Raw genomic sequence first — 144,179 nt, 5'->3', positions numbered from 1 at the left:
ATTTATTTTTCAGGTTCAACTTTGTGCTTTTAATCTCTTACTTGCACCAAAAAAAAATACCTTTCTACACTGACTGGTTTGATCTTTTCCCCACACATGGTGCGGGGTTCAGTGAGGGTCACTGCATGTTTGATCAGACAGCATAGCCTATTCTTTTTGTTATGATGAAAGTGAAGGCAAGTAAGTATTTGATGAAATCCAAGCACAAGTTAGCAGTTGCAAAAAGTCCACTTTAGTCGTAGAAGTACACTGAATACACTTCAAATTGTGTTTATCTACAATTACAGCTAAAATATACTTAGTTCAAAATGTGTTATTCTCAAATAGAAAACTTCAAGCTAACTGATCATACTTGAAGTGTACTGATGATTAGTGTAGCTGTTTAGTTTATTATTCCAATCAGGGGCCTCCATATTGAGGTCTGAAACCACAAATATAAAAAATAAAAAATACAATCATTACATTAGATCTGTAGATTATATTATCTGAGAAATGCAATGTCTATGTGTCCAACTACAAACAAATAGTCCTGATTCTGTATTCTGCACCCAGTAGATGTGTCACTGTTTGTCGGCATCTGCCACAGCAGCATATGCTGCACAGCTGTCAGTGCTGCCGAGAGGTCCAGAGCTCACCGCTCCAGGTTTTAGATATGCAAACATGTGATGATTAGCCATGCGAGGGACAGACATCATCACACTTTTAATGATATGAGTGAGAATACCCCGCCCGCTCTGGGAAATGTTGGTGAAATTGAATTTTTACTGGAAAACATTTAATCAGACGTGCATAAATATGTAATGCCATGCCAGATTACGTGCCCTGAGAAGAGAGTAAGATTGAAACATTTGGTCACACAGGAGACACACTTCGTTAAGACAGTGGTTTGAATGGCAGTGAAACCAGATGAGGCTTTCAGACATTTCCAAACGAGGGATCTTAAATGATTTTACTACCATTACTTAACGACAGCGAGAAGATTGGCTATTTCTAGATAGTTATTCTAAATGGCTGTCGCTGGGTCAGATTCCCCTTGAAGTCATTACTAGGGAGTGTTTAAACAATTAAATCATTCAATCGCAATCAATCAAACTTTATTTGCACTTCTCAAAGTAACACAGAATGTTTCACTCAATGAGAAGCTCCCATCCGAGCGCAACACCACCCTCTCCACCACAGATGACAACGCAGGTCCAACAATCCAAGCGACATGCAAGCTCACCTAGGTGTCTGAACGTTACAAAGACAAAGTTTACTCTGTTTCACCAGCTTTGTACAACAGCGATTAATTATACAAACGACAATTAGATGCAAGAGATAGAGGATAGAGTTTCACGACAGGGAATACACTACCGAGGTGGTTTTCTTGCCAAGTTTGGCTCCTGGCCAAGTTTGGCAGCCAGAGCACAGACAGTGAAGATTTGGCACTGAAAAATAAAACAGACATTAAAAGAAGAAAGAAAGAACTTTGAAAATGTTGCTTGTCAGTGACAATCTTCTGTCTTTGTCTTCTTGTCCGTCTTTTTTCAGTTACAGGATGTTTTACAATGTCAGTATTTTGTTTTGTTTAGTATTTTGCAGCAGTTAGCGCTGAGGCTACTTTAGTCATTCTAACTGCCCGTATCAGGCAAATCACCATAGTACTGTAAGAAAATGGCGTTTTCTTTGCAACTGTTGAGCATATAGCTGACATATAGAGCAAGACATACAGTATATGATTTTAAAAAAACGCTTTAACATCAATTTTGACTTCATGGGAATTTACGAAAACGATTGACACAAAGGTTTGCATGGACATATGAATCCTTAGGCCATGACGTCGCATTAAATCTAATGAAAACGTAAGCATAGTCGCATGCTAAGCTATGAAGGTCAGCATGCTACAACATTAGATCTGCTTAACACCAGAATGTTAGCATGTAAGCATGCTGACGTCAGCATTTAGCTCAAAGCACAACACAATGCCTAATCACAGCCGCTAGCATGGCCGTAGCCTCTTTTTTTCACAACTCGCTAACCACAGCACAGGGACGCACACCAGCTCACCCACACATAAAGAGACAGTGCCGCCAGGAAGTGCTACACAGTATATCTGGAAAAAGCCACGTTCAGTTTCCCATTACAACCTGAGTTCTCCAGGTGGACAAGAAATGGGCCCCAACAGGGATTTAATTATCAGAAAACACAGTTCGTGAGATTGAGACTGTTTCAGCGAGCCAACTCTGGAGGCACTGAGGTGAGGAGGACTTTTCTCTCGGCTCCGCTCCAAAGATCGTTGTGCAGCTGTAAGCTGATGTACAGTAGTATCAGGACAACCCTCCTGTTGTGTTAACTGGAACACTATGTCTATTTAGCATTTCCTCTTCAACAATTCCCCAAGTGCACTCTGGATACACCAGCTTTTCATATATAAATCAATGATATTATTTTTATTTGGTCTGCTGAACTGAAGTTTAGATGAGATATTGCCGGGCCCCAGGCAGTGGAGAACCATCTGAAGTGTGCTTTAATGTGTGTGTATGTGAGCTCGTGCCGGAGGAAGCCTTGGCTCTCAGGAGCCACGCTGACGAAAAAAATATTCCCCCAGAGAGGCAGAAGGGACAGCTAATTTGTCGGATTACCTGGCAGCTGGGGGAAAAGTAGCACACCAAATAACCCAAGAGTTTTGCTGGGTAATTGCTTTCATTTGCATTTCATATTCGCGAGTGTGTGATGAGTGCGGGACTGTGTATTTCACAGGTGTCATCAGCTGCAAAAACAAGGCTGCTTTTCTTTCAGGTCACGTCTCTTCACTCTGGAGCTCGGGAGTTTTCTGCCTGCCAGCGTGACGCACAGACAGACAGACAGACACACAGACAGACAGTCAAAGCAGGCAAGTCAACAGCATGCACATGAATGAGGGAAAAGGTTTTTTGCCAATGTAATACAAATAAAACAGGGTCGATTGAACTGGCCAGGTGAGATTCCCTTCATACTCTTCCAAGGACTGAATGAACTCTAAAATGCAAAATACTAAGATATTCTGAAACCCGTAAAAACTGGATAACAAAAACAAAAAACATTGGACATTGGTTTTAAAATAATATATTTTTTTTAATATTGCTATTTTTCAGTAAAAACACATTAAAACCTTCTCGTTGTCTTGTATTCTTCCAGCGTGATTGACAGCTACACCAACAACTGAGCTGATTGTAAATTAGCTCCCATCATTTGGCCAGAGCACATTATTCCCATTAGAAGACAGTTTGAGATAGATATGCATTTGTAGGAGCATTCTGGATTTGTGTGAATAAAACATAACAGGTAAGTCTTCATGAATGTTTATGAATGCTGTCATTAACGTTGAAATGGTCTTAAAAGTCTTTGTTTTGCCAGGTTTGGCTCCTGGTGCTGCAGGGCTGAGTGATCTAATGGTCTTACTAAATAAAAATATGTATGTGAGCTGCAAAATCATCGATTTAAGTCCTTGTCTTCCTTTTGTCTCTCTTTGGCTGTTCTGTTTTGGCCCTTGTTTGTCAAAGCTCGCTGAATAACACGATATTTACTTGACGTTACCATGTTGGTAAGTAAAAGCAACTCACCGTTGACTTCTGGTTTCACACTGGACTCGAACTGCTGTCTGCAAGTCCTGTGCTTGTTGAATCCAACCGTTCGACCCCCCACCTCCTCTCTATGAGGACCTTTCACTCTTTATACCACTTCTCCAGACTTTCTTCCTTTCCAGCTCTAATTAACAAGAATAAGTGTGGATCGTAATAAGCTGCTTTCATTTTCGACCTTTTTCTGATGAGGTCAGGCTCAACAAAGGACCTGATCCCGCATTTAGTCAAACAAAGCTCAATCTAAGGTATTGAAAACACAGATTTTCAGGTGATTTCACAATAATGAAAACATAATTATGAATATTTGATCAATTTCTGCCAATAGATCCCCCTAAAATCCTACACACTGGACCTTTAAGACGGGTCTGGACTACTCACCAGCACGAGGGTAAAATAGTTTGTTTCATTAAAGCTGCAAAACAGTCAAGAACATGTGTATCGCCGGGCATTTGTACAGCAGTTTACATCTATCTGATGTGTACGCGTCACGGTGCTACTGTGGCAGTCTGGTTGTTTTTCTGTTTTTCTGTGTTCTGTTCCACCCCCTCCTTTTCTCCCTCACCTGCTCCCTCTCCTGTGTGTGTGTTTGTGGGCGTGGCAGCGGCAGCAGCAGCAGAGTGGCACACCTGTCCCACATCATCTCATCACCCTCTGGCTTTATCTACCTGGTCTCTCCACCACTTCGGCGCTAGGTTATTACACCCCATACGGTGACTGTAGTGCTGCGATTAAGTGTTCTCCATACACTCAGAGTATTTTGTGTTTTCTGTATTTTCTGTATTTTTGTTCTTTGGCTGCAGAAATTTCCAGTGCCATTCTGCACTACTTCCAGTTTGCTCTCCTGTGTTCCTCCATGCCGGCTCCAGCCAACCCTGCCTGCCTGCCTGGTCTCCTCCTCCCCATTACCCTCCAGAAATCACAGTTTGTGAAATAAAATCCTTTATTCACTGACTTCCTGTTTCTGATATTTGCAGTACGTGGGTTATGATTGTCATTTTAAAAAAAGAAAAAGAAAAAACCACCAGCCTACAGCAGCTAGAGGAGATTGGCACAGTCAACCCAGCCCACCACAGCACAGCATCTCACAAACAGCTGCTGCCTTGTTGCTTCACTGTCACAGTCGTCGTCGTGTTTACCACTCCCGTAACTACAGGACATGTTGCTTGTTGATTATCTGGTCTCCCCCGGTGCGATCAGATTTTGTATTAATAGCACAGTGTGTGTGTGTGTGTGTGTGTGTGTGTGTGTGTGTGTGCGTGTGCGTGTGCAGTGCGTGGATTCAAACAATACAGATCAGAGCGCTCTCTTGAACTACGTGTGCTGTGCAATCCATCGCATGTGACATTGTGTCCCTGGGTGTGCACGTTAAGTCAGCGATACACCTCCAGAACGCTGCCTCTAATGTTATCATATTAATTAATGGAAATGGAAGTCAGTAACAGTCAGCGCCGACTACTTTGATTAACTCAGGAAACTTGCCAGCATCAACACCCACTGTTAAACAGCTATGTCAGCTATTGTGTTCGTCTGAGCAGAGGGCAACTAAAACAGTTTGCTGCTACAATAAAAGAAAAAAAGAATGTATTAAAATCTGATTCCCAGCCTTTATCTTTCTTCTCTCTGTCTTTGTCTGCACGTCTTCAGTTTTCACTCCACTCTTTATTGCACCCAAACATTCTTCATGCTCTCAACAACAGTACATCACGCTTCAGCAAACACTATGGGGGGGGTTCGGCCGCAACCAACTTCACGTTATCCAGACTCTAAACTTGAGTCTGCTGCACGCCTCCATCTCATGCGTGACTATCTCATCAGTAGGAAGTCAGCCAGTCAGTGAGGGACATTCAGTCTGATCATCGCACTCAGTGGTCTGGTAAAAAGGGTGCTTACCAGGATAAGGAGGGCTGTAATGTAGTCCATTCATACAGTCAGTATTACAGGATTACAATCAATAAACCCTTATCAATCAGACTCCAACTCCGTAATCTAATCTGAGCCCTTTCAAGCAGCCATGGGTATCATCCAATGTGTATAGCGTCATCACAAATGTAGCACTGTATGTAATAATTTTACCTAACATTAACTTCAGTGGCAGGCAGATCCATAGTCATGTGACCTCAGTTGTCGCAGTAACAACAGTAAACATGTAACAGCTCGGTTATGTTTAGGTGACAAAAGTACTTGTTAGGTTTAGGATGTTTAATGTGTAAGCGCTAACTTTAGATTTTGGAGATTAGTGATCACCATCATTTTTTTAATGTAATGTAAATTGTTGTTTTTTGATAACGGGAGAAATAAAGGTAGACAAGGGGGGAAAATGAGCAAAAGGACAGAGGTAAAAACACAAAACAACCATAGCCAAGTTAGAATTTAGAAGTTTCTTTCTTTTAAAAACAAAAAAAAAAAGGATATAGAAGTATATAAAGAGCAGTATGTACGGCAAGGTGCCTCACAATAGACATATTAGCATATTAGTCTTTAGCCAGAAAAGATTTCAGTACAGGCTCCCTGATCTAATCCAACATCTGCTCTGTCTTCATCACAAAATCTCACTCTTTCCAGACGTAATGTGTTCGGCATTTCTATCAACCACACATCATGTGCAGGAGCAGCTTCCATTTCCCACACGTGCAGAATTAACTTTTTTGCAGTCACCATTCCAAACAAAACAGCAGTTTGTTCATGCTTATTTGCATGAGGCGAGGAACAAGTGGCTCCAAGGATAACTATGAGTGGCTTCCTAAAAGCTTCTGAAAAGCAAATAAATATATTTTTCTGGAACGCGTACAGCTAAATGCATTACCAAAAACAATTTGTTAAATCGCTGATTACAGACTTACATCATTCCAATGATCAGCTCGTCATCAAGCTCTGCTGGAGCCTGATAACGACCCATTCATTTGAATTAGGTGTGTTGGGGCAGATGCAGGACAGAGGTCCCCAATGACCTGGATTGAGGAACACTGATGGCAGAGGCTAAATATAGTGCACCAATAATATACCGGGAGTGATTTGAGAATAGCAGATGGCAACAGAGAAAACTCGTCTGATATTCACAAATCTGTTCCGTCTTTTTTCCACAGCGCACATTTTGACTTGTCATAGCAGGTAAAGCACAGGTGTTAGGTAGTTCCAGTCCCAGTAAGACATTACAGTGTGACAGTGAGTCAGCGTGCACATTACCAGGACCCTAAATCTGCAGCACTTCATTGAAATTCAGCTGTCATTAATGTTATTATTGATGCTTGTGGGGTTTTTTTTCCTGCCGTCACATGTCAAAATGTCTTCGGCGAAGAATCTCCCAACCTGCCGTTCCCTCCCTGTCACTCTCTGCGCTAGTCGTCCGTCTACCTAATACCCCCTGTCACTATTAGCAGATCTCCACACCTGCTCCCAATTCCTGAAAAGACAGTGTATACAAGTAGCTCCTTGTTATGTTGTCTATTCAAGCTGTATTCCAGCCCTTGTGTCGTGTCGTCCTCCCTCTGTTTCGTGACCCTCGCCTGCCCTTTTTGGTTTTTGCCTGCTTGTTATTGCCCTTTTGAACTCGTTTGCCTGTTCTTCGTGTGCCCATCTGCAGACTTCTACTTTGTTTTCTGACAAAGTGACCCCTTCTTTTACCTCGCTGCCTGTGAGTCGTGCTTTTGAGTCCTCGCTCTGTGTTATCTCCACATGATAAATCGGGGGGAAGGCTGGAAAATAAACTGTGGCGTTGATCTGTGAACTGAAACAGCAGCTACATGACACTGACCTGCTTTTTGACTGTAGATGCAAACTATTTGTTTTCTGGAATGCAATGATTTATATGTTTAACTATCTGATATTTATAAACATACTGTAACACAGGCACATTGAGAAAAAAAATGCATCAACTGGATTTTCCATTTTCCATTTTTTGCGATAAGAGACTGAGAGATCAGCACTGATTGTCTTAATGTGCAGAAGTACTGATAATGTATCTCCATAAACAGCCAGCTTTCTAATTTCCTGTAATCCCAGCTGTAGCTTAACCAAATTTAGAAACCTCTCCACGCCCTGAAGGAAACAAGCAAAAAGGCAGGCAGCTCAATACTTCAATCTCAAGTGTGAGGAGTCAGGGATGTCCTTAGAGCGTTCTGAATCATCCGAGTCATACTGGATTCTGTTTAAAGGTGGAAGTGCTTTGATGTCAGCCGAGGAACACTGTCCGACCAGAGTGTGCGTGTGTTTGTTTGTAGTAGCTCAAGGATACTGCCATGGAAGACACCTGGGGCTATTTGAATGCACATTCCTCATGAGCAAGTCGAGTTTGAAATTGACTTGGTCACAGACCATGGGAGCGTTGAATGCACTGTGCACATTTATTCAGATGGTTTTATTAAACCTAGCACCACCACTAATGAGCTAAATGTCGATGAGGGAAAATGGAAAATTAATAAAGCAGAAATGCAAACAATGAAAAAAACAAAGTCTTGTTATGAATAATAGTAGCCCACCAATGTTGCACAAAGTTAATGGAATAGCTGGTGAATTTATTCTCATTACTAAAGAAACTGTAAAGTCAGATTTACTGTGTGTTGTGTACTGACTGCCACCCAGGAGACTTCCTTAAAGTTGGACAAAAGTCAACAGTGTGTTATTTTTACTTAGAAAGTTAACTTATGTCAAGTACATAATGTGCATAAGTTATGTATCTAAGTTGAGTTACATAAGTAAGGTTCATATTTAAACCCAGAGCACATCTTTTCTTAAACTTAATAGTAAAAAAATATCTCAGTACACTTAGAGTAAGAAAAAATCACTAGTTTTAGAGCCTAAACCTGACCAAGTAGTATGAGAGCCAAAACTTAATAGTTTTGTTGCGTTAATCCAACCAAACTGCAAACACATACTGGGAACAGCGTCATTTCATAGGAGTCATTGGCGATAAACCTATTGACCATTGTATAGGTATGGGGAGGATGTGTTGTTTATGACTTATGACTCGATCGAATTTGACCTGATACAACAAACCCTGTCAATGCATCATGCTGTTATAGTAGGCAGCCAGACTCGAGCTTCAGCAACCTGACCTTTGACTTTCTTCTCCTCAAGAGGATCAATATAAAATCACTGGGTCACTGTAATGCCAGCATCTGATCTATCTCTTCTGTCTTCCACTTCAGGGTCTGAATGGTGAAGTAAAACCATCTCAGCGATTAATTTAGCAGCTATTGAGGAGCTCTTTGTGGGATCTCTTTGGCTCTGTGACCTTTAAAAAGTAGGGCAGAGACATACAACAAGCTGAGGTTTCCCACAAGCGCAGGAACCTTTACCAGCTCTCAAAAGAAGCAATGAAATCCTTTCATATTTACTCCAAAATGTTGGATGAGATCACTATCTTATCACAGCCAATACTTCTCTTTCACACTTCAGACACCTACGAGCAATTTCTGCTCCAGTGAAACACAACCACTCGCCGCTTTCTCAAACCTTTCGTCTATTGTGTGTCCGTTTTAGTTCTCTTCCTGTTCAAAATGATATCAACCTCCTGGGAAAATCAATTTATAGCCAGGCACTGTCGAGCACAATGCATGATTACAATGAACATAACCCTGGCAGAGATATAAAAATAGACTAGACGTGAGAGAGACCAGAGAATTGACCACAGAGGTGAGAATATGTCACATCACATTCACAGGATGCTGAATTTAACTCTCGCAGTGGGAGCTTTCTTGCAGCATCCCCTGGGTGTTTGAATGTCAGAGGTTTTCACCAGTTTCCCAGAAGAACATCTTATTGTTCATTTTGAAGCAGCAGTCAGTGGCCTTGTCTGTGTCGGTGCCATATGGGTCAGAAGAGCATGGGTATTACCATCTGTGTTTGCCATCTGTAACATCAGATTGCCACTGCATTAGCATCCCAACTCCCCTCTTGGCCTCCGCCGACTTCTGAGAAGGAAAAACGGCTCATTAGCTGCTAAATGCTGTGCTGTTTCCACCAGCTAGCTGCTAACTTTGTCTGTCAGCTGTTTGCTGCATTCAGCTTTTTCATTGAAAGCAACTGCCTGTTATGGATTAATATGGTGTGTAATGAGAGCGGGGAGAGTGTAACAAAACAGCTCACTTGTTGGCTGGAAAACCAAAACAACAGGCTTAAAGACGCTACAACACAGCAACTGTCTTTCACATTGTATAGAGACACATCTTAGGTTAGCCCATGTTCATGGGGGGGCAGGACTTTGGATAGGTCTATCCTTCCCATTTAGTTCTGAGGTAAACAGAAACGCACATAAAAGGCATCGAAAAGCACATGGAGCCATTGCAGTGGGTGATATTAAAATAATCCTCACTGACCTTGACTTTGGATAATGTCTTTCCAAAGTGAGGCACAGTCCGAAAAAAATAACACATTTGCTCCCACAAGGTTGTTTTCAGCACCAAGGTTGAACTTTATGAAATCTTCTTCAAAACACCAAAACTGCCTTCAGAACTTTGATTGCACAGTTGTCACATTTTCCAGTGTGTAATTAACTGTGTCTCAGAGAAGGGTAACACTGCTAACTAGGAGCATTCAGGCAGAAAATTGTCAGCCTCAGTGGGTATACACATACAGCAATTTGGAACGAAAACTCTCCTTGGCTTTGATACAGCTCAGCGAGGCAGATCACACCTACAGAAAGTTGCCACAGGACCGAAGCCAACAGAAGGCGAATACCAGGTGTCTTATAGCTCCTCTGAGTGCGTCTTTCAGTTGTGTCTGTGTACAAAAAACTTTCACTTTCAGTCCTTCCCAACAGCAGGTACCAATTCTGTGTAAGTCGAGACCATTAACCCTCAGTTGGAAAATGTCAAGTTTGTTTCAAGCCTCTGTGGGTGCTGCATACATCCGAACATCACCTGTGGGAAAAGGCACTTAAACCTTCTTTTTCGGACAAGGTCACCAAACATTTTAAGCATTTTTATTTTTTTTTTAAATTAGATTTGACCAGCGATTCTATACATGCATGTTTTGTGTCTAGGTGACTGCTATAGAAGTGAAGTTATGGCTCTCTCCCTATTCATCTTGAGAGGGGCCTGGTCTTGTTAGCCTGAAATCATTGCCTGGGGGCGTTCCAAGATGGCTGCCAAGTGGCAAGAGTAGGCACTTTGGTCGTACTTAATTACAAAACGTATAATTAAAAAAAGCATTATAAATCACAAATGTCTGAGTTTGTGCCAACATCAGAGTAATGTTTAAATGTGAAAATTAAAGTTTTAGTGTGTGTGTGTGTGTGTGTGTGTGTGTGTGTGTGTGTGTGCATGCACTCATTCCTCTGTACTGTTTACCTTAAGGATATATTAGCTATTCTTCACTTCTTCAGAGGACTGTTTGAGGGCTAAGACTTGGTTTCATAAGGTTTGTTTTAAAGGTGCAGTACGTAAACATTTTAGTTTAAAACATTCAAAAATGTACTAAAATTATGAGAAGAATGTGAAGAAATGACAGTTGTAGTGTTACGTCAAAGACTTCAGAGATTGCAGAGATCTCTGCTAGTAGCTAGCCCCAGGTCAGAAAACCTCTAACAGAGCTAACAAGCTAACAGTAGCAACAGTCATAGATGGATAAACAGAATACAGAAGCAGTAGGTGGCAGTAACTCAGGCGATATGCTGTCCTTATCTGTTGGGAGTATGAATTCAACAGCTGGCCAATTTTTGCATATTACCTTTAAGTTAAGTGTAAAATTCAAGCTTGGTTTTGTTGTTGAGGTAAGAATTATGTTTAAGTTGGAGCTAAGGTTGCGGTAAGGCCTGGGGCCAGGTGGGTAGCAGATACAGCTGAGGTCAGGGTACGCCTGCGGGGTAAGAATGAAAATGTCCAAACAAAAGTCACAAAAAAAAATGAGTGTATCTTATATGTCTTGTACAGCCTCTAACATTTCAAGCTCCAACCCTTTTAGAAGCACTCAGCCTTTTACTTTGAACATGTTTCTTTTCTGAGTGTGTTGAGCCCTCTGGCAGGTCTGCTGACATGGTGAACTTTGAAAATGGACTCGCAGAGAGTAAAACAAAGTGTACGATATATTTCATGTAATGTGTATAATAAACAGTCCAACCACATTCGGTATGAATGTATTGTATAGTAATTTTCCTCTTAACACTACGTGCTTTATCTCAAAACAGACTTAGACTGAACTGTCTCTTTAAAGAGTGTTAAGAAAACAAAATGATGTGAAAATATTCCCAGGAAGGAGCCGATGTCAGAGAACTGCAAACAGCATTCACAGCACTGTTTCCTTTTAGTTTCACATTTTCAAAGACAAGATGGGAGCAGCAAACACAACATTGGAAGTAAGTCTGCATACCTAATCACTGATAAACATCCCCCACAGCAAGGCTTTTAGAGTGATGTACTGTATATGATTTACCTGCTGTATTCTCTTCCACACAGGACTCGCTCTCTGAAAATGACTTTCAGCGGCTGCTCTTATCTCTGTCGGGTGAAGTCTTTAATGGAAACCGAAAAAAAAGGTCTGAGTCACGCAGGTAAACACGGCTTGAAAGAGAAATTAAGTGACAGATTACTGATTATGTTCAGTATGAACTTGAATTGCCGGGTGATGGAGATTTCTACTGAGGACAGACTTTACTTTAAAAGCAAGAAAAGAACAAGTTCAGAGACAATTACACCCTTGTGATGAGTAATTACATACAGTATGCTACTTAAATCCTGCAGATTAAGAGATGACCTATATCTCTGTGATTACATACATCCTAAAATGAGCATAGTTTGGCATTTCAGTGCAACACTAGACTTTCAATTTTATTAGTGTTGTTTTATTAGTTACCACTTAATCACCCCATCCATCCACCTTTATCACACATGATGTTCAAATAGGATAAATCACTTATTCACACAATACAATCACACAATTCAAACGCCCTGTTGACTTTAGACATGTTTCATAATATCAAACAACAAATCAAACAGGCCTTTACAGAGACCTCAACCTAGAACACTGCTACCATTAATCTACTTTAAAAAGACATTGATTTGTTTTTTTTAATTTAAGAGAAAACGATGAATACATGTATTCCAGCATTACTGTTTTGAAATTGAATCTCATGGATATCAGCCTCACTGCTTGCTGTTGACACTCCCATGGCCAGATCAGAGCTGCATGAAGTTACTGCCAATAATGTTTCTCCCACCATCAAAACAAATTAACACCAGAACATTAACGTCAATCATGTGGTCTTCTCTTCTTGGAAAAGCAGAAAGTGGTTTGTTCGGGAAGCATATGCCACGTTACTGTGTGCCATCAGAAGAAAGCTAATCCAGTTGTGCTCTTCTGAATTAATTCTTGTTTGATTCAATAATAATAATAATACCGCAAGTTAGTAAAGAAATAAATAGACAGATGGGAGTTTTTTAACCCTTTTCCCCACTAATACCACATGATATGGGTACAGCCAGACTAGCTTTAGGACAAGTGAAATTGGGATAGCATACGTGACGGCAGTTATTTTAAGGCTAAACAAGAGAACCAAACATTAAAGAGAATCGTCTGTTTAGCTTTTAGGCCTACTTCACTTTCTATCTTTAACAAATAACATTTGACTTGGTTCCTGTTAGACGTTCGGCCAGAAACCAGGCTCAGAGGACACTCCTTGGTGAATCTCATTTTGTGTGTGTTGAGGGGGAGCCGGAGGGTCACAACTAACCTGATTGGCAATTTTCAAAGGAGTTTGAAAGTTTCCCCTCACAGATCCAGTTACTGAGCCTTCAGTGGGCTAATGGCTCAAAATGTTACGGCCATAAATTCACTCTGAGAAACTTCTATTCATCCTCATCCGAGGAGCCGCACAAAGTGATGATGGATATCATCAAAACAGTTTTATGTCGGCTCCCCTGTGGAAAGATCGAGCCCTTCTCACTGAACTCAAAGCACAGACATCAGAGGCCGGCTGGATGATTTTCCATCCCCATAACACAAATTGGTCTGACTTTAATAGTTGATGCAAGCTGAAACGGGGAGGAATTGTTGTCCAAAGGGCCGCTCATCTGATAATGATGAGCAATTAGAGGAGTACTGATGCCTTGAATGAAAGCTTGGCAATCTGCTCTACAGCTTCACAGTCATAATGGTGTTTCACATCCAAAACAAGACGAGATCCAAAGCTTCAAACAGAAACAGCTAGTGATGTTTTCCTGGACTGTGAAGTTCTTTTATTTAGCTAGAACCACGTATTGACATATTGATCATTATGGATAATGGCATTATTCACACTAATCAAACATTTAAACACACCGGACTGGAAGGGACACGGGCTGCTTTTGGTACTCAATACAACAAATGCAACCATTTTGATATTAACTTAACAATTAATAGCATCTTGTGGAAATATAGTGTGGTGTTTGTGCTGAGCAAGGCCATAACTGATCCAGCAGTTTCTTCATATATATTATTTTTGTTACAATAGACAGTTCCATTACTGCATTGAGCAACAACTGTAAACCTCCAACAGAGAGCTTTTGTTGTGACTAGGGATGCACAAATTGTGATTATTGAGGATCCGATATGCAAATATTTGCCTGTTCCCTTTGGCCGATTGCCAAGGCTGATAGCAAAGTTTGCACACATTTGTTCCACCTAATTGCACAGAACATCAAATCTGTCCTGCATTGGAATTAACATATTGTTATGAGTGCTCTTTTCGTGACGGTCCACTGACAAATGCATATATGAAATGCTTTCAAAATGTATATTTTCACTAGACGAATTCAGAAAACTACTTCTTCAATGGTTTGGTTTGTGTTGTGTGTGCATAATATGAAGAATTCCAGTTTGTTTGTTTGTTTTCAAACCTCTGTATTTACATGCTTGGGTGTGTAAATGAGCCATACTCACCAAACGTTTTGGTCCAGTCAGGAGCAAACCGAGCACTTTTAGTGGACATCGCTTTGACAGTCGCAGTTGCCCCAAAGGATTACATTGCAGCCATGTTGTGGCCGTCAGCTGAGTTGATCTGCTGGATCGATCGTTTACTTTTGGTAGGTATGAATCATTTACACACCCAAACATGCTAATATGGGGGCCAGGTTTAAAAATACTAGAAGTTCCCTTTAAAGCATAAATATGTTGATTGATACCAATGACTCGGTTAACACCTATGTATTTTCTTCTCATAGGAGGGAATGTATGATATTTTACATCTTTAGTTTTGTTGGTTACATTTTCTCTTATTGTGTCTGTGGATAACACCGTCTCTGGCGTACCACTGTGCTGCCTTGCCAGCTACGCATTGTTTGGAAGTTGATTGCAGCTGCATGCAACAGACGAAATGTACTTTTGGGGACGTAAAAGCATAACCTCATTAAGTCATTAACATCTCTTCAATTGCACATGTGAGCAGAATGCAATATGAGTTTCACGCTGTATCTGAAGCGGGACAGTAGTCTTTAATACATTTTCTGGGAAAAACAGGTTTTTTAATTTGCAGCTCACTCACAGTTGTGGCACATTTTGTGTGTGATCAAAACAGTTTACCGCAATGAATCACAAGTAGATAATGAAAATGAGCAGCTGAAACATCAGTCAGTCATTCAGAACTGATTCAGAGGCACCTGAGGTGAAGCTTCTCCTTGCAGTTTCTTTATGCCTTAATGTGTAATATAGGAAGTAGAATTTAAAGGTGCATTATGACGTTTCATAGCTTCATTTACTGACTTTTATGCCTCAACAAACTATTCCTTTTCATGGTTGAACAAACTGAATAAACAAACTGACCTCAAAAGGACAACACAGTTTCGTACTGTTTTGCTTTGTTTTTATTTGGCGGACCCTGCCACCTTTCTAGCTTCAAACAGTGTTCTGGGGACCTTATTTTCCTCTGAGAACAGCTTGTTTATTCAGTTATGGAAACACGTTTCTATCATTACCTCATTAATATTGAAAATATTAAAATACTGAGTTTGAATTTCTCAAAAACTTTTATTTCTCTCGATTAGAATCTCCTTTGCGTGTTTGTACAAGTGAGATGTTTGACGACTTCCAGGGTTATGGGAACTGGAAATGTGGAAAGCCTAGATAAATAATGAATGAAGCACCTTGACTGAAGGGTCGTAAAAACTTATGGCAGCAGCCATCTCCTCCATCAAGTCCTGGGATCAATAAACGAAACATTAAATACTACTTTTATGCACTGTATAAATAGTTTGCCCCGCAACAATAAATAATCCTAAAGTTGAAACATAAAAGCACCATAACTCCCAACAGAGATAAAATGACACCAATCTGGCTATATTTCATCCTTAAAGCTCAATTATTATGAGGCCGAGAGGTCATGTAAAAAACTTTTATTACATTTTGTCACAGAATGTAAAATCATCTTAATTAATCAGTTATTTATATATTAAACATTTTAAAACAGAAAAGGAAGGAAGTGTCCCATCGTCATACAACCGAGCCAAACCATCACTCGGGCTGATGTCAGCAGCCTCTCTAAACGACCAGTCACTCCCAAACAACAGCCTGAGAAATGCAGCACTATTGCATTGTAGCTAATTCGACCTGAGCTCGACATCCCTTCGTTATCGTGCATTAGCTAATGAGCTTCAGCTGCTGACTACAGCTGCAGAACAGTAACAGATCTTACAGCTGACACTGGCTCAGACGTCCTGCGTAAATAAATTAACCGTTTCTGGAGGTCCTGGACTAAACGACCCTGTCAACTTAATGACATCATAGACCAGAAAAAGAAAAAGGCATTACTTAAAGCTAGGCACCAATTCTGGAAAACAAAAAGTTGTATGAGGCCTAATTAAGACAAAAGTTTCATTTGAGATTAAAAAATCAGTGATTAAAAAAGAGTTAGGAATCAGAACCCTTAAATTAAAAAAGACCACGAAAGATTAAGAACCAGAAACTGTGCAGAATAATGCTAATATGAATTGGCAGTAACCAGAGGCACTGGTTATTTCTACATCTTGAAAATACAAAACATACAAAAAAAATGGAAAAGTTCCTCCAGCAGACACTTAGATGACAGACATGCTGTAATGCACTTGGATGGATTTCACCAAACAGAGAAGAGAGATCAAAAGTAGCTCCAGACATCAGGTGGCAGATTGGCTTCAAAGTGGTCGTCCTGTAGCTGAGGAGTCACAGACTGATTGTAAAGGAAAGGATCAGCTAAATGGCTGTAGTGTACATTTCCACTGTCATTTCTTTTTTCGTTTTCTCCGTCACATTAAACAGTTAAATTAGCCATTTTTGTTGAACATACAAAAGTCAGCCAAAACCCTTAAAGGCCAGATTTAATTTGAATGCTGAAGTTGCCAGCCAGCTGTAACAGGCATGTAGCTAGTGTAAACTGTCTGCTGTGTGAGTTTAGTGAAGCTTTTTGACTGCTACACTATAAACCACGTGCAAGACTGTCTGGCTTGGGAGAGCTTAGAAGGCCTCATCCATACTGCAAGTCAGAAAACAGGACTTAAGGAGAAACATTCAGACACTGCTGTTCTCTCTCGCACCACGCACCCCTCCTTCAACCTCATCTCATCACTGTAAAAAAACAAACACAAACACTTCTTCGATGTGAGTCCGGACGCTCAGATTTGACGTCCTAAAGTCCCCTCTGACTGTAAAGGAGGCGGGCCTGTGTGAGAGGTCCTTATAAAACCTTTACAGTGACCACCATGTCCATTTTCTCTGTGGCACAGTGAGCTCTGGTGGGCTTCTGTGGTAGTGCCGTCGCTACCTGGATGCATCGGGGACGAGTCTCTTAAACCAGCGGCCCACGGCTATGTCTACTCTCAGCACCAGCGTGACCCCGATCAGCAGGGACACGCTGCTCACCAGGAACCCTGAGGCCTCAAACATTAACCTGGAAAGAGAAAGGAAAGGGTTATATAATGACGGGTGGGAGATACACATCTTTAAACTATTCTAGCACATTTTATAATTCAATTAATGTCCACATTTATTTTTGGTGCATTTAATGGCATATTAGTTATCCATAGATAGAGGCCCCTATAGATTGTATACGGGCAAGTAAAAACCGACTCCAGGCAGCTATATTAGCTATATTAGCGAATCACTAATATTCACTGAACAGGGAAAGATGGGCACAACAACATCAATAAAAATAAAGCTAGGAATCCCTGCTTTAAGATGAGCAGAGGTAAACATGTATCTCTTACACCTGTAGTCTACAGAAAAGCAGACCTGCACTAATGTGCTCTCGTTGAACGGTCCGGGTAGAGTAAGTGGTCGACAGTTGGATATCCGAAAAAGCCTTTACTGTTAGTGAGTTTGTGTGAGCTGGAAAATCCATTCAGGCACTTACTTGGGTGCGAAAACCTTCCACACCATTAGGTGTCTCCTGAGGATAGCAGCAGCGCAGACCGAAGCAAAGACCTGTGAAGAGATGGAAAGAAGAAATTCCACATCACACCAAAGCGAGACTTAATCCCAGGTCATAGATTCCTGAGCTGATGCTAACAAAGCAAACAATTAATTTCTAACAGATGATAATGTAGCGACTCCAACCTGTGAATCTACCGTAAGGATTTCATAGCTGTACCTGCGCTCCCAGAATAAAGAGGTAGCGTGTTGAGAGTTGTAGGAGAGCAGAGCTGAACTGCTGGGGGTTTTCTCTCAGTCTCATCTCCATCACAGCGTCCTCTCCTTCTTCCCCGTACGCTCTCCCTCCCCTGCTGCCTCGTACCTCGCACACCAGAGGCCAGAACAGCAGCAACGGACAGCTCACTGAAGGCAATGACACAAATACAAATCAGCTATTAGCTTCCTTGGTTGATTTCATTTCTTTCCAGATTAATTCGATTGGCTCTCAGCTTTCATTTTCCCCCTGCATAGCATCTACTTTTTGTTTTACAGTTTAGAAAAAAATGGATCAATAACTGCAAATAGCTTGGCACTAAACTGAGGGGCTCTGGCCTGACAGATCTGTGCTTATCCAACCGAGCTGAACTCACACAGATGCATCATGGGATTCACTGAGACTTTGTGAAGCTGACGTTTTTAATTTCTGGGGACCAACCATCAGACTGACATAATGTAAGATAATAACAAATTCAAAACTGTTCCCCCTTTAATAGATTCTGATGGGACACTTATTATGACACCCAAGACTGAACCCTTACACCACATAGGAAAGCCTTGATGTCTTGTGCAACGTTTAATAAAAGCAACCTCATCTTAAAAATGTATATTCTTATGATGGTTGTATTTTATGAAATTCAGAATGATATTTAATGTTTCAATATGTTAAATGCATATGACTTAATTAGAGTTGAACCAGTCGACTGACAGGGAATGGAATCGGATGGTTTTAGGCGTGACCAGATGGTCAGTGTCAGAAATGTCAGATTCTGTGATGGTCATTAACACACATGCCACCAGCAGGGCTGCCAGCCTGAGCTGAAAGAGACAAACTAAGTATTTTATGTTAATAACCCAAAATACTGCGTTTTGCTATCATTTATTGCTTTTCCAACAGCTTTCTCTTTTCCTCTGCTGTCTGTCTGTGTGCATTTCACTGGGGGTCCACACAGACATGGAGCTCAGCAGAGACTCCAGTTGATGACAGGTGTGTTAAGATCTGCTGCACCGGTTTTCTTTAGGGAAAGCAAAACATTGTAGTCGAGTGCTATGAATGCAAAATAACAATCTCTGTTGTCAGAGACACGGCAGCCAACTTTAAAATGCAGAGCAAAAGTCTGCAAAAGTTTTCACCTTTCACAATAAGAGTCTGGGATACCAGTATACACTCTGTAAATGCTTATCAGGGGGAACTTACATTTACTTAGACCATTTCACTCGATAAAATAGTTTACCACATGGTAGTTAAAGTGGGACACACTGCAGTTCATTGGAATAAAGTTGGGTGTTAATTGGACAAAAAAGCTCTGTCTAGTAACAGAGCACTTTATTATAAGTTTTGATCTGTGCTGAATCCTTTTATTTTCCTTTAAGGGATCATGATTTATTTCAAATCTGTTAATTCACTGTATTATTATCTACCTGCAAACAAGATGTGTGAGGCAAAAGTGTTGAGAGTAACCAGTGAGGCGGGCAGTATGGTGCCCGTGTGTCCATCAGGGAATCCCACGAAAGCAGCGCCCCACTGGATGGAGGGGAAGGTGGGAAGGTGACCTGTGGCATGGAAGAACTGGGTGGCAGCCAGGGACCACAGCACCACTGGAGTCCAGGGAACATTAAACCCACCTGAGGGAAAGAATTAGAGATGGGTGAGCTGAGTGAAATCTTTTTTTTTTTAACAAAAGGAGATAGATCATGTCATAAGGGACAAACAAACCGAGAAGCTCACCAGTATATGTTCCATTCAGGCCACTGAGGGTAGTGGAGGAGGCGTGGATGTGCAACAGAGCTCCCATTTCAAGCAGCAGCAGGAGGAAAGACAGAGCCATGCCCTCTGGGTGCAGCAGCAGCAGACCGATTCCCAGCAGGCCGCAAAACAGCAGCAAAGGGGCAGAGTAGACAGTTCCCAGTCCGTAGGCCTCCACAGCAGGCCTGTTGCCCACCTCTCCACCCCCGCTCAGCTCCCCATCGTTCAGGGAACAACGCATGCGCTGGTAGATCTGAGGAATGAGGTGGTGCAGCTCAGCTTGGGGGCTGATGCCGGTGCTCGCTCGATAGCGGGGAGGGGGTAGGGATGTGCTTCTGGCTGTGGCTGCGGCCCTGGTCTTCACAAACACAGTGAGGGGGTCCAGCCAGATGAGGAACAGCCCAAGTCCCAGGAGAAGGAAGGCGGCCCTGGGGAGGGCCAGCTGGGCCAGGCTGATCAGCTCGGCCAGATTCCTAAAGCTGTCCTCTGGAGTGGCACTAACAGCCCAGTGGACCGCCAGGCACACGGACAGCAGCGGTAGGATCCAGCGGGCCGTGAACACCGTCCCACCTGAGGAGTTGAGGTTACCGTAGTGCCGGAGGCAGCGTCTCAGCAGATACGTCCACAAGCCCAGGGAGCAGACGGAGAGGACGTAGTGGAGGTTCTTCAGCTGGTTGTCCTGCAGCCGGGAGAGAGGCGATAGGAACGGGGACGGCTGGCAGGAGCCCTGTTCTTCCCGACAGCCGTGGAAGGACAGGGAGAGGTAGAGGCTGCCGATGAGAAGACCTAGGCAGGCCAGGAGGGTGCTGCTTTCTTTCCTCACAGTGGATGGGGACAAGGCTGCGGAAGGCACGAGCCCTGCAGCCTTCAGAGGGTCATGGCTCGGGGGTAGGAGCAGGCCATCCCAGTTGAGATGGATGGGAATGTAGAGAGCAAGAGAGAACACCAGAAAGGTCACCGCCCGGCCTTCTGCGATCACGTAGCTATCTGAGAGCAGGGAGGCACAGCGAAGGAGTGGCACCAGCAGAGAGGGGATGAGGAGGCTGCGTGGGGTCAGCCAGGTATTGCACTTTGGAGCTTTGGAACCGTTCTTTGCCACAGTAATGGCTCTGGATCGATGGGCTCTCCAGAGAAAGAGAAGTTCAGAGCTGAAGGCAGCAGCTGCCAGGCACCATGCTACCTCCACGTAGCCCTGTGTGAGCATCTGACCAGCAGCCACGCAACCCCCCGCAGTCAGTGCCGCGACAACCGGGGCCTTCAGTCCGGGACCGTTCTCCCTGATTAACACGAGGGACAGCTCAGACAGGATGAAACATGTTAAGCAGGCAAATGCAAGGATGGCTAACCCTGCCGCCATCTTGAGCGGGCTGAATCGAGCCCAGGTGGCTCGGCAGGTGTCTCTGACAGAGGTGAGGTAGGCCTGCAGCGAGGCGGCCAGCTGTGGGGAGGGTGACCGACCCTGTCTAACTGCGGTGAGGTACTCAGAGGAGAGGCGGGAGAATTCACCCTTCAGCTGAGCGAGGCTCTGTGGTGGGATGTCTTTAGCCATGCCGGAGTACGTCTCGAGGAAACGGTTGACCTTCAGAAACAGAACGGTCACGTGAGATGGAATTAAATACACAAAATAACTGAACATGCTCCAGGATATGTGAAGTCTGGAGCGATTCCTGTGTGGAGACATTAAAAATAAACAGTGCTCGACAGCTCTGAACTGAGCACAGTACCTGTTTTGCATTGATCCACAGTGCCTCCAGCTGGCTGAGACCTCCAACTGCACCTTCTGTCAGCCCATGAGAAGGGAACAACGGCAGGAGAATCTGCCCCACATTGCTGTACGGGATGGGAACTCCCAGCAGCAGAGCCAGGGTGGGCACCAGGTCTGTCTGCGGCACCACATCTGGTTCACTCTACAAAAATGAGAGAATAGATGAAAGCAGCCATACTGTGACCAGAAGGACCACGCTTTCTTGGGTGAAAAGAAACGCTGTGAAAATACCGGCGTTGAACAGAAAACAGCTAGTAGCAAGATGCCTAAAAGCCACTTTTTTTGCATCAAAAAATAGAAAATCCCAAAGGATATGATTTTTTTTATTTTCCCAAAGAACGAATGATGGTAAGAGAAGAGATCTGTGGCTTCGGACTCTCCACAGATGGGATGAAAATGGTAAACTGTGAGACGCAGCCAGTCAAATTGTGTCCACCCCAACACCTCATCACAGTTTGGTTAATGATGTTACTCAGTAAATGACGTGTGTGCCGATTGTGCCTGTAGATCAAAGTTAATCAAAAAAGAGCCATTGCAAAGTTGTAACTACAGTTTTTACTGTGAGAAAAGTATGGCCTGACCATAAAATGCTTGCTTTTAGAATGGAGTTTGGTTTAATAGCCTCTCCGTTTGACAGACCGCCAGCAGCAGAGGGGATTTAATGCTAATAATTCACATAAAATGGGCTCATCTACCTTCTAATAATGAACCTTATAAACAGCATGAAGTAAAGTTGGAAGTGGAGCCAAACCCAACAAGTTTTCTCCTCGGCTCAGCTCGTAAACAGTCGCGTATCAAAGTAGAGAAAGTAATTGTAATTAGAAATCGATGTAACTATTTTAAGATCAAGTCACATTGGACAGATTATTAAAAAAACAGCAAAATAAAATGTCTTAATGACAGAAAAGATTATAGAAAAACAACCTGGACAGTCAATAAGGTAGTTGTGTGTCAGGTTCGTCCATTTTGATGGAGAAAGGGACAGAAGGACACTCATCATCCACTATTTCTTTCATTTTTCTATATAATGATGGCAATCACCTGTCTGGTCATCAGTTTTGGCCTCCTAATAGCTTAAAATCCATTGGTATTCTTAGTTTCTGCAATTAAATTGGCAAAGTCAAATTAGAGGGGCTGTTTTCACCTAAGATGGGGCGGGGGCATGACACCAGGGCAAAGTACCTGGATGGGTTCCTCTCATCTATAAAAGCCTGCTGTGTTAGATTACTGCACCAATTACAAGTACCTGTGATGTAAAGGGCTGTCCTGACATCTAGAAGGTAATCTGTGTAACCAATCTTCCTCTTAAGCACAGAAACCACATCATGTGCTGCCCCCAGCACCAATAGAAAGCGTCTCGCTGCAGTGTGTCGACACACATCGCAGGACAATGAAACACAAATATAGACAGAACTACCCTAAATAAACAAACTGGGGATTTTTTTGCAAAAAACTGAAAAAAATCCCCAATTGTGTAGCGTAGTTAGGTTAAATCCATCACTGTGGCATTTCTTAGTGAGACTGGTTGATTCAGATAACAGAGTGTCTAATTACCTCCCCTTTCCACGATATTTCTGTGTGCTCATCTAACCTGTGATTTTCCACAATGCTTTATGTAACGTTCCAATTACACTGCAATTATGGAAATCGCTGTTGAAGTTCACTTTTTCTAGTGCGAGATCCACTTAATCCCTGAAAAGGCGGAGACCACCTGCCAGCACCAATTTAGCGGATTCGGGGGAAACTGCACAGTCGACCGTGAACAGAGATGATCGTGTGTGGGATGGTTTGATGTTTAATATTCTCGACACGGGAAATGCTCCGCTGATTTGGTGAGATAAACACGATGTATGCTGGTATTTGCTATGATAAAATAAGAAGAAACATAAACACACAAATACATTTTCCTCTGGTTCCTTAGAAGCTCATATGTAGACTGAATGTGACGTTTGACATTTGATGTTGTTTTAAAAAGGTCCTGCAGTCAAAAGCTTCTCTCTGACAGTCAATAATGAGTCTGTTCTGTAAACATTCAGCGATCTGAACAGTATTTATCTCTCTCTGCATTTCATTTACATCTAGTTAACTGATTGCTGCCATTTAGCAGAGACAGAACAGGAAATCTGATGTTATGTGACAATCAGTAAAAATCAGTCCAATTGGGCTTACGTGGCTTATTACTATTCTATCATACTTTTCAGCATTACTGTTTATACATAGAACTTCTACGATTTTCAAAACTGTGGTTATTGGTGGTCTAAAGTTGAGGGAAGGTTCCCTCAACAAAAAGTCAACAGGATTTTGTATTATTGCAGAAAACAAGCTCTGTGGCAAACACAAGTTTATGAAACATATACATTTTGCTCAGCAAAATCTTGCCACCTCAGTGTTTTTTTAAGTATAAATGCGATTGCCAGAAGTAAAAAGCTAATGTTAGGCTGTAAACGAACTACACTGCGGTCACGACTACAACGTCACCACAATTAAGCTTCCCACTAAAAATACACTATACACATTTTACTATAAAATGATAAATCTACAGGTTGGATAGTTTGTGTTAAAATAGTTTGCAAGTAAAGTTAGTAGATGAGTCTCCGTGTATGGTGTGATGACATTTATTGTCCCAGACAATGAAGGCCACTTGTTAGCAACCGCCTTTTTAAAGACAACCATGTATAAAATAAACCCTTATTTAGATTTTTGAAGCTTTTATGTCGTACAGTAAAACATGAAAAGAAGGGAACGCCTGCACATTTACTCCATGCCACAGAAGTTTATACAATGCTTCGATCAAGCTTAGATTTTCATCAGCTGTGTGTGACATGGAAAAACCCACACCGTTCACACTGACAGGCTGACCAGCTACTATGTATTCATGTAATACTTTGTATTTCTGTATTTTTTTGCTTTCTTTCACGTTTTCCTGTTAGCGCTGCATCTATGTGACGTGCATAAAACCAGCCTCTCCTTGTAGTGAACCACTGACCTTATTTCAGGCATCTAACCAAAAAACATTTAAAAAACCCATTGACTTTGAGACGAGGTCAACGTGAGCGCAAAAATGCTAACTGATTTACAAGTTTAAAAAGCTGATAAGGAGCTGATAATCTGGCTCATATACTGTAGGCTAGACTTACATTTATTAGTTTGGCTTTTGTCCAAAGCAGCTTTTGTCCAAAGTGACTTGACCACAATGACCATTCATTGATCATCTCATGTTAAAACGTGGTGTAAAAAATCCAGCTACTCTGCTAACCTGGGACGGCGGGGCGGGAAACAGAGGGGAAGGACTGTAGAGGAAGATGGCCGCGTCGGTCTCCTTCTGACTTTCTCCACCATGATCTCCGGTGTCCGTCATCCCGTGATCTCCCATCACCACCAGCAGGGTGTCGTTCTGCAGACGGTCGATCACAGACCTGGAGGAACAGGGGTTTAAGAAGAGATTAATTAGGATTGCTGCAATTAAAATCTGTTATTACTCAGATGTGGAATGAGTTTTAATGTTTAAATATTAGCTAAACTGAGACTTTGTGCTGTCATTATAAGCAGTTTATCTCCTTAGAAAATAACTTCAAGTGCCATTCATGCTTTTTCATGATCTACATGTGTCAACATCTTACAGTAAACAGTGTAACTAAGTGTTGTGATATATCTACAGTACTACAGGTGCACTTTGATAGCACATAATGGTGACAGCAGGTAGGGAGTGCTGTAAAACAAGCTCGTAGCAGCTGCACTGTTGTCTGACCTGATGACTCCGTCCATCTGGGTGAGCTTGTCGGCCATGGCCGGGTGGTCAGGTCCAAACCTGTGACCACAGTGATCCACTCCGAGGAAATGAGCGACCAGGACATCCCAGTCGTCCCCCACCACTGTCAAAACCAACAGCAGGTGACGGGCGGAGAGATGTTAAGTAGAATACAACAGGAGTACAGAATACAGAAAACATATGAAGTAAAGACATACTAGTTGTGTAGAGGTGCTGGAGGATGCCGTTGTCCACAGTGTGCAGATCCTTGACATTGAAAGAAGGGAAGGGCAGAGAGCGGTGGAACCTCTTCGGAAAAAGACTCTCCCAAGTGTCATCGCCCATGAACACCACCCGTTTGCCTGTGAGGGGAAACACACAATTACAATGAAGTAAATCAGACGAGGCTGAAACGTTTTCACTGAAGATTATTATTATTATAAAATCATAAAAATATATTTATATAAATTATAAAGTCGGCTTGAAAGACTTTGGGGTGTGACTGATTGTCATGTATACTTGACAACCAGGGAGACTCCCTTTTTTCATTGCCTTCTCCTGAATCACTCCCAGGGTCCCAGTTCTCCCAAATTTCTCCAGATTCATGACAATTTTTGATCACAGGGGTCGCACAACGCTGAAGGTCGATGATATTCATGCAAACTTCACGCCAGAGGGCCAAATTATTCTGCTTTCTTCCTTGAGAATTAAAACTAAAAGTAAGTATTTGACATCAAGATTGTTACGTGCTGCGGATCACTCACCATTTTCTGTTTTCATTCTTTAAAGTCACCACAGCACAGGTAACAGTCTCTGAAACGCATATTTTTCTGTGGGAGGTCCCTCGAAATCCTCCCTATGTTTGAGGTCTCAAGGTTGGCAAGTATGATTGTTGTATATAAAAAAAGCCCTCTTACATGCCCCATTGTTAGATGTAACATGGCAAAGTACCATCTATGGTGACCCAATGTCCATGCAAGCATGGTACAGTAATCGAGGCTGATATTCAGCATTTTCCTGATTATCAGTATCTGTGTTTTTTGTGTCCGATTGTCGAGAGAATAAATACATTAAAAAAGCCGTACTTTAGCTCTGATGCAGCATCCTTTCTCTGTTAGTGGTCACCAGTCTGAGGTCTCAGTGTCCACAATGTGAGCGTTTAATGTTAATGCTCTGATTAATAAATGTAAATAAATGATGCTGTTTGAAACAACATGTTTAATTTTGTTAACTGCCCCCAGGTGTTGAGTGCTCCAGGTACTGTGGATATTTGATGTGTTCCCTGACTTTTTCATTCCCCTTTTGACTTACAAATTAAGGACTGGTAAGAGTGAAAGTATTAAGTACCTCAAAATTGTACTTGAGTAAACTTTAGTTGGTTACATTCCATGACTGGTTCTCGACTTTGAGACTAAGATTTTTATTTTTCCTGTCAAATGTAGTTCTGATAGTTAGTAATCGGTCTCCTGGATCACTAATAGTCGGTACTGAAACAACATTTTGATCAACCCCTAATACAAATTCCCTCTAGTACTCCTTTTCGACCAAGGCAGTTCAGGTGCTGGTTCAGAGCCAGTGCCAGCTAGCATCAACACTTTGCTAGTCTGGAACAAAGAACCGCTTACAACAGGGGCTGGGGGAGGGGTCATTACGACCAATGACCAACTAAAACCACTTGTGACAGCCATTTTTAAAATCCAGAGCTAGTATAGCGTGTTCTGGCTCATGCACAGGAGAACACACTAAATATTTTCACTATTTACGCCAATTTGAAGCAACAGTGGTGGAGGACCAGTCACGTTTGGATGCCGATGTAGGCATGCAAAGCCAGGAGCAACACTTGTAAGAGTCGACGTATTCCACTAAACTTGTGCCTAGCAATGCTAAGAAACATTTGCAGGTTGAACCAACTCCGAACCAGCAATAGCACCAGCCCAGAACCAGCACTTGGTTCACTTTGGTGGAAAAGGGGGTATGTGGTGCCTTCCCAGTGCAGTTAAAGTGATGCAGTGCCATTAAAATGGAGAAACTGTGACAAAGTGCCCTCCCACTGCACACATACCTGCTGCTCTTTCACCTTTGTAATGCAGTATACACTACTGTGTTACTTACCCACTTGCCCAAACTGGTGGATGAGGTTGTCCTCCAGGATGGCACTGGAAGCAAAGTTATTACCCACGTCCACAAAGGTGGGCAGGGAGCCCGTGGTGAAGCCCTTGATCCTCTGCATGGTGGTCGTAGGCGGGTCTGCACGGAAAGGGTACAGCCGGCTGTGTGAAGGCCTGACCGACACCGTCTCCTCCAGCACGGGCAGCTTGTTCTCGTACGGTCTGGGCGCCGTGTTGTTGGGGTCGAAGCGGGCGAAGTCGATCTTGAGGGCGTCGATGATGAGGAGGACGGCCCTGCGGAACCGCGGCTGGGCGCGGCAGAAGTCCCCCGGCTCCCCTCCGGGCTGCAGCACGTCCCCGCAAGTGCTGGTCCTGTTCACCTCCAGCCTCACCAGCAGGAAGCCGCCCACGAACAGGTAGATGCCCACAAAGTACACCGCGCACACCCACAGGAGCAGGGACAGCACCGGGAGCCCCTTCATCCTGGACGGACACACACAGGTGACAGCATGCAGGTGGAATAAGTCAGACACACTTGTTTCACACTAAAAGTCAGAGGAGCAGCTTTTTCTCCGGGCTGCACCTGCTACACGAGATGCTAACGCTGCTAACTGTAACTTGACAGAAACCACAAACTCCATTTAAAGCAAAAAAAAAAGGCGGCGACGTGACAGGTAATATTAACTAGCTAACGTAAAGAGGAGGTTCGTAAGTTAAAGCTGTTAGCCGCGGCTAGCTAACCTCGCTCTTGTCACTGACCTTGTAGCAGCCGGGTTTTCGTCCTCTCTCGGCCGGAGGGCGGACGCGAATGTGTGCGCTAACAACACGGGCACAGGTGTCTCAGGTAAACAGAGAACGACGCCACACCACGCTCACCTTCATTTGGGACACCGGTACAATGAGATTAGATGGCTGGAGACAGCTAGGAACTTCAGCGTGCGTGCAACCCGGCGGAAGTACGCGGCGGACGTGTTTCCGTGTAACACAGAGTGAGTTTTAAAGAAGATTCGCCCTGAACTCAGACTGTCAGGCACAACCTGCCTTCAACCATTGGACAGAGTGGAAGTCCAAAGGGCACAGTGTTAAAATAATAATGTAAACTGGGAAAAAATAAAATAAATGTAATATCACAATAGCATTTATGTCGAATTCCATTATGATTCTTATTTACAAATTGTGAGAAAATTGCTTTTTTATTTCTATATTGTCCACAAAAGAGAGTGAGGACATGTACATGCAAATGCATTACATTGGAGAGTAGTGTTTTACTTATTTTATTTGAATGTTTTCCACTCTACAGCAGGTAACTTGTCAGACAGCGTATCTATTTTCATTTTACATGGCCATAGAAAAGAAGAGAAGAAGTGTGAAAATGAAAAAAATGGATTATTGCATTGTTATTTTACTCAAATAACACAAATGGAACATTTTAATGCTCTTGTGGAACTCCATTTCCATTTTCAAGGTTACGCAATCGCTTTGACAAAGTCACCTATGGCCTACCATAGGACAGAATAACAAAGATATAAGATAAATATTTATCATGTAAAATCAACCCCCTTTGTCCCTTTCTTTTACTTCACAGTCTTGCACTTTTTTTATTTATTCAATAATTTATCACAGTCATTTAAAATGCAATGAAATACAATGCCGACAAAACAACATGCCTCAAGCCATTCATGTTATTGTTTCTGTGCCACCTGTAAAGAAGCCTCTAACGCAGAGAGGCAGATGGAAACAAAGATTTGTAGCTCTGTAACTGTCACGAAAGCAAAAACTCATCCAGTATTCTGGTGATTGTATTCTTACAAAAAAAAACAACAACTCTCGATCAGATATTTTTTGTTAAATTACTAAATACAGTGTTGTAAGAAGTATAGGGGAAATCATAGTTAAAGTATTACTTTGGTAGTGACAGTTCCCCATATAAATAGTACTTGAGGAAAAATACCTGAAATTAAATGTGCTTAAGTAATTTTCTGGCAATAAATGTTCTATAGACGTATTAAAAGTACAAGTAAAAGTCAAAAGTCATCTTATACATATATGCATATACTGTATACTATGGGTCGACCAATATTAACTCAGCCAATTATTGAATCTGATAAGCAGCTTTTTTCTGATGATCTGAATCAGCTTTTTTTCCTTTTCTTTTTTATTAGACTGTAGATAAATTATATCAATTAAAAATGTGCTCTTCTGGCTGTGATGCAGCCTGCAATCTGCAGAGTCACTACAAACTAAAGTTATCAATTAAATGTAGTGGAGTAAAAAGTACAATACAAAAAAAATAAAAAGTACAGATTCTCAAGTAAACGACAAATGCCTCAAAATTGGACTTAAGTACAGTACTTGAGTAGTTTTTTGTCTTCTGCTATACTGCCAAATATTACATAACTTCATTTGCTGTACTTTGGAAAATGATCTCCAGCAGCGGAAATCTGCAGTAATTTCTTCCTGTATTTGTACCAAACCTGGAATGATTTTAAATCACAGTAGCACATTTTGAAATATTGACACACAGACTTTGTCAACCAACTTATTTTTTATTTATTTATTTAACATTGCTGAACCCAAACATAGGCGTAAAACATGGAGGTCAACTAAAGCATTTTCAAATCATACTGTCAAGTTTTTCTTCATCCACAGTCAGAACAGTAGGTTTAAAGAAGTCCAGTTGTTTGTCATGAATTGTTCTATTAAGCTACCTTCTAACATTATCCTACATTTTTAAACAAGTGCTTTACAACATCCCATTCCACCAAGTCATATACAGACTGAAGTCTTTACTTTCTGAGAGTCTCAAAGACATGTTTTGCATTATGTTTCCTTAAACCTGTAAGCATCAGTGAAGTCTATGAAATGACAAATTTGCATTCTTTGCGGTGACCCATGAAATGTAATAAATATATCCCATAAGACGTAAGGGGTGAATATAAACACAAGAGAACAGGGGCGTTTTTTCATGACTTCATACTATCTAGTTACCAAGAGGGACTTACTTCTGAATCCTTCTGAAGACGTACATGTATTTCTAAAGCAAGTAAAGGATGGAGTTTTTAAAGGGAAATAATGTTTTCATCTTACGTCGACCAAATTATGAATCAACTACACTTTTCATCATTCTGAGGCATCCAGCCAGACATCACATCGAACTAATTAAAGTCGCTGGTCCCAATGACGCTGAAAACAGTTGAAGATGATTGTGATCGCCACATTAATACTAATGTATCCACAGAACATGAAAACAGTTATTTGGGTCGACCCTGGAGAGGAGGCTGCAAAAGGAGAAGACATTACACACCATCGTATGTTTCACTTATACTTTATGCAGATTCAAAACCTAAGCGTTGAGTTCTATGTGGGTATAAACACTTAATCATACCTCAACAGATCTGATGTGTGTGAGAAGAAATTGCTGAGAAATAATTATTTATGGTACTAAATCATAACTACACACCACCGAAGACTTAAACTGCATCAGCTCTCCGTGTTGTCAGCCTGACAAAGTCACTGGTATGAGTTTTGGCTGACAGCTGGTGTAAATTTATCGATCTGACAATAACTGAGCATAAACAATAGTCGGCGAAGACTAAAAACCTGACAAAAAGTGTGATTTTCCAAGGACTCTAAGGCAAAACATCCCAGAAGTTTAGAAAGTTTGTCCTTCTGTCCTGCCAGAAGGTTAACTCCGCTCACACAGCGATGCCTTGGAGCCCCGATAACTGAAACAAACTGCTGCTTCTGTGTTATTTCTCTTGCTTTGAGTTCATTCATGAAGTCCTCTGTTATTATTGGTTCTCATGGTTGTTTCTCTTCTCCAACACTTCCGGCGCCGCTTTCAGGCTCGTCTTTCCCAACTTGCTGTAGATGGCCATAGCCTGAACGCAGGAATACAGGACGGGGAAACATTATCATCGTGACTGAAGACTACAAAAATAACAAAGCCACTTTGACGTATAAATTCAAGCGAGAAATACCTGTGTGACCATTGAGCTCATGTCACCGGCGTTAGTGGGCAGGAGGATGGTGTTGGACTCTTTGGCGATTTTGGAGAAAGCACTCACGTACTGCTCGGCCACAGTTAGCGAGGCTGCCGCATTTCCATTCTGTAGGATGCGAAATAAAACTGATCAGAAAGAACTGAAATCTATGACAGACTGTGATCTCAATAAAAAACTCAAAGTGGTGTTCACCTGCTCAGACAGAGCGTCCGACAGAACGCGGATGGCCTTAGATTTCGCCTCTGCTTTGACCAAGACTGCTTGGGCCTCACCTGGAGGGAACACAGTAATCGATTGGTGACAGTAACCATGTGAAATACATCAGTAATTCAAGTATTTCTGCTGAAGAAGAGCAGCAGAAATGGGAAAAAAACAACATCTCTCAGCACACACGCTGCATTAAAAACTACACGGATAAAACACTGGCTCTCTAAGTGCACCCACCAGCCGCTTTATTGATCCGCTCTGCTTTTTCACCCTCCGAGGCCAGAATCTGAGCTTGTTTACAACCCTCGGCGACGTTAATGGCCGCTTCCCTCGTCCCTTCAGACTCCAGCACGGTGGCTCTCTTCTTGCGTTCAGCCTCCACCTACGCAGAATGAATAAAAACACGTGTTAAAACTCGTTTCTGAGATTTATACGCCTCCCTAGCTTGCCCAGAGCCTCACCGGTAAAGCTCTGAATTTTATAGTGAGGTTTGTCTTGTTCAGACAGTTAAAAGATCTCTTGGGCTATCTGTACAAAAACAAAATACTTTCACCAGACTCAGAGGGTTTAGGAAGTTGTATTTATTGTTGAAGGCAGTAAAAACCCCTACTGGGAGGGCCTAGGTGAGTTGGTATGTAATAACCCTGATATAAATCAGACCAAGAATATATTCATTCTGTTCAGCCCACCTGCATCTGCATGGATTCTTTGACACGAGGTGGAACGTGTATGTCTTTGATTTCATAACGGAGGCAGCGGATCCCCCAGTCGTCTGACGCTTGGTTGATGGAGTGGACGATGTTGGAATTAAGCGACTCCCTTTCCTTCAAAAAGCAGAAATGTAAACATCAGAAGTGATTACGGCACCTTTCATTACAAACCTACAGAACAAGAGGAGGTAAAGCAGTAGCTTGTCGTACCCTGAACACTTTGTCCAGTGTGAGCTTGCCCAGTTCTGAACGCATGGTGGTCTGTGCCAACTGTGTGACGGCATATTCTGGATCCTCAACGCCGTAACTGGCCTGGGAACGAAAAGAATTGGTCAAGACATAAAGATGACATTTTTATCCCTTTGAGTTGAGTATAACAACGCAATGAAGCAGCTGTTCAAGAATACCTTAAAAGGGTCTAGGATCCTTAGGTAAAGCACTCCATCAATCTGTAGTGTTACATTATCTGTAAAAACAAGGTAATAAAATATACTGTCTGTTAAATTATGTCACACAAGCTTAGTTGTATATTATTCATCAAGAATTTGACACTCTGCATACCTAGAGATACTGCAGACTGCTCTGGTACATCAATGACAATCTCCTTGAGACTTTGCACATAGCGGATCCGGTCAAGTAAAGGTATGAGGAAGTTTAAACCCTAAAAGAGATGAAAGAGTTATTGAGCTTTTGATAGTTCCCTTTCTAATTTTTTACACTAATGCTCTGCTGAAGAGCATTAAAGAGGTAAAGAGGTATTACCGGCTCTAAGATCCGGTGGAAGCGACCCATTCTCTCCACCACCCAGGCTTCCTGTTGGGGCACGAACAGGACCACAGTGTTCATGGGGAGGCTGGACGCCCATCGCTGCTGGGCCGGCGTGACCCACAACCTCGGCGCGGCCCGCTGGGTCTGCTACAGAGACACACAGGTACAATGACATGCCATCAGAATATAGGACTCCTGCTTGATGCATAACTTTCACATCATATTTTAAAATCTATCCTTAACAGATGCTTTCCACAACCTAGTCCAAACTGCAAAGATGATGTCACTTGTATGTGTTTAAAGGTGCAATATGTAAGAATTTCAGGTGAAAAATGTCAACATTGAGTGAAACAATCAACGGAAAGTGAAGGAATAACGGTTTTGATGTTATGTATTGTGATGCAAAGCATGTTTAGCATGCTAACCAGCTAGCCGTAGCCCATCCCAGTCCAAGTATCCTGTGCTAGTAAACACTATCAATTTTTTGGGTTTCGAGCTCCCAGTCAAGACTGCTAGCTGCACGGCTAACCCGCTAACGGCAGCTACCATTGGCAGCAGTTAGCGGTTGCTTGATATGCTGCCCCCCCATTTGTTTTGAATAGGAGTTCAACAGGTGGCTTATTCTTACATGTTGCACCTTTGAAGAAAATAGGATATTGATTGTGTTTTCTATTACTCTGTACCAGAGCCAAAGCTGACATATTCAAATGGCAACTTTTGACCAATCAACAGATGGAAATTTATTAAATTTACAATGATGAAAAGCAGCAATTCTCACACTGGAGAAGCTGGAACCAGCTAATATTAAGCATTTTAGCTTGAAAGATAACTTACCAGTCATCAGTCTAGCGAAAAAGTAAAAATGTAAACTCCTTTAAGAGGTATAGAAACTACAAAACATTAAAGGCGCATTATGTAAAAAACAAAACAAAACAAAACATTAAAAATGTAACTAAAATCATCAACAGTATGTGAACACTCTTGTGTTAAAGCCACTTTATAGGGCGATAAGAAAACTAACACTCCTCCAGTGCTAGCTGCATCGTTACTGGGCGTTACTAGCTAACAGCAGCTACAGTTAGCAGCAGTTAGCAGCTACTCCGTTTATATGCTGCCCCCTACTTGTTTGGAGTACATACTACATACATATTGCAGCTTTAAAATAAGTAACGTTATTCAGAGCCACTTTAAAAAGTGTTAATATTGTGAAATATAACTTCAACAACTTCATTTTAGATTTAGCTGGCTTTCTTAATGTATTTTCCCACAGCATAATATCCTTCCTTAAGTATGTATTACATATAGGTAAACAGTATTAAGGTTTAATATGGACAAAAGTACAATTTCTCCACAGAATGAATGGTTAGCCTATTTACATTAGCATGCCCACTCCCCCCTGCCCATCCGTTTCTATTATTATCTATCTATCAGTCAGTGGTTAGCTAAAAGAAGGTAGCTCTCTTGTTAACTTAAAACAACTGAGTGACACTTCCATCACAGTGAAGAGTGACATTTCCTCAGTTATTAACACACGGTTGCACTGTGAATGACAGACACTTCACCGACAGCCGGAGGACCAACTGTCAGCAGGTTGTGACGAGCTAACAGGCGGTGTATGATGATAACGCATTTATTTACCTGCAGCAGGGCCCCGCCGGTCCGACACAGCGTCCGTAACATCGTTTAGATTAAGTTAAGTGATTGTAAGAAGAAGATTCAGCTTCGTAGACTGGACTAACTAAACTCTGCACTCATGTGTATGACCCTTGCCGATCAGGAAATGAAAGTTACATCACTGGTGCAACGCTGAAAAACTCCGGCGGGCTACAAAAAAAAAGACTATGGTTCCGCTGGCAAGATAATAGTATCTACAGCAACTTCTACTGCTGCTGCTACTATTAATATTTATTTATTTATTTATTTAGCTGTTATTTAACTGAGTCTGCATTGAAAATATTCTGTAGCCAAAACATGAAATACACATTTATTTGCCGAATCAAACTTTTACATTCCCCACATTTGATGAAAAGAGTGAAGGAGAAAATAATAATTGGTGCAGAAGTATTAGGGGAAAAAATGGTTGAATAAATGCGTCCAGACGCAATGTAATGTCCCATTACATACACATGGTGGTGCTGTTGGTGTTGTTTCAGCCACGTAGGCCTACAGTGTAGCTCCTCAGAAAGACCATACTCAGATTTACTCAAATCTAACTTCTTGTAGTTTGGGGTCCATGGTTTATGGTGTGGCTGTTCAAGAGACACCTTTGAAAGGGGCCTAAGGTTTGTTTTGTTGGTTCACAGAAAAAACAACTGGGGCAGAAGTCATGTTACATTGAAGACCAAAATAGATAGTGAACATCTGGGGATTAGACTATACACAAATGTAAAGTGTCTCTTTTTTTTCTTTGACTGCTGATTATCATAAAGTGGGCTGTTTTTTCTGTAAAGCTCTTTGTGATGATGGGGTTGATAAACCCTGACGTAACACTTCTCATAAAAACATCCAAAGGGGGGGAAAAATGAAAGTAGCATGCAGCACTTATAGCTTGAAAGAATCAAACGGAAGAGTTACAACAATGCTACAGAGAAAATACTGAAGGAGAAAATGCTTTGATAAGAACTATAAACTTGTAAATGAAAAAGAATTGAGAAATCTGTCACCTTGCATGTTGCAGATACAATAGGAGTCATTCACATTGGCTTAAAAAAACATTATGTATATAAAAAAAAGCATATGTAATGAATACATCTTATAATACAGGTACAGTAAAAAAAAACACTTTATATATATATATATAAAAAATAAAAAAGAAATCCTAATCAAAATTCATAAAACCCCCAAATTTCTCTCTCGCAGAAAGTTACAGGTGTTTGGTTTGTACAATCTGTGTGCGTCACCTGTTTCCTCCTCCAACCTGTCCCTCTCAGCGATTGGTCCGTTTCACTTTAGGCCGCCCTCCTCTGCTCTCCTGTAATCTCATTGGTCACGTCAGACGCCAGTGACAGGTGCCTCGACCCCGCCTCCTCCTCCTCCTCCTCCTCCCCCCTCCTCCTCTCTCAGTGCCCTCAGGTTGTTCGTCAGTCTGAAAAGCTGTGATGAGAGTTTTGATAATGGCGTGGCAGCGGCGGGGGGCTGCCGCTCTCTGCCCAGGTCCGGCACCAGAAAACCACCTGTAGACGTCGACTGGGAGCTTTGCAGCGGTTTGAAAAGTAATTTAACGGATGTTGAACATGTTGACACGGGACGGAGTAAATCTCCGCTGACAGCCTGCTCTACAAACTGTGCGAAACTACTGGACTGTCGCTGGAAGCGCTTTGCCATGTCGTTACTGTGTGTCAGAGGTAGGTTTTACATGTATTTTTATTACTTTACACGGTTAGAAATGACATGAAGTGTTTAAATTCTACTTTTGTTGAATTTTCATCTGATAAAGTCAGTGAAATCTGACAGAACCGGTTCTCTGGCAGGTGGTATCCCCCCCTCAGGGACTAACAGTATCTGGGAAAAGTAGCTAGCACATTTGTTCTGTCGTGATTTTACGTTTTTAACACAACCCAGACTCCTCATAAGATTAGTTAACATCAATATTAATATGTGAGGTTGTTGTCCTGACTAGGATATGATGTGTTTATTTTATTGGAGCCTTCCATACCAGCTGTTTGAGCCCAACAGAACCACTGAGCTGTGGTGTGTGTTGACTCTGAGATATCACAAAAACAGTAGCCATATTTATACAGTGCTTTCTCTTAGGTGCATGTATTTGGTGTTGGTGGTGAGGGGATCAGGGGTCATTCACCAAGAAAATCTGACGTTTTCAATGAAAATATGCAATTTTTGACATCATTTGAGATCATTATTATGACCATATGTGTGCAAAAATGGGGAAAAGCAAGACCAGATAATAAATAACCAAAACCTACAAAGCTCAATGATAAAACCTGCTAAATAAGTCCACTGGGGACCACAGCTACAACCATTAGATCTGTCATTTAGTTAGTTTTGATGCTCTCCACATTGATTTTTTACATTCATTTGGCTTAGTCGGTGCCCAAAATGGCTGCGCCTAAGCTTTATAATATAAGGAAAACCCTGGTATAAATCAGGATCAAACTGACTTATAGATTGTGAAACACGAGGCTCATTTGATTTGGATTTATAACTAAATCACTTACAGCTCTTTTAATGAAACTGAAGTGAGGGAAGGGTATTTTAATTTGACTTTATAATTAGAATAGTTCAAAGTCTATCATCAAAACTGATACCAGTACCCTGGTGCAGGGACCCTCTTGTGATCTTGTTGAGGTTCCTCTGGGTCCACATCATTGAATTCAGTGGGTGCCTAAATGGCAGAGCTTTTAAGATCTCCTGAATGTTAACCTTCCAACATTAGTAGTGTATAGACTGACGTTTTTATCATTCACATTAGAAAAAGTGATAATTTGTAAGGGTTACAGTTACGTGCCCATTTACAAACAAAAATATATAAAATAAAATAACACAAAAAAGCCTGTTATGGGTCCAAATAATAATAACAATGTAATAGTTGACATTTTTCAAAGCGATATTAACATTTTTAAGCCGAAATAAGACCAAAGCAAATCAGGCTGGGGCACGTTGCCACGAAAAAGAAGTTTGAGGACAATCCTCGCCCGCCGCTCAAGCATCCTTTACAGCTGCAAAGCACATTATGCAATATGCTGTTCTGTGACAACAAGACTGATGCCCAGCAATTTGGTCCTGTGATGCCAGGAGTGGAAAAAAAGACAGAAAATCAAGCAAGCTCAAAACAGCCTCATTCCTTTTAACCACACATATATGCACATCTGAAATGACTGAAGAGACAACCCTGCTAAACTTTTAATATATTATTTTTTCAGAGTGCTTCATATAAATTGTAATTTGTCATTTAAAAAAATGTGTTAAATCATAGGAAACCCCACTTTCCTTCTTCTTTCCCTCTTTTTAAACTGTGTCGTGAATAAATAGTACACAAGTACACACAAGATGTCCTGAACATTTCTAAAAATCCTTGCATCTAGCGCCCCAGTCTGATATATCCTGTTCTGTTTAATTATTTCTTTTGGGTGGCTATAACTAGTCTCTTTTATGCCTTTTGTGCACCACTAACATTATTTTATCCCTCCATCTTAACTGCATTGAGCCTGACTGACTGCCTGACTGCATTTTTTGGAAAATGAAAAATGCAGTCTGGACTTCAGGCTTCATATCTCAGCACAGACAGAGCTAATTCTGTTCAAATATCTGTCAGACACCTCCACTTGTACACATGTACACAGTCAAGCAACACCTTCTGTCATGATCTGAAATTTCTTTAATGCCTTGATGCCTTGAGTAATGACTCTCACAACAACCCTCATCTCAAGATATACAGATATTCAGCAGGAGCATCAGCTTTTCCTATAATCAGCCTGCTGTTTAGTCCTGCACATGTCTCTGCCAGTGTTTCTGTTTCACTTAAACTGCATAGTTTGCTGGTTAATTTAATTAATTTAATTTAATTTTAGAGCCAGTTAGCTAGTAGCTAGGTAGCTAATATGTTTGTTGTAATGAGGTTTGCAAATTGTGTTCACAAGTAACAAGTGGCAAACTGCTTGTCGGGATTCATACAGATCACATTATTCAGAGTTTTCCTCAGGAAATGTCAGTGGGTGTGGTACGCACTGTTGTCTGACTGGCAGTGCAGGGGTAAGTTTTCTCTCACACGTCAGCAGCTGATTGCCACTGACTGGCCAGTTTTTACCCTCTTTTTACAACTTAAACAGAAGGTTTTCTTTGTTCCACAACATTCTCCAACCTGCCGCTTTGGTTAATTACTGCGAAACAAATGTAAAATGTGATCCATCAATTACTGACTGAGCCGAATCAGATGTTACTAGACACTTGTGACATTGGTGAAAGTTTTCTCTAATTCAGGATAGGCGTGGTGCCTCCACAATAAAAACCTGCTTATTTACACTGACCAGCCACAACATTAAAAGGCCTAACAGGTGTCATCACATCACAATGCAATGTGCTGATGTGAAAACTTGATCCTGGCATTCAAGTGGATGCCACCATCCACCCAAACACCGTTGCAGACCAAATTTAACCCCTCATGGCAACGGCACACCCTGATGGTAGTGGCCCCTCACTGCAGGACAATTCTGACCACCTCACTGCAAAAACTGCTCAGGCCCAAGAATTGTGAAAAAGAGCTCCAGGCATTGACCTGGTTTTCCAAATTCCCAATCAGATTGAGTATTCGTGGGACATTATGGAACATGTCCGATCAATGTAGACCCACACTTTGCAACCCACAGGACTCCAAGGATTTACCGCCGCACACTAATGCCAGACACCACAGGACACCCCCATAGGTCCTGTGTCCATGCCTCAAAGGCTCGGAGCCAAGTCCAATCCATGGTGGGGCTTCAATGGGTGGACTTGTTCCGGCACGTCCCTTGGAAGCTCAACTGGATTGGGGAATTCGGCGGTCACCTTGGGTTCCTTGCTGTGTGGCAGCGAGCATTGTCCTACTAGGGGGATCACTGCCGTTGCCAAGAGGGGGTATGCTTGGTCTGTGATAGTGTTTGGGACAGTGGTGCCTGTGATGTGGCATTCAAACGAATGCTAGGACCCAAGGTTTCCCAGCAGAGATTGTGTGGCAGGGAGATTATCAATGTCGCTGATCTATTCACTTCCCCTTTAAGTCCTCAGAATGGTGTTGTGATTGGTATATGTTACCTATTTGAATGTTATATGGAGATCTTTGCAATCTTGCAAAAAATGTATACATTTTGGGCAAATTTGAATCATTCTGTCATTGCTATCTCACAAAGAGAAACTGCCATGATCAGTGTTATGTTGAAGCAGGAAACATAACAACTTTTGAATGTTTGGGGAGCAAAAAATCCATAAGAAAATCATTTTAAACCTTTAAACCTAAAATGAAATTCATGGTATTTTTCTGAAAGCTGAAAACAATGAGCCTCAGAAGCGAGTCGGCAATCGATACACCAAGGCTCGGAAAGAGAACAGCTCCTAGCAGGAAAAAGGTCACAAAGAGGCAAGTCAGTTCGCTCCTGCTTACTTCAGAGAGTAAGTGCTCTGGCAATAAAGTGTCCTTGTTCTAAATGAGACATTTCACTTTAGAGCTTGGCCATAATTGATTACTGTTATAGTGAATGTAAGCACGTATGAGTTAAGCAGCCCAAAGATAACAGACAAAAGGGTGCTGGGCTGGGGGCAGCTTGATTAGCTGATGTTGTGACTCATCCCTTGATAGCTCAGCCTGACAGTGTTGCTTATTTATTGCTAGTTGAGATGCTTCATCTCCATGGCGATGTCTTTACACAATAGATAAGTGGTTGCCCTGACAAGTGGACATGTGGGGGAGACTCCTACTGCGCATCAGGACAGGGCTGAGTGGACACATGGCTCACATGGACCCCATGACGCTGCAGAATTGGAGGTGTGCAGATGCTGTTTTTCAGACACGTGATCACTTCAGTGACAGAATACATGGTATTTTCTGCGATGAGAGAGTTGGGGAGTTTACAAACATTTTTCTTGGTTTGAAAGAGGTGGCGTGAGGCAGGAAGTTAAGAGGCCACAGCTGTAAGAAGGAAGCTTTTGTGGTAACGGTCTGTCTTGGGCTTAATAGACTCCTGGTGAACCACAAGTTTTTGAGTGAAAAGGTTGCTGACAGAGTTGCTGCCAATATTTCTTTTTGCTATCCATTACCAAGTGTGTCATTCTGTGCATTAATGGAAGGCAGCTAACGAACAATGATCTGCTAAGACTCGTAGGTTTTTGTTGGAATATGAGAAGTTGGTGCTTGATGTAACTGAAGGAGATGCTCCTGGACCAGACTAAGGGAATTTGTGGATCCATGTTGTCACCTTACATTGATGATATTGGATCATGATCATTGACTGAACATATCAATCCAGATTGATGGATGGCCACGCCACTTCATCAGTCTAAGTCTTCTGTTTTCATTGCTTTGACTCAGGGACCCCATGGTGGCAAAAATGACACACAATGTGTAAAGCAATGAGGGACCCCTGCCCTGCATGTTTTAGATTATTCCCTGCCCCACCACACCCGATTCAAATTAATTTTAGCAGAGCTTTATAGCAACCCTCATTTGAATCGGGTGTGGTGGGGTAGGGAAACATCGAAAACACGCAGGGCAGGGGGCCCTGAGGACCAGGATTAGGAGCTAGGAAGGTTAATCTTTAGTTTACATTAAGGAATGCATTTGACAGACTTGATATTAGGTAACGATAATGGACAAAAGCAGCCAATCCAAATATTTGTGAATCTTACATCACAGGTTAACCAAATCACATTGAGATTGTTTGAGACTGGTGAATTGGCTCTATGCATCCTGTGTTATTACCGACTGAACAGGTGTCGAGTTTGTTTTAATGCATGATAGTGTCTTTTGTTCGCTGAATCGTCTGTCGACATATTGTAAGTTCGAATTTGTTTTACTCCTCCATTGAAAACAGTGATATAGCAGTTCTTTGTCACGGCACACACTCTGTTCATTCGAATGTTAAGACCAGAGTTATAAAGGCACTCACAGCTACCGTTTGCTTGGAGCCTGCTTACTTGACCCTTTAGCTGATTTAGTAGGTTAGGAGATTGTACAAGAAAATGGTAAAGAATGAGAAACAGAGGCCCTGCAGGACTAAAACAGACAGAACTGCAGGCAGAGTGGCTGAGCGTAGCGAGCAGCAGAGTAGTGGAATTATGAGGGAAAGAGAGATGGAGAGAGAGCGCTTAGAGATTGAGGGAGTAATCCCCTGGCCATCTGTTGCTCTCCCTCTCTCTCTCCCTCTTACACTGGCCCCACCTGACCAGATCCAACAGCCAGCATGAAGCGGAAGTGCACCACCGCCTGCAGTAGCAGTGGATTCTGGTGTCACTTCCTGGTCCTACTTTTCCTGCTTCTCTGCCTGACCCTCCTCTGATGATTTCCTTTTATTTTGGAACATCCACTCTTTTATGTTGGTGTCCTTAAGGGCCCAAACCACACAAAATCCTGACGAAGAACATCAGCAGACTTTTTTGACCATTATACTCTTACTGAATAAGAACTTAGGGTGTTTTTTTTTTTCTGATCTACAACCGTATTTTTTCCTTTGTTAGTCATGAATACAGTATACTTTAAACATATAAACAAATGATAAATAATTCAAACAGCCCCAAAAGCCTCTTGTTATTTGACAAAGAATCGGTATATACGGATGCATATTTAATGCATAAACTGAAAAAGAAAATATGTGTGTTGCCTCTTGCAAGTGCCAGACTTATGATGAATGGTCCAGCCTTTATAAAAGGTATATCTGTATGCATATTGTAGCAAATAGATACCATGTGATTCTTAAGTTGCCCAAATGTGAGAAAATCCATGGAGCTTAATTAAGCATTAGTTAAAGTGCACAAAAGCCAGTCAAGAGTCCAGTTGATTAAAGTAGTCAGATGTAGGGCAGCAGTACACTGTGGCATGAAAATTGACAATTATCATGCCGTGTTTATTTGATTATTTACTATATTGAGTTCTACCTGTATTAGAAAAATAAAAAAGTTAATATTAAGTAAATATAAGTTTCATGTTGTAAGGACATAATATTTTGTGAAATTACAAGAAGGGATTCGTTCAACCTCCTTCAAGCCCTTTTCATTCTGTTAATGGTCACTGTAGCTGATAATAATTGAGAAAAATAAAATAGAACTGTATTAATCCCAAAGGAAATTGTTGTGCCAGAGATTGCTGCAAAAATGTACAGTACAATAGAAATACCAGTAACCACCAGTAGCAACCAGTAGGTTCCCCGGGTCAGGGTCACACACTGGGCCCAGTTAGGACAATAAAGAGTAATAAATGCTAGTGAAAAATACAAAATATAAAGCGTTTCAGGAGTTAAATGCAAAAACCAGTGCCTAATAGAATAACAATAGAGGTAAGACAAGTAAAGTACAAGAGTAAACTAAAAATGAACTAAAATAGGCGTAGTATTGGCTATTGAAAGTAAAATTGACAGTGATATTTGAGGCAATAAAAAAAAAAGAAGTAAGAAGAAATATTGCAACTGATATTCAACATAATAATGCACATGATATTAAACGTAAAACCATATACTGTGATACCCTGATATTTTCTGAGATGTTTATCCCACCATGAAATACAGTCGCAAACCTCAGCCAGGTGGCTAACCAACAAATACAAAGGCATAAATAGTTGTGGTGAAAATGGCAAAATCCGTTATTACACTGTACTGAAAAGTTGCACTGTCAGCTTCTTAGTTAAAAATTCGAAGTAGAGCTTTATGTGATGGTGGAGTAATGTCATTACCAGCATGACTCCACAGTATGTTCGATCTAGTGGGAGAAGTACAGGTGTTAGTAATAACATTAATGACTCCATTCAAGTGTTGCTGTAAGTGAACCAGAATGCACATTAGGCTTTTCATGGCAGACATTTTGACTTGTCAAAGCAGGAAAATCACAGGTGGAATTTATAACATTAATGATGGCTGCAGTCTAATTAGGTGAGTCAGGTCCAGGGCTCTGGTATAGTACACTCACTGACATGGCTTACCGGGACACTTAATAGAATGGAGCCATTGTTAACGTTATTGGTCACATCTCTGCTTCTCCTGCTTTGACAAGTCAAAATGTCTGTCTGTTGTTTTTATCTTAAAGCCTAATAATGAACTGATGTTGTTCAATACACATCTAAAGTTGAGCCATCAAAGAGTGCACCAGAATCAGCTCCGACCAAAACACGCTCCTTGAAGAAACTAAGCATACTGGTAAAAGAAAAAAAGCAAGAAAACACAGGTTAATGGGGTATCTGTGCAACTAGCCCTTCCAAATAGTAAGCTAAATGGCCTTTAAAGCCATGACGTGCCCTGGGGAGTAAATGATAAACATCAGTTTCCACTGTAATGGGCCCTTGGTTTATGGCCGTCAGTCCTGTGTACCACAGCCCTAAATAACATCATGCAAATTAGTACAAAAGGCCACTGTGCCAGCTCATTTGCCCCTGTGACAAAGCCTCAGTGGAAATAAAAAAAAATAAAAAAATCACACTTCTGGTTTCTCTCCACTTTTCCACTGCTCCCTTTCCGCCTCACAGAGAGGTATGTGCAAGACAGGAAACACTTTGGAAGTAGTGACAAGTTTTTTTTTCTTCTCTCCTTTCTGATAACAAAGTGTGCTTTTTTCCCCCCATTGTTATCCTGAACGACAACACCAGTTTTTCTGAATTGTAATCCTTGATTTTTGTTGTTAAAATTATAACATCAGGGAATCACCGTTGTGGTTTTATTCACATGATCAAGAGTGAGGTTTCAGACAGAATGGAAAACAAATGAAATTATTTCTCCAGCATAGAGGGAAGATAGGGATTTTCCATGAAAATATGAAAGCGTCATTTGTGCCTCCATCATCCCGTCCTGCCCATCTGCCATCTCAGGCTCCAGAGGTTTAGTAGGTTACATGCCTGAACACATAACCCTACCACAGCAATCACAATTAATCCCCTCCAAAGCGCTTCACAATCCTATAAACGTTATTGTATGGATGCATCAAGGGGCTGGAGATGATGGATCTAAAAATAAACCAAAACACTCCAGCATGCATTTTCCCCCCACCTTAAATAAGTTTTATTGAGGTTTTAGGAAATGGCTGCTGGTGCCAGATATTTTTATTTATTTATTTATCTATTTTGTCATCTTAATACCCATCTGCCCCAGTCCACTTTTGCCATTGTTTTTTCTGTTTATTTACCAGCTGTTGTGTTTTGGGATACAGCTGTCTAGGCTTATGCTTCTTGATTATATTAAAGTTTGTATTCTGCTATCAAATAAAAGTTATTTTTTGTCAGCTCTTATAAATTGTTCATATTATATATTTATAATGTATCACAAATATAACATTACACAGTCTATACTTTTAAGTATTACTTAGGTGTACCTGAGCTGTCACGTGTCGCTTTCTGTGAATATGAACTTCCCAAAGCCTAACCCAAATTATGAGGGAAGATATTAATAATATTTACACCTGAGAACAAATAAGCGAACTCGATGAAGAATCAAGATGTTCAGTAAAATCTAATTATCACATTTCTAAGCTCTTGGGGAGGTCAGCATTATTGTTCCAGGGGTTTTCTCTTTGCTTAAGAACGGATTGTTTATCAGGCGATTAGATAAAGATGAGTTTTTCAGTGATAGTCAAGGTAAGAAAGTAAGAAAATAATATGGAAATGGAATTAGTCAACTTGTGAGCATTTGTTCTCAACAGTCAGGCAAGTTGACAATTTTTTGTTTTTTTAATAACATTTTGACCCACCAAACAAGCAGCTCATCTATTTTGATCGAGCTTCACATGCAGTGTTCCTGCTCTCGTGGTCGACAACATGAGGCCGTCAATGTGTTTGTGTGATTCAGCTGTCACGAGTCATCAACCCGTGGCTCTCTGTCTGCATATAAATGAATCTGTCAGGCTTGAATAACATGAGATCCTGTCCATTCTTCATTACTCATGCCTTGATATGTTTCCATGTCTGACTTGTTTTTCCCTACTGGTCCACCTGTGTACTCACCATCTTATTTGATTGTTTTATTTTCATTGTCTTATTAAGTCCAGCTGAAGAAATATTTCATATTGCAGTAGATTGCAAATACAATGACTTAAATATGTTTTACAGTCAACCTAATCATTTTTTGTTTGTTTTGTGTTACAGTGAAAAAAGCCAAACTTCAAGGACCTCCAGGTGAGTCCTGTTATATTCACAGTTATATTAACAGTGACATCTGAAAACCAAATGTTATCCACCAACATGTGAAGAGCACACATGTGACCTGAAAAAATTTTTTGGACAAATGTTATACATGTTGGTAACTACAATCACTTGCATAAATGACAAATTTTTAATTTTATTTTGAAATGTTAACATTTTATTTCACATACATGTGCCATGTTTTATTTACACACATAAATCAAACAAGAAGAACTGGCGTGATTTACTCCAAGTCTCCAAGAGTGTCATGTGTTCCGACATAAAAATCACAAAATAAATTTGTCAGCACTTGAGTATGAGTATATTATACCTATAGTGATAATAATAATAATAATAATAATAATGCACAGCAGCAAATATGCAGCAAATATGTGTTTCAGCCCTTGGCCTTCCTCAGTGTTGCTGTGTAACTCCTAGGTCGTCGTCAGCCAAGGCCAAGAGCTCAAACGCATCAGTTTCTTTCAGCAGCTGCGCATCATTGAAAAAGTATTATATACTTATTTGTGAAAGCTGGCAACTTCATCTGTTATGTTGTCTCCACATGTGCAGCTTCTAATCTGCATATGTAAAAGCCAATCACATGTGAATGTAGGTAATTCACATGTGAAAAATGTAAATTTCCTGCATGTGGACATTTTCATGCATGTGAAAAATGTAAATTTCACATGTGGAAATGTTAATTCAAATGGGAAAAATGTCAGTCAGTTGTGACAATGTCCAGTTCACATGTGACATTATCATATTTTCTTTTGGGTCACATGTGAAATACTCAATTCACATTCACATTCAATCTACTACTCTCTTATCCAGTGTTTTGGAAAGTCGATGCAAGCACTCATCTTCTCATGAAGGTTAATCAGCCAAATTCTGGCAAGTCACTGAAAGCTAGGGTTGATTTTGCATTATGTAATCCTGTGTCCTTCCATGCCAGGCGGTGCTCAGGTGAGCTTAGATCGGTGGCCGTTAAGTCCAAATCCCCACCTCCTCCACCTAAACATATCCCTCTAGTGTTCAGGCTCACGCCTCCCTTTAAGCTTTGTGACGTTTCTGGCGTGAGCAGGCAGCAGTCATGGCAGAAAGTCACTGCAGCTTTGGATGTACAGGTGACATTTTACACTCATTCTCAGTCCTCAACTGACCCCATGTTCGTTGAGGATAATTGCTAAAGTTAATTATCCGGCAGGTCTCTACATTTGTTCAGCATGTATTATTCTTAGTCCATCCCCTTTACCTTTGGTATTTTTTTAAGTGTCTGCATTGTGTCACAAGCAGCTTTGCTGCGCTAAGATATTGGTTTTAGATTGTCAGCCTATGTTGTCTGTCTGTGCCCTCCTCCCTCCCCTGGCCCACAACACATGTGACACCTGCCCCAGAGCAAACATCAGGGATAATTCAGTTAAGCCAGTCGTCTCCCTCAGGCGAAATGTAAACATCAGTCACTTTTTTGGCTACAGGGCAAAGAGGGATTTGTCAAGCAGACTCCTACATGAGATTTAGATCACCAAAGGCAATGTTCATACTGTAAATATTCATTTATTTTATTCATTCTGGGGCTGCCTTGTTTCAGTGCTTTTATTTTAACATCTATCAGAGCATTTTTTTAATGGCTGACGAATAACATGCTACATCAATTCAAATAAAAAAAACTTGCCATATTGGCATTTACATCATAAGGTGTTGTCAGGTAATGGTTATTCGCAGCTCACTGCAGAAATCATCTGCTCTTTTGTTTAACATACTTTTACCATATCATCATATTCATCCATATTGTATTCTTATTAATATGGTGACATTGATATTTCAGACCTATTAGTAGCGACCTGCTCCATCAGGTCTTTCAAGGAAGCTAAAATCTCCTCTTCCAAACATAACAGGTGTGCCAAACACCTGAGGCAACAACAGCTAAGCTAACATATCTCTTCAAAATAAAGAAAAGGGGAAGTAAATATTTGGCATGATGAGAACGTTTGATGACGATATTGAATTTGATCCTGAATTTGATCCTGAAAACACATTTTTTGTCTCAAAATTGTATTATTCTCTCTCACCAAACAAATTGCTTCGATAGAATCAAGCATTGAAAAATGCCTTGACATTCGTAACACATTTCGATGTCCAAGGAGTAAATCTCATCAGTGTCAGTGAGCCAATAAGCATACAGCCAGCTCATACCAAGATCTAATAATGCTAATGTTGTATTTTCAGATCGCATAGGTGTAAAAAATATCTAAGATGAAATCAAGAGCTTGGAAAAAATATTGTTGAAGAACTGGTATTGAACTCAAAGTATTGGTCCTGGTGCTGTTACCGAAAATGTTTGAATGATACCCAGTCCGATCCTCAGGCCATGTTACGCCTGGAGATTACAGTTCTTGCTACAACAGGCCTATGGGTACTGAAATTGCTTACTGTCTTGTTATGCTGCCAGAACAATCGATCGTGCATCAAAGCTGCATATTCTGCCATGTACATCTGCACTTAATCTTCTTTTTAGGCATGTTGAAATCAGATTCCGGCATTTGATGTCATTTTTTGGCCCTTATGTCACCATTCTTGTGGGAATTCTGGGAAGGCACAGTTTCTGTTAGGAACTGTGTTAGTTGACAGAGTTTAAAAGCCTCCTTTGAGGGAAGTTGCAGGCTTTTAAAGTCTGACAGAGTCCAGTTGCCTACGATACAGCACTTAGAATTACCATAACCTGGATGACTGAGAACCTTCATCAACTTATCATAAGGTTGTTACTCTGCTCATGATAACCCTAACTAGCTCTGCAGAGGGAGACATGTGATTTATTGGAAGAGCCTTCAAAGTTTACTGAAGGCTGGTCTGGGATGTGTGTTTGCATAGTACTCTCACCACACCTTCAGACAGGTATCTCTTTTCCTTCCTTGGAACCCTTGTTAAGTTGTTTGTGGAGAACACTGTACACGTAGAACTGAAGGTGACCTTGGATTGGCCAGTGGCTAGCTGTCTGAATTTCCACTGATTGCCACAGGAAACCGGGGCTTGATAAGGGTTGTGTATTGCTGGGTTTGTGTGTGTGTGTTCAGTCTCACACATTTTCTTTCTAGATGTAAGAATTCCTTTCCAAAAAAGAATTCCTTCTCAACAATATTTTGCTGTGTAATAGGAATACGCAACCAAGATATACTGTTGACATTATGTTCAGTTCAGAACTCTTTGTAATGTACATTGAAAAGCTTCTCATGAGGTGGTCGCAGCACCAATAGATTTATTTCTTCTGTTGCATGCAATATTGATGAGCGGTCTGAATTTGAAATGTCAGCCTTCCAACTGCCTGAGTTTCTCTGACTAATTTATTGAAAAAACTCATCAATCAATAATGGATGAAGACACTTGACTGAGGGGCTCGGGGATGAGTGGGTGGTTCACAGGCAGGAGCAGTGAAGACTTTTCAAAACATGGACAGGACACGAAGCTGACATTCTCCCACAATTCACCTCAACCAGTGCCGCCTCTTAACACCACAGACTGGTGTGCTTTCACTATGTCACTGTGCGTGCACTGGTGCATTTGCGCAGTTTGTGTGTGTTTGTGTGTGCTCTGTTCCCTGGCCAGGATATTGGCAGGGCCGATAATATCAGTCAATGTTGCATTTTCATGACTACATTAGTATGTATGTCACACACACACACACACACACACACACACACACACACACAAACACACAAAAGGCTGTAAAGGCTGCATTTGAGGCAGACATCTTAAATTTGAGAGTTGAATGTCATTTTGACATAATGGAAACAGTTTTTTTGATAATGGTCCTTTTTTCAATTTGGTTAATAAAGAATTGTGACCATATATTTTCGACCTTCATGTTACACACTAGGCTTGCAGTATTTGGTGTTACCAATGTTACACAGTGTTTGGTCATACACAGATTACATTACCTGCACCCTGCCCCACCCATTGTTTTGCTTTTTTGTTTTTTTAAATCAATATGTAGCTGGACAGTGCTACAATTATAACAGAAAGTGAGTTGCAGCACTGAGTAGAGTCAGATTTCACTTATAATCTGTGGAGATTAAGTAGAATTGACCAACAATATGATAGTGGAGGATTTGCTTTTAAAGCAAAAATAACCTATTGGGCAATATTTTGGATCTAAACCCAATGTGAAAAGGGAACGTGTTAACATTAATGAGGGAAAAGGAGTTTTTAACCTCACTGAGAAGGAGTTGTGCATCCTGTCATCCAACAGCAAACTAAGGCTGCTCCTTGTTCCATTACTCCCACGGACTGTATAAAACTACTCCTTGACATATTTCAAACTGATCCGCTGTCAATAAATGCCCAAAATGATGGTTGTTTTGCTGCATTTTGATGAATGATAAACTCACTGAACACATGGCATTTCCTGTGACTAGCCTACTTCTTGATAAAAGTCAACTCGTTTTTCACCATAAATGCTTTGTGCTTATGCTTAATGTGAAGCTGCAGCATTAGGAAATGTTCTGTGTTCATTAGCAGTAAATTAATATAGTTCCTATACAGACAGTGAGTATTTTCTTGTCAAAAGCCCAGCGTAATCGTTAACATCAGTATTGTCACAAGCTAATTAGCAATTGGGAAAATGTTGTCATCGCAGCCACCCTCATTATACACAATTAAAGCGTTTCCAGGGAAGTTTGCTGCTTTAGAAAGCTCCCAGTATTATTTAATTTAAACCACCATCGATAATACGACCCCTATTGCAACTCTATATGAAACATAAATGGTGTAACTGCTAGGTGAAAAAAACGTCAATATTGGCATCGTCCTGATAAATCCAGTATAGGTCAGGCTTCAGCATTTGTGTATTTCCTGGCAGTTATTGCTGCTTCCTCCTCAACAGCCCAGATTCTATCAGCCATAGTGAACAGCACCTGCTGTAAAAGGCCCACAACGACTAAGTGGCTCTTATCTAATCCATACATCCTCTTCCCTTATCTCATCTTCTTCTATTCATGGGAGCCGACCCAAATGTGGCACAAGGCGGCATGGACTATCTAATTAGGGAAAGGCTTGAGCACCCCCCAGGCTCCTTTTGTAATAAAGCCTGTATTTTGTTGTTACTGTCCTCTCGAGACACTAATGAGGTCTGTGTCCTGTCACTCTTGCTACTTGTGGGATGGACGATGCTTTCAAACAGTGTTAGGTCATGGGGGATCACTGGGTGCTTTTAGTCCAGCTTTTTGTTGTGGGGCCTAATTTAATCTTTATTTACACTGTGCGTCAGTGGAATGTAAGAATCCAACTGTGTCAACTGTATATTGTCTCATTGTGTCAAGAGTTGCTTTTACTTATCTGGCTGCTGTGTTAACGGCTATGTGCAGAGTAAATGTTTCAGTATGTTGCCGGGGTAACCAGGAAAATCTTTGTTTAGCGTGGTCAGGTGATCGGTCTATAAAGGAGCAGCTGATGCCTTGCTTGTATTTCCCATACACTAAACAGCGTATGTGAGTGTGCTTTATGCGAGTCATGGAGGCCAACGTGGTTTCATTTTCATAGTGTTGGTTTCAAAAAGGGCTTCATTTTTTTGTGTCTTCTGTTATATTTTGGTTTTAATTGTTTCATACCATCAGCTACATATACTATAACTACAGTATATTTTGTTAATGTGCTTTGTACTTGGAGCTGAAATTAATGTATCATTAGTTGATCCTTTTAGTTACAGCTTTTCACTTGTGTGGATTGGCTGCTTTTCTTGGTGTTAGGCCATGAAGAGGCCTCCATGGATTGGACTTGTTCCGGGTTGCCCATGGATGCTTGATCTGATTGGGATCTGGGGAACATGGGGTGAGGTTGATGCCCTGACCTCTGTCATTTTTTTCACACCATTCCTTAACAGTTTTTGTGGTGTGTCATGCAGGGCTGCACAATTAATGCCAAAATATTCAAAATTGCAATATGACAATATCCAAATCGCAAAAAGTGCAATAATTTTATAAAGGTAAAATGTGCCACAAAACAGTGTTTCAATGAAATGTTGTAGTGCTGCAGAGATGCTCTGGCCTATAAAGCTTGTTCTACAGATGTAATAAAACATGTTTGTTTGGCAGAGGCGGGGGGGTGGTGGAGATGCCACATCATCATGATTTTACTAGTTTTTCAATGACAATGAAAACTGTGATGTAAAATTTAATCATCCATTATAATCATGAATGGCAATATCTGTCAAGATAATCACAATATCACTTTTTGACTTTATCGTAGTGTCATGCCACATTGTCCTGCTGGCTGGGGGGGGGCACTGCAATTGACAAGAACCGTTGCTATAAGGGGGTATATCCGGGTGGGTGGTGCATATGAAGTGTCATCTACTTGAATACAAGGACCCAAGGTTTCCCAGCAGGACATTTGACTGTAATGAGATGGTCAGTGTTATCCACTTGCAAGTGGCTTTAATGTTGTGGCTTATCAGTGTAAAAGCCTTACAATAAATCCAGCTTTCATGAAGGCTAAAATGTTAAAATGTTTTAGAGAGGGATTGATTCATCTTAGGGTTCTCTTTAGAGGATGTAGTTGTTGAATTCTATTGTGTGATACAGAGAGGGTTTTATAATATTTAGGCAACCCTCATTAATATAAATTGTAAGGAAGCTTTACTAATACGAAGGTAGCTGTCCCTTTTAATGTCTCTGAATGAATTAGACCTGTGTTTTCCTATCCTGTTCCTGATGGACCACTGCCCTGCATGTTTTAGATTTTTTCCTGCTCCAACACACCTAATTTAAATGAAGGAATATTATCAGGATTCAGCAGAGCTCGATGACGAGCTGATCATTTGAATCAGGTGTGTTGGTGCAGAAAAACATCCAAAAAGTGCAGGGCAGTCCCCAGGAACCGATTGAAAAACACAGCATTAGACCATTGTAATAAATGATTTTGATTAGTCATGTAAATAGACATCCCCATGTGGTTATTTCATCTATTTACAGATTCAGATTGAATGTCTAAAAAATGTACTAAATCAAATGATTGATATCACATTATAAAGTTACAAATAAAGTTTCTTTCTATCATGCAGCCCATATTCAGGATCAGTAAGTGTTTTTATACTGGACAGCAACCTGCCAATTTGGCTGTCCTTTTCTGCGGCTAGGTCCGCGAATTCAGACAGACCCAGTATATTGGGGGTCTACCTGGCTGCAAATGTGGCACATTTTCTAACTAAAAGGGGCTATGGTTTCAATCTAAGCTCTTCCTACAGCTGCTCAGGTGGGGGGTCGGATTTATGCCAAGTCACAGGGAAGACCACCGTCGGTGCAGGGCTAGTAACTACCGCAGCGACACTGAGCACATCAGCAGGCACGTGTTGACGCTCCCTTGCCCTACTGAGGGAAATGAAAAGTGGTTGTTGTGTCACGGGCTGTCTAATCCCCCTCTGACCCCCCACCTCACCCATCAGCCTGCCCTGTACTGACAGCTGGTGCAGACGGTCACTGTGGCTCAACTGTCGGCACTACTGGCTGACTGAGATCACTGGGTGTGAAAGTTGTCTGCACAGACTGACAGATTGACGGACTAACATACTTGAACCCATCTATTGCTAGTTTCAAATGAGTTCCAGGAGTGATTATTTACTACGAAAATGGCCAGCTGTCATTAGCTTTGATTTAGATCACACTGTTTGCAAAGGCTGCCTTCCCTTTTTACCTGACTGAATATCTAGATAATAACTTGCTAGTCTTGATGGTATCTGGGCTGACAGAGACCTTTTCTGCAGTCGTAACAGGTCAGGAGTGACTTCCACGTCATTAGATCATCAGCAGACGTGCTTCGTCTGTTACATACTGTACGTTTAGAGGGTAATTATTAAAATTAGTTTTAAGCTGTAACTCAGTACAGGAGAGCAATAACAGGCAGTTGGATCCTGTACTTGTATGTCCTGCGTTGGGTTGGCTCTCTTTGAAGATTAACAGGGTCAGTTTACTGCCCTGCCTTGGCCTGACCTTGCTTGGCTTGGCTTGACATAGTGGTGGGGCGGAGACTTTCACTCTCACTCGAGCTCCTGATGTCTTTTTCACCCATGCAAAACAAACTCTGTCTAACTGGCCTGGTTGGTAGCACTTGTATCAGTTTGAACATCTGAGCTACTGTCTGTCTGTTTTATGAGCATTTCTTTTCATAATGCTGGCTAATGTGTGTATTTGGACCCTGCAGATTTTTGCAGATATGTTCGGGCAGCATTAATCTTCTTTACCATTCATTTACTCTTAGTAGTAGTAGTCATACATAATTCTCTCTGTAATACAAGCTCCTCCAAATGCTCTGTGTTTTGCTACCACCTCACTATAATTAAACTATAATCTTCCTTTTCCTTTGTTTCAGACAAGTTCAACACCTACGTCACGCTGAAGGTGCAGAATGTCAAAAGCACAACTATCACCGTGCGGGGGGACCAGCCATGCTGGGAACAGGATTTCATGTTGTAAGTTATTAAACACAGAAACACTGGGGTCATGCTTCACGATTTATTGAACTATTTCTGTTTGATTTACTTTATCATTGACCATAGTCAGTGATTAAAGTCTGTAGTGGACCTTATAGAATACATCAAACCATGAAGTGCAAGCTCTCTACCCTAGGTATGTTCCTAATGACTAATTTCCCTTTAAGGGGCTCTGTGGTAACATCTGTGTTGTAATTGAAGCTGGTCGTTAGTTTATGTTAGCGGGCTCCATCTTTGAACTAACTTTAGCTACTGTTACTATCAAAAACTAAGCCCAATTTAATGTATATGGTTGAACATTGTCAGAGAAAAATATTGTGTCATCTTAAATGCCAAAGGTAACCAGCTTTTTTAACATCAGTAAAGGATGTTCATTTAATATGAGGCAGCATTTGAACAGGAAAACAGAGAGAAAACAATTTCAATGACAATTCTGTCTTTGTAATTTAAATTTGTACCTTGATAAAATAACAACTGCCGACTAGTATTTTTGGTAACGACTATCAAGGTTAGCAACGCTTAATCTAGTTGGCTAGTTGTTCACATCCCTACTTCATACTATACTAGACGGTAAATAAAAACAACTGGTACCGCTTGACTTGTTTTCTTTATGCTTTCTGTCCTGTATTATCATGGAAACTATTCCTAAAGGTTACCATGCAGCACTGAGAGCACAAGGTTTTAGGTGTTTGGTGAAATTCAACAGCCTTAATATAATACCTGTCAAAAGACATTCTTGGATGTTTATCTTAAAAAGCTAAAAAAAAGCTATGAGAAACTGTCTTTGTGGTGTCAAAGCTCTTTCATAAAGGTAAATTTCAAAACAGATCACAAGAAGAAAAGGTCCAGGAGCTCTGAAACCCGATCTGAGCTGTATTTTGTGTCATTTTACACCCTTGTTCCTACCTGATGCGTAGAGCTTTAAAAAAGGTGTCTGTTTTTCAGGCCATGCAACTCTTTCTAGGAAAATATCCCGATAACCAGCTGCTGTTCATTTCCTCCTCGTAATTCATTCGTTTAATTTCCTCATTTTACTTTCCCTGTGAAAGGTATCTATGGTGACGAGAGAGCCTGCACGTTGTTGCATGTGTGTCATTGTTTGTCTTTTGTGAACTCATTGCAACAGTGTTTGTTTTTCCAGACCTTCATCCTTCTACTGTCCATTAATGATGTGTTGGCTAGGTTTTATTCAACATAAAACATCAGCGTTTCCAGCAAATGCTCAACACCACCTGTTAAAACAAGATATGTTCAGTTAATGCTCGGAGATGATGACTCAGCTGAAGTCATATCTAATAAAAGGGATTAAAATTTTCCGAACAGCAGCTGACTTGCAGTTTATGCTGCTGGGTTTTCAGATTGCTTGAAAGATTTTCAAGTTGATTAGGTCTAGTTTGACATTTTCGGAAAATGTGTTTATTGACTTTCTTTCTTTCTTAGAGTTAGATGAGATGATTGAACCACCCCCGTGTCTTTACAGCAAATATAGTCTTTGTGCTATGCTATGCTACCAGCTGCTACCTCCAGCAGCTGGTTAGCTTAGCATAGCACAAAGACTGAAATCAACTGGAAAAGCTGTGTTCAAAAGTTAAAAAATCTCCCTACCAGCAACAAATAAAAGATATACCATTATAAAGCATATGCTTATGTATAATCTGTACAAAAAAGTGTAAAAAGTACAAGTTGTGCTTTTTTTTCATGGTGGGTCATGGTGGGCCAGAATTGCTTGGCCAGGAACAAGGACTTCTGCCAGTCCGACATAAAGCAGCAACACATAACAACAGTTTACAAACCAATAAACCAGAACTTTTAGGTAATGTGTAATCTGCAGGCAAATTTTGTTACCTTTGGACAGAGCTAGAACCATACAGATACGATAGCGGTATCAATCCTCTCATATAGTAGTCTATTCCTGTAATGTTAATGTAATGTTAAAAAAGTAGATAAAATGTTAAGCTTTTATTAGAATATTTCTGGTCGATGTTTCTGTATCCACTGTATATCTACCTGGTTGCTTTAGCACTGAAATTAGTCATGTCTGTTTGCACTACCATAAGAGTCTCTGATCAATCTTAATGCTTTTCTGAATAGCTTTTGGTGTTTTTTTAAGTGATGTGGAAGTATCAATTGATCAGGGAGAGACTTGCCACTGAGATGAGTGCATAGGTGGCCCTTTGCAAGTCAGTTCCAGTCAAAGAGCTAAAGTGGACTTACAGTCTTAGTTTATTTGTGTTTTAATAAAAATGTAGGAATGAAACAATGATAAAATCAAATTCAAATCTACTTGATTGGATAACTCTAAACAGCATCCCAAACAACAGATGTCTCACGGTTAAAATTAGCGACAGTTTGATTTAAATCCCTTGCTAGATTTTATTCTTTGCCATTTTGAATGAGCACACAATTTAGAAAGCCTGTGTCTCTGCACCTGGACACCCGGACACTCACCGCTCCCCTCTCGCACTTCTCTAAATTAGCAGCTCTCTTTGATTATCTTTTCTCTAATCTTCCTTTTGTTTGGCCTGTCGATAGTTGTAAACTGCCACAAATGAGAATATGCAAATACTCTTGTCACGGTCTCCTTTCAAATTTGATATACCATTTTATTGCTGTCATCAAGCTGTTTTTGAGCCCTTTGAATAGCACATTGAATGACAAAACAAGGCCTGAATGGATTATGACAGCTAATACACGACGAAAAGAGGAAGTGGCCTTTGTTATCAGCCAGTTGTAGGGCCTGCCGGTAATTATGTATAGGTTTCTGGTTCATTGAGTGTGAATTGGATGACATAATAGAAAGTTTCCTGGCCTTTTTTCTATTCTGATAGCAAAGGTTCAAACTATACAGCCTCAAGTTTTATCCACTGACATTTCCCATGCTGTTTATCAGGAAAGTTTTTTTTTTATTAAAGCATGACATTACTTTATATCTAAATACCATTTTTTTCCTCAGTGAGATCAACAAGCTGGACCTCGGCCTCATTGTCGAGGTGTGGAACAAAGGCCTCATCTGGGACACCATGGTGGGGACAACTTGGATACCTTTAAACAGTATCCAACAATCGGAGGAGGTGAGAACATGCACGAACACGTCATATAGCCTAGAAAAATAGATAGACTTACGGGTCCAATTGTTTACCAATGTAAATATTAATATACGTATCTTTTTGCAGGAGGGCTCAGGTGACTGGATCTTTCTGGACGCAGAGGTCCTGATGAAGGCGGACGAGATATATGGCACTAAGAACCCAACACCCCATCGAGTCCTTCTGGATACTCGCTTCGAGCTGCCTTTTGGTGAGATATCGGAGTTACCCGTCCCTTTTTTCCCTTGTTAAACTTCCATAATAAAGCGATGAAACAAAAGATCAGGTGCTTATGTAAGACGTTTCTCAGTGCTGTTATCTCAAGTACCTGCTCTGACTACAGTGCGTACATTAGTGATGTAGAGAGTACGTTAGTGATTCTGGCCTCCTCGGGGCAAATCAAACCTTGATCCACTGAGTTACACAAAGGCCGCACATGTTTCCTGCTGAAATGTCAGCAGTCCGTTTCTGAGGCTACAGCATCCAGCCTGGGGCACTGTGTAACGGATTGATGACGTCTTCGTGTCCCGTGGTCTTATGTAAGCATAACTTTCATTGGTCTGTGTTGTCAACTTGAATAGAACAACATACTCTACCTGGGTAGAATATGAGGACACATTTTTTATGAATACATAACATTATCTCAATTTATGAAGGACACTTAATGTCAACAACTAATGGCTAGAAACAGGACACTCTTAGATTTTCATCTTAGATATTTGTCTTACTCTTGAATGTCCTTTATCTGGTTCCACTGGGGATGAGGCATTTCTGTCCTGCATAAATTGGGGGCACTGACTCATCAATAGCAGGCTCTCCATTATTAACTTAGGTTCAAAAATATAATTTTGTCTTTGTTAGATTGTTCCATTGGGCCAACAGGATTAAGGGGCCATTAAGAGAACTTTTATAAACTGCATATCCCAGAGTTTTGTTCCATTAACCTTTTATTCACTGTTTCCTGGAATCATCCACAGCAGCCTTTGCATATATTTAAATGAATTGACGAGAGCATTGAGACCGAACCATTAAAGGTGCAATATGTAAGAATTGGCCACCTCCAAGCCAATAGAGGACAGCCCATCAGAGTAACCGCTAATTGCTGCTAACTGTAGCTGCCATTCGGTAGTTAGCTCAGTAAGCTGTGCAGCTAGCGATCTGGGCTGGGGGCTCGGAGCACAGGTGTTGTTTGCAACATGAACACAGTAGCTATGGACCTTGACGGGCTGGGATATCTCTGTAACAGTTCATAGACATCATACCAATCAAAACAATTATTTCTTCACATTCTATTTATAATTTCAGTTAATTTTTGAACGTGGTCAACTAAAATTTAACTTAAAAATAAACTTACATATTGCACCTTTAACGCAATATGCATTAAAACAATGAGCTACAAGAGTCTAAAAGCTAGCTAGTTCAATAATTCTCAATAATATGATTTATTGTTTATCTAAAAATATTGATCAGAAGAGCTGTAATGTTGTCAAAAGTGAAATTCTCAACCAGCTCAATACATTTCTTTCATTGATCGTCCAGTATGTAAGACTCTAGATATTGGTTGATTAATATAATTTAAAGATGTTCATATTAAAAGTCCCACTGATGATTAACAGTACGAGTTCACTCTTGCAATATATTTCATGTAATTAATTTATCCCAGGGGACAATACAATGCTCTTCAAGATTGGAGAGTATAATGTCCCCTGTGCTCCTCCTGTAGTTCTAGCTCCATTGCCAGCGCTGCATATACAGTTGGGCTCAAGCCTTGCGATCAAAAGGCATCAAAGTTAAAGCAGGGTGTCTGTCCACTGAGTGGGAGACAGCGTCTGTTTTAAGAGGAGACCTTTCAAGGTTGCAGGGGGCCATCGTGATTCTCTGTGCCACCAGAGCCATTCATTAAAGCTTTGGCTCGGTGCGTCTTTGAAGCCCTGGCCTTTGTGTGTGTGGCCTTTAATGTGCATCTGCCAACAGAGCAGCGCACATCCCCCTGGAAACTGGGGATGGAGAGAGCACCTGATCTGATACTTACTTATCATTTATTTCTTTATATGGGACAGAGCAGAACTAAATAGTGACAAGTATTTCATCTACATGAGAAGAAATGGGAAGAAATATAAGATAACACTTTGTCCAAGCAATGTTAAACTAACAATACACTTAACAATACAGTCAGTAAAGCACCAAAACACTAGAAGCAAGTGAAAGGTGCAATATCTGAGAAATGGCCACCTGTTGAATTCATACTCTAAACCAATAGGTGGCGGCATATCACAGAGTAACCTCTAAGTGTTGCTGACTGTTAATTACGGAGATAGTTTATTTAACCTTGATTGGCTAGGTCTAGCTGGTTACCACGCTATCTTCTGTTGATATTTCACAACAACACATAGCCGTCATGACATCAAAACAGTTTCTTCACATGCTGTTGATCATTTTTGTTTATTTGTTGTCAATTTTGTTGTCAACTTACATATTGCAACTTTAATACTGTTTATCAACACATCTGATGACATAAATGAGTGCAACTCTGAGTAGTTTTTAAATATGATTTTAGTTTGATTTTAAAAGTGCTGTATGTTGTACAGTCCCTTGTTTTCTCTTTTCTCTTCATAAAAAATGAATGATTTTCCAGTTGTCAGTTTTAAAACCTTCCAAACTGTATGATGATATTGCAAATGATAAGGCAATGTTGTTAATGATTTGTGATAATGCTATAGAGAGTTTGTTTGGTAGAGTCATTTTTTATGGCTTTGGTATGGAGACTCCAGACTGGGACAAGAATACAGTCTCAGGTAATAGAGATGGTGTAAGAGGTTGAAAAAAAATAATAGGAAAACACTTCTGTCCTCCTTGTGGATACATCAGTTGTGAGCCAAATTTAGACTTGATTTCATACTATCTGTATGTTTCTCTCACATACAGTATACTATATGCAGCCCAAGTTGTATGTGCCTTGGGCCTCTTTATCTTTTAGAATAGGTTTTCTGGCTGCTGGCATTTATCACTTAGTATTTTTAATTTTGTGTTAGAAACTGTTACTTCTACCACCTCTTAAAATCTGTTAGGTATACACTGTCATGACTCACCCGTAGCATCTTTGAATGCTGGATCTCTGTCGCTGTGACGTATAATGTTCCTGACAGTTTGGATCCCTTCACAGTTTGTGGTCATTGCTAACTAAATATTTTCATTTCCTCGTTCCTAAGAGGCTCATGAGAAATTAAACAGTCATAAATGTGTTATGATGCCATCCTGGAATATGATGCTTGAAATGAGAGGTAGCAGGATGTTGGCATAAAACAAGGGTTCAAGTGTATGTATGTTTTGGTTCCAGACATCCCAGATGATGAGGCACAATACTGGACAGGCAAACTGGAACGCATCAATACCATGAGAATCGATGATGAGGTAAAGTGCAGTTCAACTGGATTTTACTACTTTTATTTGTGTGAAGGAATATGAGTGCATATGTGTGTTAATGATAAACATTCTGTATGTCATATTAGATTGAATTGCACAAGTTTTTCTAATCTTTTTTGTTCCTGTTTACTACCTTGTGCTCATGACGCAGAACTGCTCTATGTTGTTTGTTTTTATGAATGCACATTACTGTGGTATTGTTTTTGTCTCTCTCTCCTCTGTAGTACCCTCTTCAGGATGACGTTCAGAGTCGCCCACTGCCATTTGTGGCTTCCCAGTGCTGTGAGTGTGCCTGCCCATACTGCTCTCAGCCTCTAGATGGAGCCAGTTCTCCACCCTTCTAACTCATAGGATTTGCTATTATTTCCTCTCTCTCTCTCCCTTGACCTTGTTTACTGCCTTATATAGTAACAGTTGAATCCTGTTAATCAGAGTTGAAAATAAAGACCGTACAACTTCAGTCTGTCTTTTCCACAAATTTAACTGAGCTGAGTTGACTATTCTTACTGTTTTGGCAGTCTTTCAGTTTGTTTTCCACTCTGAGAACCACTGATCCTCCCACTATGACAGCACAGGGACACTTTTTTTGTTCTCACGACCCCTACCTCCTCTAACTCTACCTCTCACTTGTAACGTCTGCACTTTCACCAGGCAACTATTTCGGATGGGCCGATCCACTGAGTATGTAAAACACAACTTTGATGAAATTCTACCCCTGGCCAATCCTCAGTGCCCTCTGCATGTCCTAATGCCCTATATTCCCTTATAACATGTAATCTGGAAGGTTTCCATGCATTTTACTCTCATTTTCACTCTTACACTTGTTTTCCTCAGTATTTTCCCTTAATCCCCTTTGGCTTTTTTATTTCCTTTCCTGCTCTCGCTGTTTCCTATTTTTTATGCTGTGCCATATAACATTCATAAGCCATGTTTACTTTATCTATAAATGATTGATATGGCACACTAGCAAAGGGTTAGGAAAACTCATCAACAACACGGATACGTTTTATTCTGTCACTGAAATTTTAAGAAAGACTTTATTTGTATTTTATAATTATTAGAGCTGCAGTGACGATTAATTGATAAGTCGATCAAAAGAAAATCAATTCATAACTATTTTGTTAATCGATTAATAGTTTCTGTCATTTTTCAGGAAAAAATTCAGACATCTGCTGGTTTCAGCTTCTTAAACATAAGGATTTGCTGCTTTTTTTTCAGTTAATGTAAAGTTTCGGTTTTGGGCTGTTGTTTGGACAAAAGAAGGAATCTGAAGATTCTCTTTGGTCTGTGAAAATGTGAAAAGCGTGTTGAAATGCATTAAGAAAGTAATTATTAGTTGCAGCCCTAATGATAATACTGAGATCAAATATGTTTGAATATGATAAGAAGTAATATTTGTACATACGCTTACTGCCCACTTCATTAGGTGCGCTTATTGTAATGTTTTTGAGTGACACTGTCAGAGAGGTATTAATTAAGTAATATTAATTAGGTAAGTAATTGTAGTTTATAGTTGTAGCATTATTATGAGTGGTGTCAAGTAGAATTATTACATTTCAAAGTGTCAACATGAACTGAAACATTATAAGCTTTGTAAAAAAAGACTTCATGGCAGAGCTGTTGCATTGGACTGAATTACATTGTACATGAATTACTAATGATGCGGTCAGAGGGTGTATTTTGTTATATATTATAAATATTATATTCTGCTACACAGTAGGAGCCCTTATAATTTTTTAAAGGGTGTAAATTGCAGTTGCATCACTAAACTGATAGGTGGTAGTCTTTGCTAACCTATATTTCTCTGTAACCTTGACATCTTGTCGTCCTCCCACTTTACTCCAAGAGATATCAACAGAATCAGTTTATCGTTCACCCTCTCACTTTATCGCTTTGGAAAGATAAACCTCTGATGTCAGCTGTCCCCCCCAGCAGACACCAAACTCATGGTTAGCTCTTGGAAGAAATGTTCTGGCATTGACAAGGGCACTTTCAAAAAGTGTTTCATTTAGGTGCTCTTCTTATGAGCAACACTGATCTCATATTTTAACTGTAGTAACAACTGAATTTAATTATTCTGTACATTTCTTTGTACTTGGCTGTCTTTCAGAAAGACAACAAGTACAAAATTATATACAATTGCAGCTGTATGCTTCTATGTATGCATACATAATAAAACAACATCATCTATAGGATAATATAGATGAAGAGCAGCTCAATGTCTTCCATTTAACAGGAGAGCGTGCATGTATGACATGCATGACATTTGCCCTCTGAGCCTCCCTATTAACCTGGCATCCGCTGCTTTATTTCTTCAGCTCTTAACCGTCTTGTCCAGATAGGTGAATCTTAGCCAGAATGCATCCACAGCTTTGACATTGGTTTAAAAATAAGCAAGGATTTAAAAAAAAAATGCTTGCAGTCACATGAAACACACTAATGATTAAGGAAAAATGAATGTATTCATTAATTATACTCGTCCTGTTGCAGCTCTGGATGACCAGGACAGTGCTGTAGATGACCGGGATAGTGACTATCGGAGTGAGACGAGTAACAGCCTGCCTCCGCGTTACCACACAACGGCTCAGCCCAACTCCTCCATGCACCAGTATCCTATGGGGCCTCGGCAGCAGCACCACCCAGACTCCTGCACAGACTCTGTCCACAGTTTTGACCTGGACTACAGGGATCAGAGAGGAACCAGGTAGACAGAGTATCCACAAGTCACCCATACACACCCTCACTCGCTGAGTCGCTCTAGATGAAACTGTCACTTTCTAACAGAGTCGTACATATGTAGGTGTCGTCGTGTACTCTAGAATCAATCAGTCAGTTTCAAAATCAACACGTCTGATTGCATTAAAAAAAAAAAAAGATTCTCTCTTTTAATATCTCTCCCTATACGATTTATATGATTTATACGATTTATAGTCACCCCTCAACTTAAAGATGTATTGTTTCATTAATTATCATGCATCTTCAAGCTTTTCCTTTAATATAGTTTACTAAACCAAGAATCCAACATGTCTGGGCCTCTGTGCTTTCATTTTTGGGCTTTTGTGCCTTTAAAGATGGTTCATTCATGGTTTTTGCCACACCCCGCCTAAATGCTGGAGTGTCTAAAGCTCTCTCTTGTTTTTTTATTTATATGATTGTGGTTGTCCGTTATCTTGCACATGAGGAGGCTTGACACTATTTGCTTAGTGTGTCAGAATGATTTAAATGGCCTAACGTGTGGGGACCATTACAAAAATTATTCTTATCATTATTAATTTTATTTTTGTTATTATTATTATTATTATTATTATTATTATCATTATGACTATTACACAGCTGTTTTGAGGCCAAAATTAGTTCATAAGACAAACTGTCTCAGTGCATGGAATATACTTTTGTGCACTCTTGGATTGTCATGGAATATGTGCGTGCCAGTGAGACTGCAGCAAATCTGTCTGTGTTGACTGATAGGGAGTTGATCCGGATAATTCTACATCCGGAAAAAAAATGGGATTACAGCCAGTGAAAGCTCATTGTTTATGTTTCTTTTTGTCTTGAGGGTCTGTTTTGTTGGTTGAAGTTCCTGGTAGTTTGAATGCCTCTGAATTTGGTTCAGCCATATCACAGAGGAAATCCCTCTGTCACACATGGAGGAAGTGGGTCAGTGACACACACGCGCATTTCTTTGGTGATTAAAAACTTGTTCAATGTACACCATATGGTGGTGATTTAGCATGCATTTCCCATGAACACTTCTGCAGGCTGAGTGTTGAAGAGCTGATAAGCATGACTGTTGCTGTAGGGATTTACAAAGATCTACATTCAGAGATGTGTGCAGACAGAGGGGCAGATATTCACTCTAACTCTTGCAAACACATACAGTTTGATTGTCATTGCACACTAAAATGTAAAAAGGTATTTTTCAGGCAATTTCTACAATTTGCCATTTGTTTTTAGTGTATCTTAGCCATCTGGTTTAGCTGTGCTCAACCCTTACGATATCATCAAAAACTGCTACTTATTGATTTAACTTGTAATCTGTTAAGAATGTTGTAATAATATTACAACATTGATTACCAAGTTAAGGAGCATGATTGTGTCTTTACATTTGCATGAAAATGTTGTGTCTTAATTTCTTCATTTATCGTACTGCTTAACTTGTTTGCATTTTTTCTTCTTGTTTGTTTGCTTCTTCTTTTCTGTCCCTGTGTCCTTTCCCATCCCTTTATTAAATATATTCTTAAACCTAAAATAGATCATTAAACCAGAAGGGCAGGGTCAGAATTATACCTGTAGATTCTGGCATGGGGGTTGAAGATTGGGAAAACAAATACAAAGGGCAGGGCAAGCCTCAGCTGAGTGACTTCTTAGATGATGAGGAAGACAATGTTATCCTTCGAATGGGAAGACCCTACCCTGAGCCATCACGCACGTCTATCCGTCAAAGTACTCAATGTAGTGGTTTTCTGCCTGCCACCTACCCTGAGGGCTATGACACTATTGATCGGCGGCGGAAAAAAAAGATAAGAGACCCAGGAGGGTTGCTCAGTATAGAGACAGACAGAATGAGAGAAGAGGCTTTTCCCTCTGACCTTGCACTGCTCCGTGAGAAGAGAGGGGAGCTGTTTATGCGGCAGGTAGCGGAGATGCAGGAAGAGGAGGAGCGTATGTCATCGTGCCTCAGGCCATACAAGAATGGGCTTCTCTACAAAACAAGGATGTGGGCTAAAAATGAGCTGGACAACACTTTGGAGAATTATGTGGCATACAAAAAAGAGCAAGACGCAAGAATGAAGGCACGGTTTGATTTTGATTTAGAGACTTCTGAGGATCTGCAATACTCCGTAGGAGTAGATGAGAATATTGATGACATTGGCTTTATAGCAGAAGACTTTCACCCAGAGAGCACAAGACATTACAAAGACAGGTATTCTTACTCCTATGAGGGTCACATGGAAAATGCTCAGGGTCTTCGAGAAAAGAAGTGTGGCAAAGGTAAAATTGGAGGATGGGCTACAGAGGCAATGCTGTCTCCTGTAGAGGAACCAAGTGATGAATATGTTGACCCTATGGATGAGCTCCAGTGTCTAGTCGAAACAGTTTCCGAATATCTTGCTGAAAAAGAAGAGGAAATTAGCAAGTATGGTTCCCTTCCAAAATCAAGTAAATCTAGGCTATCTTCTCAGGGTAGCTATATAGCTGATTCTTTTGGAGAGGAACAGAATTGTTCATCAAAGGATCAGAAAGGAAAAACCACACACACTCCTTCTGACCAGAGCATTTCAGGAGTAAAAAATGCCATGAGCTCATTATTTAATTCTTTCACTGACAGAGTTGGAGGAGGCCCTAAACAGCCTGTCACATCTCCACAACCACCATCTGCTCAACCCCCACAATCTGGACTAACAAAACTGTTGTCCTTTATTCCTAAATCAAATAGCTCTGCACCTGTAGCTGTTGTATCTCCGGTAGAACCTTCTCCTGAAAAATCATTCATCTCTTTGCCTTCTCAGCCACAACATGATGCCAAGACACAAGGTTATAATCAAGAAACAAGAGCTCTCACAAGGAGTCAGACTCAAGAAAGTACAAAAGAATTTGAGTTTGCAACCAAACCTCAAAGTGCTCCAGGAAACTCGGTATTGGGGAAATTGAATCCTTTAAAGCTTTTTTCAGCAGGAGATATTGGGAACTCAGCTGAACACAAACAGGCACCAGAGTCTGCATATTCTCAAGGCCATACACAATGGGATGAGAAACCCAGTCATCAAGGTAAACGGTCAATGACAGCAGATGGAGGTGGGAAATCAGAAGAATTAAGAAGTTCATCACAAGAGAAACATTTTGGTCAACAACAAGATGGAAATATATATGGCAGACAAAATCCCATGATTTACAAACAAGAAAATGTGCCTGTTCCAGGGCCTGCAAGGCACACTGGCCAAACACAACCAGCAAACACTGGATTCTTCAGCCCTTTTAAGAAGTCATTTAGTTCATTGATCACACCTGTCATCCACGTTCCACCTCAGGAAGCTCCACCTATAGCAGTTTATCCAGTGTTTGGATCAACACAGGATCCCAGATTAGAGAAACCACTGGAAGACCCATCATTGAATAGTAAAATTAAACTTCCTTTCATGCCCTCTGAAAATGTCTCCACTCTACGTCCCAAAGCAGAGGGAGGCATGCTCTCTGGTTTTTTAAAGTTTGCATCCAGTGAAGATGTCAGTGCCTCAACGAATACACAGAATCCTGTGCAACCACGTCATAATACAACTTCAACATCTTCCACTTTGACACAGAATACTGCTGTGCCCCAGGAAAACACTGAGAAGGGATGGTTTTCCAGCATGTTTAACCCTACCTCTGCTCCCTCAGGTTCAAATCAGAATTTTACCAGTAATCCACAATCTCAGAACAGCAGAGTGTCATCTGGTTCACATGCACAATATATTTCAAATCAGAAACCAACAACAGCCCATCATGAAATGCAGCATCAAGTTCCCAATCAGCCTGAATCACAAAGTTTTTTGACAGGTCTTTTTAAAGGGAGCTCGACTGAGGACGTCTCTCATATGGGCTCCAATCAACCTAAACAAGGAGGACTGCTATCTGGACTTCTTAAATTTGGTCCTACGAGTGACCAACCTAGCAATTTGCCACAACAAACTTCCCATAACAGTCAGCCACCCAGGAGCAGTAATCCCCCACAGTTTCCTCATCACCATCCTCCACAACAACGTTCTTCAGCTCCACAGACAGGGGGCCTTATCTCAGGGCTATTGAAGTTTTCATCAACAGAAAATATACCCCAAAACATACAGCCCTCTGATGCTGAAAAGCAGAGGAACATCCCTGGCAATTACTCAGGTCAGCAGCAGACTTCAGATGAAACTCAAACCCAACATCAGCAAAAGGGGCTGTTGTCTGGTTTGCTTAAGTTTGCATCCTCTGAGAAAGTTTCAAGCAGCCAAACAGTTCAGCACCAACAAAGCAGTCTTCAACATAAACAAGAGGATTTTAATCCACAGAATTATCCAAGTCCAAACCAAGTGCCTAATTTTAGGAACAGAACATCAAGTCAGCATGTTATCCAGCAGGAGACAAGCAAACCGAGCTTTACTCGGCAACAAACAGTTCCACTGCAGCAACAACCATCCAAACAAAGTGGTCTTTTATCTGGTCTTTTTAAATTTGCGTCAGCAGACAACGTAAACACACAGCAAAACCCATCTGCTCAACAGCACAGAATTACCCCAAGTAAATCCAGCCATGAGCAAACAAGAGCCAGGAATAACCCAATTTCCAATGAAAATCAAGCACAAAATGACTCAACACAAAAAACAACCACAAATACCACAACTGGTCTACTTTCTGGACTTTTCAAATCCTCCTCAGAAAATATGTCTCAACAACAGCAGCCCAGAACCATCCATGAGACACAACAAGTCAAAGTGCCAAGCAGCCAGACAGCTGAAACACAGCCAGAGACAGCAAGTCAATCTGGAGTGCTTTCAGGATTGTTCAACAAGTTAACAAAGTCATCTGAAAATATTGACGCAACATGCCCGACATCAACATCACTGCATCAGAAAGCCAATGATTATACAGTAATAACAAAGACCCCACACCAAACACGGTTACACACTAATGTAACACAACAATCTTCACAGGAACATGAGGCAAAAGAGAAGAGGATACCAAGAACTGCCCAGCAAGGGTTTTTATCCGGACTGTTTAGCAAACATGTAACCGAGGACCCCTCTCCTCCTAAACAAGCAGAAATGTCAGGACAGAATGCAGAACAGCAGACACCCTTGACTAGATTCACAGAGTTACCTTTGGGCAAATTAAAAAGCACTTCCTCAGACTTTGGAAGGGACTGCTTTCAAAGAGTTGTTCCAGGTTCTCTCAATCCAGGACAGAGCAGACACGCTGTAATCTCTCCACCTGCCTCAATTGATACTGAGAGTTTAGATTTAAGAACATCTGCTACTTTTGCAAGATCTCTTCAGAGTCAGGCAACATACTCCTCATTTAGCACAGGTAATTTATCTCAGTTATATTATTCAGGCTCGCTTCAATCAGTTCACCCAATGGCTTACAGTACAGGAAATATTAATTCCCTTTTACAAAGCCATACAAATTCTTCAGTAATGACTACACAGCTATGTAGTGGCGGAAGCAATTCCTCTTTGTATGAAGCCACAAGGCAAAATCTTTACCAAGGTCAGTTGTCTCCTTATGGGTTGAGTCCCTCCTATGATGAAAACCAGTGGATCCGTGAAAGTACTCTATGGCAGCAATTTCAGAATGAGTCACTAAATTATCAATTCCAGGGGGAGGATCAAGTTTATGGACAGAGCTGTGAAAGTGCATCAATACAGTCACCTGCTCTTAACTGCAGCTCCTCAAATATATATCAGCCATATAACTCCTCTACACCATGGCATGGTGTTTGTCACCAAGAGCAAATTGGACCATATCAGTTAGAGGTACAAAGGAATGATGATCTATACCCCAAGAGGAAATTATGGAACAGTTACGAAGACTTGGGAAACAGAGAATATTCATCTAATGAAGAGGGTGTATTGAACTTAACTACTAAACAGAGTAATGCAAAGTTTGGGAAATGTCATTCTTTCAATGATGGTAGCACTTACAGCTTGAATGGGGTTTCATATCATGAAGGCTATTATGAGGAGACTGCACCAAGCTTATCTTATGCAGCTAACTGGCAATATGGAATGGATAATGCAGTCTTACAAAATGTTAATAGTGATGGCATAATCCATCAGAATCAATTTAATTTGAATAGACCAATAGATTCAAACTATCCCCCAAGTGCCCAAACTGAGATGGAAGATTCCATGTACCTTGAAGACACTGAATGGTATCAGCAGTGGCTTGCACTTCTGGAACAAGGAATGTGGTGGCCAGCAGAGGACGGTGACTGTGGCTACTTTGTTTATACAGATCATGAGTACATTTACGCCTTGCTGACAGATGCAGCAGGCGAATACGTGTATGCATGTGGCCCCGAAGGTGAGTCTTGGGGAAATGCACAGAAATTAGATGGTTTTCCTAGTGCTTGGCTACACAATGAAATGGTTTGTGTCTGTGGTTTTAAAATTCCACTTTACAATGAGGATGAGCTTCTTTGGCTGCCTGGTCAAGATCGTTGTGATTCTCAACTTCTTAATGCCCCCCTCGATTTGACTGCTGCCTATAGAAAAGGAAATCAGATCATGAATTTAAATCTTGAGCAGTTCTCTCAAATGTTTGAAAATTCATTTCTGTCACAAGGGCAAGAAGGTGTAGATTTCACATCTTACAGATTAAACAAAGTCAGGATGGATCCAAGACAGGCAAATTACGTCTATGAGAACCAATGCAAAGGTGTCATTGACCTGTCCTGTCATAATAAAGACCGTATGGGCCCTTACTGGAACAACCAGGAAATGAAGACATTTCTTGCTCAAAAGGTTGCTGTGTCCCTGAACTCTACTCCTGCTGAAAATTTGAATCATCAGCTACTTCACAACTGTTACCAGCCTTGCCAACGGAGGCGTTCATCCACTGGGGTTACAGTGAAGCATGTAGATGATGTATTAGAGGAAGAGTGGAGAAAAAGAGTGTCTCCAGGAGAAGAACAACCTAATCGTCAAGTCAAAAAAGTGTCTTCCCTCATTTCCTCTTTTGTGGGAAAAGCATCACAGGTGGAGTTAAGCAAAAGTACCACATCCACCAATGATCAAGCTCCAGACAAAAATTCGAAGAACATTCTCTCATCAGGTTTCCAAAGTCTGAAGTCAAAGATCATCAAAGAAGAACCTATTGCTGTTAAGCCAGACAGTGTTAAACAACAAATGCAGGGACCAGCTTCCACGCAAGGAAGAATTTTGCCCACAATACCAACAACCGCTCAAGTGACTCATCCCTCGGTACTATCACATACAACTTCACACAAACCAAGACTTTCACGTCAGGCTACCATGGGACAACAAACAACCGCACCACCACAGCCCAATGTTACAGTGCCTTTAGAATCAAAAGAATCTCTTAGTAAACCTAGACCACCAGGACAACATACATCTGATAAGCCAATCGACACACCAGTGGAAAAACCCTCTGAACAACCACAGGCAGGCTTTATGAACTTTCTGAAATCTGCAGTAGGAATAGAAGAACCAAAGCCAGATCCTCAGAAATGTTCTCAGACACCAAATCAGCAGAGCAAAACTGGCAGCACTGCTTCCTTACCAGACAGTGCTACATCCAGTAAAGATGCCACAGGAGTTCCAAATCTCTTTGGATCAATTAGCAGCTTATTTAGTACTGAGCCCTCTCCACCCCAGAAACAGCAAATGAAACCTAGTGCAACTGAGGCTTCACTGACATCAGCATCTAGACCGACGGGTATACAGAGACAGCAAACAATGGACCAAACTGGCACCTCTCGACCTTTACAGAGCCAACCTCCAAACAAAAGTATATCCCAAGCATTTTCTCCTAATTCTTCCACAGGCCCTGAAATAAGACGATCAGAAACTGTGCCACCAAAACAGGATTCAGGGAATAAACCATCTGGTGGACTGTTTGGATTTTCAATTGGAGAAATGCTGTCAGGATCAACCACAGCTGCCCAATCTGGACCCACACCTCAAACACCTGCATCAGCTACAGCTCCACAAGAAGAATCACTTGGTAAAAGTATATTATCAATCTTTAGTGGGCCAAATCCTCCACAGGCTTCACCTAATTCGGGGCCCATGCCTCAAGCATGTCAACCAAGTGCAGCTCCACAACCTCCTCAGCAGGAATCACTTGGTAAAAGTATATTATCAATCTTTACTGGGCCAAATCCTCCACAAGCTTCACCTAATACAGGGCCCATGCCTCAAGCATGTCAACCAAGTGCAGCTCCACAACCTCCTCAACAGGAATCACTTGGTAAAAGTATATTATCCATGTTTGGAGGACCAAGTCCTCCACAGGCTTCACCTAATACGGGGCCCATGCCTCAAGCATGTCAACCAAGTGCAGCTCCACAACCTCCTCAACAGGAATCACTTGGTAAAAGTATATTATCCATGTTTGGAGGACCAAGTCCTCCTCAGCCTCCTACTCAAACCAAGCCTGCCGCAGAGGTATCACATCAGGGAGCTGTTCCTCCGAAAGACCCTCCAAATACAGGAATTTTTTCAATCTTTGGTGGTCCTAGCACCCAACAGTCTCAAGCCCAAACAGGATCTCTTCTCGGGGGAATTCTGCCTGGGTCATCAAGTTCAACTGAAAGCCCAGTGAAAGGACTGTTGTCAATGTTTAGTGATCCCAGTCCTCCACAACCCCAGCCACCAACATTGTTATCTCAACAAAGAGTAGCTCAATCACAAACCCAACAAGGGGAACCTCAGACACAAACTAAGCCACAAGCGGAAGCACAAGGGCAGCCAGCAAACTCTGTTCTTGGGGGATTATTGGGTGGCTTGTCTACCTCTAGTGAAAGTCCAAGAAAATCTTTGTTCTCCATGTTTAGTGGCCCCAGTGCTCCTCAAACACCAGCAGATGGTGGGAATGCAAATGTATCTACTTCTCCAGGGACTGCAGCACCCAAAGAACCTGTCAAGAGTATACTCTCTGTTTTTAATGATGTTGTGTCCCCTCCACAACAAACACCAAATTCATCATCTGCTTTTGTTAGTGCTCCTAAAGAGCCACCAACTTCTTCTTTGCAACAAGGTTCCCAAATGACTTCTGTTTCCAGTAGCCATGTCCCAGAGGTAGCAGCTACCAGTGAAACATCAGGTGAAGTACATGTTAGCCCATCCACTGATACTACTGTAGGTACTACACAGGGTGCCGCAATTAAAGGCGCTGATCTTGCATCTATGGGACCAAATACAGAATGTTCATCTGTTCCAAAGGAAATGAGCACAGAAGGTGCATCCCAGGATCCTGCTCCCTCTAAAGAACCGCCAGCTTCTGGTTTTCTGTCTATGATCAGTGGATCAGGCCCACAGACTCCATCCACACAAGCTGGATTCATTTCAGACAGTCCAGGGAAAGGTTTGCTTTCATTATTTTCTGGGCCCAGCACTGTAACTCCTTCACCTACAGGGTCTGCACCTGGATCATCAGGCCCCAAGGATGCACCAGCCAAAGGTTTGTTCTCTGTGTTCGGAGGTTCTGCCCCCCAGCCCTCTTCCCAGCCTGGAAGTTCTCTATTAGGGTCAATGTTTGGAGGTTCTTCACCCCAAACAACAGCTTCTCAAACAGGGGGATCATTATTGGGTGGTTTGTTTGGAGGGTCTGCTTCTCAGGCTGCCCCTCAAATTGGTCCCACTAAGATTGGAGGTGCTGCTCCTCAGACAGCAGGACCTCAAGCAGGAGCATCCTTACTTGGGGGCTTATTTGGTGGATCCGCTCCTCAGGCTGGTGGTTCTCAGACTGGAGGGTCTGTTTTAGGTGGAATTTTTGGAGGATCAGCAGCTTCAGCTACAGCACCTCCGACTATTGGGTCCTTTGGTGGAATGTTTGGTGGGGCTGCAAACCAGTCTTCAACATCTTCAAATAATAGCTCTATATTGGGAGGTATTTTCGGAGGATCATCTTCTCAAACATCTACTGCACAGACTGGTGCATCTCTTTTGGGTAGCATTTTACCTGGAGCTTCTGCTCCTAATGAGATACCTGCTCCAACAGCAACACCAAAACCTTGTGATGACAGTAAAACTGCTCCAGAGTCTGTAATTGATACTGCTATCAAAAACAAAGAGCAGGGAGAGGCACTACAGCAACCTGACAATACAACTACTCCAGTTCTAGCTGGTCCTGAAACATCTGTAGTTGATACTGCTACCAAAAGCAAAGAGCAGGGAGAAGCACTACAGCAACCTGACAGTGCAGTTCAGTGTCTTGGGACAAGCATACCCAGATCTGACGCCAGTGTCATGGAAGAAGTTCATAGCCGAGATGCTGACAAGCCAAGTGCTTTAGCTAATGATATTCAGTCTAAAGAATCTGAAGTCTGTGCACCAGCACAACAACCTGCAAGACCAGAGCTTGTGAGTGATCAGTTGAGTCAAGATAAAGTACTACCAGAAATAGAAGGGGAAACATCAGCCACTCAGTCAGCAAGTGCTGTCGTCCAGGGACAACAAAAGCCTTCAGAGCCTGAGAAAGCTGTTGGTGACTCGTCAACAGACACAGTTACAGGCTTTATGTCATCCCTTTTCAAACCAACAGTTACATCCACTGAAGGTTCACAGCAACAACAGAAGAACTCACTTTTTGGTCTGGGTGGAACAGCAACTCAAGCTGCTACTGGTCAGTCTGGAGGATCACTATTAGGAGGCATATTTGGTGGGTCTAACACCGAGACAGCAGCTCCCCAGACAGGAGTATCATTACTGGGAGGTTTGTTCAAGGGTCCTGCTTCACAGCCCAGTCCTCAACCCACTGCCCCCACAACTGGAGGGTCAATATTAGGCGGGATGTTTGGAGGAGGATCTACTGCAAAGTCTGCAGGCCCCCAGAGTGGTGGATCATTACTAGGTGGCATGTTTGGAGGATCTGCGGCAGCAGCACAGCCTGGTAGTTCTTTACTTGGAGGAATGTTTGGAGGAGTCACTGCTCAGACTGCAGGACCACAGACTGGAGCATCAATACTTGGTGGAATAGGTGGATCTTTATTTGGGGGTATGGGACAACCATCTAAGCCACCTGAACCAATGCCAGCTGAGCCCAAGCCAGCACCTGGCACTACTCCACACCCACAGTCTAAAAATGGAAGTGTGCCACCTAAAGTATCTCCATCTGGCACTCAGGCAAGCACAAAGAACACAGTGGACTCAACCGTACCAGAAAACAATCAAGAACAATCAAGCAGTGGAACAAGTGGTAGTGCTGTGGCATCTGAGGCGGTTTGTCCAGAAACCTCTGCTGTCACTAGTGCTTCAATAAATACTACAGTTGACCCCACCCATCAGGTAGATAACACTCAAAAAGAAAAGTCAGCTGTTGAGGGAGAGATAATACATGAGAAGCCCATGATCATTAAAGGAGACCCTGAGAGTAAAGAAAGTGACAAATCAGTCCCACCTAATATCCAAGAAGCACCTGTTAATATAGTTCCACCAGTTAATCAGTTGCCCAACAATGCAGAGACTCCTCAAGCAAAGTCTCTTTTTGGCTTTATATCGACACCGAGTGATGCAGGAAAATCTTTCGGCTCCCTATTTTCACCAGCGATGCCATCAGGCACTCTGTCAATGCCCCAAACTGAAGGAGGCAGTGGACTGTTTTCAGGATTAAAAACCCTTTCTGGAGGGCTGTTTCAAGAGGAAAAACCTGTTGCTGGAAAACAAGAGCCACCAACCACTTCATTATTCGGGTCAAAAATAAGTTTTCCTTGGCAGGCAGAGCCACCCAAGCCACAACCTGTCCCAGTTGTAACATCTCAACCCACAACTAACAACCCAACAGGTGATCAAACACACACTGTACAAAAGGTTGCAACATCTGATGCCCAAAAAAGTGAATCGGTAGGTTCCACAGATGCTATTACAAACCCCCAGATTTGCATCTCCACTCCTGAAGTAGATCCTTCAGCATCCCTGACCCCAAAGGAGAAGGAAAGGCTTGTAGAAACAGACCCCTCTTCAGGTCCTACCTCTGGAGTGGAGCTGGACAACCAGTCCAAGAAGGATCTATTGAATGCAAAAAGGCTAGTAGAAGCATAATAAATGGCATTTCCCCTCACCATTTATGATGCATTGACATTGACAAAAATGTATTCCCTGTCCAGCTCTGCAGTCCATCCATCCTCACTAGTTTAATTTAGTAAATTAGTTTGAGCATATGTACAGTGTGATTGTGTGTTTGTTTGTGTGTGTGTGTGTGTGTGTGTGTGTATTCTTTGATATGTAGGTGTGTAGGTATTTTTCTTTGTTGCATCTACATTATTTTGATGTCATTTCAAAACAGAATTCCAAACAAGATTTACATATTCCTAAAAATCATGGGCATTTCACAAGTAAATACACCTAATTCATTAGATAATCAAAGACAGAAGAATAGGTCTATAAATAGGATGAACTTGTCTATAAATAGGTCTTATTTATGTGATCAAATATAAGCATGGCTGTCTGCAACAGCCTAGTAAATACCATAAATTTACGAATTTAAGACATACTGTAAATTTTGTTTTGCACATTGGAATTCTGTCATTGTATCATTTGTGTTGTGTATTACTTTATACAGTGGAAATTAGATTTAGATTCTTCATGTTTATCTATTTTTGCAAATCAAGTTTTATTAATACTCACCTTTTCACCCAGAAATTCAAATGTTATAAATGTAGCTAATCTGCATACCGCCCCTAAAATTGAAATTTGTTATAAAATGCCACTTTATTAAAGGTAAAATTTCAAACACACATATCAACTCTGCATATTTATTGTCATCCATCTGTATTTAAATCCTGCGTCTCCTTTTTCTTTGGAGACATTGACAATAGAATATGCAGATGTAATTGTGTGCAGAAATATATCCATTTTAGTAAGGACTAGCAGTTACAGGACATTATATACTGCGCTACGCTAAAAAGAGCATATTCTTATGTGTGCCATTTCTATTTAAAAATGGAACTGTTATGTAGGAATAGCATATGCAGTGAACAATGCACATGCACAACACATTGACACAATTTTCAATTATTGTTCATTATTTTTCAACATGCAACAGCCTCCCTGCAAGGTTGGGTCTTTTTAGGGAATGATGTGGTATCTGTAGCTATACCAATTGATCATTTTAGAAGGGTTATCCATAAACGTAGTCCTTAACTAAATAGTTAGATAGCTTTTGCACACAATTCTTAGTAGATGGGTGGGTTTTTTTACAGACCAAAAACTATTAATTTGGTTGATTTGTTTTTGCTGTATAAGCATTGAAGCGATTTCTAAAATGAAATTATTCAGATTAGTTCTATGTAACAAATCCCCACTTATCTAGCCTTGGAAAGAGGAGACATATGAACCACAAAAGTATTGAGAAATAGTGTTACATGCAGTTCTGATCTCAAAAAGAAGTAGTCTGACATTGAATATTTTTCTCACTCCTCTCTCACCGTTGTAGTCCAGTGGAAAGTAGTCGCTTTGGGTCATCAGGAAACCTGAGCCAGACCAGCTCCCAGCTGAGTGAGACTGGCCAGGAAAGCACTGGAGGGTCAGAACTGGAGGAGTCCTTCCACTCCTACCACAGCACTGGCTTTCACCCCTCTTCCAATGGGCAGCATCGCACCAATGGTCATCTTTCCATCAATGGACACTCAACTGTTGGTGAACAGGAGATAAATAGGCTGTCCCCTGAAGTAGGACGGGGCCTGAAAAATGACGCTCCAGCAGAGAGGGGATCCTCTAAACTCCAGAGGTTAGATTTTTTTTGCTAAGAATTCAACTCAGATTTTTCATTTGCTATATAATGTAGATGCATGGGAACTAAAAAATCTGCTCCATCTCTTTCTGCTGTTCTTCTCTTAAATCCACGTAACCCAGGTTCCATGATGATGGGCCACCATTACCCTTTTCTCCATCCAGAGTTCGTTGGTTGAAGGCCATCAATAAAGTCAGGGTTCAGCTCCGGGAGGTAGGTGGTGTTTCACTTCACTTCTTCATCACCTCTGAAGTCTGACATTCTTATCCTCTTCTTCCATACTCTACCACACATTAACAATGATTACACTTATAAATACACAAAATATACAAACACTCTTTGAAAATGGTTGAGTTTAACCTCTTTGCTTGTTTAAGATGATGCACTCAAATAGGTATATTATAATTGCAATGCTTTTATTTTATTAATGTATGTTTTTTGCAACAAACCCTGTTTGCTCCTCTCCACCCTCATGGTTACACTCATTAATTCTTGGAAACTGTGTGGTACACAGACAGTTTTTGATTTGACAAACAGTGGAATTACTATGGATTCATTTCCAAGTCAAGCATGACTTTTTGATTTGATTTAGTTAAACCCACCTGTATATTTCCTATCAACGTGCTATTATAAGTGCAGTCAAATTGTCATAAGCTTGCTCCTCTGTGCTACAGTGGTCCAGCAAACATGCAGCTTAAACAGAGGAAAGATGATCCTGCCCAGTTTTAAGTAATATTGCATCAGTAATTCATTTCAGATTCTCTGCTTCCCCTGCCTCTCTTAGTCTCAGTCTTCATAGGTTAATTTTATCTCTGCTCATGACACTGTCATTGTGAGGCTAAAATATGATATGCGCCCGTTGAATCCCATCACTTTGTCTATCAAATGATTCATTGTTTCAGGGACCTATAATTTGAATTGATAGATGGTTCACTAAGGGGAGTATTAGTTTCCCTTCTTTGTCATTTGTATCACCCACCACCTGACCTTCTTCCCCTTTTGAAATGGAAAAAGTAATTTCATTATCAGAGCTGTTTACCCCTTAATGGTTATTGGCAAATGGACTTGCATGACACTTGTCACATTCACCCATTCACACACACATTCATACACTGATGGGAGAGGCTGCCATGCAAGGTGGCGACCCTCTCATCAGAGCAATTTCAGGTTCAGTCTCTTGCCCAAGGGCACTCTGACATGCAGCTGGGGGATCCGGGGATCAAATCAGCGACCTTCCGATAAGTGGACGGCCTACTCTACCTCCGGAGCCATAGCTGGTCATTTCATATTTGTGTACACTGTAAATCCTCAGACAAAGGTATTGACCACAAATTCTTTTTTTTCTGAAAAATACAGATATAGGTAATAGAGGTAATTCAATACATCCATGTTGTTTGGAAATCATATGACATCGTTTTGATCCATGCCATATTTGGCTTTTGTTGTCAGAATTAGATGCCATGTAGCCTCATATTAAGTCAATCTTCCATACTAGTTCTGGAGTTCTTTGTATCGAACACATATCAACAGATGTTGAATATAATCCTATAATATAATATCTAAGGCTGATTGGAAATCTTTAAAAGGTTGTCATAATGAAAACATTGGAATCTCTCAGCACTAACAGGAGTTTATCCCCTTGATAAAGCTTTCATGGCACAGCAGTTAAGGAGTAGCTTATATAGAACCTGGCTTGGCTCCATTATAATGATTGGTTTGCATTGAGTGGTTGAGACGAACATGTACTGCAAATGATGGCTGATTGAAGACGTGAATATAAATGGAAAGCAAGGTGTAAGCTGTCTACTGTAAGTGGCATTTATTGCAGGAAGAAGGGAAACACTTAGGACACGAGTCTAAACGCTGAAAAGACTAATGAATTAGAATTGGTTGTTAATCTGTCTACTGGTAGAAGTGACTGGCATAATATGAGTGCAAGACTTGACACTAAAAAATCCTCACGTGCTTGCTTGCTTTCAAAGAATGGAATGAGACGAGATACCTCAGTGCACATAGACAAATCTAGAGCAGGAAGTGGAACTGGCTGCCAGCTCCAATTCCAATATCAGTTTAAATACCCATATTTGACATGACTGAGCTGCATTCTTTGAAATGGAAATCCCTTTGTCTATTTAAGTTTTAATTAACAAGGCAAGGAAATCACTTAGTGCAGGGAAACCAGTGGTACTGATATATTTATCAGGATGTTTTTTTCCCTTTTTAAATGAATAGAAATAGAAAAAGTACAGATATCAGCAACTGGCAGATGTGGAAACAGAACAAATGTGAATGAGACTGCGAGCTGGCGGTCTCACAGCCTCAGATCAGCTTTGTGTGCTTGGAATACATTGCCAGAGGACAGCAGGAGAGAGAGCAGAGAAAGCATGCAAGAGGGTGGGAGGGAAGTAGGGATGGCTACTTAACTGAGGGTGAACTGCCGTGTGAGCGTGATCTACCACTGTCGCACTCGTCGTTCCTGTGGTAGAAATGAGGGATTTAACACTTCTGCGTCTGTCACTTCAAGATCTGGTTTGATTGAGGCATTCAATAATACACCTGGGGATACATTTTTGAAAAAGGACCGGGAAATTACCATTACTTAACTGCTGAGCCACTCTCCATGCAGATTTTGATGGATCTTGTAGGATGATATCTACAGGTTGTTCTTGATTATAGTTTTTTCCTTAGAAGGTAAGGCTTACTTTTTAATATACCTCTATCCTTTTATACACTTAGTCTTAAGTTTGTATAGACTTTGATTAAATAATACATGGTAATATGTGTTATACCCAACTTATGCTTGGGTAATGTACATAGAAAAGGTATTAGATCTTGTTTCTTAGTACCTGAACAGAAAGTAATGAATTTCAGCATGTTTCAGTTCTAAGTTCTAAATTTCCATAGCAAATGTATTTTTTGATGATGTCAACTTAAAAACTTTGAAAGAAAAATGATTTCTTTTTGTTAATCTGGCAACAGACCATGTAATAAGGAGAGAAAAGAGATTGCTGTAGGCTATTACTATGACTGGCCTGGAAAATGGGCCTGACCCCAATCAGCTCCCTAACCTTTCTTTATCCTGGACAGTTAACTAATAAATCATTGACTATTAGAGTGCATAGATACTGGATCATGGCAGCCTGTGGAACTTACACACTAACAGGTGTGGCTGCATGTTTTTTTTTTATTTCGTAATACCAAATGTGTTGCACAACATAAGTATTCAAGCCAGATGTTCATATTTATTTTAGCTTATTTGATTAACTCATCCGAAATGACGAAACATTTACAGTTGATATGGCAATGTGAAGCATAATGCTCCCAGTTAATTTCGGATAGCCTGACTCAATTTAGTTAAAATGCTAATCATAAGAATATCGGCTCCAGTAGTGATTGGAAACATTCCGTTGTGATAGGCTTGACTATACTTTTCTGCCTACAAAACCCCTTATCAGGCTAACACACACCTTCAGTGCTCAAGTGCTTATTGGGAACCTCCAGTTCAGGGGTGCGATAATGTAGTTAGCAAAATAATTACTGTGAGCTTATTCATTCAACAGGTAAGAAAAATGCCTCGAAATTAGCATATAATAATCCGTTCGTGAGTCAGTTAAAAAACTGTGTTTTGTTTAAGGTTTTAATTAAAGCCCAAGGATATTATAAGGACTCTTTTCTAAGGCTATAGCCCCACTGTTGTCACAGAAATAAAGCAAAAAAAAAAATTAACAAACAGTTCACTTTATGTATTTAATGTTCTTAAAAGGTGGCAGTGAACAGTCAACTCAGCCAGCTAGAAAGCAGCAGTATCCTTGCCTGTCTCTGTCTGATCTTTAGGGACACTTGTTAGCATCATAATTAAATGACTTTCTAAACTTCTGACGTGATTAACTCCATGATGATGCTCAGTGGACAAAGATGACGTCAATGAGCTGTGTTAAATATATACCAAATATAAATGGAAGGAGCATTTGATATATCCTTGTACTCAATATGTGCCCTTTCCAATTTCGTGAACAAGACTATGTTTTACATAGTGAAAATAATTTTGATCTACATTTAAACTACATGCTTTCCTAGATTATGTATTGCCATCAGATAGATTTATGTTGCATTTTTGTGGTATTTAATAATCCCTTTAGTGTGTACAATGTAGGCAATGAGTCAAGGCCATCAAGCCGTGCAGCTGGTATGGGTGTAATAGAATGACATGGCCTTATAGGAAAGAATTGACCTGTCATCTAATTACCAAGCTGCCTTTCTAAACCATCATAATTACAGAGATCTAAGCAGCTGCATGGTGTTCATTCTGCAAGTTGACACTCTGACTAAGAGGAGGTCAGTTAAAGCAACTATTTCTGGACTGGACTGAATTCTCACTCAGAGTAACCTCAAACATCAGTGTAAGAATGAATATGCACTTAAATGTATTATTCTGACTCTGACTCATCTACAAAAACCAAAAGCAAAGTACATAGCCATAACTTTGTTTAAACATACCTACCTTTTAATCACAGTGGCAGAAGTTAGAATTACTTCTTATTTTTCTCTCCTGACTGTCTGGTCTGTAGATCCTAAAAATATAATTCAAGTAAATTCAAAAGAAATATAATTAATGATACAACTATTTGATTCTCTGCCTTGTAATTCCACTTCCATGAGTTAATTTGACTTTGAAATGTAATAACTGAAATTTGGTTGCTATTTTATGGCACAGATAAGGCAGAATGAAGTCATAGCAGAACTACCAACTGCATTAGATTCCTATACTGAATTTTATTAACAAACAACAAATGCAGATTAGAGCTCAGAGTTTTCACTGCTTTATCTACAAAATAACTTAATATTTTCTTTTGTCAGTCATGGTGCAGGCAGTCACTTACGGCTTAAAATGTTGGCTTATGCTTACCCCACCTTAAGGAGGAGTCACTGAAGCAGTGGTTTGTCAATGTGTGGGAACAGCTGATCAAGACTGCCACTTCTCAGGGATGTTCCCCAGAGGACACCTCAGTGGACAGGATGAATCGTACAAACCAGAGCTACTTCCACTCTCGCCTAAGAGAGCAGACCTGCAGAGGAAGAAATCACAGAGCCCCAAAGCAGGGCAAAGCCTGCGCAGAAAGCTGCAAAAGTGCCTGCAGGGGCAAGAGGATGACTCCCTTCATGACCTGTCATCAGTGGACACCAAAGCTGATCTCACCCAATCTGGGGAAAACAGTAGTTCTGATTGCCAGGATGGCATTGGGGTTGTGAAGGACACTATACCCACGCTCATTGAAAGCATTGGGAATGAAGAAGAGAAGGAGGAGTTGGAGGATGAGGAGGCAGAAAAGGGCTCTAGTAACATAGTGGAACATATCCTAAAAGAGCTGAAAGGCATAAACAAGATTCAGGAGGAAATATCTGACCTGAGGCATTATCTAACATCTGTGCGAGGCTCGGTGGATGAAGTATCTTGTTGTGTTGATGCAGTACTCAGTGAAATAGGTGAGCTGTACTCTGGGGCTTCAGCTGCACCTCATCCTAGTCCTGTTTCTCAAACACCCCGCATCAGAAGAGGAAGCCTTGGTAGGCAGAACGCCATAACATCTCTTCATTCAGCATGTATACCATCTCATAGATCACCAAAACAATGGCATGTTGATAGAGTCACTCTCCAGTCAGACCAGCAACCAGACCAAGAGAGCTCGCAGCAGAGTTCAAACATGAACATGCTAGGCCCTACAAAGCCTGATCCCTGCTACCTGGAGCTTCATTGTGGCAATGGCTACCAAAGCACCAGCTCTTTGTCTTCGTGTCATAGTTCCAACTATCCAGAAGCAGGCTTTCTCTCTGGTGACACAGAATATGATGGGTGGACTCCTGTTGATATGCAGCACAGTATTAGTGGAGAAGGAGGTTGGAGTGAAGAGGACATCTGCTCTTGTGCAAACAGTGCAGAAGGGCTAGAGAATAGTCTAGGTGTTTGGGACAGGTCTGCTACAGATGAAACACTAAGTACCACACCAGGTCATTCTTCACACAACAGCTCAGAGCATCTTTCTTTGCTGTTTGGACAACATTACAACTCTCCTTCGAGTTCCTCCAGTATGGTGGACTGGAGGCCCCCCAGACTACAAACAGAGGAAGAAAACTTGGAGTGTGACTGTTCTGCAAACTGTCCATATTCACGTAGTTCTGGTTACCACACCATGGATGCTTGTGCAAATGCACTAGGTAGTGGGCCCTCCAGGAGTCTGAGTTGCTCCACTGTGCTGTTGACAGATTGTGATGATGGTTACCGGGAGACACATTCACTGTGCGATGACTGTCCATCGTCAGGTGATACTCTTGATCTGGGATCTGCTGATAGTTTGGACAGGGAGTGGACAGATCCCAGTGTCTCAAGGGATGAAGCAGAAGAATCTTTGTCACTGCAGTCTTCTGAAAAAGATCCGGATAGTACCCAGAGCCCCAATGTAGGTTTTGATGTCACAACTTTCAGCAAGGCTGTACTCACTTTCAGGTCAGCTTTAAAAGGAGCTCTGAAAAAGTTGGAAGGATCCAGCCCTGAAAGTGTGAAAGATGATAGTGGCTCCGAGGCATCCCCATCCCCTGCCAGACGGGCCAGTGTACGGGAGCAGAGCGGTACAAATTATACAGAGGAAGAAGTTAGTTTGACAGAAAATCACACTCAATTTGGCACTCCAAAGGAGGACAGCGAGGCCTCGGTCTATGTTGATTGTAGAGAGACACATGAGACCCTGCCATGCTCCCTACAAGCATCTCCCCGTGAAGCAAGCCACTCTCCCTGCACCCCAACTGAGTATCACTCTGTGGAGATTTCACAGGGCAAGGGAGAATGTCCTACTGATGGGGAACTGTCCAACCTTGACTTAACACCGGATCACTGTCCAGAAAGGCTGAGCATAAGTCCTTTGGTGCCAGTGCTCAGTGCAGACGAGGTGCGGTTAAGTCCAATTAGGGAAAACCACATTCTTGATGAGGCAAATGAAGGAAAGCCTACTGATGCCAGTCACAAAGAGCGTATAGCTAATTTCCAGCGCATTCTGAGGGAAAAGAGGCAAACCCGTCATAGACTGTCCAAATCTGCTCAAGGGTCCCAGGGATCCCATGGCTCCTATGGCTCTCATGGCTCTCATGGCTCTCAAGGGTCTCAGGGATCCCAATCTCAGGACGAGTTTTTCCCAGGTATATTTAAGGATATTTTTTTTACTTTCATCACTGGCAAGCCCAAGAATTACAGCAAAAAATACACCTTAAAATGTGTAATGATCTGATTACACTACGTATATAGCATTGAGATTGAATGTATATAGCATTATTCAGGTACAATTTCTAATTCTTCTGATTTTTTTTTCTTTGCAGAGTGTTGGAGAGAAGATAATCAGGTTACTCATATAAAATCAGCTCCATATTTAAGATGCAGTTATTTTTTTCTGTTGTTTTTGATTACTGTGGGATTGTGTTAAATTTTTTTCTCCATTACTTGTCTTTGTCAAAGAGAGTGCTTGTGCATAATACACTATATGCAAAAAGCACAGGCTATCATTTGGGTAGTATGTAATATTTATCAAAAACATAATTTAGCAATTCTGCAGAAGGCAATTGTCCCATCACTTCAGTTATTATGTGTAACGAATGGTTTATCATTGGTTTTAGTGATGTTGTAGCTTTAGAATAAAATTCCCCAGTTCTGTTCAGCAGCTTCATGTTTTCCACAGATTGTTTTCAGACGCTGTCAGAAACCCCTATTTTGAGAGTGAACCCTAGAGGGATCTCCACTTTAAACCTCTGTCATCTCAGAGATAGATACGTAGACACTGATGAAAGACTCTACCTTTGAAGAAGAAGTGAAAGAACTTGTGTAAATGTGTTGAGCCCCAGTCATAATCTTGGTGCTTTTGTGAAATCCTCTTGCTTTTATCTACCTTCTCTGAGTTATCTGGGGTGTTTTCTTAAAACAGCCTCCGGCAAAAAAGGTGTTTAAACAGATTTTACTGACATCGTGACCAGTGAAATAGAACTTGCTCTGTGGTTTTGTATCTGCATGATGTCATTGCATTTCACACAAAGGCTTTTTCACTGATTATTATTTGACTTTGCATTTTCTTTAACATCAGAGAGGTGAAACTCAACCAAAACCAAATACTCCATTGCCTCCCTCTTCTCATGATGTACTGCTGTGTGTCAGCGTCTGTTAATCATCAGCTTAAATTCTCACATTTGAAATCTTGCAGGTTCGAGATGAAGAAGAGCCCAATGCTAGACAGGCCTGGGTCAAACCAGGGTAAGTCATATATAGTTAATATCTACATTTGGTTTGCGTGGAACAATTTTAAGTATCATTTTTGGAAATGTATAGCTAAAAAAATAGCAATAAATGAGCATTTTTAAGAAGCTCTAATTCGGTTATAGTGAAAATGTCCTGCTGTGCACTGCTGTGTTGTTGTACTTGATGACTTTTAATTTACTTTTATACTATTTTTGTTGGTGCACAGTGGTGGATCTGGGCTGTATGGAATTGACAGCATGCCAGACCTGCGTAAAAAGAAGCCTATCCCCTTGGTCAGCGACGTGGTCAGTACTAACCTGTCATTCCTTTGCCACAAAGTTACCGTGTTTCATATGTCATCCTGTTTGTTTTGTTCTTTCTTTGTGAGTATATGTCTTTCTATTTGTGAGACCAACACAGAAGTCACAGTTATATTCTTTTACCTTTGAGCTAAATTTGGGATGAGATTGTTATCAACAAATGGAGACAAATATGAAATCAGCCTGCTAATTTCTCTCTCCCTCCTCTCTTAAACCCGAAACTATTCCCCACAACTCTCTTGAATGCATTCACTCTCCTTGGTCAGGCTATGGTAAGTTAATAGAACCCAGTTGCCACTCCCCTTTCTACTTAAGTGAAAAAAATATCAAGTAGGACAAATAAAAACACTCCTTACCACAAAACATTTAGGTCTAAGGCATGTTGATCTCTTTGATTGCTTTTTTTTAAAACAAACACCAATATTTGCATGAATCTTCTTGGTATTGGGTAGCTTTTTATCCTACTTGATATTATTACTAAAATATATTATAAACTCATCCTTGCCCCACCTTTTAGTTTGTATTTTTATTCACCCGTATATTGGCACAAGGGTTGAATACACTACTAACACTCGCACAACAATTTTGGCTGATGGTTTTGCTGTTATTTTGTAGTGGTGATGCTGGTTCAACTTCATCCTTGCTTATAACTAATAACACTCACATGGGTTCTCTGGTCTGGTAAGAATTAACCTTACTCGCCACCCTTACAGCAACCCCGGGCCACCTTTTTAACCATACTGACCCTCAACTTTCCTCGTTATAATTTAAAGCGTGCTTGGTTGTGGGTTGTTGCTCATTTGAAAAATTCTAACTTGGCCAAAATGTCCTTTGTCACCTGTTGTTCAGTCTCTCGTCCAAGCCAGGAAGGCAGGGATCGCATCTGCCATGGCAGCACGGTCCTCAATCAAGGATGAGGAGCTGGTGAGTATAACTTAACTTAATATAACTTAAACTTTTTTTGCCTTCAAAATGGAATAATAAAAAACAATTATAATCATAAAGATGGCTGCTCTTACTGTGTACTACTGTCTCAACAAGCAAGGGCATATTTCACGCTTTCTTTCTCCCTATACTCTAACTGAATCAGGAATTATACATTTTAAATAAAAAAAATGTCCTTTTTGTAGAAAAACCATGTGTACAAGAAGACCCTGCAGGCTCTGATTTACCCCATATCCTGCACTACACCACATAACTTCGAGGTGTGGACCGCCACGACGCCCACATACTGCTATGAGTGTGAGGGACTGCTGTGGGGAATAGCCCGCCAAGGCATGCGTTGCTCCGAATGTGGGGTAAAGTGCCATGAGAAATGCCAAGAGCTGCTGAATGCTGACTGTCTACAGCGTGAGTACTGGTGGATTTTGAACAGTTTTCCAAATGGTTGTCCAAACATTTGGTTTAATCGACCCATGCACTGCTACCATACAACATAGTATTTCTGTCAAATATTTAGGTGCTGCGGAGAAGAGCTCTAAGCATGGAGCTGAAGACCGTACTCAGAATATCATCATGGCCATGAAGGACAGGATGAAGATCAGGGAAAGGAACAAACCAGAAATCTTTGAACTTATCAGGGAAGTGTATGTCATCAGCAAAGCCATCCATGCACAGCAGATGAAAACCATCAAGCAGAGCGTACTGGACGGCACCTCAAAGTGGTCGGCCAAGATCACCATCACAGGTGATCAAAACTGACAAAAAATTTATTAATTCAACCAACTTTAAAATGATCTCCTCAGCATCAGTCTTAGAACTACAACATGTGATTCTTGTTAATGCTAATGGTTGTTCTTTACATCTTTGTTCTCCATCACTGCGATAGTTGTTTGTGCCCAAGGACTTCAGGCAAAGGACAAGACAGGATCCAGTGATCCATATGTCACCGTTCAAGTGGGCAAGACCAAGAAGAGAACCAAGACCATTTATGGCAACCTCAATCCTGTCTGGGAGGAGAAGTACCACTTGTAAGTCACCAAAATGACTATAAATGTTAAACTTTTTATGTGCAAGATTCTTCCTTATATTGTGAGTGTCTATAGCAAGCCTCTTTAGCAACAAGCTAAGTAGGATTTATCAGTCAAAGTCTGAAGTTTTAGCTACATGCTTCTACTTCATAAACACTTCACTAACTCTGTTACCTTTTGTCTGTCTTTTCTCGCTAGTGAGTGCCACAATTCCTCAGACCGGATCAAAGTGCGTGTGTGGGACGAGGATGATGACATCAAGTCGAGGGTGAAGCAGCGTCTCAAGAGGGAATCTGATGATTTCCTAGGCCAGAGTATAATTGAAGTTCGAACACTGAGTGGAGAAATGGATGTCTGGTACAACCTCGGTTAGTATACTGTTGCGTTTATGGACATAAGAAGCATTCAATATGTATACCAGGAAGAGGAGTGAAATATGCTTATTGTGCCTCTTGCTTATTGGTGTATTTTTAGATGATAGGGAATATAGAATACATTCCAGTAGCTGCTACAACTTGCAGGCAATGAGAGTTACAGCTACATTATTTTCTCTCAGTGGTGTACTGGTACGAAACAACCTCTTAGATCCTCAAGAGAAGATTACACTATAAAGATATTTTTCCCTGGGGCCCTTGGGTCATGAGATACTGCAGGTTGTTCCCCATTTCCTCACCATGTCTGTTCTGCTGAGGGTTTCCTCCTCAGCCTCAAGGGAATCATCTACACAAACCTGGATTTCATTCCTCATTACTTTCTCTTAATGAAGGATTGATCTCGTTCTGATGAGGTGTACAGTCTTCCCACATCCGCGTGTTTGTGTTTGGTGCAAAGTGTTCTATATTCAGTAAGTCCAGTCAGTGGTTTGTTTGAATCTCATTAACCACATCTTCTTTGCTTGAAGCAGTAAGTGGCCCCAAGACTCATATTGGCCTGCATGATAATGCTGGCTCTCCCTGGCCAGCTTATTTGATGAAGTCCCTTTGTGCCTTCTGACAGTTGTTCTCATTTCAGGAAAAATAACTTGTTTCATGATAATGCCCACTGGGGGTAAAGATATTTTCATTAGGATGAGACCTGAATACAGTTTTACAAGCACACATGGGGCTGCTTTGTTAGTCCCTTATGCTGTTTTGTATGAGCACTGGTTATACAGCACAGATAAAGGTAGATCGGACACCTCTGGATAAAATCTCTTCCCGATTGTTATTCTTTTCATGCGGATAAACTGTTTTGTGTTTGGAATTATATTTCTCAATTATTATTATTTGGCATCTCCTGTGTTGTCAAACAGCTTTTATCTATACATCAACACACTGTTGGTCCACCAACACTCTCCAGAGGTTAATTGACTGATTTACCCACCTCAGGGACTGTGTCACACTGCCCTGATCTCTATCTAAAGCATGTCTTGTTTCTACTTGATTAAAGTGCTGAAATAGACTTCACCTTGGCAACTATTAATCTTCCACTGGACAGCATGACACTGCATATGAATGCGTCTATAAATCTGCTGTTGTTTCTTCATTGGGACATGAAGCACTCAATTTAATATCCTTGGCTCGGAGTCATTAGAAATTAGAATTCCAAGCTAAATTAATGATCGGTCATGTAATCTTCCCCATCCATTTCAAACATTTACTCTTCTCCATCTCTATCTTCCGGTGCTTGCCTCCCCTTCTTACCCTCCCCCCATTTCTCCTCCTGATGTGTGATTATCAAGTAGCAGCACTCGAGTCGGAAATCGACCGCTCCGCCGACATGTACAAATTACCCCTAATGATGTGCCTGTCAGGGCAAATAGCAGGGGTGAGCCGCCGAGCACTCCACCTCCAGAGAAGCTCCGGCTCAAGTGTCTTCGGTGATCAGGCGCTGATCCACACAGCCCACTGCCATTGTCTCCCTCACTATCAGCTGGAGGACTTCTATTAGCGTTGCCGGCTCCGCACTGCCATCAAACTGTAGAAACAGAACCCCCTACAATAGAACTGCCACGTTAATAGTCTGTTATTACTGTTGTGTTAACAGACCTGGTTTTCTGTGTCCAAGTGGAGTTATGAATCAAGATTGTGTGTATTTGGGTTTGATTTACAGAGAAGAGGACGGACAAGTCAGCTGTGTCAGGTGCCATCCGCCTCCAGATCAACGTGGAAATCAAAGGAGAGGAGAAAGTGGCTCCGTATCATGTGCAGTACACCTGTTTGCATGAGGTAATTGATTGATGGCCTGTGTCAAGTAATTAAAGGGCGAACAAAACTTGGGACTCTTGGAGTTAAACAGCCAAACTGCTTTGTATTGCAGTCACACCCCTTTCATGGATTCCATCATCACTGATTGTTGGTTCCTCACCTATTTAGTGTCATGTATGCTCTGTATTATCACACTGATGAAGGCTTAGTATTGAGCGTGTTCGTTTTTTTGCCCACAATAAAACACAAGATTTGTTCTCCTTGAGTCCCAGAGTTTTTTCCACTGTTATTCCGAAATATGTTCTTGTCTTAAACACTGGAAACTTGATTTTTGAAATTGCCAACAGTACTTTTTTTCACTTTGAATCTCACAGGGTCATTAGTGTATAAAGGACTAATTTTTAAAGGACATTTAACAAAAAAATGCCATAATCTTTTGCTGCAGGTTGCCTGAGGATGTGTTTGATTTTAATAGGATTAAAATCACAAAAATACTCTTGTATAAATTACATAATCCCACCTCTTCCTTGAAAAACCAATCCAAATCAATTTTGAATGTTTTCTGTAATAAATAGCCTGTGCTTATAAAATACAGCATGTTCACTCCAACATACTCCTCAGAATTGGTTCAGGTCTAATAAAGCCAAGGAAATGACATTAACACAATGCCTCTGTCCACTACAGAACCTGTTCCACCACTCGACTGATGTGCTGGGCCAAGGTGTGGTGAAAATCCCAGAGGCTCGTGGGGACGATGCATGGAAAGTCTACTTTGACGATGTGGCGCAGGAAATAGTAGACGAGTTTGCCATGCGCTATGGGATTGAGTCAATCTACCAGGCCATGACGTGAGTCTGAGATATCACAGTGGACAGAGGGAGTCTCTCACTACTTGCCCATGTGCATGTTCATCCCCCTCACTAGTTCCTCGCCCTCCCATTCTGCATTTTGCTCTCATACTGAAGTGCCTCTCAATGCCATTGTCATTCCCTGTTGGCCTCCAAATGAAAGAAAAATCAATTATAAATGGGCTGAGGATGGATTTGTCTCCATGAAATGTCATGCTCCGTACAGATGCCTGTTAGCTGGGCCCATCGTTCACAGAGAGCACACTCCAGTGGGCCATCCTTCAGCCTAAACGTGCCAGCTAGCTGATGGGCAGGTGAAACGACTGTTCCTAATAGGGATCATTAGGTGAAAACAAGACCCCTGAGAGGACACAGGCTGAGCAAATAAAGGCACAGCTACAGTATGAATGAAAGGTCTATGTAATTGTGAGTAATTTTATTTATCAAGCTCTGCTTGTGCTTCTCCTTCCAGCCACTTTGCCTGTCTGTCGTCTAAGTACATGTGTCCTGGGGTCCCTGCAGTGATGAGCACCCTGCTGGCCAATATCAATGCCTTCTACGCCCACACAACAGCTTCCACCAATGTGTCCGCCTCCGACCGATTTGCTGCCTCCAATTTTGGGGTTTGTTTTACTGTAGAACAGACACACACACACACACACACACACACACACACACACACACACACACACTCACTAAATATGTCTTGTCTCTGTATTTTTGTCTCTTTTTACTTTTCTCTGTTAGCCTCTGTCTTCCTCCCTGTGCACATATCTATCTTTTCCTTCCCCTTAATACTCATATGTTAAGAATCTCTCATCATTTCTATTTTCTTTTTTTCACCATACAGAAAGAACGCTTTGTCAAGCTTTTAGACCAGCTGCACAACTCCTTGCGCATTGACCTCTCAACCTACAGGGTAAGATTTTGATTGTACTAAACAAATGTCACTGCAATTAATAAGGGATATTGTAATGAAAAGTTATATCATTGCCTTGAATAATGAAATAAGCTTAAGTTGAGTTTGTATTATTACCTCATTAATATTATAAATAAGAGAATTGAAATTGAATTTCTTCTCCAGAACTGCATAGTGCCCCTTTAATGTCTGTCTGCAAGTACAAACTGTATTTAAAATTAAATCCAATTCACAGTCTTAAACAGGGGAAGAGAGCACAGTTTGCATAAGCATAGTGGTCATTCATATTATTGAATTTCGTAAATGAAGCTTATATAAACTTTTTCATTTGCAGAATCACTTTCCTGCCAGCAACAAGGATCGCCTGCAGGATTTGAAATCCACTGTGGATCTTCTAACCAGCATCACCTTCTTCAGGATGAAGGTAGCTAACAGTGTTTTATGTGTTGAATCTTTCTTTTAACTGCATTTGCTCTATATAGGATCTCTGCGAATCGTTATCAGTTGATTTTTAAATGGGCTATGTTGCCGTAGCTTGGCCATGAATCCACCACAGTATTGTATGTTGTTGTTGTAAATTATTGTTTGCAGTCACTCACAGTCAGTGTCATTATCTCCATCTGGTGTTCAGGTCCAGGAGCTACAGTCGCCGCCCAGAGCCAGCCAGGTGGTGAGGGACTGTGTCAAGGCCTGCCTCAACTCTACATATGACTACATCTTCAATAACTGCCATGAGCTGTACAACAGACAGTACCAACCTGTGGACACGGTGAGTCACAAACTAATCCTCCTACTGGGCCAAATTAACTGCCTAGAGCCTGACTGCCGGCCATTACAGTGTCTGCCATCATACTGATTGTGTGAATCAAGTCTCTGACGTTCTTGTGTTCTGTTCCAGAACAAGGAGGAGCTCCCGCTGGAGGAGCAGGGTCCGAGCATCAAGAACTTGGACTTCTGGCCCAAACTCATCATGCTCATCGTCTCCATCATTGAAGAAGACAGGAACTCGTACACACCTGTTCTCAACCAGTGAGTAACTGTTTTCCTGTTGGTAGTTTAGGAAGACTTTCTTTGATACTTGGATATAAATGTTCAGAACAATTAATATTGATGTTTTAGTCGTGATACTGAGGCAAATTATGTTTTTGATGTATGTATGATGAAATGATGTATGTTTGGTCTTCCTCAAATTGTCAATTTTCTTTCAGATTTCCTCAAGAACTGAGTGTTGGGAAGGTGTCAGCAGAGGTCATGTGGACAATGTTTGCTCAAGACATGAAGTATGGTATGGAGGGTAAGTCACACTTATTGTCAGATATCTATCACCATGGTTGCTTGCTGTGTTGTGTCAATGACGCACAGTAAGTTGTCATTTCTGCATGATGATTTGTTAGGTGTTTTTTGTTATGATTTGCTGTCAATATTGTCAGAAGACAGGTTTTCACTCATTCTTCAAAGAATTATATTTACTTTATAGATGAAATCCTTCAATTTGTCACATGAATTCTTGTTCCGTTGTTCATTTCCCCTCTTATTAAATCTCTCAGTCCAATCATTGTCTAGGGAGACATTTTATGCTCGTAAAAACCATCACCTCTATCTCCTCTCCAAATCTAATGCAACACACTGTCTAAAGGTGAATTTGTGTTTTTGTTACCTTAGAATAAGCCTTACATCTAAAGAGGGAGCAGGTCCTCTTCCACAGTCCACCATGTTGCACCACCATGTTTCTACTAGAGTTTTCTTTATTTGTCATTCAAATTACGCCTTACAGTGCAGATCAGAATGAAATTCAGTTGCAGTCGCCCAGAACTCACTCTAGAGAGGTTATATTGCATTTTTCACTAGCTTTGCTGCCACCATACATTCTCCTATTCGTTCCAAAGCAGAGGGTGGAGGGAGGGTATTCAGGTGGTTGAAATCTACAACCTCACCGCAAAATGCCACCAAATCCTACTCACTGGACCTCGAAGGTAGTGAGAATACTACAGGTATACATATCTTTTGCTTCCCACGTTTCTGCAGTATCCTGTAGAGCCATACCATACACTCCTTATTGTATTATTCTAAAACTGGAAATGGCAAAAAGGGAAGAGAAGTTCTGGGATGGCATTGATACAGAGGCATGGAAGAAGTGAAAGAGCGATATAATAACTGTGCAGGGTTTGAAAGCAGCTTATGTCTCCCAGGAGCCTCTCTGTGATTTTTCTCCTCTGTACTGTACTGTAATGTGCAGCAGCACCAGTCCCCAGAGGCAGTCAGCTTTTTATCCCAGCCCCTGTCCTCAAGATGAAACCCCTACAGAGACCATCACTGTTTCACTCACTACAGTACAGAAGAGGTCACTCTTTCATTTTCAATCATGCATTAATATAAAAAGTGATGGAAAATCTTCATATGGAATGAGTCCTGAGAGATTTTGCTCCAGAGGCTTTACCAAAGACTTCTTCCAGTTTGAGAGTAGTAGTAGTTTTAAGTAAAGCACTAAAAAGATACTCAAGTGCCTGGTCTGAGCTATTCATTATTAATGCTTGTGCAAAATTCTCCCAATTACTTTCTTCAGCTCATATGGCTCAAATAGAAGATCTTGTCTTTTGAGTAAAGACTGGTAATAAGTGAGCTGCTGTGGTGGTATTGGTGTCAAGTCACGTACATTTCTGGGCAAATACATAAAATGAGATGGAATGTTTCTTTGTCTTTGTTGCCTCCGCCAGGGAGGTTATGTTTCACCCATGTCCGTGTAGTTGTTTGGTGGGTTGTGAGCAGGATTACACAAAAGCTATTGAATAAATTCCCAGATGGAGAATAGGTCTCAGCTCAGAATAGACCCCATTAACTTTTGGTGTGGATCCAGATAAAGGAACAGATCCAGGAATTTTTTCTTACTTTCTTTAACATTGCCAGAAAATAGTTCCAATGATTTCTCAGGGAGTAATACATGGGTCAAGATGGTATCTATAAGTGAGTACGACTTGCATCAACTTGTCAATCACTAGTTAGTCTTTTTTATTGTATATAGGTCCATAATTTACGATAAAACCTATCACGCTGTATTGAAGAAGTCTTAAAACTAGTGACCATAAACTCATTAGGAAATCATTTACTGAGGTATTAATCAAGTGAGAAGTAGTAAAAGTGGGGCCATTTTCTCATAAGCTTACATACAATCAAACCAGTTGAGTCGCCCCCTGCTTGCCATTAGAAAGAATGCAGGTTTAAGGCACTTCTACACGGGCTACACATTTCAGACTGCAAAGCTCTGTCACGCCAATGATCACAATGCTCACAGGCTCTTCTTCATGCCTTTGTATCTGCAGAGCACGAGAAGCACAGACTGTGTAAGAGCACCGACTACATGAACCTGCACTTTAAGGTCAAGTGGCTCTACAATGAATATGTGAAGGAGCTGCCAAACGTTAAGGACGTTGTTCCCGACTACCCATCGTAAGTGCTTTGGACTTATTCACCCATAGGCCAAGTTTTCTATAAGCAAAATAAATAATAAAAATAACTCTTTTTGTCTTATTTTTCCCTTGTAGATGGTTCGTACAATTTGTGCTGCAGTGGTTGGATGAAAATGAGGACGTATCTATGGAGTTTATGCATGGAGCCCTGGAGAGAGACAAAAAAGATGGAGTAAGAACATTAAAGTTAACCTTTGATTTGTTGTTGCCTCTGCCAAGGAGGTTATGTTTTCATAAAAATGGGTAAATTGAAGTCCATGTTTCTGTACACACAGACAGTATCATCACATGGGCTTCAGAAGTTGTTGTTTTTTTTAACACCATTTAGATATGTTTCAGCACTATAAATTCTAGTGTATATTGATAAAAACTAATTATTGTTTATGTATTTTTTCGTCTGTTTCCCCTTGCCCACCCTACACCGTCTCAGTTCCAGCAGACGTCTGAGCATGCACTGTTCTCCTGCTCTGTGGTGGACATCTTTACACAGCTCAACCAGAGCTTCGAGATCATCAGGAAACTGGAATGTCCCGACCCTAACGTCTTGGCTCAGTACAGCCGGCGCTTCTCCAAGGTGAGCCAACTCATCACTGGGTAATGGAAATAAACCTAAACCTAAAGCCTTCTCTCAAGTACATCACATTGATCTGACTTTTGTTTGTAATCGAAAGTAAATGTGGATTTAGGTCTAAAATGTCCACAATTTATAACGGATTAACTGTTAATGATCATGTTTGCTTTATGCTTTTACTTCCAAAAGGAACATCAAACTGATGTTTTTCTTTTCTTAGAGTCACTTTCACATATGAGGGAAATTACAAATTCATGTTTTTGTAAAGTGAATTTGATATTTCCTCATTAAAAAGAAATGTTGAATTGGACATAAATGTCCCTGCTGTGGGACGGAGGGACAGCACAGTTTTGTTTTGTGGGATTTGCTTCCTGCAGGTCAGAGAACACATTAAGGGACCTATGGTAATGTTTCTAATACTTGAGTTGGGGGAGATGATATTTCAGACATATTCCCCAAAAGTGTAATATAACCCCCTCTGTCAACATTGTGAAATTGGATATTAAACTGTTTAATTGTTTTGAATAAGATTCTGTTCATTACACAATTGTAATGTGTTTCTTCTTCATCTTTACAGACTATTGCCAAAGTTCTCCTCCAGTACAGTGCCATTCTGACCAAGAGTTTTCCTTCTTATATCGACAAGGAGAAGATTGTAAGTTGTAAACACCTTATCATTTTGTGACTCATATTTTATGCTTATATACGATAGGCCATTTAAAAGGTCCCATGTAGCCCATAAACAGCAGGTGTAAGTGCTATATCAATACTGTGAAAGCTAAAAATGCTCCATCCATAAAGAAATATCTGCATAGCCTGGAATCAGATCAAATCATTTTTCTCTATTTAACATTAAAGTGTGGAATAATTTTCTCATAGACACCCAAAATAAAAATATGAACCTGAAAATGAGCATAATATGGGACCTTTAAAGTCACATCCTACATAATATATATTATAAATCCAATCAAATTTGGGGGAACATCATCACATTAACCTTCAATCTTCTTCTTTGCTTAAAATATATTTTTACACAGCAGTCATTGCCATCACTTTAAGATACTGAAGAGTTTCTCTCATGTGTGTAATCTCTCTGTCACCTTGCAGCCATGTGTCCTGATGAATAATGTGCAGCAGTTGAGAATCCAGCTGGAGAAGATGTTTGAGTCGATGGGTGCCAAACAGGTCAGTCTAAAGTCAAAGGTGTGGATGAGAAGACAAAATGAATGTGCAATGGCGTCATACTCAATGGATGACAGTATCCAGTATGATGCTGTTAGTGTCTTAACAACTACTAATTAAACATGTCTTACTTCAACATGAAAAGTCAATATTTCAGGGCTGGGTACTTGTATAACAGTTGTATTTGTGCCTCTCGTGTATCAGATTGCTACAGAGGAAGCACTGGTATGTATGGTACAGTAGTGGTAGTTGAGACCATGTGAAGCACATTGGCCATAGTGGAAGCCGTTTAGGCTGTGACTGTTATTTTATGTTACATTCAGGTTGATAGAAAGGTCTATATGCTGTCCCGGTATCTGATGCTGTGCTGTAGATCAACACTGACAGAGATTAGACCCTGTGCTGCCTAATAGCCTCGAGTATATTGAGGCAGACACTTAATTAAATCATGTCCTCTGTATTAGTGTTCTTAGTGTAGTTGGAGTAAGGACAATCAATAGTTTCCTGTCAGCTGTGACCTCCTTCTGCCTTGACTCCTACCATGCTTTTAATGTAGCTGTACTGTAGTGTATTTTTGGGTAGTGCTCGCTCAGTTGTAGGATTGTAGCTAAAGTTTCAACCAGTGTGTTCACTTTACAATTAAAGCAAAATGAAGAAGTGGTGGAAGAGGAAGAGGAGGAGGCAGGAGAGGAGGAGGAGGTAGGTTTCCATCATAATCTGAGCAGGGCTAAAACAGCCATGTGTCCATATGAAGTGCAGTTGTTTCATCAGTTTCATGGTGTGTAGTACACCACTGTATTGATTATTTCTGCTCTTCCTCTCGCTTTGACAGAAGGCCGTAACTGACGATGAGGAGGCTAAGGCTGTGGTGGGTACTGTAGATGGTAGCAGATTAGATTCAATAGAAGTAGGTGAACCGAAGTTTAGAGACTAGTAGATTCACAGCCCTACATAGCCAGCCCCTCTTATTTACAATAGCTTAGCTGTTCTTGCCTAGTAACTTTTGTTTATTAGCTCTGAGCACAAGTAGGTTGACGGGGGAATGTCTTCAGCCAGTATTTGGTCATAAACTGAAGTAGTGGACCAAATATCATGGCAGGAAAAGCCAGGGGATCATAAAAGTTATTAGGAAGCATCAGCTGAGAACCAAAATGTGCAACATTTTGTATCAATTCATCAAGCAGTGTTGAGATATTTCACTTGATTTTTAGCCACACTTCTTGCCTGAAAAAGAAGAATACTTGAACAATGGTAGGAACAGGTAATGTACAGCTGATGTACCCTGTGTACCTTGACCCACCTTTTTTGTTTACCAGCCGGGCTGCTAGACAATTTATCTATACCAACAGGAAGGTCATGGAAAGACTCAAGGTGGAATTTTCCTTCGATAGCTTGTTGTACGTTTAACAATGATTGCATGGGCTTCATTTTATTTGTGTTAGTGCTCTTGAAGCTGGTGAATTTGAAGCTTGATCTTTGAAGTTTGTGGTTCAGAGAAGTCATATTAAACTGCAAGTCTTTTGTCATCATCATGTCATGATGTGGCGGAGGTGAAAAGATGTCACGCATGAGCTCCTGTGAGAGATCAACAGAATTTGTTTCTAGAAGTGAGTCGCTTGTTAAAAAAGAGGGAAATCGTGAGAACGAGATAATGATCTTGCGGGCGAGGATCAGATTACAGTATCGTCTAACTGTTGTATGTTGGTGCAACAAGTCAGGTTTTTGTTTTCCTCTTTCAGTTTCTCTCTGACCGGAAGCAATTTAGAAAGTACTTCTTTAAATTGTCTGTATGTGTTTGTTCGATAGTGCGCTCTGTTGTAAGACATTCTTCATAGGATGCAAATTGTAAAATGCAATCTTTTATCTTTCTTCTTCATTTTAACTAAGAAAATGAACTTTCTGTTGATTATTTACTATCCATAGCTTATCAGAATTAAATATATCTCTGTTTGCTAGGTCTTTTTTAGTACAAGTAGGAGTTATGTATAATTAAATAAATATAATTATTAACTCATCATTCAGTACATTTTTTATGTGATTTAAGGGTTGCTTAATGACACCAAATCACATGAAATTTGTAAGAGTCAAAGATGGCAGCTACTGAATTATGCTAAGCTAATTACCCTTAGCAGGGGTTGTTTTTTTACCGTCCTTCTACTACCTCAGGTATCAATATGAAAAACAAACTCAATACCCTTAGTGTCAGTAATCTAGAATTGCATATTTTCTTCTACAGCTAAGGAAAGTCTGTCAGTCTGTAAACTTAGTTGAAGCTAGCCCTGGCGATCCCAACAGCTTGCTTACACTTGATGTAGCTCTCTTGCTGTTGCTGTCTAGTTGGGTTTCTCTGTAGCAGAAAGTGCAGCGGCAGCTTCTTTGAGTCCAGAGTAGATACTTATTTTCCATGGCATAACTATTTTTACAAAATAAAACGGATAACTAACAAGAATTAATTTTTTTGGTAGAGTGAAGTCACAATCATGTTCTTTCTTTCCTTTCTAGAGCAACGATAGAAAGCTAGCATGGCAGGCAAGTTCACTGTATATGCAGACATGTTTGATACATGACTGCATATACTCACATGTTCACCTCACTACTTCTGAAAATGACTTGTTATGCATTTTTCTGGAAATACAGGTGCTGCAACTAGCTTGAAATCGCAAGCTTTGTTGAGAATGGTTGTTACATTCGGCAGCAACAACTTTAACAGTTTGCGTTGTCTTTTCGCTGCCCCTCCTAGTTTGATGAGAGTGAGGAGGAGGAAGAGGAGGAGGAAGTAGGGGAAGAAGGGGAGAAAATTGAGGTTGAGGTTTGTTGCAGTTTGAAGTGGTTTTAACCTATCATTCTTGTCCATCGATCTTCCTACTCCCAGCAACATCACAGTGACAGTCAGTCCTACTAAAACACGACGTGCCCTGTGGTTATCATGGTGGAATTTGTGTGCCGTTTTTATCGTCATCTGTGGTGACTTCCACCTCGATTTCACCTTCTTTCAGTGGCCTTTCCCCTGGCCTTTCCTCAAAACTGGTTACTCATTTTCCCCAAAACAAAGGTTATTCCTGAACATTTTCTTGTATTTTTCTTTTTTAATTTGTGTTTCCTTTCTAACTCTTTTTATTGTCCAATAGACTGACAAGGAGAAGGTGGGTGCCAGTGTTACAAATACAGCATATATTCTTTCCAATGTGCAAAACATTTTAATTTCAAGTGTCCGAAAGAAAAAACCTGACCCTGTCGATATTGTAGACGCTCTTTTTTGACAGTTTTCTATTTTAATTCTCTTTTTTTTTTAATCTCAAAACATTCCCACCATGTAAAGACGGATGAACCAGTAGAAAAGGTAGGTTACATCATACCAGGTTTTATCTGCTGAACCATCAATCCTCTGTAGTTTCCCACTTAATATAAAATGAACATCAAATTCAAAATGGGAAATGACTCGAGTTAATTGAGGTTGTTCTGTGTTGCCCTCTACCTGTCTGTGCTGTCGTAGACTGAAAGTGCATTTGAAGAGAAGAAGGTGAGTGTAGGTGTAGAGACTCATGAATATTAAAACAAAAACACTCTCAGGCAAAACATACCACATATAGCACATTACAAACACGACACCATCCATTTCTAGCCGCCTTTTCTCCCCTGAAGCCTTCCCTTTGTGCTGCGTAGCAGAAACACCTCAGTCACTCCTCAGTAATGGTGCCGTGCGACCCTGACAAGCCATGTATCAAAGGGCCATTGGATCATTGACTTAATGAGCCACACCACCGCCTCATCCATATGACTTAGCTCCCCTGCAGGCTGTGCTTATTTAGATGATGCCACGATATACCTGGGTTAGGTCTACTGGAGGTAATTCATGGATCTTTCCCTCGCCTACTTGTTCCCTCACCCTGTTCTTGTGAGACTTACCACTTTTAAGACATCTCCTGCGGTATTAAACTTGTTTTTCTTCAACGTGCTCCCTTTGAAAGTTGGAGACTGCTGGTAAAAAGGTGGGTTTGCTCGGCTGTTTGTGTTAAAATGTTTTCTCCTCTTTTTTCTTTGTTTACAAACTACAATCATGGTGTGTGTAGAAAACAAACATCAAAGTACATCACAGAACTGAATTTGCCTCTGTCATCCCTTGGTATCCTTTGGTATTTGTAAGCATGACAGACTGGCTGTACTTCTGTACTTGTAACTTGATGTAACACACGGCCTGAAGTTCTTTTTATAGATCTTAAATTCTTGGTTTAATTTGAAGCTTCTAGCTTTAGCATTGAAGTGCAGCTTTCAGAAGTTCAAAGGTAACTTTTGGTGTTTTGGCCAAAAGCTACAAATATGAAATCAAAGATGCTCTCAAGTTCTCTGTGTTCTGAGGTTTGCCTGCCCATACTGACTCTCTCTTTCATTATATTCTCTGCATTTTGTTTTGTGTTTTGGCCATTTTTTTAGCAATTAACCGATTTTACTGTTTACGGTTTTGTAACCATTCAGGCACAGCTAACATGTTTCACTTCTCACTCTCGAAAAGAGACAATATGGTACATTATTTTTCTATGACCAGACGTTGTGCAGAGGAAAATTAAACAAATACAGACCATTGACTGCAGGCAAAATGAAAAACCTGGTTCACCAGCTGAAAATCAAAAGACGTAACACGTACATAAGATGTTTGCAATTTCTTACATTTTTTTGCCTGCGAAAACTTCACTTTGACTTTTTTTTTTGTTTACTTTATTAATTATGTTGAACTGTATTATTTGGTTATTATATCTGTTTCAAAAGGCAGCATCTCTTAAAGAAATGTTCAAGGGACAAAAAACATTGAAACCTCTATAATTAAAAATGCTCATGATTTTAGAAAATCATAATAATAATAACAATAATAATAATGTTTTGAATTAAATGAATGCATTTCAAACATGAAAACAGGATTCGTCCATAGAATCCTCAAAAACTATACATTTGCTAATCTGCTAGCAGTAAATGGCCCTCAGTCATATTTGAACTCTCTTGCTTCTGTGTGCCTGCCTCTCTGCAGATGGACACCGAGGCCAGTGACCTACTGAACGACCTGCAGGTGAAGCTGAACAACGTGCTGGATGAGCTCAGCAGCACATTTGGGAACAGGTAGCTAAATTTTAATCCGTAAACAGCCACACAGCCACACTCACACCCATGTACATTCACAGTGAAATCAGTAACCACACATGCATCTGTGCTGATCGATCATTTTCTTTCCCTCCAGTTTTCAGATTCGTATCAACGAGTGCATGCGGCAGATGGCGTCTCTGCTGTACCAGATCAAAGGACCACTCAACGCCAACAACAAAAACCAGGTGGACGCCGACTCTGACAACATGCTGCGGCCACTCATGGATTTCCTAGATGGGAAGTGAGTGGATTAACTAGACCGGTGTTATCCTCCCCACATTGTGAACTTTTTGATCCTATTATCGTGTTTTCAGTCACTTTGACAGGTGTAATCCAAACTGTCTATCTAGTTATTCTTTTATGTCCTGTTTGTTGTAGGTTTTGACAATGTTCAACAATACTAGCACCAATTTAGGATTAACACACCGCAGCACTATCATGTGTCTCATCCACTTGTGTGTGAATGTATTTGTGTGTGTTTTGCAGGCTCACGCTTTTCGCCACCGTTTGTGAGAAGACTGTTTTGAAGCGTGTGCTCAAGGAGCTGTGGAGGATCGTTATGAGCAGCCTGGAGAAGACCATCGTCCTGCCGCAGGGCAACGATACCTTTGTAAGCTCTTCAACATTCAGTATCACCAGTCTTATGTTTGTGTGCTGGCCTCAGCAGTCAGATAAAGTTTCGTAGTCCACACATTTTTTGGAACAGTACTGCAGCATTCTCCTGTTTTAATTTTTGGGTGAACTTTGCCTTTAAGTGTAGTAATGATTTGACAAAAGAGGAGCAACAAATTATATTTTTTTCAGGGTGCACAGATTCTGTCAGCTGCAAAAGAACTGGGTCAGCTGTCCAAACTGAAGGTATGGCTTCGTATGTCTTACACCGTGTCTTACCAAACTCTTCTGTTATCTGTTATTGTGGAATGAACTCACCTCTTTGCTCATCATTTGGATGTGCAGGATCACATGGCAGGGGAGGCTAAAAGCCTGTCTCCCAGGCAGTGTGCTGTCATGGACGTGGCACTGGACACTATCAAGGTCAGTTTATACTGCAGGTTTCTGTTTCATTAGGATGCAGGGTAGACGGGTCAGATTAGCCTCGTCAACTCTTCATCCATTAATCAAGAGGCCTGAAAGGTCACGTAAGCTGCATGTGGCCATAAGTTATCTGATTTAACGGGCTCGGGGGAAAGTGTGCGGATGAAATAAGCCGTTTGCAAAGCAGGACCAGGAAGTGGAAAAATGCTAAATTGATTCTGTTGTGGTCAAACCTAACATTGAGTTCTTGTTTGTAGTTTCAAATCACATATATTTTTTCCACTTCGTTTAAAATATATAATAACTCTATTATTTTGACCAAAATACATTCAACCCTCCAGATATTTAAGTGCCGACTGTCCATCTGTTTCCCTTGCAGCAATACTTCCATGCAGGAGGCAACGGGCTGAAGAAGGCCTTCCTGGAGAAGAGTCCTGAGCTGTCCTCCCTCCGCCACGCTCTGTCCCTCTACACTCAGACAACAGACACACTCATAAAGACGTTTGTGACCACACAACAGGCTCAAGGTAGTTCATACAAACGGCTTAATAATATATCGAAAAGGGTAATAGTGAGGAAGCAGTTCCCATGTTAGACCAGGAGAGGGCACTATGTGAGTGTCTAATAAATGAGGCTTTTCACAGACTAGTCCCTCTTTTTGATTTGCACCTGTGTTTTGTGTGTTTAAAGTGTTTTAATGCTGACATGTTATTGCTGTCTTCTCTTTATCTCCTGTGCTGCCTCTGTGCCAGTGCACAATGGAAAGGGTATTAGGTTAACTCCCAATGACAAAATACAGCCCAGCAGGGGTAGGTTTCATTGATCTGACAGCCCTCCCTCCTTCCCCGTGTACATTTTGGTTTTGTCACTCTGTGCCACTGAGGTGGACAGGTCTGATCCTAAACCAACCTCTAATTTCTACATTTCTACATTTGTATGTAATCTCACTGATGTATCTGGGTGTACACTAGGTTCCGGCGTGGACAAGCCAATAGGTGAGGTGTCCGTCCAGATCGAGCTGCACACTCATCCTAAGAGTGGAGAGCGGAAAGTCACCGCCAGAGGTCTGTTTGAGTTTTCATAACATAATGTCTGACATTTTTAGCTAAGTGTTCTTATCTGATGACGCCATCTTCTCATTGTGTCTGTGTTTTTGCATATTCAGTTGTGGGAGCCAGTGACTTGAAATGGCAGACGTCCGGTATGTTCCGACCTTTCGTGGAGATCACCATGATCGGGCCTCACCTCAGCGACAAGAAACGCAAATTCCAGACCAAATCCAAGAACAACAGCTGGTCTCCCAAGTTCAACGAGACCTTCCATTTGTAAGTACTGCTACAGCTGTGCCTGCTTTTGTAATAGTTTTCTACAGTAGCCCAGAGCGACCAGACCTGAGTTGTTGACTGACTCGATGCTCAAACCTCTGTGCTCTCCTCCCGCAGTGTTCTGGGTAACCAGGATGGCTTCGAGTGCTACGAGCTGCAGGTCTGCGTCAAAGACTACTGTTTCGGCCGTGCCGACAGAGTTGTCGGCTTGGCTGTGATACAGTTAAGAGAAATCACAGCGAAGGGCAACTGCGCGTGCTGGTGTCCGCTGGGCACACGTATTTATATGGACGACACCGGCCTCACTGCCATGAGGATCCTCTCCCAGCGCTCCAACGACGACGTGGCCAAGGAGTTTGTGAAGCTGAAGTCGGAGACTCGTTCTGCGGAGGAGGGAAGATGAGGGGAGCTGGAGAGTCATGGAAAGGATGGAAGGATATGACAATGAGAGAAGGATCTTATGTCTTGTCAAAAAGCAGGGAGTTATTTTCTGTAGATGGCCATTTAGACTCTTATTCAGACCTTTGATGTGTCTTAGCTGCTGTTGACTGTTTGGTGGCGCCTTGCCAAGCTCACCGACACACTGTCACATTAACACTCGCTCTCTGTGTTCTTCAAACACGAGCCACTGTACAGCACACAACCACACAGACACCGGCTCACTCTACCTTCACACTCACCAGCTGTTTCACCTCATTTCACCTTTGATTTTAACCCTTCTCCTCATCAGTGCGCACGCCACAGCCTCAAGGGAACAGAGGATGCCAGAAACCAGTTCCCACTCCTCCCCAATGTTGTTGTGCAATAACCCCACCCCCGAACCAAGGCCGTGTGTTTGATGCCTTACACTCTGAAAACTGTGAATGTGTGACACCTTTTGAATGCCCTGTTCTGTAGCTCCACTGTGATGGTTCGAGCAAATGTGAAAATACTGCGTGGTTTGTCTCAGAGAGGGGTCTTTTGTTTGATGAATGAATGTGTGGTAGCTGGGAGACAGTCCTAGTTTTTATGGTCTGTTATTAAATGGAGTGGAAGTGAAGCTGATGAAGTTAATCTTGTACAGTTAATGTGTCAAGAGAAGGTACTTAAACTAATAACCCTTAATTGACCCCATAATTTAACGGATTGTTCAGTTAAATGTGTGCCTTGCCATGTTACGTTTCCAGTCCTGTGTCCCCAGGAAAGACAGCAGCGATGTGATCAGTGAATCATAAAATGTCAAATCAAAAAATCAGACCAGTCATGTGAACACTGACTCCGGCCATATTTATTTATAATTACTCTTGGCTCATGTTGTGTACCCATGATGGTGCAGCCATCGTATTTATTTTTTATACATATTTATTTTTGTCTGTGCTTTTCAAAGCCCGTGATTTAAAATGTTGTTTACTGCCGGGAACAGACGTGTTTGCCACGAGAGTGTGTTTAGAGGATTTGCACAGCGGCTGCTGCTGCAGTCCAACTGAAGTTTCTTTACAAAGTGAAACACACATCCTCAGAATGAAGTGACAACTGAGTGTTTTGTTAGGAAACTCCAACTTCCGTCCTTGATAGTGATAACTGTGTTTTTTAGAATTGTTCATTTATGGTAAAGAAATACTACATGTTGAACTTTCAGGTAACAAGTTGTTTCTTCCAGAAAGGATATCTGAACATTTGAACACGAGCTCCTCAGCTGCTGAGGAGTGTAGAATAACTTATGGTTTACATATATATCTTCCTGCTCTGTTTTCTTCTTCTCTTCCTATGAGCGGCCTTACTTTGGTGAAAAAACAAACAAAATCTGTGTTTCTTTTTAATCTTTTTTTTATCCTTGTATTTCCTTTTGGCTCTAAGCAGTGAGGATTAGCCACTTTCTTCTGCCCGTGATGATGTCAAATAAGTTTTCCAAGTGATGTTCCTTATCATTTTGTACTTTTTATCTTTGATATTGCAGATGTAACGTTATCTAGGCTGGGTTTTCTTTTGTTTTCTGTTCCTTCTGGTGTTTTTTTGTAAATGTTGATCCTTTTTAATAGTGTGGACTGATGTCAATCACTGTGTTTTAAGATATGTTTCAGTTTTATGGACAGGAGTCATATACAGTGAGCTGTGTGCCAGTGAATGTGTTCATAACTGATGGAAGAATATTCAAATGTTACTTTTAATGAAGGAAGGGTATCGCTATAATATGAGAACCTCAATGTGTGCACATTTTGAAACCGATCGCACTCTGTAGAAACCACGAATCCTCTTTGTTACAGTTCTTTCTCCTTTGTGAATAATCAATGTTGTTGGTTTATGAGGGCAAACGTGTCATAGCCATTCTGTAAGATACTGTACATGTTCCTTGTGCCAAGTTGCAAATGTTCACTTTTTTTTTTTTATTTCTATGTTTTCTAAGTTTGTTAACCCTTGCACTATCACTACGTCACTGCAATAGTTAACAAGTACAGTATATCAGTCAAAGTAACTGCATTTTTGTGGTGTTTTCTTTGTATTGTCACGACTCTGAAATGTTGTCACCATGTAAACATTCCATTTAATTAATTTTGTATAAAGTATTTGAGAAGTATCTATAAACGTGTCTACTTGTTTTGTTTTAACACTACAGTATCAATGGTGGCAGATCATGCTACCCATGAAACAGTTAATTATAGGTAGTAGTGCACTGTTAAATTAGTGACTAGAGAGACTAGAAGATTATATTGTAGGGAAATCATCTTATTAATTAAACCAAGTCGAGATTTATTGTCTCACCTTCACCAGCTGGAACAGTAGCAAATATTTTAAAGCTGCTGTACATGTTATAGCTCTGTATTCCCACAGTAATCACTGTTATAGATTGTGTGATCAGTAACTCAGTCGCTCCTCCTCATGCAGTCAGAGAAAAAAATAATTTTAAAATAATTCAGGGAAACTAAAGAAAACAGGGAAAACTACCAATTCCATTGCTACTTGTGACGACTTAGTTTACTACTAAACAGGCCAAGTGATGAGAAGCATTTGAAGAAAAAGAAAAGCAAAGAGAGCTGCCTCGGAAAAACAAAAAGTTGAGCAAGTGTGGTGACGCAGAGAGCAGGGAGGGGATAACTGCACAACGGACAGGAAGTTAGCTGACACCAACACAGCTTTAACTTGCTCAAGTATCCTCTGATACTACTGATTCTACAATAGAGATATACGGCTGGGCATGTATCGATATACCGGTATCGTGATATGAGACTATCTTAGATTTTGGATATGGTTATATTTCTCTTCCTGGTTTTAAAGGCTGCATTACAGTAAAGTGATGTAACTTTCCAAACTTACCAGACTGTTCTACTTGTTCTTATACTTGTCTTTACCCACTTTGTCATTATATCCACATTATATCCATTATTACATCACAAATCACACTGTATAAGACTTATGTTATAGTATTATAGTCCCAGTCCTAGCCTGGGCTATCACCATATCAGATTTCCGTTTCATGATTGTAACGGCCTAAAGAATTCACAATAATGATAGTTAGCACAATATCTATAGAAAATAAAAAATTCAAACATGTATAAATATTTAAAAAATGAATTAATCTTTACCTTTGCTGTGTTTTGTCCTTTTTTAAAAAAAACGAATTACACTCAAAATACGAGCGAGCGGTGGCAGAGAGATAGTCTGTAACCATAGCCCAAAAAGATATTGCAATATTTTAAGAAATGATTAATTCAATCAGAAATGCCATTATGAATCTTCTTGTTTAACAATCGGAGGAATTTGATATCATCACTTTAATAACCTGGTAACTGATCCACATCACATGCTTCAGTGTTTCCTGTTGAGGTCAGAGCTTCTCTTCATCTTCCAAACACAACCATCAGGTCTATTCTACAGCTGTTTGACTCTGTGCACACAGTACATGCAGGTGGATGTTCATGTCTGTGTGCTTGCAGGCACACACACCTTGCACACTCACACAATAACTAATTTAGCAAGCGGTTCATGTTGAGGTCCCCTGGACGATACAGTGTTCCTTTGTGTTGGAGCCCAGGTATTAAATTCCATTTGTGAAAGCACCTGGACGTGCACATCGGTCATGAAGTCACACTATTCTGAACTGACAGAACATAAATAAACATAAATGCTTATTGGCTTTTCCTTCACCTTTAAACGAAGCTAAATGTGACTTAGATTAAGGAAGTTGATGTGGAAAACAGAGATAAGTCCTGATTCTCTGAGCATGCGCACCCATCACAAGGTGTGTTACAAACCTGGCTACCCAGATCACAACCATGATGTTGGCCCTGATTGGCTGGAGCCATTCACCTGTACTGTTGTTTTACTGCCCCTCCACTCCTGCCTCGTCTCACCATCCAGGTCCAAAGATCGCTGCACTGTTTGCTCAAGCCCTGAGCTGTTGGGCACAGGGAGATCCCAGCTCTTCCTGCATGAACCTGAAACCTCTACCGTGGACGCCTCTCTCACCATAACACCACGTCTATTCAGCGCGTCTTTCATCTGGCTGGAGGCCCCAGGTGAACCCTCTTCTCTGTCTGGGACGAGGCTGGTGCCCGGACGTCCACACGGGGCCCAGACGAGGGCCTGGATTTACTCTGTCTGAGGCGGAAGCAAAGGGAGGATCGAAGCTTTTTCCCTCTCTTTCGTTTATTTGACCTCATGCTCCTGCGTCTCTGTGTGAGCAGGACTTAAAGGACACAAGAGATCATATTTTTGTTTTGAGGTACGTGGCCGATAGTTCTTTTGCCTTCAGACATTGGGAAAATGGTGGATTTACACTCTTATGAAAAAAAGATCACAAAGGGCCTCAAAGTCCAAGCCTGGTCACTTCAGATCCACAGTAACTTGTTTCGATTTCATAGTTCTGTGACTGTGAGGAGAAAGATAACAGAGACCTTTTGTTTGGAGCCGGCTTTGGTTTTCTAAAGTGTACATCAATACAAATCAGGATATTTGCTAAGAAGCACAGTGCAGTGGTGAGAAAAGATGATTTCATGTTTTCTTTTTGGCTCATATTGACTTCCGGCCATGTGGACATTTCATTTTCATTTTGTTCCATTGTGGAAATGATCTGCCGTCCCAAGATGCAGAAAAAGCAGAAGATGTCAAAAATATGAAGCAAAGACTTCATTTTCTGTCGTCTATTTATAATTTAATGTTGAATGGCACTCTGAACAAGTCAGACGCCCTTGGTCGTATCATTATCTTAATCATTGTGGTTATGGATTATCTGCTGTAGATCTCTCTCTGGTACAAAGGGTTGAGAAAGGAGTGGCTCGATGTTTTTACAGCTCTGCAGCACAGATAAAGTGTCGAGGATGTTGCCTGATATAACCTGAAAGAGAGACTCGTGCATGTCTGACATGTTTTCCTTCTCTACGATGTCATGTTTCATTTCATTATGTTTTAATCCTGCTCTGAACTCTTCATGACTGTATTTCAGCAGATGCTCCCTGTTTGTATTCAGTATACAGATCTTTACACTGAACTACAGCTGTTTCCTACATGACCTTCCATAAATAAACTGGTTCCCCCTTTGCTTTTGCCGCACAGTTTCCCCTTCCAGGTGTGATCTGGGTATAGTTTAACTACACGAGTGTCCCTTTGCTTCACTAACTATCCGTCCCTCTGTGATAAACACACACCTGCTCTTCCTCCAGGTGTGAAATATGGAGAAACTGAGCTAAAGATGGGGTCTGTGTCGTCATACTTTGGAGAGTGGTGCGGAAAAGAGCAGAAGGGAGGTGAGCACTGACGCTGAGTTGTGCATTCAACATTAAGCAACTATGTTTTATGTGTTTTTAACAGCCAGAGATGCAACTAACGATCGTTTTTATTCTCCATAAATCGCTGCTTTTGTCCAACCAACGGCCCAAAATCCAAAGACTCTACATTTACTTTCATTATGACCCGTTTAACCTACTGGAACAGGCAAATGTTTGACCTTGGTTAACTGCATCATTGTTACAGCTCTACAAATAGCACTAATGCTTCATGTACTTGACGATTGAAGAGACAATTTTCTCCCGGTGCTGCTGCGACATCTTCATCCCTCTCTTGCTCTCCATCTTTTTTACAGAGGAGGAGAGACACTTGCGAGCTAATGACAGGCCGTTTAACCTGTCGTACCACTACACTGTAAGTTCAGAAAGAAAAACTCTCTGTGGGAATTCAACAGATGCCTGCTGTCCTGTCAGAAACTGTATCCTCACATGTGTAAGTCATGTTGTATTGTATGAGATTACATGTGTCACACTCCTCTCCCCTCTGCGTCAGAACAATGCCATCAAGACCTCCAAATACAACATCTTCACCTTCCTGCCGCTCAACCTCTTCGAGCAGTTCCGGAGGCTCGCCAACGCCTACTTCCTCTTCCTCATGATCCTTCAGGTAGACACCTTCCTCTGTTTACCTGCTCAATGCTGTGACGCATGTCAACACGGACTGTATGTGTGGGGTCATTTCCACATACTTCTGTGTACATATATGAGTGAGTCAACACTGATGTGTCTGTGAAACTCCAGCAACTTTAGTGCTTTACACTAAAAATGTAGTCTTTTGCGGAGGATTTCAGACAAACTGTAAGTCAGCATAAAAACGTAAAGCATAAGCATAAAGTGAAAAGTCTGGCGGCAGACTTAAATAACATTTGTAGGATGCTATGTCAACATGTCCAGTGCTCACATGACCTTGTTTCATGCATCTTTTAACAAAATATTTCACAGATTTGTCGCCATGCATCAGTCAAACCCTGTTTTTTTCTTGATAAACCTCTGTGCTCCTTTCTCATATTAGCAGTGGCTTTACTAGTCATCCATAAAGAAATGTGTTGCCTGGCATTGAAAACAAGGTGTGTATACACACAGCAACGCTGCTGTTGGAAGCGTGTGTGACGTGATATGATTCTGGGAATGACCTTAAAAGGTATTTCCAGAGTTGTCTGTGAGATTCAGCCAGGCTTGCAGGGGATCAATAATAATAATAATAATAATAATAATAATAATAATAATAATAATAATCATCATCATCATCATCATCATCATAGTAATAACAGTTGTTGTTGTTGTTGTTGTTGTTATTATTATAACCAGAGCTTGCATCAAACCACAGGACGCTACATTGAATATCCCTCTAAGGTGATCATTTATGATTGACAGAAAACCATTAGATGACACACCCTCACTATAAGACTGAACCATGCGTAACGTGTTATAGAGCATTTTTAACTATTTTTAACTTTTTAACTACTTATAGTGCACTGCCTTAATATGATTTTACAAGAACCCAGCATAGATTTAGAATAAGAAATAAGAGTCCCGTAACTAAAATGTATCAAAGTCAAAGTTTAAAAAATATGTAAGATCCAATGGAAATTAAAAACAAGACGACTGAAAATCCCACATGAGCCGAACATTTGTTTTCAGACAAAGTCTTAAAGGACTTTTTGCAGAAACTGAAAGGAATCCTGAGGGGATTTATTTGAACTAGTGGAATAAAAACAGATTTCCAGGAGGAGATCCTAAAAGAACCAAACATTTTTCTCATATGTAGCAGTCCTAAAGGATTTTATTGGAAAAGTTGAAAATCCTATTGGCCTTTTTGACCCGGATACTTATGTAATTCATTACATGAAACAAACCTGTGTGGAAACGAGGCGTAGAGCATTAACATTTTTCAGTCATGATGTTTTTGCAGATGTTATCCACAAAGTATTCAGTGAAGGAGTTTGACCTCAGAGCATCTTTCAGTCCTACAGATGAAAGGTACTAAGTAATTTTCAATGTGTGTGTGTGTGTGTTTGTGTGTGTGTGTGTGTGTTCTGTTCACAGGTAATCCCACAAGTCTCCTCTCTCTCCTGGTTCACCACGGCTGTCCCCCTGTTCCTGGTGCTGTCTATCACAGCGGTGAAGGACGCCAACGATGACATAGTAAGCTGCAATCATAATGATCACTTGGGACTTCAGATGAATCCCAGTGGATATTAGGACAAAAACATAAGCCACTGTGTAATTTGAATCAAAGCGACGTCTCTACAACAAACAATGTTTTCTCTTTATCCTGTATCTTCTGAGTAGAACAGACACAAAAGCGACAAGCAGGTGAATAACCGCATGGTGGACGTCCTCGTCGATGGACAGTGAGTCATTTCAGATACAGATTTCACATTTGTAAATACAAACAAGCAGTTTTGACCTTAAAGAAGTCTGTTTTGTATGGATCTGTGTGCAGTGTTGTGATGTCATGCTACGTTTTATGCTTATATGGCAGACTGAAGAAGGAAAAATGGATGAGTGTTCAGGTTGGAGATATAATTAAACTGGAGAATAACGAGTTTGTCACGGTGAGTATCACTACGCCACAATAAAGATTAGAAAGGTTTATTTCTGTAACATCAACTGTGGGAGATTTATGGCTTTTTATAACACATTACTGATCTTTATACTTTGATGCTTTCAGAGATAACGAGTCCAAGACAAAGTCCACACAAGTTTATCTAATCGTATTATCTTCTATCCTTCACTCGTCTGTGCTGCGATGCTTTATTTTGTAGGCGGACCTCCTGCTGCTGTCCAGCAGTGAGCCTCTCAATCTGGTCTACGTAGAAACAGCTGAGTTAGATGGGTGAGTGTTCAACACCTGACAACTGACGTCTCTCACTCTTCTGTCGCATCCTTCTCATGTCCTCTTGGTCTCCCCGCAGTGAAACCAATCTGAAGGTGAAACAGGCCCTGACTGTAACTGGAGAGCTGGGAGACAACATAGATGCACTGGCTGCTTTCAATGGTGAGAAGCTGAAGAGAAGAAATGTTTAACAGATGGCTATATTTAGAGAATTGCATCCGCCTATTAAGTTTCATTTTTACGGAAATAATACACTTCTTCAGTGGGTTATAAAGATTTTTTGTTCTTGATTAATCGATTAGTTGATTGGTCTATAAAAAAAATCAATAAGTGTTTAGCAAAGCCCGAGATGATGTTCTCAAATGTCTTGTTGTGTCCAACAACCACAGATATTCAGTTTACTGTCATGCAGGAGGAAATACATGGTAAAATGTTCACATTTAAGAAGCTGGAGGAAGAAGATTCAGACTTAGTTATTGAAACCTTTTAATTTATCATCAAAATAGTTTACAATTATATAATTGTTGACAGCTAATCAATTAATCACTGCAGCTCTATCAGGAGCAAAACTACCCAACACTCAAGTCTTCATAGGTTACATGAGCCAGATAACATTTCAAAGTGAGAAAGAAATAAAAGAGAAGGAAGAATATCTGTTAAGATATTTAGATTTATGAAGCTATTGACTAAAAAAGCCATTGTCTTATAGAAATAATAACAATAAGTACTTTTCTATGCATACATCATTTTAGATTAATACGGCTACGACATTTCAAATAGCTAACAATAGCTGTGATACTGCAAATATGCTGTTTCAGACCAGCCTAAATCTCTCCTCTAAGTAGGCTACATGAGCTAACGTTGGTCGTTAAATTTCCACACTTGAACACGACGAAGGTCTTAGCCTATCTTGGATGTGTCTCTGACACTGACCTCCGTCTCTCTCAGGTGAAGTGCGATGTGAGCCTCCCAACAACCGTCTGGACAAGTTCAAGGGGATCCTGTCTCTGAGCGGACAGACGTACGCTTTGGACAACGACAAGGTGCTGCTGAGAGGATGTACTCTGAGGAACACCGAGTGGTGCTTCGGCCTGGTCATCTTCGGAGGTAACTCATCTCTCACCAGCTGCTAGTAAGTGGCAGGTACTAGCAGGTAGCAGGTACCCACAGGTAGAAGCAGGTAGCAGGTACCACAGATAGCAGGTACCTGCAGGTAGCAGTAACTCGCTCAATATGATGATGCAGGTCAAAATGTAGGAAACACAGCTATGCTTGGGGTGCACCACCCAAGTATGCAGGGGCCCCACAGGTGCTGCATTGGGAAATTCATATTTTTTATTGTGAACAAGACAGACGACAACAAAGTAATACATAACATAACAGTAAAATACAGCTGTGAATAATAATTAATTAAATATAGAAGGATAATGATGATGGTAAGGCTAATAATAATAATTGTATCTAATGTTACTAGCTCGTGTTTGTCGGTTGAATGTTGTAGTTAGCTAGTAGCCTAGTTAGCATTATTGTTAAGCTGACGTTACCAGTCTGACGTTAGTCTTAATCGATAAGCTATCGTTACCAGTTAACATGACTAACCTGCTTTCGGTGTTAGCATTTGATGTCTTATTGCCTTACTGTCAGTGTATATGAACAAGAGATTGAACCTGTTCAGGTCCCGACACCAAGCTGATGCAGAACAGCGGGAAGACGACGTTCAAACGGACGAGCATCGATCATCTGATGAATGTCCTGGTGTTGTGTGTGAGTTTAACGTCCATGCACACACACACACACACACACAAGCTCACACGTACACTTAAGCTGAAAATGTTAAGCATTCACCTCACATCACATCATAGGGGGGTAACACACACCAGGGGCTGTAAAGAGGTGCTGATCACCGACAGCAGACTGAAAAGTCTTTTTTCCATCAGATCTTTGGTTTCCTGGCATCAATGTGCACCGTTCTGGCCATCGGCAATGCAATCTGGGAGTTCAAGGAGGGCTCGGTGTTCACAGCCTTCCTGCCTCGTGAACAGGGGGTTGACACCGGTCTCTCGTCCTTCCTCACCTTCTGGTCTTACGTCATCGTCCTCAACACTGTGGTGCCCATTTCTCTCTATGTCAGGTACGTTCAAGCACAGAAAGAGAATAAAATCAGAAAAAAGTTCAAGTTGTTCCCTCTTTGCCTCACATTTGTCCCTGTGTGTGTCAACGTCAGTGTGGAGATCATCCGTCTGGGCAACAGCTTCTTCATAGACTGGGACAGGAAGATGTATTATCCCAAGAGTGACACTCCTGCACAGGCGAGGACCACCACGCTCAACGAGGAGCTGGGCCAGATCAAATACATCTTCAGCGACAAGACCGGCACCCTGACGCAGAACATCATGACTTTCAACAAGTGTTCCATCAACGGGAAAGCTTACGGTGAGCTCAACTAAATCGTTAGATCACACAGCAGTGCGGGCTGGATTACTGACTCTGGAGTGTGTTTCTGTGTTGTTCAGGCGAGCTGTTTGACTTTGCGGGACAAAGGGTGGAAATAACAGAGGTGAGAGTGAGATCACCTACACATGATTGTATATTCTTGTGAAGTATTTGTCAAGTAATCCTCTAACTTTTTCTTGCTTCTCTCCACTGCTTCTGTTTCTCTGCAGAAGACGGAGAAAGTGGACTTCTCCTGGAACCGTCTGGCTGATCCAAAGTTCGACTTTCACGACCACAAACTGGTGGAGACGGTGAAAGAGGGAAACCTGGAGGCTCAGGCCTTCTTCCGCCTGCTGGCTCTGTGCCACACTGTCATGCCCGAGGAAAAGAAAGAGGGTGAGCGTCCACTAACGGAGATTAGAAAACATCTGATAGTGAAAGTACTAACTTTGTTCCTTCCTCTCCTTTCTTGCTGTCTTTACCTCCTGGCAGGTGAGCTCCACTATCAGGCTCAGTCACCTGACGAGGGCGCTCTGGTGACCGCGGCAAGAAACTTCGGGTTCGTGTTCCGCCAGCGCACGCCAGAGTCCATCACGGTCGTGGAGATGGGTCGACAAGTCGTCTACGAACTTCTGGCCGTTCTTGACTTCAATAATGTGCGCAAGAGAATGTCAGTCATAGGTGAGAGAGAACAGCGGCACAACATGTGTATAAATGTTTCAAAACAGTCCCTGTCGGTGCGTTCAAGGACCTCTTTTCCGAGTTTATGTTAAGCAACTTCCACCGTGATTTCCAGTGCGCAGCCCCGAAGGCAAGCTGACTCTGTTCTGCAAAGGGGCGGACACCATCATCTACGAGAGACTCCACCCGTCCTGCAACGAACTAATGGAAGTTACCACCAGACACCTCAACGTGAGTGATGTGGTTGGATGTTTGTGACGTGTATGCTGATATAAAACTCACGCACATGCAGAATTCCTCAAGACTTTTCTTTCGAACTGTTCATCACCAAAATAGGAGTACGCAGGCGAAGGCCTCCGCACGCTGGTTCTGGCCTACAAGGACTTGGATGAGAGTTATATGGACGATTGGAAAAGGCGCCACCACGACGCCAGCACCGCCATGGATGGACGAGAGGAGAGACTCGACGAGCTTTATGAAGAGATAGAGAAAGACCTGGTGGTGAGTCTGCCCGCTGAAAAGCTGACTGTTTTTATTCGCCACAGAATGAAACCTGCTCAACTCACCACTCTGTGCTCTGTTGGTGTTTTTAGCTTTTGGGAGCGACGGCTGTGGAGGACAAGCTGCAGGATGGCGTGCCACAGACCATCGAGCAGCTGGCTAAAGCTGACATCAAAATCTGGGTGTTGACCGGAGATAAACAGGGTGAGTGATGTGTTAAGTTATACAGTAATATCATGTGAAATAGTCAGAGTCAGAGTGTGAATGAATGTCATGTTTGACAGATGAATTGCGTCGCATTCATCGTAAATATTGACGTTTTTGAACAGAGACGGCGGAGAATATCGGCTACTCCTGCAACATGCTGAGAGAGGACATGAAGGAGATATTCATCGTGGCAGCAAACACGGCTGAAGGAGTCAAAGAGGAGCTCGTGTGAGTCGAACATCTGCAGCACATGTAGCGTCTGATGATCGGAGGCTGCTTTAATAAACTGAATGTGAAATTTTAGTCGTAAAATGACTAGAAGAGAATATAGAAAGTCTGTTTGTTTTGAACACAGGCAGGCAGACCACTCGAAATTTGCTGTGATTATGTGAACAATGTGTCCTGATTTCACACAGGCTGCTCACTTCTAGTCAGCCACTGTGGATGTAATCAGCTGATCTGAGAACGTAGCTTCTGGAAGATAACGCTGCAGTTCTGCTAGCTGGCTGAAAGCCTCGACTCTAGCTGACTTTCTATGCTTTCAACTAAGACACGTTAAAACAAAAACCCTGTGAAGTACAGAGCACATGGTGGCCAGATGCATGACATTAAATGCCAAAGCTAAATCTTCATGTAACACTTGGAGATCCCTGTAGATGACAGGAATAAACAGAGCATTGTTTGTTTATTGCAGGGGAGAGGAAGTTATCCGTAGCTATATAGTCATAGTCAAATGTCATTTGAAGTCTGCCGGGTAGAAAACAGAACGCACACTCATGTTCACTGGTAGTAAAATGACGAGGAGACAAAAGGAGATTTGCACAAATACAGCGACTCCACTGAGGGAGGCGACGTGTTGACTGTCAAACGGCCATGAGAAAGAGGAGTGCCTGACTGAAGTTGATCATTAAGCTTCATCAACTGCCACTGGCATGATAAGACTTAAGCCCTGACCTCATAATGTTTTTATTGTCAACAATCCTCCTGTTTTTTAGGACCGCAAGAAGGAAAATGTGTCCAGATTCTGCAGACGAGCCGTCGGTGGTTAAGGAACGTGCCGGCCTGTTCTGGCTTCAGAAGACTGAGACTGTGCAGGATGAGACAGTGGATGGAGACTATGGCCTCATTATCAATGGACACAGTCTGGTGAGAGGGCTTCTTCAGACACACCTCCACTTCTAGCAGCTGCTAAAGCAACAAGGAATAGACTCAATATGAGCAGCTAAGTTTAACTAAATGTAGAAACTAGAATTGACTGCTCTCCTGACAGTGTGGAGATTTCATCTTAGTGTCTGGTTGAAATCTTTCAAGGGCTGCCTGACCTCAGTACAATCCAGCAATCCCTTCTTCCTTTCCTTCTTCAGGCCTTTGCGCTGGAGAAGAACCTGCAGCTGGAGCTGCTGAGGACGGCGTGCATGTGTCAGACGGTGATCTGCTGCAGGGTTACCCCTCTGCAGAAGGCGCAGGTGGTTCAGCTGGTCAAGAAATACAAGCAGGCTGTCACTCTGGCAATCGGGGATGGGGCCAACGATGTCAGCATGATCAAGGGTAATCTCATTTAGCTCGGACACTAACACAAACCTCGAGCGCCGGAGAGTCGTGTTAGAACCAGTGTCATTCCTGTCTGTCCTACAGCTGCTCACATCGGCGTCGGCATCAGCGGTCAGGAGGGCATGCAGGCCGTTCTCTCCAGCGACTACTCCTTCGCCCAGTTCCGTTACCTTCAGCGCCTCCTGCTGGTGCACGGGCGCTGGTCCTACCTACGCATGTGCAAGTTCCTGCGATACTTCTTCTACAAGAACTTCACCTTCACCTTTGTGCATTTCTGGTACGCCTTCTTCTGCGGCTTCTCTGCTCAGGTGAGGGACGTGTGTTGGTATTATGTTACATAACTCAATGGGTAAGATAAAATCTGCATTACAGTTAATACACACAATGTTATTACTGCTTTATAACATGTTGTCTTTGTTGTTCTTGTTCATAGACTGTGTATGACGAGTGGTTCATCACTGTGTATAACCTGGTTTATACAGCTCTCCCTGTCCTTGGCATGAGTATCTTTGACCAGGTATGTGCTGAGGGGAGAATTACTTAATTTTTTAATATCTTATAGATGATCAGAAGTTTACACCCTGGGGTCTGTATCCTCGTCCTTCTCTAATCATCTGTTTCTGTAGGATGTGAACGACCGCTGGAGTTTCCAGTATCCTCAGCTCTACACTCCGGGCCAGCTGAACATGTACTTCAGCAAGAAAGCCTTTGTGCGCTGTATGATGCACAGCTGCTACAGCTCCCTCATCCTCTTCTTCATCCCGTGGGCCGCCATATACGACACGGTCCGAGACGACGGCAAAGACATCGCCGACTATCAGTCGTTCGCTTTACTGGCGCAGACCTGCCTGCTGTTTGTAGTGAGCATACAGGTGAGGAATACAGTCCTGTGACTTACCCTAACAGACAAATTGCAGGATGAAATATTGATTTGAATGTGTGCACTCAACATTATATGTTTCAGCTGTGTCTGGACACCCATTACTGGACAGCAGTGAACCAGTTCTTCATATGGGGCAGCCTGGCCGCTTACTTTGCCGTCACCTTCACCATGTACAGCAACGGCATGTTTTTCATCTTCACCTCCGCTTTCCCTTTCATTGGTGAGTTGATTCAGGTCTTTTATGGAGGCTGAGAGGTGGTCAGTGCTCAGGTCTTCAGATACTTTGGAAAGCGTAGCCCAACATGTACAGGTTCATATGGTTTACAGTATCACAGTCCAACAACAATGAAAAGTAGGTGAGAATGAGGTTTCCAATAATCCTGCTGCGCCTCAAGTCTCCATCTACAGATTTCTATCAGTTTTTTGTGGTTTGTGCATCGACTCTTTACCCTTTTGAATGTGTTCAGAGTCCCGTGTAACCCAAACACAATACTGTAAGACTGTAGAATAATGATAAATCATTTTACTTTGTGACTCTGACTGCTGGTCTGGTGCTTTTTGAACTGCAGGTACGGCAAGAAACTCTCTGAACCAGCCGAACGTTTGGCTGACCATCTTCCTGACTTCCCTCCTGTGTATTCTGCCTGTCGTGGCTTTCCGCTTCATTCTCATTCTGCTTCGGCCGACCATCAATGACAAGGTGAGAACACATGAAACATTGTTTACAGTGTACTCCCCGTTTTAAAAGTTATACTTCTGGCGTAACTTCATCCAAACTCTGCCACATTTTCTTTGAGGTTACAAGTTGGCCTTCTGATCTGTTAAGTACATTAGAGGGATATATGAATAATAATTACAGCAGCAAAAAAGGACGACTATCGTAGATTGATCAACATTGGCTTGTAGCAGTCCCATTGTTTGAGACCTGCTGTCTTTCTTTGTTTTGGGCTGATTTTACAAAATCCCTCATGACTAATTGCAGGAGATTCAGATCACCTGTGCACAGGGTGGGAAGACTGACTCCTGGTTGAGGAGTGGAAGCAGCTTGGGGCATTTCCCATTTTTGATTGCTTACATATTAAAATTAGGTGGTAAGAAGCTATAAATGTTATATGAAATAGTGTATAAGCCAGGAGACTGTGTGCAGTGGGAAATGTTAGTCTATCATTGTGAAAATATCTGCACCCGGAGGAGCCCATGTGCACCCATGTGTATTAATAGCACTTCACTGTCCAGCATGAACATATGCAGCCATGTTAAGAAGACCATATTGATGACTCGTCCCTCCCTCCCTCCTGTAGGTGAGATATAAGATGCGGAAGGAGGCGCTGCCAGCTCCTAAACCTCACAAGCCTCCCAGGCGTATCAGCACCCGTCGGTCTGGCTACGCCTTCTCACACTCCCAGGGCTACGGTGATCTGGTGACATCGCGGAAGTTCCTGCGACCCCTGAAGAGTCGACCGGTCCTGTTTCTCCAAGCAGACTCTCCTCTGGCTCAGAACCAGCCACAGCACTACCGCACCATCAAGGAGGAGCCAGAGGGCTCACAGAGCCCTTAGACAGGAGATGTTCAGGGACATTTAAGTGTGTGAGAGCGCAATGTTTTTATTTTGGAGCCGAGCTCACACTCATGAGAGGATGCACAGGGTAAAGTTCACTACCTGGGTTGTTTCCAGGTAAAATCTCCGCACTTAAGTCTGACTTTAACTTAAGGTTTTTCCTCATGCGTAAATGTCACTGTGAAAATATTGAACAACCTCAAAGGGACGCCGCACTGGTGCTTTTGCATGTCTTAGCTTTATCACTTCAGTCTCTGCAATTTGAGCATCAGCTCTAAATTAGATTTTCTAACAACACAGCTCATACATTTAATGCTTTTCAAGCTTTTAATTCATCTTTATTGTCAAACACTTGCATACAGTGAAAAATTGTCTTGTTATTCCAAAATTTAAATGGCAGAAAAACTACATGCAGTATGTACTTAACGGCCTAAAACATGAAAAACCAGAAACTGCGATGAGATTAACTTTGTGTCATTTTTATTGTTGTGATCTGCAGATTGTTTTGAGAAGGTGAGCTAAAAGGATGTAAAGGTTGCCATAGCTGATCTTGAGAAACTGTTATACCACAGTGCCTGCAACAGGAAGTTGCATTTTGTACTTTTGAATCTTTTTTTTCCCCTCAAGTGAACCGTCAGTACTCAGGGTGTCGTCATGAGAAGAGATTGAGTGACTTCAGCTGCAGTTGAAATTTACGATGAACCTATTTCCACTCTGTTGTTTACATGATTATTTACATGAAGATTTTTGTTATTATTGTCCTATTGTGTGTCAACAACATACCTTGTTCAATCAGTACATCTTAGTCACAGTGTTTTCAAAGTGCAGCCAGGGGTCAGTGTTGTGTTTTCAGCTAAATAAAAGGTACAGTAGTGGTGTTAGTGTCATAGGAGGGCCGGTGCAAAGCCCCAGCAGACTGCACATATTACTCATAAAATACCTTTTCCTCAGTCCTTCCATATATATTGACATTGTGTCTTCTACTTTATGTTGAGATGCTGAGATTGTGTCTACTGATACTGATCTTGATCCCCACGATTGTTCAAGTTTCTACAAGAGAGATTATCTGTGAATAAAACAATTAACTTGACTGTGTGGCCATTTTTTTAAATAAATTGTCGGTGTAACATGTAAAAAACAAAATTGGACATGTGTCGAGGTAATACTCTCTCAGGCTAACTCTAGCTGCTATTAGCCTGTTAGCTCAGCTAGTGGTGCAGCTAGTGCTCCTATTAGATGACTCTGCCTGGACTGGGAGCTCGTACCAGCAGGGGGAGTGCTGGTGTTGTTTACCATCGTATCACTTTTTATGGTGCAAAGTGGCTCAGGGCTAGCTGGTTAGCATGCTAACTTCAATAGATATCTCTACAACACAATACAGTAACTGGCTGTCTTTGACATATAGTCAAAAACTTTAATTTCTTTATATTCTGTGAATAGTTTTAGTACATTTTTGAATATTTTTAGGTAGAATTCTTACACATTGCCCCTTTAAAACTATGTAGATATTGAAGACATTTACACTGTATCCCAGTACAGAGCTGACAGAAGCTGTACGAAAGACAAAAATGTGATTACTGTAAATATTTTATAACCTGACCCCTTTTCAGAAGCCTTGAACCAAACCTGTTCCAGATTTATTTGCATTATGTATGCACTCTCTCCCTCTCACTCTCTTTTCACTCACACTCTCCATACATACACACTGTTACATCTGCGCACACACACACACACACACGCTGCATTCAGCCCACATCTGCAGTGTCCTCTGTGGGCTAGCCAGCAATGACGTCATTACCGGCGGAGGGCTGTCCCAGCGTGGCACGGATCCAGAAAGTTTGCTTTCTGGTCCTCGAGGGAAAGAAGCAGATTGGTGTATATTGGCATTTATTAGACCGACAAAACAAGCAGTATTTTATATTCACAAACATACTTCCTGGAAAATTACACAGAAATGAAACTGTGATTTAAGGAAGTATACTTGGCATTATGCACCTGAATACCAAACATATTCAGCGTAGCAATGTAAAAATCCTCCTCCTCCAGTTTAACCCTCGCCGTGCTCCTCCCCTTATAGCAATGCAGCACAGTCAGCAGGCCCCTCCAGTGAAGGTCACTGAAAGATCCCACAGTACAGAGCAGGAATGAGGACTGGTACGATTTATAAATAGCCCGCCTGTGTGGCACAACCACACTACAAAGATGTACTTTGAACACAACCTGAGATGGTATTTAGAAAGTCATATTTATTGTGCCAGGAATAAAAAAAGCAGTTGGCGAACAGAGCGAAGGGAGAAGAAATTGAATGGGAGTCTAAGCGCAGACAGACATGCAGGAAAATGTTGTGGAGACATAAAGTACAAATGAACACTGACAGACAGAGATACATTCAAGCTCTGTGATATTATCATACAGTCTCCCTGGGTCAAAGTTCAAGTGGAAAGCCGCAGCCTGGTCTGAATGGCCGGCTTCTGTAAGAGGAGACAGCAGAGTTGCCTTAAAGAGAATTTCACACTCGGCGCTCCAACTTGGATCGAGGATCGCTGTGTTTCAGCCGACCAGGCAACAGCCGACAGTCTGCTGCTATGTGGAGAGCAAGCTCAAGAACACACACAGGAAACAGACGTCATGTACAGGACATGTCACTGTCACTCAGACACTGAATTATTTCTGGTTGTGTGTTCATCAAATTCATGTTTTCCTTTGCTACAGGCAGACAGTGCATGCAACACAATCTTTATAACCTCCTGACAAATTGCCATATAATTACGTCTGGACATTCATGGTCCTCAGAGGACGGCTTGTAATGGTTTAGTCTCTTTTCATTAGGTCAAAGTGTTCCCTTGGTAAAGAAAAAGATACCTTGAAATCTAATTTCCAGATTTTCAGTTCAATTTACTTCGATTATGGCTTTCTCGCTGAAGATGAACCCTTTTTTTATTTTCATTTAGTTTTCCGGTGCTTCACAGCAGCATTCTCCTGAACATCTGAAGTAGATTGGGACTAAAAAAAACGTTCATGAGACGTAATCCATGTCTCTAGAACATCCAAGATCCCAAACTGATTTTGAAACGTTATTTACACCATTTATGAATCTTCACTGCAGCCGCTAAGCTAAAATCTCTAGCATGCACCCTGTCTGAAGTGGTTGCACAACCTCCGCCGCATGTTAAGGTTGTAAATAATTACTTTTCAAATCAATTTTGGATCTTGGACAAGCTGTATGGAGACAAGCCCCAGATATATTTCGTGGACTACGACCTTCCATCGACATGAGGCTGAGCAGATAATGACTGAATTAACATTTTTGGTTGTGTGACAGATAAACAGTGAGCTGCAACTCACTTTAAAGCTCTGTGAAGCCGTGGGGAGCTGCCAATACAGGTGATAATACTCATCACTAGGATTGACCTCTTTCACGCCAGCACATTGTCACTAGATATGATAGAAATATCAATAATGGCTGCTTCAGCTAAAACACCTTGATGTCATAGTGTGTGCTAAACATTTTAACCATTTAGGTTTATCTCAGACACAGATTAGGGTGTTGATTTGAAGGCTTTGTTCACAACCTCACTCTCTCTGTGAGGAGCCTGACAGAGGGCTGTTTCAGGATTAGACCGATGACTCAGTGTTAAGACTTTTGCCTTAACAGAGCTCAAATGCTGGTCCAGCAGCGGCTTAACTGCTCGGATGTTTGAAGAATAGTCCGTGTGGACGCCTATGAGATAGAGAGAGTCATACAAAGACAGAGAGAGAGAGTTTTCTATAAGTAGACTGTAAGTGGTGTCAGTTGTAAGTCTTGTGTCTAAATTAAGGATTACCTTCAACCTTAGAAAGTGCACACACCCCCAGCTGCCACGTTAGCACTAGTGAGGCAGTGCGCTGCATTCACACTCAACAAAACCAACACGCACGACCCAGGAGATCATATTAACATCATCGATAAGCTCAGCTGGCTTTCTACTGAAGAGTTTTCTCCAAAACTGCTGTTTCTGGTTCAGTTTTTATTAATAAGTTATTTATTAGTTTGTTAAACACAGGAATAGATCATGTTCCTGTAGTCATCTGAGGCTCTCAGTGCAAACAGAGCCTCTGTATAACTTTGTGTGTTGTTATATTTGGCAACACTGGGGCAAACAGGCAAAAGTCCTCTGAACTCCTGTGTTGCACCAGAGATCACGCGACTTATAGCTGGGCAGCGTTCTGTTGACCCTCATTCAAAGTGTGTCAAATGTGTCCCAGAGGCCTTGTTTGCTAAAAGGTGCGTGCTGTTAGTGCCGTAGAGGTTCAGGGTTCGATAGCCGAGGGGAGGCTCCTGTAAGTATCGGTCACATCAGACAGAGTGACTTCCAAATGTGGAACCGCAGCAGGGATCACATTTCACATGTCACATTTACATGTAGAGGACAGGTCAACATGGGAGGCACGTTACATGAGGCTGGGAAAATGGGTCTTACATTCTTTGTTCATAATTTAATACATTTTTTATAAGCTGTCGTATGCGCTTCTTTTATTCTGAAGGAATGTTTTGTTTGCCTTTTGTGAAGGATTTTTAATTAATTACCATGCACGACTGAATTCTTCAACGTGCTGGCCCGCCAATGAACCCTAAACATCGCTCTTCATTTCATCCCATAATGCCTCTCCCCTTCCTCTTTAAGCACTACCTACAAATCGGTTTCTTCTCCTGAAATAACCTCAGAAAAACCTTTCTCGCTCCCCACAGTTGCCGATTAATCATTTACAGGACTGGCAAAACACTGCATTTGTGCTCTTCACCATCCCTGTTCTGGATGATGAAGAGCACCCTCTTTTCAGATACAGCCGAATCACCTTCAGCACAGAGCTGAGTGCAACTGACAAGCTGGCATGAAAAGTACGCCTGCTAATGACGCTCTGCCTGCGTGAGCCATCCCTGAGCCAGCTGGACTCAGAACAAGGTCACGGTCTTGGCTTTAGGTTTGAAACACAGACATTAAATAAAGAAAATCTAGGCCTCGGTTCAAAGAGAACTCACAAGACCTTTCTCGACTGAATCTGTCTGTGCTGGGCCGTTTGTTTGTTTTTTGTTTGTATGCACAGATGTTTAGCACAGCATCAGTATATGTTGGTATTTCGAGTGGATCTTGCATATTGAATTGTAAATATTAATTTTTAAAAGTGATCATTTGGACGGGAGATCTGTAAATGTCTTTCCTCACAAATGGATCTAATGGTTCTTATTCAAACATACTATAAAGATAAGGAGTGAATATGGGATAGGATAAATTCATTTAGCTAAAAGCTACACAAATCCAAATTAAATGACTTTTCAGGCTTTGTATTTATAGAGTTGATTTTAAGGTATTTAAGACGTTCTAAGGACCTGCAGACAGCCTCATAATCTTTGTTCTAAGAGACAATGTAGTAGCGCTTTAAAGGTGACAAACACATCCTGTCAAAATAGTCAATTTTGTATTATTTACAAATATTAAAGTCATTTATATTTCAGCATGTTGGTGGTAGGTGGATGGAGTTGCTCAGCATGCTTTGAGACAATGTGTTTGAGGCCAGAGTCATAAGTAAACTGTGTTTAAATGTGTTCTACATCACCACAAATGTTTCCTGTTATGCAGTAATTGGTGTTGATATTCTTCACAAATGTTTCTAATAGATAGACGGTTACTGTTGTGGTAAAAGACAATTTTGCACCATGAGTTAAGTCATTCACACCTCCTATATAACGTCTTTCAGGGACCTTATAGGACTTTCGGGGAGATCATCTCTCTCTGCCTCATTTCTTTCTTGAAGAAAGTGAAAACCTGCTATAATATGTTTGTCATGTATGCATAAATAATATTTCATGCAAATACGTATAGTTTATATATCACATTAATACAAATGTTATATCTGTATAAATATTTATGTATATGACATATATGCCAGAATATGTAACTTGCATACATAAACATTCATATTTGTAATGGCTGTCAATATAATAATTGTTTCAATTTCTAATAGGTTTCATATATAGTTTGTACATATATGTAAATATATTTAATAATGGGAATTGTGTACATATATTACATTTGTATATAGTGCACCATTACTCCAGTATATACTTACAGAGTAAATATTTGTTTGCTGCTATATTAATGTTCAAACATTTAAATATTTAACTATTATGAGATACCTATTTTCCTCTCAAAATGGGAATAATTCATATTAGCACAAAGCTCTTCAATTACCTGCACAACATCTGTCTATCAGTGAATGAACATATAAGAAACAAATATTCACAGATATGACAGAAAATGTGTTTATTTGGTAACCAACTCCACCTTAATGACATTCAACCATAGCGTAATCATCACAGTATTGCATAATAACAAATGATCTGAGATTGGGATAATATAGTCTATACTGATTCAACTTGACAAAACCTGACAACATCAGTTCTGAGAAAATAATTAACAGGCCTGTACTGTGAGAAATTCAATAAAAGTGGTAGTGAAACAAGGAAATTGATGGCCAGCAAAGCTGTTTTACAGGGAAAAGCCAAAATCTCTTGATGCATGATAACACATTAATAGAAAAATTATGTTTAAAAGGCACATTCATCGAACCACAATGGGACAATCATGCATGCACACAGTCCCACCAGATAAAAGCAGCATAAAAGTTAACACTATGTCACAGTTTAGTGGTAAACACATCAGAATACCTGATATTACATACAGTATACAGAACAATTATTGCTTTGATTATTGCTGTAGTAAAAAGTGAACTATGTGCATTAATTCTCATAGATTGTTGGGGAGTATTCAAGCAGCATATGGACAGTGTATATAATAAAGTATCCATTTATACAAATTTAACAATTGCATTAAATTAACCTCTTTTTAAACAGGTGCAGTTTGCATAATCATAGATACTGATGTTCAATCTTTGCTTGAATGATCCACTTAATCACTGGCTATTAGAGGGCTATATCCTCAGAAAAGTCCCATGAGATGACTGTTTCATCCCAGTAATCATGGTGTTAAAAATTGGTAGGTGACAATATGTCTAGGCATCAGGGCTAAATATGGTTAAAGTAGTAAAACTGTTGTTTCAGGAGACTCTTTAAATGTATTCCAATGCCTTTCAGGAGTAAAAATGTGTTTGACGTGATGTGTTTAAATTGCTTGTTTTGTCTGACAAACGCTCAAAACTCAAAAGGCAGCCACTTAATTTACAATTATACAAAACAGAATAAAGCAAATAAAAAGTCTTGTGTGTTTAAGAGCTGGAACCACTGAGTTTTTAGCCTTTTTGCTTGAAAAACGACCTGAACTCTTGATGACTGATTAGAATTGTTGCCAATTGTCTGACGTTAAACAAATTGATTCAGAAGTGAAAGTTATTTAGTTATTTAATTGCTGCTGAAACAATGGTTATAAACACCCTTGACATCAACCCAGTTTTATCCTGGACCACTAGATGTGTTTCAACCTCCAGATGTACCAAATCTTACTAGGATGTATTTATAATATTGTAATAAAGTACAAATGGTCATATGTGTCATTTTAATGTACTGTATCATCATGTGGGTCTTGTGACGGGCTGTACAAATGAGCTTTATCTGGTCCAGTATCCAGTACCAAACTGTACATGCCCCCCTCTCCTCACCTTTTACAAGAGTCCCCACCATTTGTGCACGAGCAGGTTGTCTTCGAAGCCCGTATCAAGGAGGCGGTTGCCACATTCCTCCCAGCGACACACCTCACCCTTGTCCAGCAGCACAAACTTCCACTCCACATGGCTCTCCACAGGCAGGCTGACCACCGCGGCCCAGTTCCCATCCTTGGCCCTCTCTAGTAGGATGAATTCCTTCCAGTTTCCCAGCTCCTGCTGGTTCCCTGTGACAGCCACCGTCTGGTATGGTGACTCAGTAGAATAATGGACACGGAAGGTGACGTTGACATTCTGGGGCATGGGCTGGACAGCCACAACCTTTTTGTTGGTTTCCGTGTTTTCTTCAATATGGGAGAGAGTGCTGGTTTGTTTGACTTCTGTGGACGATGAGATATCTATTGTATCTGTAGAAGTGGTGTCTGTTACAGCAGAGCTGTATTGGCACTCTTCAGTGGGAAGCTGGCTGGTTTTTATTTGGTCTTGGGCAAAAGATGAGGCAGAGAGATTCATCCAGGGAAGAACCTGGTAGTTACTCTCCGTGATCCATTCGTTATTGTCCATAGTCGCCTCCATGATACTGATTTCAGACTTTTCATACTCCTCTTCTTTCTCCTTCTCTGCTTTTGTGTCCTCTTTCTTTTCAATGGTTACTCCTGCCTTCTTCTCTTTAATTTCAACAACCTCAATTACAGGCTTCAACTCTGTCTGTATTTTCAGTTCATCGGTGTAGCTAGTAACACTAGCTGCAATCTGTGCCGCAAACTGATCCATCTCTCTGTGGTAAATCTCCTCAATCTCATGGCCAAACATGTCCTCGTTGGCTGCAAATGATTTATACCTATTCCAATCTGTGTGCTCACTACGGGGTTCCTGGGAGTGACGTGATGGGTAAGGCCCGAACACCATCCCTGCTGTATTTTCATGTGTGACAGATACAGCTGCATCATCAGCAAAGAGGCTGTTTTGAGCCTCTGTCTGCCCTTCAGACTGTAGATCACAATCCATCACCGGAACAACAATATTACCAACGGTCATGTCAAACTCATTACCAGCATATTGCAAATCAGGGCTGACAGCCATGCTTGATATGCCACTCTCTTCACCAAAACCAGGAGATGATATCGCACTATCCTTCTGCTCACTTTGCTCAAAAGATGTCAAGTACATCTGACACAAGGGCAGGCAACTGTCCTTCATTGCGACAGGAGCAGCATCGGTGGTAACTACAGAAAAGTCTTCATTGTTTTTCATGTCGTCACACTGTTGGTCTTGGGAGGAAGACATGTTAAGATGAGATATTTCTTCAGACATTAAAAATGTGTTAAGATTTGCATTTTTGCAAGGGACTGCGTCAGCAGCAGAATTAACGCTTGTCTCGTCAAATGTTTCGTCATTTTCCTTGCAGTCGCTTTGTTGAGCTTGGCAACTTGATGGCAGGTGAGCACAAGCTTTTTCTTCAACTATTACAGAAGCAGTTACGTTTTCAACTGTGTCAGAATCAGCAGCAACACTCGCCTTGTCAAAAACTTCATTATCTATCATTTGGACACTTTGAGGGTCAAGCACTTGGTCATTGCACTCTTCAGCCAACACCTCGGTTTGGCCATTTTTGCTGATTTCAGGCAGATTTTCAGTTTCATGTGATGGAATTTGCCAGTCAAGAATAGAAGCATCAGTATCTTCATCAAGACATGGAGCCATTTTATCTTCTGTCTGCCGTTGAGAACCAAATGACAAGTCAGGGAAATCTGCTACCCCTGGGTTTTGAGCTTTTGCATCAGTGCTGATACTTGACAGACCATCATTAAGGTTGTCAACCTTTGTGCACGCGCTCAAACAGGGCAGGGCCACACTTGAACCATTGACTTCTTCAGTACAGACAACATTGTTGACAGAAATCAGCATTTTCTCTTCCACTTGATCAGCATCACTGCAAAAATCACTGTCCGCTTGATTAAGATCATTTTCCTCCTTTGGTTCATTCTCCACTTCTTTCTTGCTGAGCTGTGGTGAGTGGGTGTCAATATGGACAGCAGTAATTTTGTTCAAGTGGTCTTCATCTACAACTTCTTCAATCACTTCACCAGTTACACCATCATCTCCAACCGGATCACTATCCCCAATGGGCGGCACATGATCAGACTGGTCCTGCTGAGTTGATGGTAGGTTTGTTTCTTGTTCAACTGTTGAAGATGAGATCTCAGCTTGTTGAGCGACTACCTGGGAGTCTGCACACTCCTCTTCTGCCATGTCACCTTCATTTTTCTTCTCCTCCTCTGGAGAGAGAGAATTATTGCCGGAATAGCCACTGTTATCATCCAGAGATGGATCTATTTGATCTTCTCTCTGTGGCTGATGACCTGATGACATGTCAGGGAAATCTGCTTCCCCTGAGATTTGAGCTTTTGGATCAATGGCGATACCTGACAGACCATCTTCATGATCACTGACCTTCAAATTTGCCACACTTGTACTGTCACCTTCTTCACTAGTCAACATTTCCTCTTCCACTTGATCAGCACCATCGTAAAGAACATTGTCCTCTTCTGCCCTTTCATCTTCATTTTCCTCCTCTGGAGAGAGAGAATTATTACCAGAATAGCTGCTGTAATCAATGCTATCTGGACTCTCTTCCTCAAACTCATCTTTGCCATAACAGACGCAAGGGACAGGTACATCTTCAATATGAATTACAGGGTCTTCTGAGTTGGATTCCAAGCTGTTTGTCTCCAGTCTGGTTTTATTATCTTGTTGTGTGTCATCTTCAGCCTTTTCACCCATATGAAGGGTTTGTTCAAGGCAAACTGGATTGTTCAAAGCACTCTCAAAGTTTTCCTCCTCTTGGCTGGTTTTCAAGTCAGAAACATCCCGGTCTGTGGTCATATCTTCATCTTCCTGGCATTCTTCTTTTAACACCTGGACACATGAATACAAAGTTAGTATCTTCAGGTCTAACTGTGCCAGACTGTAGATAAAAATACATATAAGACGTGATAGAAAGTACAAAAGCGTATACCAGAAAATTTGCCCTGAACTCTCACTTTGTGCTAGTTTGAAACAACAGAGAGAATGAGGTCTAAGCAAAATAGATATGTAGGTGAGAGAGAAATATTCCCACATGGTTGGTGCTCCAAATCCTTAAAGAAATGGTTCAGACAAATTGGGAAATATACTTCAGATTAGAAGATGGCAGCACTCTCATATCTGTCTAATAAATATGGAGCTCCAGGCAGGCCACTGGTTAGCTTAGCTTAGCATAGCATGAAGACTGGAAAATGGGGGAAACGGGTAGCCTGGCTCTATCCAAAGGAAACAAAATCTGAAAAGACATTTCTATAACCGCCCTGTGGTATTATTGCCTTTGTCATAACAGCTAACATGTTAGCTATCATTTTGCCGTGTTTCTGGCCACCTGATAAATGAAAGTCCAATATTACCCAGCCAAACTATATTTAAACTTCTGAGAAAAATATCCAATTAACTAACTGTTCTATGTTCCACTTTCTTTACCTGACTTTGTCTACCACCAGCAAAGTTACCTCTAAGCTAATATATTGTGGTGTGGTTTAGCTTCATACCCATACCTCTGAAATGGTCACTATAGCTTACATATACAGGCTCACAAACATACAAGTAGCTGCTCACCTTCTCTTCCTCCTCTTGGTTCTCATCATTAATCGGCACAGGCTCCTCCAGGCAGCTATCAGTATCAATGGCCTCTTCTATTACATCCTCAACAGCGTCATCTGTTGCACCCTGTTGGCAATCAACAGCATCCTCCACCACCATTTCAGCCAAATGCAGACTCTGATTGGCCACTTCTGCATACGTCCCTGCAGCTATGTAAGAGTCCCACACAACCTCTCTTTCCTCTGTGTCATCTGGAGTGGTGTGCCTGGTTTCTGGTGCTTGGAGGTCATTCTTAGGAGGAGAATAAGGTGGAGGTTGTTTCTCAGCAGCAGCAGCAGCAGCAGCAGCCCGACGGTGTCTGATTTTGAGATCAGCCTGAATCAGCTCAACGTCCTCCTTCACATCTGATGAGTCTTCATCTCTCACGTCTGTAACACAAAATGAGGGAGGAAAGCCCATATGTTAGGCAGTAAGAACACACACATACTAAATGCTGCTATAATTTATATTATATTGAGTTTATTTTTGATCATTTTCAAGTCGTACTCATTAAATATTTATGCCTGACTTCATCAAGTGAAAAATGGAATTGAATAAGAGCTCAACCTTTTAAATATTGGAGTGGTCAATGTTAACTCACCTCCAGAAATTTAATGAAAACTGTAAATTAATTGAATCCTTTTTATTTACCTCATGAGTTAATTCTGTCTCTGTGTATCTGTGGCTGAATCCACTATTTATCAGTATCAAGTATTATAGGTAAAGGACTCATAATTCAGAAAAATGCCAACTGTGAGTGTTATCATTTTACGGATTATATTACTGACTTTTTATCACAGATGCATTCTTGTGCAGCTATTTCCCTTTCAAGTCAGGTTTACCTTATTCAGGGAGCCAAAAATCACAAATCACAATGCCTGAGGGGGCCTCGCAATCTGTTCAAGAAAAACTCCAGAACCAACAACATTATAGACTATATTTATATAATTATGATATTAAAGGTACACTATGTAGTTTGGGGAATCAGAAGAGAAAGATCTTCATTTACTGATTTTTTTTTCATCCTAAACAAACTAAATAAACAAGCTCTCTCTGTTTTCATAACTGAATAAACTGAATAAACAAACTGACCTTAGAGAACAACACCATTTCATAATGTTTTGCTTTGAAGCTAGAAAGGTGGCAGGGTCTGCCACATATAAAGAAACAGTGTTCTGGGACTTTATTTTCCTCTGAGAACAGCTTGTTTATTCAATTATGAAAACAATAAATATTTGAGTTTGTATTATTACCTCATTAATATTGTAAATAGTATAATTCTGAGTTTGAATTTCTTCTCCAAAACTACATAGTGCCCCTTTGATGTAATATTAATAAAATTATAAAAGGTGGATGTAAGAATACAAAATTGTGAGCAATTTCTTTCATTGATAGCCGGTAATAAATAATCAGTAAATCCAGAATAACATATGGAATATGTTTGACATTTCACCTTTAGAAAACTGATGATCTGTTTGGCGCATAGGCCACATTAGGAGTTGAAAGAACAGACAAAGTAAACACCAAGTTACTTGAATGATAAAGTAAATGACAAAAAATAATGACTTCATTTTAATAGTGGGGTTCCTGTCTGTCACTGTTCAACAACCGGCCCAACAAAATCTAACCCATACTACTACATACTAGGAGTACATCACTTCCCTCTGAACTGTAGTGGAGTACACAAAATACTGGAGACATTTACTTCTACTACTATGATAACTTGATCTATCCTATATTTATTCCGGACCAGTGTATGAGATCATCTATTACTAATGTCCCTGAGTTAATAATGGCTTTATGTTCTGTTTAGCATGTTATAGCAGCTTATTAATATCTCCTATAGTAGACCACCACTGTAACAGAAGCCTGATATTGATACTGAGATCATCCACCCTGTTATAGACTACTTTAAAACTGATAGTGTCCTTGTAGGCCTAATGTATTTTCCTACAGGACTATATTTCTATGACACCCCTCATCATCACTACACCCTCATTAATATCCCTGTGATCCCCCACACCTGTAGCCCGCAGTGACCTCCCGCCTGATCGCGCTCTCTGCGGGTCTTTTTCTTACCTGTTGCCTCCTCGGGGCTGTCACATTCCTCCGGGCTCGGCTGTCCCTCCGCCGCGAGGCTCCTGTCGCCGCCGTCGGCTGTGGCCTTCCTCCGCTTCCCCCTCACGGTCCGGTAGATGATGAAGCCCGCCAGCACCGACACCATCGCGATGACGGCCAGAGCCACGGCGGGTCCGTGGCGGCCGATCATGCAGAAGAGCGAGGCCAGGTCCACGCGTCTCTCCACGGCCACGGTGTTGCTGTTTTTCAGCGACATCGCGGCGCTCCGTGCTGGAAACAACGAGCCCCTCTTCTAATGAATGTCTACTTCTCTAACGTGGAGGCCTGAGAGATCCGACCGGTGCTGCTGCAGGCTGTCCGTCTGTCTGCCCGTCTGTCCGTCTCTCCTCTTCCCTCCACGCTTTCAAGTGTAGTGACCTCTTGTTGCTGCAGAGCTGCGAAGAGCTGCAGGTGCGGGAGCTCATTGGCTGGCTGCATCACGGGGGCTCAGCATTCATTCATAAAAAGGGAAAGGAGCTTGTTTTTGCACACAGGCGTCAAATTCATCTCCAGGAATCAGGTGTTACATCCCCGATAGGATTAAGCAGCAGTTATTGTCCCTGAAGAGACACCCCGGGCTGATAGGATTAGTCCCATCAGAGGAAAGGATGATCGCCTCCACCCTGTAGTGTGAGCTCAGTGTGGTTGGTGTCCCTATTAAAGGGCAACTTCACCACTTTTATGTTATTTTATGGTATGTTTGTAGGTCTTGAGGAGTGCTACTGGATATGTGAAATAAAAGGTAGTTTAAAACGTGTTGTGGCTCCAGAGGAAGCTGAATGTAATCTGATAAATTACCTCCAGTGATGTCACTGAGTGGCTAAATTGCTTTGTGGGTAATGTAGGCACCAGGTTTTGAAAAGAAAGGGGAAAAAATGCGATATCTCTGGTTCTGCCACATCAATTTTGATCATTTGTCCAACAATGTTATAGGAGTGCAATGTTAGACCAGTGTAAACTCGAAACTTGGTGCCTATATTATCCACAATGCAACTTAGCCACTGATCAACATCACTTCAGGCAATTAATCAGATTACATGAAGCTTCCTGTGGAGCCACAAAAGGCTTTATGCTACTTTTTTCACATATGCAGTAGTACTCCCCCAACACCTGTAAACACACTTTAATGTGTAAAACTAGTGAAGATATCCTCCGAGAAAATGTAGCTACTTCCTAAGTTTGGTGAAGAGAAAGACCAAATTCTTAGTAAGAGTTACTCGTGTTTTTTTCTTCCCATAATGGGTGCAGTTAAAGGGAAATTACAATATTTCTCATGTTTTAGGTTGCAGCTTACCTCCCCTCCTTCAAAAAAAAATGTGTATTGCACTAATGAACTAAGATTCATATTTTGTCCAGACACAGAACAGGATGACATCCCCAATGCAACAAACTAAGCCATTTCAAGTTGTAACTTTTTCCAGAACATTTCCAGAACCCAATGAACAACAGGATCAATGGGTATCAGACAGATAAAAAAAAAAAAACCTCAACGTCAACACATCTATGGATAACATAAAACCACAGAATATAATATTACAGCCTGTGCAAAGTGTGAAAAATCAGCTAACTTTAAACAATCCTAAATGATGGAGTGATATAACATAATTGATCACCTTGGATTTACCCCTGTTTGAGATGTGATAATTGAACAGAAATTGTAATGTGATCAAATAATTAAGGCTGCACAATTTATTTGTATTTTCCATCTCTTATAATGCACACAACATAAGAAACATCAATGTTAAACTTTCAATGAATTAAAACTGTGACACAAGACCTGTGAGTCTTCTTTTTGCAAATTATAAAATAATTCAAACTTGACTGGAAATTCAAGAATAATAATAATGTACTATCGATAGATTTGAAACATTATTGAGGATCAAGTGGGAACACACACCACTAATACTTTCTTACTGTGTTAAAGAGATGATCAGCTATAAAGACACACATTAGATTTTATGTCCATTTGACAATAACATCATTTTTTATTTAATCAATTTAAAAGTTAAATCCATCTATTACGTGTCTTTGTCTGACTGCTGGTTAAATTTAGCACACAATGTGATCAGAAAACTTCCTGATCAAACAGGACCATTTTGGTGACGTCAGCCCTCCAGAGTAACAGCCCCACCCAGTGGAGAGCTGTGGTAAAGACAGGAAAGTTCCTGAACACTCTGGAGCTCCTCCAGTTAGAATATAAAAGCTGGGACAGTCCCACTGCTGAGACACAAAGCAACACAGAGGAGAACAGACACTTTAACAGTGTTTCATCTCACAACAAGACCACTCGACACTAAACTCTCAGTGAAGATGCTGTGCTCTCGTGGACTCCAGTCTGCCCTCAGTCCATTCATGGACTTGTACTGGCCTGTACGCAGTCTGTGGCCAGAGGTCAGACCTCTGCTCTACCAGCAGGATCTACTGCAGAGAAACCTACAGGAGCTCCGCAGCCGCCTGGAGCTGATGGACAAACTTCAACACAACATCCTGGAGGAGACGGAGCCTTTCCAAACCAGTGTGGCCGTACAACCGCTCTCCTACCAGCTGGAGAAAGAGGGAGAGCGCTTTGGCCTGACCCTGGACACTCAAGGCTTTTCCCCAGAGGAGCTGTCTGTCAGGCAGGTGGGCAGGAAGCTGAGAGTCAGCGGGAAGACAGAGAAGAAGCAGGAGGACGAGGAAGGCTCCTACTCTTACAGACGCCACCAGTTCAGACGGGAGTTTGACCTGCCTGAAGGGCTGAACCCTGAAGACGTCACCTGCTACCTGGCTCCAGACGGGAAGCTCCACATCCAGGCGGCCGAAGCTCCACGTGTGGAGGAGGCTGAGAGAGAGCTGACTATCAAGAGGAGCTTGGAGGAGAAAACACAGCAGAGTGTGTGTTCACAGAGAGAAGACAGCAGCAGCAGCAGCACAGAGACAGACAACAGCACACAGGACAAAGCTCAACACATGGACTCATCTACAAGTTGTTAACAATGAGGTTTAAATAAAAATGTGTTTCATTCAAGTGTTAAATGATGATCATATCTGTGCTTCTGTATTTGTATAGCTGAGGATGATGAATAAATATATTTAAATTGCAATCATGTTTTTTTGTTTTCTATTCTTCCATGTGTTCACGTGTTTGACAAATAAATCTGATTCTGATAGAACATGAAGTTACAGTCATGACAGCAGATGTTGATGTTGCTGCAGAGAAGATGCAAATTCTCAAACGTGGATGTTTCACACACATGCAGACAAGATATCAACCATCACCTCAGTTTCAAGATGGACACCCAAGATTAGTTATCAATTCAGTATCTGAGCAAATGTGAAATATGGTCACAGTCTCCCTTCTGTTCCTGAGTTATAGTGTTGAATAATGTACAGAACAGTATGACGTCACAGTGAAGCTGACCTTTGACCTTTTGGATCTAAAATGTCATCACTTGGTCATTTCATCCTGTTGGACATTTATGTGGAATTCATAATTATTAATCAAAAAGACATTAAAAGGAAAAATGAATCAATCATAATTAGCGAATGAGTTCTTGAGTTATGTCAAATCATGTTAAATGAGGTCACAGTGACCTTTGACCTTTCACCATCAAAATCTAATCAGTTCTTCTTTGAGTCCAAACGGATATTTGTGGCAAATCTGAAAAAATTCCCTCAAGAACGAGACAGACAGTCAACCTGAAAACCCAACGCCTCGAGTCACGGCTGTCGCTGGTGTGCAGACATAAAAAGTCTGTTTTCTTAACTGGTTGATTTGAACTCAACGTATACAGAGTTAATTTATAATGATGACTGTTTGCATGAGGTTATTTCAAACAGGAAACTTCCTGATAAATCAGGAGTTATCCAGTGACGTCAGCCCTCCAGAGTAACAGCTCCACCCAGTGGAGAGCTGTGGTAAAGACAGGAAAGTTCCTGAACACTCTGGAGCTCCTCCAGTTAGAATATAAAAGCTGGGACAGTCCCACTGCTGAGACACAAAGCAACACAGAGGACAACAGACACTTTAACAGTGTTTCATCTCACAACAAGACCACTCAACACTAAACTCTCAGTGAAGATGCTGTGCTCTCGTGGACTCCAGTCTGCCCTCAGTCCATTCATGGACTTGTACTGGCCTGTACGCAGTCTGTGGCCAGAGGTCAGACCTCTGCTCCACCAGCAGGATCTACTGCAGAGAAACCTACAGGAGCTCCGCAGCCGCCTGGAGCTGATGGACAAACTTCAACACAACATCCTGGAGGAGACGGAGCCTTTCCAAACCAGTGTGGCCGTACAACCGCTCTCCTACCAGCTGGAGAAAGAGGGAGAGCGCTTTGGCCTGACCCTGGACACTCAAGGCTTTTCCCCAGAGGAGCTGTCTGTCAGGCAGGTGGGCAGGAAGCTGAGAGTCAGCGGGAAGACAGAGAAGAAGCAGGAGGACGAGGAAGGCTCCTACTCCTACAGACGCCACCAGTTCAGACGGGAGTTTGACCTGCCTGAAGGGCTGAACCCTGAAGACGTCACCTGCTACCTGGCTCCAGACGGGAAGCTCCACATCCAGGCGGCTGAAGCTCCACCTGTGGAGGAGGCTGAGAGAGAGCTGACTATCAAGAGGAGCTTGGAGGAGAAAACACAGCAGAGTGTGTGTTCACAGAGAGAAGACAGCAGCAGCAGCAGCAGCAGCAGCAGCACAGAGACAGACAACAGCACACAGGACAAAGCTCAACACATGGACTCACCTACAAGTTGTTAACAATGAGGTTTACATATGTGATTCAGACAAGCGTTACATGATGATGATAGGTGCTTTTGTATGTTAGGAATAGACTATAATCAATAAATATTTTAAAAGTTAGCCTGTCACTTCTTTTGGTGTTAACCATCTATTGAATTCAGTCTAGAATGAAAAAAGTGAAGCCTTGATCTCATAATTATGCCTCAGTACCTCATGATTAATTGATCTGCTTCAAGAACACGATATCACAAGATTATCTTTATCTTACAATCTTGAGATAAGTATGGAAAAAGTGAGATAAATTGATTCTAATTCACAGTAACAGTAAAGTAAAGTTATATTTTTACCAAAAGGGAATTTTCCCTCTCTATATTGCTGAGTTTATTTTATCACCACAGTACACAGCAGATTTTCTATCTGCTTGCTGTAAGTCTGGAAAGAATAAAAGGAGTGAACAGGGTGTAATATCCAATCAACATCCACTAGATGTCATAATTAGGCCAGTAAACAGCTCTGACGTTCACTGTCATGGGAACTAGACCCTGTCACTGTCTGTATACACACACGAAACACATGAAAAGTTCCTAATACACATGATCAGGTTGCTTATTATTGATCAACTCTTCTAGCAGGTACTTCATGATTTTTAAAGGCTGCGCAAAAGTAGTTAACTCTGTGTTGATGACAAGAAACATCACAGATTGTTTGTAGATTGCAGTGATCACAGTAGGAACACTGTTAGCAGGGCCGCATTTAATGGACAGATCACTCTGGGCAGATTATTTTTCAGGGCCTCCTTTACGCACATTTTGATATTTGGTAAACAAATCAAATTAATTAAATGCCACACGATTATTTATATACTAATTTAGTAAAGAATATATTTTACCTTATCTATTTATTGGTCCGTATTCATATACAATCGGTTGGTCATGAACTTGTAGCTAACGCTGTGTGTGTTTAAAAATGAATAAACATTGAAATTACAAATGAAATGAAAAGCAACAGTGAATATTTGGTTGAATCGAATATTAAAGCACAATTCAACTCTCCTGGGACACCAGTCACTCCATCCATTAAAAACAACATTAACCACAGTTCTAACATTGTCCACTGAAACAGCATTAACGACCTCTCCCACCCATTTTTCATTCTTTCCCTGACTTGTTTACATGTTAATGTCAGCTATTACCACGGGTGCTTGGTCTCTCCCTGGCTCCCGTCTGGCTGTCAGGGCTTTTCTTTCCCAAGAATAGACGGATTGTCCCGCAAACGTGGCAGCACAGGGGCGGAGGAGGAGGGAGACTACTTTAGGGACTCGCTCGGCTTTTGTTGTATTTTCTATTTGTGGAGACGCTCATTGTTTTTCAGGAAAAAGGTGCTGACAGATCAGACTGGATCTTTAAATATCAGAGGGTGCCCTTCTCCTTCTCCTCCTCATTCCTCCATGTCTCCTGGTTTACTTTTTGCATTCTTGCTTTCATCGCCTGTCCTCCTCTTTGGTCTTCACCTCCCTCGTGCCACCTCTATCTCCTCGCCATCCTCCCCTCTGTGACAGTTAGTTTAGGCGTTACTGTGACATCACCTTTACTCACCATCCTTTCATCTCCTCCTTTTCCTGCGAGATGCTGAGCGACGGCAACACATGGGAACATTTACTGACCCTTTCATGTCTTCTTTCCTCCGGGCCCATTTTCCTCCCATCCCATCCCTTCTTTGCTTAAAATCTCCCTCTCCGCTCTCTCCCTCTCTTCCTCACATCCACTCCTTCCACATTTTCCCCTCCTAACCCTTCCACTCATTTCCCCATCGCCCCAGACACTTTAACCGACTCTTAATCAACAGGGTGTGTTTGAAGCAGACGCCTTTTATTGCCATTACAAAAGCCCATGACTCAGTCTCGTGTGTGTGTATATGTGCGTGTGGCTGTCTGCATCTGTTTATGTTGAAAGGGATGTAGTTTAAATACAATATGGTGCCCGACCAAATCTGATTTTATTCGCTTAGCCAATACACACTTTTTCATGTCAGCTTTGCGCACTTTAGAGTTTCAGCTCGTCAAACGCTCCATGTTTTGCTGAGGGATTATGTGATTTTTTCCTAAATCTCGGTAAAGTTGTGTTTCCCTGATGCACGCACAAAGGTCGGATTGTAGCTAAACCTCCTGGAAGCGAGCAGGAAAGCACAAACACACAACCTCTGACGCCAGACCGTTCCCATTTGACGACCAGCATCACACCCAATAAAACGTTCACATGGCACTGTCCATAATCAACCAAAGTGACTAATAAAAACGATGTGGAAATACAAGTTTTCTGAGATTAGCAGTGTTTATTGTTTTGTATTTCGTTTTTTATTTCCTGATTTTCACACGTGTAACTCAGTTTATGTGTAATGGGGAGAGAACTCAGCTTGTGAAAGCAGTTGTGAGATGTGTGGTCTGTGAAGGGGCTTTCAATAACCCTGATGACTTCATGATGATGTCATCTGGGTTACCTTGACTTAGAGACGAGGAATTTAGAACAGACAGCCTGTTTTACAGACTGGAGGTGTAGAGTTTGACAGATGTTGGTGTAAACCCACGTCACCAATCGTGGACTACCATTTTGATGCCTTGAGTTTGGCATTGCAGCCGTCGCCATATTGTTTTTTTGTTTTGTCATTTGGAGTCAGAAGTGACCATATTTGGAGTGACCGTAGTCTAAATTTGACCATAATTTACTAAATTAACATTATACTGTATTGAAGAAGACTTCAGACTAGTGACTGAGATCATAAAATCATTAGGAAACTATTTACTGAGCTAATAAATCGAGGGAGAAGTAGGGTCATTTTCTCATAAGCTTACATATCATCAGACTTCTTTTTGAAACCAGTAGAGTCGCCCCCTCCCCCCCTGCTGGCCATTAGAAAGATTGCAGGTTTAAGGCACTTAAACACAGTTTTTAGCTTTAATTTTACTAGATCTTTTTTTATTTTTTGGCCTTTTGATGTTAAATTAAGGTTATTAACACAGATAAAAAACAAACAAACAACAAAATTACCTTTTTAAATATGGTCAAACACCATTATAATACAAACAATCATCAAAATAACAGAAAAATGCCGTAATTAGCTGGGTTTTTTTTTTACAGTTTAATGTGAAAAATCTTGTGTATTAAATAAATATTTAATGTAATACAATTAAATACCACTCATACAACATTTAATTCACATTATTAAGAATGTCAAAATACTGCTGTATATCTCTTTACAACTAACAGCAATGTTATGTTACGTTGTTTTCTTTTAGCCATCACCACAAACTCCAACAAAACCTTTACCGAAGAAGAAGAAGAAGAAGAAGAAAACAGTCATGTGATTGATTTTCATAATGCCATTTCAAAGGCATTTGGACATTCTTTTGTCTGGCCAATAGGTAAATATAATAAGTAATCTGAATAACATTTGAATATAAATGAGATCAGGTGATAATTGTAATATCCCTGTATGAGGCCTCTTCTGTTGGTAACCCCATCGTACATTAGAAATATAAAGCTTCACTGTATTATTTTGAGCTCTGCTGCAGACATGATAAGAAAAACTTCATAGTTACACACTGATCTGTTTATTCAGAGTCTGTGCCCTTTCAGAGTAACATTACAGCAGGTACACGACAAACTTCCCTCTGTTACTTATTGTGGGAACGTGTTATATGCAGCGAAAAGGTCAAATATTTTCATAAGTCGCGCTCACAAAGAGCGGCTTCTGTCGCACGCGCACACACACATGCACGTACTCACACATATTTCCTGTGTGACTTTGAGGGTCCCTGGTATTTGAACAGATGTGGGCAGACTGAGCGTGCCTAGATCCCCCCCTGACCCGAACGTGCACTTCCTGCTCCGAAAGCTAACACCCAGAGAGAACAATCGCAGTCTGTACCCTCTGAACACATGCGCGCACACACAGGGGTCAGCATGCCAGCCATAAACACACATAAAAACACATGCTCACAGATACTTTGAGGAATCGGACGCGCACATACGCACACGCTCTCACAAAGCAGTCAGTGTGTGTTGTTGGAAGTGAGAGTGGACCAGTGTTACGCTCATTTCTGGGATTTTTTGGAGCCACCGTGACGCGTAATGTGCCAAACTCAAACACTCCAATGTGATTTCGCACACGTTTTGAAGGGTCGAACCTGTGTGCGTCTGGAATGTGGCAATACGATCCACTTCTCAGCCGGGAGATGCTGGGTACTTTTTCTCCGTATTAGCGTGAGACATCAAGAAAGTACAAGCTGAGATGCATAGCTGAGGTCAAGGTGTGAGGAGAGAGACGGACCAGAGAATAAAAATGAAAACAGTGCAGGAGGAACATGAGAACTGCGTAGAAAAACAGAAAAAGAGAGTGTGAAGAGAAATATGTGTCTTAAATTAGGAGACAGAGCAAGACCAGTAACGCTGAGAAAAAGACAGATAAATTAAATTTAAGGAAAGAAATGATTTGAGGGACGAATTAGACAAAAAAAGTGAGCAGGAGCAAAAAAGAAACAGACGAAGAGGTCATGAACTGTAAGCTGAATTTGTGCCAGTAAGACAAAATGGAAAACTAAAACCGATTTGGGTAAGTACTACAGGGGGAGGGACGGAGACACTATCATCAAAATGAAACTAGTCTTTTTTAAAGATCTGATCTGAATAACGAGGCATAAATAAAGGACTAGGGATTTAAAAATAGTAAGAAACAGTTATTTCCAATGGGGCTTCAGTGGTAAAAAGTTGGCAGGTGAGCAAAGGACAACTCCACAACACAAGCAGTAAAATGCCAAGTTATGACATCCAAGTTCAAGTGAAATTCAAACACATTTGGATTTGAAAATCGATCGGATCACAGCTTGCCACGGGATATCAATAACTTGCGGCCACAAACAGCCGCCCAGGGGCCGCTTCCA

At 41.3% G+C, this 144,179-nt stretch overlaps 7 protein-coding genes across 8 annotated transcripts; 4 read left to right on the top strand and 3 right to left on the bottom strand.

Annotated features, from left to right (window-relative positions):
• Positions 1-15,886: 15,886 nt before the first annotated feature.
• Positions 15,887-28,566, bottom strand: pigo (phosphatidylinositol glycan anchor biosynthesis, class O). The gene is made up of 11 exons (XM_084383266.1): positions 28,295-28,566; positions 27,540-28,018; positions 25,646-25,789; positions 25,428-25,551; positions 24,936-25,095; positions 21,639-21,821; positions 19,897-21,493; positions 19,590-19,793; positions 18,130-18,314; positions 17,893-17,963; positions 15,887-17,430 (listed from the first exon to the last, which is right to left on the bottom strand). Exons 2-11 carry the CDS (start codon positions 28,015-28,017, stop codon positions 17,301-17,303), a joined length of 3,276 nt encoding a protein of 1,091 aa, XP_084239392.1. The 5' UTR covers position 28,018; positions 28,295-28,566; the 3' UTR covers positions 15,887-17,300.
• Positions 28,567-30,844: 2,278 nt separating this feature from the next.
• Positions 30,845-35,019, bottom strand: stoml2 (stomatin (EPB72)-like 2). The gene is made up of 10 exons (XM_084339749.1): positions 34,863-35,019; positions 33,219-33,371; positions 33,018-33,117; positions 32,864-32,922; positions 32,667-32,768; positions 32,436-32,570; positions 31,984-32,128; positions 31,732-31,811; positions 31,516-31,644; positions 30,845-31,416 (listed from the first exon to the last, which is right to left on the bottom strand). Exons 1-10 carry the CDS (start codon positions 34,902-34,904, stop codon positions 31,327-31,329), a joined length of 1,035 nt encoding a protein of 344 aa, XP_084195875.1. The 5' UTR covers positions 34,905-35,019; the 3' UTR covers positions 30,845-31,326.
• Positions 35,020-36,367: 1,348 nt separating this feature from the next.
• unc13bb (unc-13 homolog Bb (C. elegans)) lies at positions 36,368-107,223 on the top strand. 2 transcript variants are annotated; one of them, XM_084383877.1, is made up of 40 exons: positions 36,368-36,568; positions 45,988-46,017; positions 54,379-54,478; positions 57,453-57,570; positions 57,673-57,796; positions 60,923-60,996; positions 61,233-61,290; positions 63,499-63,712; positions 77,146-77,439; positions 77,565-77,655; positions 85,680-85,729; positions 85,941-86,019; positions 86,884-86,958; positions 87,165-87,384; positions 87,494-87,721; positions 87,863-88,004; positions 88,203-88,372; positions 90,096-90,211; positions 90,875-91,038; positions 91,511-91,661; positions 91,889-91,957; positions 92,292-92,381; positions 92,589-92,726; positions 92,856-92,986; positions 93,166-93,251; positions 95,275-95,401; positions 95,497-95,593; positions 95,852-95,995; positions 96,570-96,647; positions 97,100-97,177; positions 102,195-102,283; positions 102,402-102,548; positions 102,794-102,917; positions 103,112-103,165; positions 103,265-103,342; positions 103,722-103,869; positions 104,095-104,151; positions 104,314-104,406; positions 104,508-104,667; positions 104,785-107,223. In XM_084383877.1, the coding sequence occupies exons 1-40, from the start codon at positions 36,547-36,549 to the stop codon at positions 105,068-105,070; spliced, it is 4,794 nt and encodes a 1,597-aa protein (XP_084240003.1). In that variant the 5' UTR covers positions 36,368-36,546; the 3' UTR covers positions 105,071-107,223. The 2 variants fall into 2 exon arrangements, with proteins under 2 accessions (XP_084240003.1, XP_084240004.1); XM_084383878.1 differs by lacking the exon at positions 104,095-104,151.
• Positions 107,224-108,865: 1,642 nt separating this feature from the next.
• Positions 108,866-121,148, top strand: atp8b5b (ATPase phospholipid transporting 8B5b; the record flags this gene model as incomplete). Its single annotated transcript, XM_084382860.1, has 28 exons — positions 108,866-109,160; positions 110,304-110,387; positions 110,723-110,781; positions 110,920-111,033; positions 112,473-112,571; positions 112,719-112,780; positions 112,912-112,984; positions 113,195-113,265; positions 113,345-113,427; positions 114,214-114,372; positions 114,941-115,029; positions 115,203-115,396; positions 115,490-115,698; positions 115,779-115,822; positions 115,929-116,094; positions 116,191-116,379; positions 116,495-116,610; positions 116,716-116,880; positions 116,973-117,084; positions 117,210-117,315; positions 118,083-118,233; positions 118,452-118,635; positions 118,723-118,946; positions 119,072-119,155; positions 119,265-119,510; positions 119,603-119,741; positions 120,091-120,221; positions 120,823-121,148. 28 exons carry the CDS (start codon positions 108,866-108,868, stop codon positions 121,078-121,080), a joined length of 3,906 nt encoding a protein of 1,301 aa, XP_084238986.1. The 3' UTR covers positions 121,081-121,148.
• A 6,217-nt stretch (positions 121,149-127,365) lies between these two features.
• On the bottom strand, positions 127,366-135,195 carry LOC311275441 (uncharacterized protein). Its single transcript, XM_084384016.1, has 3 exons — positions 134,488-135,195; positions 132,385-132,797; positions 127,366-131,655 (listed from the first exon to the last, which is right to left on the bottom strand). Exons 1-3 carry the CDS (start codon positions 134,741-134,743, stop codon positions 128,737-128,739), a joined length of 3,588 nt encoding a protein of 1,195 aa, XP_084240142.1. The 5' UTR covers positions 134,744-135,195; the 3' UTR covers positions 127,366-128,736.
• A 1,528-nt stretch (positions 135,196-136,723) lies between these two features.
• LOC311274994 (heat shock protein 30-like) lies at positions 136,724-137,554 on the top strand. The gene has a single exon (XM_084383129.1). It carries the CDS (start codon positions 136,837-136,839, stop codon positions 137,497-137,499), a length of 663 nt encoding a protein of 220 aa, XP_084239255.1. The 5' UTR covers positions 136,724-136,836; the 3' UTR covers positions 137,500-137,554.
• An 852-nt stretch (positions 137,555-138,406) lies between these two features.
• On the top strand, positions 138,407-139,261 carry LOC311274860 (heat shock protein 30-like; the record flags this gene model as incomplete). Its single annotated transcript, XM_084382859.1, has 1 exon — positions 138,407-139,261. Exon 1 carries the CDS (start codon positions 138,587-138,589, stop codon positions 139,259-139,261), a length of 675 nt encoding a protein of 224 aa, XP_084238985.1. The 5' UTR covers positions 138,407-138,586.
• Between the last annotated feature and the right edge of the window lie 4,918 nt (positions 139,262-144,179).

Source organism: Pagrus pagrus (assembly GCF_965226575.1).
Source record: "Pagrus pagrus genome assembly, chromosome: 19".
NCBI lineage: Eukaryota > Metazoa > Chordata > Actinopteri > Spariformes > Sparidae > Pagrus > Pagrus pagrus.
This window is presented reverse-complemented; position numbering and strand designations above follow the sequence as displayed.

Bases quoted from the DNA above. Each gene is read 5' to 3' on its own strand.
- stoml2 (XM_084339749.1), bottom strand. From the start codon at position 34,904: ATGTTACGGACGCTGTGTCGGACCGGCGGGGCCCTGCTGCAG. The intron at 33,118-33,218 runs GTAATACCTCTT...CATCTCTTTTAG, and splicing joins TCCACCGGATCTTAGAGCCG to GGTTTAAACTTCCTCATACC. The intron at 31,417-31,515 runs GTATTTCTCGCT...TCCTGCGTTCAG, and splicing joins TGAGCTCAATGGTCACACAG to GCTATGGCCATCTACAGCAA.
- unc13bb (XM_084383877.1), top strand. From the start codon at position 36,547: ATGTCGTTACTGTGTGTCAGAG. The intron at 57,797-60,922 runs GTGAGATATCGG...TTTTGGTTCCAG, and splicing joins TCGCTTCGAGCTGCCTTTTG to ACATCCCAGATGATGAGGCA. The intron at 103,166-103,264 runs GTATGGCTTCGT...TTGGATGTGCAG, and splicing joins GTCAGCTGTCCAAACTGAAG to GATCACATGGCAGGGGAGGC.
- LOC311275441 (XM_084384016.1), bottom strand. From the start codon at position 134,743: ATGTCGCTGAAAAACAGCAACACCGTGGCCGTGGAGAGACGCGTGGAC. The intron at 132,798-134,487 runs GTAAGAAAAAGA...TTTGTGTTACAG, and splicing joins CAGCCCCGAGGAGGCAACAG to ACGTGAGAGATGAAGACTCA. The intron at 131,656-132,384 runs GTGAGCAGCTAC...TCATGTGTCCAG, and splicing joins ACCAAGAGGAGGAAGAGAAG to GTGTTAAAAGAAGAATGCCA.
- LOC311274994 (XM_084383129.1), top strand. From the start codon at position 136,837: ATGCTGTGCTCTCGTGGACTCCAGTCTGCCCTCAGTCCATTCATGGAC.
- pigo (XM_084383266.1), bottom strand. From the start codon at position 28,017: ATGAAGGGGCTCCCGGTGCTGTCCCTGCTCCTGTGGGTGTGCGCGGTG. The intron at 21,494-21,638 runs GTACTGTGCTCA...CTGTTTCTGAAG, and splicing joins TGTGGATCAATGCAAAACAG to GTCAACCGTTTCCTCGAGAC. The intron at 18,315-19,589 runs GTAGATAATAAT...CATTGCCTTCAG, and splicing joins CTCACACATCTTGTTTGCAG to TGAGCTGTCCGTTGCTGCTG.